Source organism: Notechis scutatus, chromosome 1, assembly GCF_049901735.1.
Source record: "Notechis scutatus isolate UNSWTSFEM ecotype Mainland chromosome 1, rNotScu1.2, whole genome shotgun sequence".
Lineage (NCBI taxonomy): Eukaryota > Metazoa > Chordata > Lepidosauria > Squamata > Elapidae > Notechis > Notechis scutatus.
In genome coordinates, this window is record NC_142009.1 from 295,295,600 (window position 1) to 295,404,967 (window position 109,368).

At 37.1% G+C, this 109,368-nt stretch overlaps 3 protein-coding genes across 9 annotated transcripts in view; 1 reads left to right on the plus strand and 2 right to left on the minus strand.

The window, feature by feature from the left end:
* Nucleotides 1–26,080, minus strand: part of CEP128 (centrosomal protein 128) — a 202,878-nt gene extending 176,798 nt beyond the window's left edge. For 2 of the 7 annotated variants that reach the window (XM_087952040.1, XM_087952034.1), the window contains exons 1-9: nucleotides 25,905–26,072; nucleotides 20,559–20,702; nucleotides 18,656–18,742; nucleotides 18,403–18,526; nucleotides 17,989–18,107; nucleotides 14,779–14,870; nucleotides 11,027–11,099; nucleotides 4,071–4,187; nucleotides 788–874 (exon numbers count right to left, since the gene is read on the minus strand). In XM_087952040.1, coding sequence (XP_087808166.1) covers nucleotides 788–874; nucleotides 4,071–4,187; nucleotides 11,027–11,099; nucleotides 14,779–14,870; nucleotides 17,989–18,107; nucleotides 18,403–18,526; nucleotides 18,656–18,742; nucleotides 20,559–20,696 — 837 coding nt within the window. In that variant the 5' untranslated portion in view covers nucleotides 20,697–20,702; nucleotides 25,905–26,072. Of the gene's footprint in view, nucleotides 1–787; nucleotides 875–4,070; nucleotides 4,188–11,026; nucleotides 11,100–14,778; nucleotides 14,871–17,988; nucleotides 18,108–18,402; nucleotides 18,527–18,655; nucleotides 18,743–20,558; nucleotides 20,703–25,603 lie in introns of all 7 variants that reach the window. The other 5 variants (XM_026664338.2, XM_087952039.1, XM_087952036.1 and 2 more) reach the window with 5 other exon arrangements.
* A 2,233-nt stretch (nucleotides 26,081–28,313) lies between these two features.
* On the plus strand, nucleotides 28,314–78,893 carry TSHR (thyroid stimulating hormone receptor). The gene is made up of 11 exons (XM_026664259.2): nucleotides 28,314–28,523; nucleotides 30,727–31,054; nucleotides 44,625–44,696; nucleotides 47,464–47,538; nucleotides 50,273–50,347; nucleotides 57,251–57,325; nucleotides 57,908–57,985; nucleotides 60,692–60,760; nucleotides 66,198–66,275; nucleotides 73,671–73,859; nucleotides 74,545–78,893. Exons 2-11 carry the CDS (start codon nucleotides 30,879–30,881, stop codon nucleotides 75,959–75,961), a joined length of 2,304 nt encoding a protein of 767 aa, XP_026520044.1. The 5' UTR covers nucleotides 28,314–28,523; nucleotides 30,727–30,878; the 3' UTR covers nucleotides 75,962–78,893.
* A 4,461-nt stretch (nucleotides 78,894–83,354) lies between these two features.
* On the minus strand, nucleotides 83,355–106,992 carry GTF2A1 (general transcription factor IIA subunit 1). Its single transcript, XM_026664337.2, has 9 exons — nucleotides 106,486–106,992; nucleotides 104,600–104,701; nucleotides 102,338–102,548; nucleotides 100,884–100,948; nucleotides 99,509–99,584; nucleotides 93,806–93,939; nucleotides 90,652–91,062; nucleotides 89,732–89,821; nucleotides 83,355–87,277 (listed from the first exon to the last, which is right to left on the minus strand). Exons 1-9 carry the CDS (start codon nucleotides 106,513–106,515, stop codon nucleotides 87,170–87,172), a joined length of 1,227 nt encoding a protein of 408 aa, XP_026520122.1. The 5' UTR covers nucleotides 106,516–106,992; the 3' UTR covers nucleotides 83,355–87,169.
* Nucleotides 106,993–109,368: the final 2,376 nt, after the last annotated feature.

Below are 109,368 nucleotides of genomic sequence, written 5' to 3' on the forward strand. Positions count from 1 at the left end.
TTAGATCAGATCTCTCTCTCTCTCTTTCTCTCTCACCAATGTCAGCAAGCCACCGTCAGTCAAAATTCATATTAGTGGTCCCTGGAATTTAAAATTATGAGTTTGGTGGTCCCTGAGGTCCAAAAGGTTGGCGACCCCTGGTTTAGACAATAAACAAAGGGTTTTCTTTTAAAAAAAGTTGCAATATTTAGGATTGAAAACCAATGAGAAAAGGAGTATATTTTGTCCTGTTTAGAGTGCCTTTCATGAAAAAATGTTGTGAACTAGGTTTGAGAGATAATTTCAGTCTGAAGCTCAATTTCTCAGTTCAAATCCCCTTTATAAGCAGAATTTCATGATGAAGATGGAGCGACAAACAGCAAGATCCACCATAATTCTGACTACACTTCATTAGCTGATTGGTGAATGCTTGCCAGGGGATAATTATTCTACTTGGAGAGATCTCCCTGCGTAATTTAGAATTATGATCATCCAAAGTTCTGTGGGGAGCTTATATTAGTAGAACAGATGCTCCATGCATACTATCATCATCAGGCTGAACACATGGCTTAACATTCCAATATGCGCAAAAATCCCTTCCATATAGAAATCCAGCATATGATGAGGAATGGTTTCAGATCAGTTTCCCTCCCTTTCCCTTTCTATGTTTTAAGACTTTCTATATCTTAACATGAAAAACATAAACCACAACTATGCCATCTGACAGTTCATGCAGCTTTTTTCTTAATCACACAGGGAAAAGTCACTAAAGATACAACATCACTACAATAGAATTTTTAAATCTTACTTTGCTCTTTTCATCTTCCATTTTTGCAATTCTATTTTTCAAGACAATTTCTGCTCCATTGGCTTTAGCATCTTGTTGCTTTAAAGCCTTGAAAGAAAGAAAAAAGAGATATGGGATTCAAGGGAATAATTAATATATAAATATGCTAAACAATATTTACCTTGTTCTCTTTTGTCTGATGATACATATGAACTTTATGTACATATTATATATCGTTCAAAAATAAAAACTGATTCTGACATATACTAATCTGTGAATATCTCTGGTCCAAACATTGAATTAAATTTCACTGAAGACCTGTTCTTATTTTTTATCAGAGGATACCAACCATTGTACAGTATGGTACAGAGCCTATGCTTCATGCACGGAACTACAATTTTTTTATAAAGAGGCATGAATTGCAAGGAATTGCACAAATATTGATTCCATCAGAGGATGATAGCTAAACTCGAACCAGGCAATGAGGAAGTGTCACTTGATGCCTCCCATAAGGAGGTCCAGTTCTCTCTCATGAGCCTTTTTGTAGGTAAAACAACTATAAATGCTTTAGCTTCAATAGAAGCTCTCTTCAATTTCAGACCCAAGCCAGATAAAGAAGATAAGGCATTAACCCTTTATGTATCTGTACATTCAAAATCATCTTTTTAATCCATTGCTCTTCTTTCCAAAACACAGAAGTGTTAGATCTCTATATAGCTGGTATTCCTGAGGAAAATAGCAGACGGAGAGAGATATAATACTGCCAATTGTGCAAAAGGTGTCCAACTCTGACATTCAGCTTTAAGCCACTTACCATTGTTATATACGCCACGGGGGAGAAGAACTATAAAATTGCCACATAATTTATGGTTCCACTTCATAGCTTTTTTAGATGTTTAGTCAAAAACCTTAACAGTTTGGGGAGATAGGAAAAACATACCCAACCAGAAGAGCTATACAAGTTCTTACGATAATGTATTAAACCTTAATGCTCAGTTCTTGGTGACTTGCCAAGGAGAAAAACCTGCAAGATACTAATATAAGTTCTTCATGTATAACCCCACCCTGAAAAAACTTTAACAACCACATACACAGGTTGAACTCAACAAAGAGATGGGTTTGTACTATTGTAGCCCTCACTGTTATGATTTTATGGAAGATTATAAATATTTGGTTACACCAGAAGATATTTTGAACTGACTATTGCAATCACCAGTTACAGCCATGTTCTGGTCAGTGCAATATTATTGTACTGCACTCCTTATATCACCATTGTTCTGTTTTGCTGCCTGGGTCCCTTAATGTTGAGAAAATTTATAAATTGCATAAAATCTGCTTACAGGTACAATTTAAGGTCCTGGTTATTATCTTTGAAGTCCTATGTGGCCTAAGGCCAGGCTAGTGAAAGCTGCCCATTACATTCACCTGGCCCACCAGGATGAGAAGGCAAGGTATGTTGTGGATCCCATTTGATAGAGAGGTACATCAAGTGGGGCCACAAAAAAGGATCTTCTCTGTGATGATGCCTTCACTATGCAACATCATTCCCCACATGTACAATCGGCCAGCACCTTGTGACTTTTCCAATAGGCCCTGAAAATGTGACTTTGTCAGTGGGACTGGGGACCACGAATGAAAATGGAATCAAATAAAACAAACAAACAAACAAACAATGCAAGATAATGTCCAAATGCAATCTACTGTATTACCAAATACAGTATCACCATGTATAATCTGAAAATATAATTCTTTATAGAATAGAATTCTTTTTATTGGCCAAGTGTGGTTAGACTCACAAGGAATTTGTCTTGGTACAAATGCTTTCAGTATACATAAAATAAAAGATACATTCATCAAGAGTAAAAAATCATAAGGTATATTTCATATGCATTTCAAATAGATCTCAATCAAGGCAAAAACCATAGCAACATGTTCCCACTATAGTAAAAGGTAAAGGGAAAGTTTGTATGAAAAACGTTAACAAAATATTCACTACCAAGCATATGTAATTTTTTTTTAAATAACAACAAGGTATAACACCTTGTAAAAGTGCACATTTGGGTTTGCAGGGTATAGTATGGTATTAAATTATACATCAACTTCCTGAATCCAAAATAAGCAGAACCCCAAAAGCAATGGAAAGAAATTGCTAGACATCGTGAGAATATTCACTGCAGAACTTAACCACTTTCATTTCCTCTTTGCTCTAATCAATCACAATCTTTTACAATCATTCAAGGTAATTTAAAAAATGAAGGAGAATACCAGGAAAAAAAATCTCTGACCCAATAAGAGCACATGAAGTTGAAAAGCTATTACTTGTACTAAACTTAACATGTGTGGTAGTTTCCCCCTCCCTTCTTCTTTTTAATGTGACCTCTAGTGAGAAAGCCACTTTTTTTTTCAAAACTGAAAGCATCCATCTAAATTAATATCTAGTGACTTATACTTCTCTATATAATCTGCAATTGCTTTTCAGAAAAATGCACCCAGGTCACTACATTTATTAAAGCAACCAAATATGATATTAAACTTTTCATAGGCTCTGTGAGACAACAGAGTAAAGTCAATTGAAAATGACTGCCACTAATTGCCCAGACGTTTAAATTAATTCCAAAATTATAAGCTATATATTTAAAAACCCTAGCTTCTCAAGTACAGGGGTGGAGCAAATTAACTACCTCTCCCCTATGCACTTTATGCATTCTTTTCAAAGAAAAGGTAGGAAAGGCTTTCATTTTCTGTTCCAAAGCAAATAATAGCTCAGTTTGCCTTCACAGCACAGACTCTTGTTCTCCTGGGTGCATTTTCATTCAAACACAGCTGATTATACGGCACCAGGAAACTGGCTACCCATTACATTACATTTACCTCTTCAAAAGAAAAATATGTGCTACTGGCTGTTAATAATACCTTCAATAGTTTAAATCTTAAATGTACCTGAAATTGTTTTAAGACAGCATCCTTTCAACTATTGTATAATGGGAACCAATACTCCCTGCTTCCAGCATGAGAAATCTTTTTATGTGTGTAGAAGCAGAGTTACTAGATCTGGACTTGAAATTGCACTGGATAGCAACGGAGAGATTTTCTCTATTGCTATGCTGTCAACCGGCAGTTATTTAAATTTTGCTGTTTAAATCTGGGAGCCACACTTCATCACTGTCTTCTTAGTTTGCAGGACTTCTATCAAGGAGGAGGGGAGGGGGCAAAGGAAGTCATCCCTTTAATTTACTCAGGCTAGATTGCTAACATGAAGCACTTTTAAACAGTTTTAAACATATACCAAGGCCTTGATGCTTACTTCCTGCAGGTGTGCAGACATGTGTCCCAGTTGGTCTTGGCGTCTTTCTACCAATTGCCTTTCTGATCGGATTTCTCGTTCAATCTCTTGAAGTCTTCTCTCTACCCGCTCTGATACCTATATGAGCATGCAGATTTCAGAGAAGAAACTTTTGTCACCATGTTAAAAAAGCAAACATAAATGCTCCAAATTCATCACAAAGAAAAAGGAAAGTAAGTACCAAGACCCAATTGCATATTTGATTTATTCCAAACACTAACAGTGTTATAAGATGCGCTTATTGTACTAATGTGAACCGGATAGTACCCTGAACAAAACGGAATCAATATGGTCATATCTGGTTGGAATCTGTTTATTAATGGAAGATTCTCTTGCATTTTTTTTTCACCAGCAGAACAGGGAAATAGACATTCCCTTTGCCCTGGTTTTGATCTGACCTCACAACTGGTCTACTAACCTTCAGCACAAAATGAGAAATAGCATGGAAAGACTTCAGATATAAGGAAATTGCTGCAAATCGTTTTATTTTGAGTTGTGCTGATAGAATCCTCTACTGGATCATAGGAACCTCCTTTCCTTAAATAAGACCATTAGTTCAGCTAGTTTTGGTACCAGATAGCAGAAGATCTTAAAATTATGAAACAAGATTTGTCCATTTCTATCTAGAAATGCAGGAGTTTGAATCTGCAATGTTCTATAAGCAATGAATATGCTATACTACTGTGATTTAGCCCGTTTTAAAAGCTAAATTTATCAAAAAGATCCATAAACCACTCATAAGACATATTTATATGAGACAGCTTTTATACTGCTAAATGTCCATCAGTGGAAGAACGCAATTTAGGTACAACCTGCTATCTTACAATTAAGCTGCAGCTACTCAAGCAATAAGTTTTACTAAGAAAATATCTCTTGTGCACTGCTACCAATTAACTTTTCTCCCTATCACCATTTGCATTAATAATACAGTGGACATGAAAACTAAGAATAGATGGATTAGACTATTCTAATTGTTTATACCAAGTTGTGCATTTGTTTACTTGAAGATCTAAGACTCTGAAAATAATTTAAGCCAGAAGAAATCTTAGAAAACAAACCAAGCATAATATTTCTGTTTACTGGTGGAGTTTCATATCCTGCCTAGTACTTTGTCATTCCCCTTATAGTAACATCAAAACAAATTACTGTATGTAAAATAAAATGAATCCAGATATGTAATTTTGCACTTCAGTCTTTTTTTTAATCTCCACTGTTTTCCCCTTGGAAAATTACATCTGTATCCTCTGATGTTAAGGCATTGATGAGATCCTGATCTGCCTAAATTCAGCACGTTTATTGCAACCATTTGCTTCCACACTATATCCTAAGAAATAGAGACTGGGTATTATTTTCATTTGCATCGCAACAGTATGGGTTATGGAATATGAAAATGCAATAATCATCAATCAAAACACGGTTGCGCCACGTCCAGTAAGAGATTCCCATGCTAAAGCTAGGTTATGCAGCTACTTCAGACACAAGGCTGAATCTCTATTCCAACATTCACATCTGGATTCTGTTAAATTAGCAGGAAGAGCATTTTGATATTGGCAGGAATGTACATCTCCTCCCAGGGCTGCTAGCTGTGTAAATGTAGAATTAGATCAGGGCAGTAATGTGAAAAAATTGTATTTCCATATATCAATGCCAGCATATTTCCACATATCAGTGCCATTTTTTTTAATTGTTATTAAAACTTTCCTAAATGACAAATGAAGAACTGAATTAAAATAATGTCTAACTTTCAAATAATAAAATATGACTGAATGAATTAGGAATTTTATTTCAATTGCAATTCCTTGCTTCAATTTTTTTACTTTGTAAGATAGAGGAAGCATTCATGTTTGATAGGAGCTGAATTTTTTCCCCTTTATTTATTTGCAGACACTACCCTCTAGTGGCAAGTAGCATTTACTTAGCATGTCTTTAAACTTTCATTTGCACAAGTGTTTTTCAAAGCTAGAAATGATACACTGCTGCCTAGTCTACCTTGTTTCCCACATAAATTCATTCACAAATGAAAGTAACTTTTTGTACAGTGACATTCCTAGTTTTTAAACCTATTTTTATATATGTTCTGCTGTTAGTTGATTTGAGTAAAAAATAATAATAATACAAAAGATGCAAGATTTTCTTTTTTGTGAGAAAAGACATTTAAAAAATATCAATGTAATGAAGACTTAGTTTTCAAACTTTGAGGGAGGGAATAGTTCACCAGTTCTGAAAAAGGAAGTAGGCTGCTCTCCCCTTAAGAAATCATCACTGGATCTCAGAAAATTGAACTATTTTTGTCTAGTCTTCACTTTTCCATTTTAAAGTAGGTTATTGAGAAGATAATTGACATCTAGCTCCAGAAGGCCCTGGAGTTAATGGCTTATCTGGACCCTTTTCACTCATGCTTTGGACTTGTTAAATCACTGCAATGGTCACATTTATAGACAATATCTTTCAGATCTAGAATGTGGGGAACAGTTATTTTGGCCTCTATGACTCTTAGCATCCTTCAGTGTCATGGATCATGGATACTTCTGGACCATGTTAAGAGAGGAGGAACACTATTACATTTATTCTCCTCCTTTTTCCAGGGCTGCTTTCAGTTGGTGATGGTGGGGAGAAAAATCTAGCCCAGTGATGGCTAACCTTTTGGGGGCTCCCATGCCAATAACTGCGTGCGCCCTTGTGTACTCACGCTCACGTGCCATCATTCAGAAGGCAATGCCCCATGCCCTTGCGCAGGCACACATGACCTGCGTAGCCCACACTGCGTGCTTTTGCGCCTGCACACATTACTTCCGGCATGCATCGCGTGCTTCTTTGCATGCGTGCATGTCTCCCACACGCTGCCACACCGCCACGCTGCCACACCACCACTCATGTGTGCCAGATACCCAACAATCAGCAGGTGGGCGGGTGGCGCATGCGCAAGTGCAGTAGACCTTTTCTGGACGAGGGTTCACGTGCCGGCATTAATGGCTCTGCGTGCCACTTCCAGCACGCGTGCCATAGGTTTGCCACCACGGATTTAGCCTTTGATTCCTATTTTTCAAGGTGTCTCAGAGATTTATTCTCTTCTATTCAACATCTACATGAAGCTGAGGAGGTCATTCATTTGCAGAAGCCAAGGTATCATCAGTACAGTGATAATACACTATTTATATCTCCACCCTGTGATAACCAAGTAATGCTATTAAGGGACTTTCTAACGTCTAAAGGCTGGGGGGATTTGAATGCAAAAGAACATACTATAGCTCAACCTTGGTAAAACCAAACTGCTGTGACTTTTGAGGCACCTTGGTGCTGGAGTTGTTGTTTTTTATCTCTGAATAGAGTTGCACTTTCCCTGGCATACAATTTAGATTGTCCTCTTGGTCTCAAGCTCCTGATCCAAGGCTAGAGGGCCTTTGCAAAAATCTATCTTGTGTGCCAATTGCACTCGTTTCTCAATTGAGAGGCCTTGCTCATGAACACACTGTAGTCGCCTCCCAATTACAGTAATGCATTGCGGCTGCCCTTGAAGACCATCCAAAGGCTGCAACTGATCTAGAATGCATAGGGCATAGGGAATTTGGAATATGCCTTAATATGCTTCTGTAGCAGGGGTTTCAAACTCACGTCGTCACGGCAGCGCCACATGATGTATCAGGACTTTTTTTCCCTTTGCTAAACCGGGTGTGGGCATGGTCAGCGTGCGACGCATCCGGCCCACGGGCTGGGAGTTTGGCAGCCCTGTTCTATAGCATCAGTGTTCTATGAATTCCACAGGCTTCCAGTTGGTTTCCAGGTGCAATTCAAAACCTTATGTAGCACAGGCCAAGTTATTTGCAAGTCTGCTGGTTTCAATAATTTCTGTTCACCGTACCAGATCTAACATGATAGGTATGCTCTAGTTCCCTTCTACAAAGTAATATTATCTAATAGAACCTAGAAGGCATGCCTTCTCTGTTGCAAAACCTGCCCTCTACAACAGTATCTCTCATCCCCTCCCCTAAAGATTCAGATGATCATTACCCTGTTATAACTTTTCCTTAAAAATTGGAGTCCGGATGTTAGACGAACTCAATTGGTTGGTTTGTTGTTTATCGGTCTGCTATTGATTTGCAAGTGGGAATGGGTTGTTTAAATCTTAAGTATATCATATTATTTGTTAGAATCATTCAAACTATTTTGGGTTGTTACTTGTGAAAGGTTTTAATTTGCTGTTAGTCTCTCACAGGCTCATTCGCAAGATAGCAGCCAGATAAATTGTTAAAATAAATTAAACTAAGATATTCATGAAGAAGATGTTAAACTCTGTCTGCCATCCTGTCATACATATAAACTGTATTTACAGTTGACAACCTGAGAATGGAAAAAAGGTGAGATTTAAAAAAAGGGTTTTTTTTGTTTTCACATAAGCAGTATTCCTAATGAGAGGAGAGAGGAAACTGAAATAGATTAAGAAGCTGGCAGGAAAAGAGTTGTTGGACTTAGAGGAGGAGGAGGAAGAAGAGGTAAAATGACTAGCAACCAAAATTTTAATTATACAGTTGCAGACACCTGACAAAATATTAGTTCCTCAGTAATTTAAATCATCGAAGACAGGTTAGCAGAGATGTTACTACATAGGGAGCACCAAACCGAGTGGGATCAATCTACCAAGCATAAATGCCCAAAGATAGAAAAGGGGATCCTAAGGTCCATTAAAATTGTCAAAGACTGACAGCCACATTCTAACTGAAGCTCTTTGTTAAACCTATGGCAAATGTAACTGCACACTTAAGAATACTTAAAGAACCCGAACAGAAATGTAACACTGCAAGAAAAGAGTCGATAGTAATAGTAACTGATTACTATTAATTGCTAGTACTTTACTAGCAATTACTAATAATTGCTAGTAATTGCTAGTAAAGCAATCTGGCCATATATCAATGTACTGTATTCCACTTTCTTCTGAAATCAGCAAGAAGAGAGAGGGATTAGTTTGTATGCTTTAGCTGAATGACACTTGCATAATTAGTCTTGCAGGGATGAAAAAGAAACTAGTCTCTTTTCTTTTTTGAAATTACAAACAACAGGGAAAAAATGAAGATGGTTCTTGTATGTGCACAATGCTCTTCAACTGCTATAAGAACAAAAAACAATTACTGATGACTGATAATGGGTCCACAGGATTCCAGCCATAATAAAACTATGGTAGCATTAGAGTCAGTTTTCCCTCGCCACAAGTAATGTCCATTAACAGAATCTAACAGCTTTACTCCAAGGGCTACAACTACAATATCTTGATCTATTTGCTGTACTTGGGAAGATTTAGACTCATTTGACTAAATCCCCAACTCAGAAAAAGAAACTGACATAGTTCTATAAGTACAGTAGGAAAAAAACATAAATGGCTATGGATGAAAATTTAATTGTTATGAAGGGACAACTTGTGCTGAACTTCACATAGTACAACAAACTTTTAAAAAATCTATTTATTACTAAAACTCCTGTTTCTGTTACCTTTAACTGGGCAAAAGTGTGCTTCATAGGGCAATAATTTTTGAACCAAAGCACTTCAAATGGACTTATAGAAATCTGGGCCCCATGATTCATGTGGAATTGAAAGTTGGCAAATTTTACAAACTGTTTATGACATAAGAATTATCATAAAATATGTTATGACATAACACAAAATGCCATAACATATTTCGTGTTGATTTTTGACTGTGCTACAAAGTTCAACATGGGTTATTTTCCAGGCAGATACATCTGAATCTGTCCCAGCTTTTCTTCTGAAGTTAGAAGTTCAGTCACTGTTGAAAGCATTAAGGAATCTCGTGAGGAAATATGAAAGGATGACCCAACAAATCACAGGTTGTCTAGTTATTTTTAAATGTCTGTATTATTTTTACATGGCTACAGACTAGCATAAATGTTGAAATGGTGGGAAGATTCAAAAACCAGAATGAGAAAGTATTGTGCAAGGAAAGGTATGGTCTTATGAAATGAAGCCTCTTTCCAATAGAACTGATTCCTGGGCTTGATACAGAGGGTAAATAAAATTATGTACAAATTATTATTAATCGTATATTGTAATAATAAATGTTTAATCTATTTCATTACTATACAAGAACTCCAGATGAGAAATTAGACAATGATAACTGCAATGAAAAATAAATCTAATTCTATTTTTTTAAAATATCTCTCTACCAATTTCCACAACAAAGCAACTGAAGTACCATGGTCATAAAAGTCATTTGTTCCCAGTCTCATTGGGATTTCACAGGTAATTTGATCCACAGACCTGAATCTCATACTCCCCTCTCTTCCCCTATCATACTGACTCACAAAAGTAAAGAATCCTGTTATAACTGTTACAGTACATTGCCAGATGGAACCCAGATTCAAAACAAGGTTGGTTTCTATTCTGAAATATTCTCATCTGCTTGGAAATTTAATTTCATACATGAATCTGACGGACACCTTCTTCTGAAAATCTTCTGAAAATAGAAGACATTTAAAGATTTAAATATATGTGTTTATATGAGGCTTGACTCCTCCTCAAATATTTATTCATCATGAAATAAAAGGAGTGAAATATGAACATACTTACAAAATATATAAAAATAGCTCCCAAATTTAATTCAGATAAAATTCAAGAAATTCTAAATAACAAGTAGAAAAGGACATATACCGTTATGTTTTTTATATAGAAAAGCTACAATCATATTAAAGTCTAAGAGGTTTCAGCTCAGACACAGGCTGGAACTTTTTTCTAGCACTCCATATTTATTTTTATTTATTTATATATATATCTAGATAGATGATAGAGAGATGATAGAAAGATATATAGATACATATATACAAACACACACACACACACACACATTTATAAATAAATCCAAATCCAAAACCTATTTAAGAAATAATGATTATTGATTTTTCAATACCCTTACCGTTTCCTGTCTTTGCGATTCATCAAGTCTGCCAGATATATCTTCTAATCTTTTTTTCATATCTGCATCACTTCTTAGAGTAAAACAAAGAAAAGCACATAATTCTTGAAAGTATACCATGCACTACATTAAGCAAATTATTTTCTATCTTTATTACAAAATTGCACTAGCTTCTTATTTTCAAAAATCCTGTTTTAGAACAGGATTTGTTTTGCTTTGTTTTCTCTCTCCTCTAATGAGAAGGAACCCCAATAAATGGGAATATACCAAATAATTGAAGTTTATAGCATAAATAGATGAAGAAGTAGTCAGATGGCTTAATTCTGTTCTAACTACTTAGAAACTGCTAATGTTTCAGAATGAAATGGCCTGCTTGTTGGCAGGTATTAATCACTATTATTATATTAGTGATTAGTGAACCTCGGTGGTGCAATGGTTAGAGTGCTGTACTGCAGGTTACTTCTTTTTTTTTTTTTTATAAAACAAGTTTTATTAATTTTTAAAACACACAAATTGTCATTATTCATTACATGTTTAAACCTTTTTTCATTGTCAATTTAACAAGTCAGATAAATTATAATTCTGTTTTAAACCATTTCCATACAACATACCAAAACCTCTTATTCAATTTCTCTTTACTTCTCTTTACTCTTATTCAATATCATTATTATTATTTCATCTGTTTCTTTCTGACTTAGTTACCATTATTCTCAATCTATATTTCTACAATTTTTAACTAATTCTCCCCCCAAAAAGACATATACACACAACACACAAAACATAAAAAAAATCTTTTTGGAAAGTAACTTGGACCCAGGTGTCTCTCTCTTCATGGACTTCAATTATATTCATGCTCATCTTACATATCATTACTTATTTTATTTACCACTCTAAGCCTTCTATATTAACTTCCCACATATTTCACACTTCTTACTTCTATCTTAATTAATCATCTTAATTTGAATCATTATATTTATATCTTTTGTCCATTTTTTTATCATCCCTTTGTCTCATTCCTTATAAAAAAAAAAAAGAAAATAAGTTTCTCCTGAAATCATTAATCAGAGTATGATGCCTTTCTATCTCCCCCCTAAGTTAATCAAATTAATCTTTAAAATAATATCTAATACCCAATCCGATTTTGCTTGGTACATTCTATCTAACTAATACATCCAACATAATTAAGTACATAATTAGACAATAAATCCAAATATTAAAAAAGATACTATAATAAAAATTTTATAATAACATCAATACCATAGTCTTATTAAACTCTTTAATTAAAACAATATTCTAAACCTCCCCTATTATTAAGTTTTAAAGCCAATCATTTTTAAACATTTTAACATTTTAATCTCTTATCAACTCTTAAATCATTACAATACTACCATCTCATCTTATGTACCTTGCAAAATCTTTTTTTTTAAAAAAAATTATACTTTATCCATTATCCAAAAAAAATTTCTTTTTTTCATTTAATTTCAAAACATTGTAGCTTTTCTCCACCTTTTCCCTTTCTTTCTTCTCCCAACAAACCTTTCTACCCCCCCCCTTCTTCTAGCCTCTGCCTTGCCAGCTTCCCTTCTCTGTCGTATTCCTTTTCCCTTTTGTTTACTATCATCATATTGGTTTTGCACCTTATTTTTCCCTTTCTTAAATGTTTTTTTAGATCTTAAGTCCTTAAGTCCTTTAATTTTCTTCTTTTCTCTTCTTTTCTTTTCTTTCTCTCTTCCTTCTTTCTGGATCAAGTTCTGAGATTCATTAAAATGGCTCCTTTCTTTCTTTCTTGTTCCTCTGCTGTCTTCATCTGTTGTAATGTTTGTTGATAATTAATAAGCGCCATTTCTAAGAAAAGGAAAGCTTCTTCCACACCATCTTTACCATTTTTTTTGCTTGTTCATATTCTTTTCTTAGTGCCTCAACAGAAAGAGCCATTATAAATCTTTTCTTTTCTTTTCCCCTTCTTTCTTCTTACAACAACCAGAATATTCAAAAGAAAATAAAAAAAATAAAACAGTCCCAAAGTTATCAGTCAGTCCAAACCAAGGCAGAGTTCTCACTTTCTCCTTCTGGGGTAATATCAATCCAAGAGAAAGAAAGTCCAAATCTGTTTAAAATCTTATTGCAATATATTCTAGTCTTCAAATCCTTAAGGCATCTGCTCCAACAAAGTCTTAGCATACAAATGTTTTCTTTTTAATCCTCTCTCTTCCCACTCATCGCTTAAAACCAATTTTCACCTAAAAGAAATAGGTTTCTTAATATCCAGTTATTTATTCCGTAGGAAAAGAGGGAAAGCTATCCTTTCAGCACCTTCAAACAGCCGCTTTTTTCCTCTTCTGGCAGGTATTATTCAGAAAGTCATACTTTTCAGGAATTTTATTAGATATGTCTTAGAGTCCTAGGAGCCAAGAAAAACTTTCTCCTCTCAATCACTTTCTCCACTTCCTCCTGCGCATTCTTACCCGGCTGCCAGCTTCTTTGTGGCGGCCATTACAGACCGCCGCTGCACCGTCCTGGGAAAAGGGAGTTCTGCCGGCCAGGGAGGGAGTCTGCAGCACCCCCAAACCCTTCTCCGGATCCCCCCTACTTCAGCTGCCCCTGCAGGGCAGCCTAGCTCCGTACCCGGCTGGGTCGGAGCCCCAAAAACGGCTAGCGCGGCAGGGATCGCGCAGCTTCGCAAATCCCTGCCGCTCGCGAAGCCGACAAACCGGAAGTCTCCACTGCAGGTTACTTCTGTTGATTATCTGCTGCCTACAATTTGGCAGTTCAAATCCCACCTGACTCAAGGTTGACTCAGCCTTCCATCCTTCCGAGATGGGTAAAATGAGGACCCAGATTGTTGGGGGCAATATGCTGACTCTGTAAAACTGCTTAGAGAGGGCTGTAAAGCACTATAAAGTGGTATATAAGTCTAAGTGCTACTGTTATTGCTGTATTACACTTGTATAATGGGCCCTGTATTAGTTGCTAATAGGTTTGGGTACAATTCAAACTCCTGGTTTTAACTTATACATTCTTTATGGTTTGGGTGCCTTTTTCAACCAAAGTCCACTTGGGAGAAACTGCTAGTCATGTCCCATTTTCATGAGCTAAGGGAACTAAGGCCAAAAAATGGTATTTTAACTTATGGCACCAGTACTGAATATCTTCCCCTAAAAAAGACTAGTCTTTTTGGTGACTGATTTCTATAATTTGTTTACAGACTCTATTCAAGATAGCTGATGATTATTAAAGCTCTAAATAATTTGGGATCAGAGTAGAGCAAGCAACATCTCCTATATGTATCTATCCAGGCACTGTTCTTCCCCAAGCTGCCAAGTGAAGTTTTGGAAGAATTTTATAAAGGACAGGGTCCGATGAGGGACAGGTTTTCCAGCTGTATAATTGCAATTTTAAAAAATGCCTTCCCAAGGAAGGTAACTTTGCAGCCACTTAGTATTATTTCCATATCTGGCTACGTTATTTCTCTTCAACAAGGCATTTTTGTATGCTTTATTTTAACAAATGTCCACATTATATCAAAAATTGGCTTTGATATATGTTATTTTATTGCTTTTATTGGATTTTTAAATATTTTTATAACTTTGATAATGTGCCAGAGAACTTCTGTTATTAGGCAGATGTAGTAAAAATAACACATAATGTAATGCAGGAAATGACTGAACAGCACCATCTAACATCAAATATTTGATCCTAATGTTAAACATTCAAGTTTCTTCACCAACCAAAGTCATTATTTAATGTCATACCGATTTCTTCTTGTAAGTTCTCTGGTGAGATCTTCTCCTAAGCGAATTTGTTCACTGCTGAGATCTCTAAGTGACTGGTGTAAAGAATGCAACTGCAGTATGAACACATACAGAATATAATTAGCTGTTTTGAACATATTTTTCTATCATTTAGTATAGATATATTGTATATTTTTCAGTACGCTTTTCAAAATACTGAAAGCTACAAAACAGCTACAATAACAATAATTAGAAAGAAGGACCTAATTATTAGATTTTTGCATCTTTGTATATTAAGATCTATTCAAATTAGACCAAAAGACCCAGGTCAATCCTATGTAACTAGTTCAGGGCAAAATTTATTGAAATATTTTAGTATTTAGTTTTCTTTCAGAATTACATAATATTCTACAGATTTTTTACTCAAATGTTTCCTTTACGCTAAAAAATGCATTACTTTTTTTCAAAATGTTATTATTTTTCCAATTACTGGCACTACCTTTTAAATATCTGCTAACTGAGATTTAAGCCAGTAAATATTGTTCACCCAAGACTCTTAAAACACTCTTCTTAAACTATGTTTTATTATATTGTTGATGTTTACTGTTCTAAATTTCTCTCACCTCTCTTTAACTATCTTGCTATGCTATTCTTAGATTGATAAGTCTCTTTCCATATTAGCATTGAGCAGTGACTGTTTTAAACATTTTAAAATACACTAGCTATTTTAGAGCCCATTTTATGAAAAGCCATTACCAAAATCTATTTTTGTTCTCTAACAAAAGAAATTGCAAATAGTAACAGCAGTAAACATTACTCAAAATAGTAGTTCAAGTAATCCTTAGATTACAGCAGTTTTATATACAATTTATACAGTTATTCCTATATAATACATAATAAATATATTGGATTGCACTGATAAAATGTAGTATCACATTTAAAACCTTTAAAAAAATTACTATTAAATATGGTTTGCTTAGCTATTATCTAAACATTTCACCACTTGCATGCTGAAAGACTACATTTAAGCAATTAGGTTTAATAAGCTTAGGACATATCACTAAAATTAAAAATATACTGGATACGAATGTTATTGGGAATGCGTAGCATTACACAAAATAGAAAAAACATTTTAATGGTTCATCTTTGAGAAGAAGATGGTACATTTTTAGAACACAGTAATATTAGCAGCACACTAGAAAATTCCACGTAAGCTTTGAAAGTACTAATTGGCATAAACTGTTTTATTTTGAAATGCAAGAAAAGAAAATTGCTTTAGTGCAATTTAAGTTTGTTTTCTTTTCTTCGTGATTGTGATTAGTAACATGGAGCAATTGTCCTAAAAAGATATACAAAGTCCCACTAGCCCAGGAAGAAAAAAACAAACAGGAGTCATCTACAACAGTGGTCCCCAACCTTTTTTGTACCAGGGACCAGTTTCACGCAGAAACACTTTTTCAAGGACCGGGGGAGGAGTCGAGTTTGGTGGTTTGCTTGCAGACGTTTCATTACCTGACTAGGTAACATCTGATGTTGTTACCTAGTCGGGTAATAAAACGTCTGCCAGCAAACTCACCAAGTTCAAGGCGCCAATGCCTCCTCATTGCAACCCTGAGCGACAGATATTCTCTTCTATTGGGACATTTAAAACGGAGGGTTTCAGCTGCAGATTCAGGAACTGCGCCGGGCTGAAGAGCGCCTTCAAAACTGAGCGCTGGGTGGCGGCCCACGGCTGTCTCCGCGGCTCAGGACAAGTCCCTGCAGGATGGCTGAGAAGCCCCGCCTCTCGGCCCTGCCTTCCTCAGCCTCATCCCTCAGGTGTCTCCCTCCCTCCCTCAGCCTCATCCCTCAGGTGTCTGCCTCGTTCCTCTCTCAGTCGCTCTCTCGCTCCTCCACCAGCCCAGGAAGAAACTGCTTCAAAGAAACCGGCAGGGTGGCTTTTCCTGTCGGCGCAGCTCCTCCAAAGCGACCGTTCACCCCCACCCCGCCGCCCGCAGTTCAATCCAGTGCTCCGTTCTGCCTGCCTGCCTGCCTGCCTGCCTTCGTTTCTGGTTGTTTCGGAGCAGCTTCGGCTGAGTAAAAGTGGCGAATAGTTAATATTCTCAGCCGAAGCTGCTCCGAAACAACCAGAAACGAAGGCAGGCAGGCAGGCAGAACGGAGCACTGGATTGAACCTGGATTGATTGGCGGAGGGGTGGGGGTGAACGGGCGCTTCGGGGGAGCTGCGCCAACAGGAAAAGCCACCCTGCCGGCTTCTTTGAAGCAGTTTCTTCCTGGGCTGGTGGAGGAGCGAGAGAGCGACTGAGAGAGGAACAAGGCGGGAGGAAACCGAAGCCACTGAGCCAGAGAGTAGGACAGGCTTTGGTTGCTTCCCTTCCTCCCCTTCTTTCATTTGTGTCCTTGATCCCTGATCCCAGCAGCATTCACCGAAGGCGAAGAAAGCCGCCATTTTTATTTTATTTTTTATTTTCTTTGTGGCCCGGTGCAAAGTGATCCACGGACCGATACCGGTCCGCGGCCCGGTGGTTGGGGACCCCTGATCTACAATATACAATTCAAACATTCTAGTTAACATATAGGAGAGACAGAAGATTAACGGAGTTTAACTACAAACATCAACTAACAATCAGTTGGGGGGGGGGGGGAATCCTTCAATTCACAGCAAATGGATAGACTCAGCCACACTTTCAACCCAATTAATATTTAGAACAAGCCAAATCCAAAATTCTAGGGAATTCCAGAAAGCCTGGCACTCAGACAAATCAGCCATCAACAGACGCATTCAAATAAATATTTTTATATTTTACACCACTGACATGAGATAATAAAAAACTAGAAATGAAGCGAAACAACTAAAGCACATCCCTTTCAGCAAGCACATTCAGGTAAGCAAGAATTAACATCAAATAAACATCATGCAGAAGGCAATCCTCCAATCAAAGAACCACCAAAGGGGAAGCCACACCCCCACCAAAACTGGCAGGGCAAGCTACTATATGTCAATTTCCCATGCTCACTCACACTGATGATGTTACCTAGTTGGGTATGACGCATCTGTAAGCAAACAACCAAGAACTTCACAGATATACAGTAATTTTCAAAGTCTACATCAACAACTTAATGCTGAATTATAGACTTCATTATAATTGGCAATAAAGTAAAAAGGACTTGGAAGAAGTGGTTACAGGGGAAAAACCATGAGCCTATGTGCTTTTAAGAATACCTACTCACCTGGTCCAATTTACCTCGCTGATCAACAAATCGAACAGCAGATCTAGATCGTCGCTGCCTGGTACCTAGTGTTGTACTGTAATCTTTGAGAGGAGAGGTAGGCTTGACATGATGAGCTTCTTCACAGAAAGAAAGATAGGAAAATCAACACAAATTTCCCCTGAAATATAATCCATAAATGAAGGACTGTCTATTCTTCCATGAATCTGCCAAGATACCAGTATTAATCTGTTCAAACCTTATATTTTCCAGCATACTTACAGGTATACATTATTCACACATAGCTACTACAAAGCAAAATTAATCAATAAAGAGTTTGCTATATCCATAAAACTATAAATGTACTGTATATTCAATAGGACGCCCACAGGTTAAGTAAGTATATGATTACAGCATGAGGTTCATTAAACATACCTGGGGTTCCACCATCCAGGTCACTCGCATACAAGCTTGAAAGAGATGCGCTTCTTACTCCAGAATTTTTCAATAAACGTTGGTTCTTCAGTTGGCCCAGGGACTCTTCCAAAGTTTCTTTAAGCTATATGAAAATGGCAACTTGTTAGCTAGAAGACAATTTTCCTTCAAAATGCACTAAAGAATAGAACAGAAATAGGAATGTTATACTTGTACAGATTCTAATTATTAAATTTGATCCATAGCTGCTTACATTTGCAATGGTTTCTGCCTGCTCATTGTTATACTCTCGATATTGGCCCAACATCTGATCCACATGTCTTAAATTCCAGTTTGCATCCTTTAAATGTGAGAAGAAAATATAATTAAACTATAATCCAGCCTATAAATACTGAATGTGAAATGAGGGTTGAGCGAGGGAGGTCAATATTCAAAACAAGTAGTTTGTGTGCTTTTCTAACCAAATATGTATCCTTAGAGTCACAACCAGTTTAATCCCCATTGATATTTATGTTGTACTTATTTATTCAACTTTCTTACAATTATTAATATGGTGCCTCCTTTTAGGGTTCTAAGGAGATCCACATCAATATAGTTGTCAAAAGTGTATTAAATTTGTACTTGCTCCAACCTAATGTTTCTTGACTTTGGCAGCTTTATGATGTGTGGAGCAGTTCCCAGAATTCCTCAGTCAGCAGTGGTTAGGGAATTCTGGGAGTTGAAGCCCATACGTAAAGTTGTCACTATTAAGAAATGCTGCTCTAATCAATTAACCTCATAGTCTGCCTAAAGTTATAACCATGTTGAATATGTGGCAGTATTCAGAAACCTGCATATATTACTGTTTTCTTGATTGTAGGTAATTTAGGAATATTAAAACTTAGTGAACCAAAAAGACTACAGGAAGTGAACTTGTATGGAGTTAAACCACTGACCTGTGTAGAAACTATCTAAAACTATCTAAAAAAAACTACAGTAGAACCTCAGTTTTTCAGGAGGCAACTGGACTTTCTGGGGTTTTTTTGAAGACATTTTGCTTCTCATTCAAGAAGCTTCTTCAGCTTCTGAAGAAGCTTCTTGGATGACAAGCAAAAAAAAAACGACTTCAAAGAAAAACCAGAAATTCCAGTTGCCTCTTGAAAAAGCACCTTTGGGACAACCATGACCTGGGTGACTGAGATTCTCCATAGACATAAACCTGTCTCAAATTTTCTCAGGTTTATCAATGACTGAACCTGGAATCTTTTGCATGTAAAGTGCATGCGCTATGACTATGTTATAGTCAAGCACAAAAACTGATGACCCCTCAGCATTTTGTTCCCTATTATGGTCTATTTTCTTTCTTTCTTTAGTTAAAAACAGATGCTTAACTATATCTAAATATGGAGAGATATAAAGCACATAATCAATCGGACTTCCCAATTTATATTCAAATTGTATTTTTTAAAAAAAACAAAATGTGGGTTTTAGTATATTATGAATCATCTTGGCCATTTTTATAAAAAGGTTATGTAGGTATTTACAGTTTAAATCAATAAATAATTCTCGCTTAGCAGCTGTCCTGTTTAATGACTGTTCAAAGTTGTGATGACACTGAACAAGTCGTTTTATGAGTGGTCCTCACCCTTATGACCATTGCAGCATCCCACGGTCACATGATTGAGATGTGGGCATTTTGCAACCAGAAGGCTTTTCAACCATCACAGTGTCCCACAGTCATGGGATTGCCATTTGTAGTGCACCCCTTCCTTAAGAGACTCAGCCATCCTCGATAACAAGTGTTTTGTCTCTAACTTAGCCTTTTTTGAGAAGAACATTGAAACAGTAGCTAGATTAAATCCAAACAAAATGGAGTGTCTTAATATTCATCAAGATGTTCTGTTCCCAGACTAGTCTTTTTACCGGATGCCACTGCTTTTGAAAAAGCAGGTCTAAGATTTGATGTTCTTCCTGTATTTATAGCCACTGCTTTATGAACAGATAGAGGCTAAAGTCTGGGAACTACTACTAAACAAACTACTAAGAATCAGACTAAATAAACAAACTTCTTCCAGGCTCAGTGTTACAAATCAAGAAAATTATTTGACCATATAGAATTAGAACCCTTCCTTGTAATTCTACAAAATTGTTCTTTAAAGTAGACCATTCATAGCAACCTGTAAAGTGTTTGCTAAAGTGTGAATCTTCTCTGCAACATCTTCAGTTCCATGATTTCGGATTCTGGTTGCTCTTATAGGACCCCTTCTTCCAATTCTACGACGAATGTTATCAGAGTCGCTGGATGAATCTGCCATTGGAAACTTAAGGGTGAAAAAGACTCACATTAGCAAATTTCATTACATTTTATCAATTGCAGTATCATATCACCAAGAAACAAACTCAGAAAACATGTTGACCTTGCTTGGTTCTCACATACATACATACAATGATACTGTGCATACTGTGCAATTATACTGTGCATCCAATTAGAGACTGGACTGGCATCTGTCAGAAATGGTGTAGAGTCTCCTGCTTGGGTGGGTGGGAGGTTGGACTAGATGACCTACAAGGTCCCTTCCAACTCTGTTAATCTGTTAGCTCCATCCTCCTCACTTTGAGAACACTTGAAAAAGATCTTGAAAGACAGGTAGATTCAGCACACATTATGTACAGATCTATTGTTTATGCATAGCCTAGACTTTGCCATTTCCTTAATATATCACAATCTTATTAATCTGTGCTTCCATTAATAATGATGACAAAACCTACCCAAAATGTGTAAAGCACTAAAAAAGCATAGATAACACACTATATTGAACAAGGTTAATTTGAGGCATGCCTCAGTGTTGAAAAATGGTGATCAATCACAAGGTTCAACACTATAAATTCTGTACACAATCCAGAATGAGAAGTCAAAGTTGTTTTGTCTTGTTTTTGAAAGAGCAAGGATTTCTGAGAAATTGGATTTTTCTTCTTTTTATGACCCGGTAGGCCCGTGATGGCGAACTTATGGCACATGTGCTGAAGTGGCACACAGAGACACCTCTCTGGTACGCCAGCCGTCACCTGTTTCTCTTTTGGGTTCTGGTGTGTGCCTGCGCACCTGCCAGCTGATCTTTGTGTGCGCAGGAGCACTGGAAACTGGAAGATCAGCTCCCCGGCACACACGAGCTTCCAGTTTCCAGTGTGCACATGCATGCCAGCCAGCTGATCTTCGCGCGCGCATGCATGCCAGAAATTGAAAGCTCAGCTTCCCAACATACACATGCACACCAGGGAGCTGCTCTTCCGGTTTCCGGTGGTCCCCCGCATGCGCGTACACACATGCTTCTGTTTCGGCACTCAGTGCCGAAAAGGTTCGCCAACACTGCTATAGGCCCTTAATTCAAAATAAAGTCAGGGAGACTGGAGGGAGCTGAGCATTTACTGACCGGAAGCCCTTCCTGACATTACTATTGAGTTCACAGCAGATTTTTTTTTTCTTTGTGACCTAAGAAAGAAACATCTGTTGCTACAGTACCTAGGATTGAACTATCAACCTTTCAAGTGGGAGGCAAGTGTCTTCACTACTAGACCACCATGCCGCTCAACAAGCTTAAATGAGTATTTACACTGAAATATCTGAATTTTGACCACTGTTCTTCATGGTGTTCACAGGATTGTAGAACAATCATCTTCAAAGCTCTATACTGTAGCAAGATTATAGAATATACTATAGGAAAACCTATACTATAGATTGCCAAGCTTCTTGAGGTCACATGATCACCATTTGCAACTTCCATGTCACTTCTCCAATATGCAAAGAAGAAGCTAGCAGGGAACATCACAAGTTGCTGAGGTAATTCTCCCGCACATGTATACCCTCTCCCAACTCCTTTGCAGCCACAGCAGTCACTTGCACAGCCCTGCAATCCTCAACTCCATCAACCAATCAAGAAATGACAACACAGCCAACCTCCCCACCAGTATATATAGGGAGACGGCAGCTCCGATCACGCTTTGCTTGCACAAGCACGAAGCCGAAAGCACCAGCCTGAAGATGGTGAGTGAGACCTCATCTGAACGTTGCCAAGATACTCTCCATCTTCCTTGGGAAAAGACCTGAACACGCAAGTAATACTGTCCAACAGCTCACTGATGGTGGTCCTTAAGTTCATTGTTAAGTGCAATCATAGCTCTGGGATTAAAAACTGTTCACAAAACGTATGGTCTGAGTTTTTATTGTTCTGTATCTTCTGCCAGAAGGTAACAGTTAGTAATGTGTTACTAACTTAAGAACTACAATGATTCACTTGACAAGTGTGACAAGAAATGTTGTAAAATGAGGTAAAATTCACTTAACTGTCTCAATTAGGAACATAAATTTTGGGTTCAATCATGATTGTTAAGTTGAGAACTACCTATATTCTTGTTGCCTGCTCTTGTGTGTTTGGGGTGGGAATGTTTGAAAGAAATATCATAGTAACCAATCGTTTCCAGATTGTTATCGTTATGACTCTCAAGTTTTCAAAGATATCACTATACTTCCTTTTATAGCAGTTTTAAAGAATCTAACATATGTAAACTGTGCGTGATTATCCAGACATGTAATATAATTATGCACATACATTAAAAGTTTATATTAATATTATTATGGTATAGCAAATAGCAATTTGTTCTAAGTACCTGATAATCACTATAGCAAACCCTAGCCATGAAAGGAGATTTCTAAAAGCTACTATTTTTAGTACAACTCCAAAAACAAAACCTTCATTCAGAACCCACATTACTAAACAGCAAAAGAAAGTCTCATTACTTCACTGCCAGGATCAGTATTAAAAGAAAAAGAAAAGTTGGCTGAATTGATCCCATTCATCCAGAAATAAGGCAACCCAGTTAAGAGTGTTTACAGTATCTTTTTTTCTGAAACAGAATTGGACTGATTCTGCTATCTGCCACATTATTCTACAGTTTACATTAGTTTATAGATTCACAGAGACTGAAGAGATCATTCTGGCCACTCAACTCAACTACTTCTCCATATAGAAATCCAAATTAAAGCATCTCTGAAAAATGGTTGCCGTCTTTCTACTTGAATATCCAGTAAAGGATAGTTTAGCAACTCTCTCACCAATCAATTGAAAGCCAGAATGGTTTTTCTGTTAATAAAATGTTGCAATCAGAAATTTGCCTTCCTCTTTCTTAAATCTATTATCCATCGTCCTATTTCTGAGATGACAGAGAACAATTTTTAGCTTTCTTTTGTGTGACAGCCTTTCCAATACTGCTTAAAAACTGTTCTTATACCCACTCAGTTCTCAGCTCACTGATATAGTTTTTGAAACACATTATCTTTTCCACATATGCCATGAACTGCAAAAACTGAAATATAATAATAGAAGTTGCATATAAAATCAAGTCTACAATAGCAATTATTTTTAAAATGCACCGTTGTACTGTATGTAAAACATCAATTTTTAAAACATTTACAGTATTCCTTAAAAATGCAGATTTCACTTATCCGTATAGCGAAAGAATAATAGGAACATTGACAAAAGTTTTCTTCCTATTCTAGTTTCTAGTAAAAATTGTGTGTGTGTGTTGTGTGTATTATGGTACCTCTACTTTGCAGATTGTACTAAACTAAGTAGAAACCTTTAACCTGTTCAGACAAAATTGATCTGTAAGTCAAGCTTTAATAATGTAACCAGTGACGTTTGTTATCATGTATTTCTACCATAATATTGTAGCAATTCAATTATGATCTACCTTAGAGCAGACCTAGACGGGGGATCCCAAAAAAGGCCAAAATTCTAGGGCATGCACCTAGTTCATACACGACTACTCACTTGAAACAGGGACATCCTCAAAATTGATTCATTTGAATTGAGAACAGTAATCTCTACCTTTGATAAAGTAGTAAAACAAATTAATGAAAAGGCTAGTTTAAAAAAACCATTGCAAATCTTCAAGGTGAAGAAGCTCAAGTAAGCTATCAATGAACTTAACAATCCTCCAGAACACAACTTACTCCCCAAAGCACATAATGTCACAATTGGAAATAAAATATAGACAGGATAGTAGGGGGGAAAGCCACACCCTAGCAGACTATCAGCAAAAAGACACTTAGGAAACTTTAAGTACAACTTCTCCAAACTTCATATAACAGGAAAAGGGAAGTTGAGTCAAGCTAAGAACTTAGGGGAACATTTATATGTGCTGAGCACATATAATTAAACAGAATACAACCATTGAAAAAGTAGGTTGAAAGGGAGCAAGGGAAAGCTTTGTTATAGTAATCAGGAGCACCCTATACTGTGATTCAGGAGCAACCATCACACCTATTTTTACCTATCAAATGTAGAATATCTTCAGCCTTTAGGCATAGTTCCCATTTCCATCTCAGTACAGCACAAAATACTGTAAAGGTTATCAAGCTATCTCATCTGCTGAGGGAGGGAGGAAGGGAGGAAGGAAGGAAGTTTAAAATTGATTTAATTCAGTCGTGATTTGCCTTAAGACAAACATGAATGTATACTATAAGGCACTGCTAGAGTACAATTTTCCCAGGAAGCAGGATTAACCCCTTCATCCAGCATACTGTTAAAAATGCAAAATTTTGCCTCTTTCAAAATTTAGTATGACTCATAGGTCTCAACAATATCACCACTTTAACATATATCCGTTTGCAGCCTCACATAACCACATGGATGGAATATACAACTGAAAGCAGACACATTTAAGAACTGTCACAAATAGCTAACACATAATCACATCATAAAATAAAATGAATGAGAGCAAGCTCTTCCAAATCAGGCAGTTTTTTAAAAAAAGTTTTAGTTTATAAGCCATAGTTATTCCAAAAATACATACTGCATGAAGTTCATATGCACAAACATAAACTGAAGACACTTTTCATTTCACTTGAAATCCTTCCTATGTTTTGTTGCCTTAATCACAGGTACACTAAATGTGTTTACTCTAAATGCCCCTCAATCTGCACACTCCATTTTACTCAATGGCTCTTCCTCCTAATCCAGCAGATATACTGTACAGAATTGCCGCCTTCCCCAGTGTTAAGGTTGCTGAAATCAACAGAGTTTATTACGAGTCCTCCTGGTCATAGACCTCATAGAATAACAGAGTTGGAAGGGACCTTGGAGGTCATCTAGTCCAACCCACCTCTTGAGCTATTCCAGATAAGAATGATAAGAAAGAAGAGGCTGGGTAAAACACGAATCACCTTTACTTTTGATGCACATAGTCGGGCTGCATGACTGTTATCCGTTTAAAGCGTTGCAAAGTTTCTTTTGTCCGGATACTATAATGACGCTTTCCTGGCCGAATTTCAGTCACCCGAAACTCGGGTTCCGCCACTATAAGACCACGATCGATCGAGATCGCACGATCAAAGGCAATGGCTCTCTCCACCCCACGCGCGGATGCACCCACTTCCGATTCTCTCATTCAACACTCGCTGTCATCACATCCACACGCTTATTTCCACACTGGGCCCCGGACACTTCTCTGATCCCGGGACTAACCCGCGCCTTCTCACATGAGGATAGTTGTCAGGAAAGAAGCATGACTCCCGGACGCCTCCGGCTCCAACTGTCCAACACCCGCCCCGCTGCCGCTATGGCAACTTGAACTAGCCGCCCTGCCACCGAGAGAGAGCGGCCTCGCAAGGCGCCAGTGCCCCTCGGGCGCCTAGCATCCTAGGAATCGTAGTTCGAATGTCCCGAGGCACCGATTGTTTCGAGTCGGCAGGAAACTACAGCTACCAGAATGCTCCGCGACGAGCCGTCTAAGGAACAGTCAGAAGCGCCGTTCCTCGCTGCCGAAGAACCAGTACAGCAAGCAGTAATAGAACAGGCTGCGCCTGTTTCTTAAAGGCGTAGGGCTTCATTTTAGCTCTGCGCGGTTTTGGTCAGTCAACATTCCTTACAATTAGTTGGATTACAACGAGCTGTCCCAAAAGCTGAAAAGGGGAGACCGGGGTTTTATCTCAGCCTGTTTGTAACGCATTGGGTAGGAGAAGACTGCAGTACACAACGACGTCATAAATAGGGCCGAAAGACAAATAAATCTACCGTGGACCTCACCCCATTCCTAAGAGGTCCGTAAAGGGGGCGTGCATAAGCGCACTAACGTCGTACTGTGTTTATCTGTATTTACTCCCTTGTTCTTGTTTATGTTCATACATATACTTGTTATCTTGCACATGTTTGACAAACAAATAAATAAAATAAAGAGAGATGCTGTTTTTGCTTTAAAACTTTATCTGGGAAATGGGTGGGATGGGTGATGGACAATGTCAGTTACTCTTATACTTTTCCAACAATTGCTGGCTTTTCAGTAAGAAAACGAAGGAAACTTAGAATCTTACAAGCAGACAGTTTAAGAAATGAAGTCAACTAGTCTGGAAATTTGGGAATCCAAATTCCTAAAACATCCCAAACAATTGGCCCACCAGCCTTTTGCTTAAATACACCCAGTGAAAAGCAGAACACCATGTCTTATATAATTGTTGAAGTGGACATAATTGGAAGGATGTTGTAACTATAACACAGGTACATAAACTTCTATTTATCAAACCACTAACCCTAACCCTATATGGCTGTGAGACCAGGACAGATGAAATAAATGGCCATAACCGAATGGTGTGTGAAACTCATCAGAGCAAAAAAGGAACAAAAGCCCCCCTTTCTTCACCTAACATTCAGAGGAAATGTGCCATCCTGTAAGTAGAATCCATTAGGTCCTGGCCTGCCCAACTGCTTCAATCTCTTTCCATTGTTGTTGTTTTCCCCCCAATTCTCTGTTGATTTCTCTGAACCCATTTAACTTCTCTAAATTCTTCTAATTAGATTAGACTAACCCAGACTAGAGCCCGGTATTGCCAATGGGCTGTGACCAATGCAAAATAAAGGAAAACAGTTATTTCCCACAATTTGAAAAAAAGTTACAATTAAACATTTTCTCCCAAGTAACAGCTAATGATTTTTTTCCAATAGCCTACTGTATTCTTACATAGTGTAAATTTAAAAAAATTTAAATCCATTGGCATTCAGTACTTCAATTTAAAAAACAACAACTACCTAAATCTCCAATGAGCATTCATGGCAGTTGAAGGACCTCTCCCCTGGTCCTTACTCCAGGGCCTTAACCACATTACAGCCACAGAGTTTTGTCTAAAACTTTTGTGGATTACTGCATGCTACGTGTAAAGAAACATATCCAGGCATCATTGCTGTAAGTTAAATTGTAATTTAGATGGATGGGGAGAGTACTGTGAGAGCATAGGTAAAACATCTCTGCTATTTATGGGAGGTTGGTACTGGGTAGCTTACAAGGATCACAGCCACATACGATTCAGAGAACATGGCAATGGCAGTGTGTGCCCTACTATTTGGACTCACTACATTAACTAATTGAACTGCATACAATTTTTGGGCTTCTGAGAAACAGACTGACAACCTGGACTGGGTCTGCACAAGTTCATATGGTTGGCTTGTTTATGGCTCTGGAGATTGAACTAGACTTCATCTTAAGCTAACTAATCATGCAGATTCAGCCTATGTAGTTAGATTACAGTTAATGGGTTGGGAGAGCCCAAAAACTGGACCAGTTGGATAAATCACTGTAAACATGTCATGCAAATACTTCCAGTGAAATCACTAACTAAATTTAGTGGAGGTCTTGGGTGAACGCAGGCTTATCTTTTTTTCTAATGTTATTAGCCGCCTTCAGCACTAAGAATATTTTTTTAAAAGGAATATAAATAGGTGGTTTGGGCAACAATTAATTTTGAGCTAAAGCGAAACGATAAGTAGATCTATTAAACACGCGACTTCACGTATTTCTTGGCGGAAAGCCTCTGACTCGATGCTTATCTGGCCTGTCGCCACTAGATGGCGACCGACCGCCAGCCTTGAAAGGGCTGCTGACACTGATGTTGCTACGGAATGCCGAGCGGAGTTGCTTTTTCTACCTGCCGCTCAGGCAAGTTGCGACCCCTTGCTGTCCATCCCCGATGGGACTTCGGAGGGTTCTCCTCACTTGCTGGCCAGGTGTTTCAGAAGGCGCTGGACGGGAGAAGAGGACGAGAAAGGACTTCATCCCCCCTAACAGCTACCAACTTCACTGAGCTGCGAGTTACGGTGAGGATCAATAAACAGTTGCAGTGGGTATCTGTACTGCTCTGTTCAGGGTGGTGTTTCTCAGCTTTGACAACTTTAAATTGTGTGGAGCCACTGTACTTTCTGGGAGTTGAAGTCCACATATATCAAATGTTCACTGACCTAAAGGGATGGAGAAGCTCCTGCCCCTTAAAGTAGAGTTCCTGAAGACTACTGGCAAGGGAGACTTTCCATATGAAGAGTTGCAGGAACCCTAAGAGATCCTGGTATAGTTGGAGCCCAGAGGACCCAAAAAGCAGCAGGTGGAAATTCAGCCAGGCAAATGTCTTCACAACTTCATCTCCCCGTGGTCGGGAAGTTTCACCAGATAACCATCCAACCATTAGGCAAGCACGAATGCTGCTTGCAAGTCTTAAGAAAGAGAAAGAAAAAAAGCATATTCCTTGCTGTGATGTATCCAGCTGAACATATAAGAAAATACTTTCTTATATAGAAATAGAAATTTCAGAATTTCTAGCCAAAATAGGACAGATAGCATGATACATTGGGGAGGAATGTTGAGATTCTCAATTGTGTTAGGAAAAAAGAGTTTTTACCCCTGATTATTGCTAACATTATATATGCATTACTCATTTTTGGCGGCAAGCCTATGTTTAAATCTTATTGTTCAATATAATTTGATTTAAAAGAAATTGCTTCATATCATATCCTTATTTATCCTTATTTTGTTTTAAATTTAAGATAGTGTTTCTAATTTAAAATGTTCACCTTTTATCTCTTTTTACTGATGACAAATATGGTTGTCCTTACAAGTAATGAATAAATTAAAAACAATGGGCAATTTTTAAAAACTGTTTTCTCCTCCCTTTTTTTAGATTGTTCTAGATACAAAAGGCATATAAAAATTGTTTCCATATGTTGAAGTTTCATAATCTAGTATTAGTTCAAAAATGATAAAAGCCAATATTCTATTTATCACAAAGTGTATTCTTTATTTTTGAAAATGTCCACTGTAAGTGAATTGGAAAGTCTACTTGAGATTTATATCTTCAGTAGAATGAGCTATAATTCATGTTCATTATTTTTATTTCATTGGAAATCCCACATCTCTCCTCTCTTACTATTCATTCCTATATTTATTGTTATTCATTATTCAGTTTCTATATAGAAATTTTCATATAGAAAATTGATCACTGACTTTCTTTCCAGAAATATTTCTGATTTTCAGAAGTACTTAGGCTACTGTTAAGGTCACTCAATAATTTATTTATTTGACTTGGAAATCAAATTTTAAATTGTTTATAATTATTTATATATTTTGGAAATTTATGCTTTATTTTAAACAAGTACATCTTTGAATATAGATTTTTGTTATATTCTAATGTTGCTAACAATATTGTTAAAGGTTTTATCTGCATATATTCAAACCAATTTAAATCCCTGTTTTACCTTTCACCAACTATTCATCCATATATCATATCATGTTTCCTCAAAATGGTAGAATTCATGCGATTTTCAAGTGTTCAAAATTTCTCAGATTATCAAATACTGAGAGCCTTGAATTTGAAAATAAACAATGTTTGCTTCAGTTTTGAACAACATTTGAAAACAAATTTTTGTATTGCAAATAATTTATCAATTAGCTTTCTTCCTCCAAAGCAAATAATTTAATCCACAATCCCAAGTATTCTTTATGTAGTTTCTAGCTGTTTGATATGGCAAGTTTTCCATGGCTGGTGTCATAATATAATCTCAAATCAATACAGCTATGGACAATGTAACAATGTAATTCTGACGTCTCCTTTTTATTCTTGAAAAAACAAGTCTTTCGGATCAGATTTGTGGGAGATGTGCCAAAAGAGACGCACTGCTTAAAAAAAGAAAAAGTTCAAGTCATAGTTAGGCAGTATGAGTGTTTTTTAATACAACATACAGAAGCCTTGTTCAGCATTCTAGAAGGCCTTTAGTTGATTAAAGGAATATGCTTCCCAGAAACCAGTGTAGTAGAAACTTACTGTAGTATTTTGGGTAGCCCAGATCTTACTCTGAAATGTTTGGGCATATTTATTATTATTTTCATCCTATTTTAATGTCCAATTGTTATGCAGACATATTGAAATTAATAAACAACAGCATGGCCTTGTCGGCTAATTGTATAACATACTGTATTTTTGTACATAGCTTATTTTATTTTCTTTCTTTCTTTTTCTATTTTTGCTTTTAGGGAAAGCGAGAAATAACTAGGTGGATGGGACATTTCTTTGGTGATTCCAGCTTTCTTCTGTTCTCAGGAAAAGGACCTTAATTAGCTGCTCTCTTCTTTCTGGTGCAAAAGATTACACAATATAATGAAGCTGCTGCTGCAGTAGCAACAAGATGCTGTGGCTGCCCAAGTTCCTTCACCTGCTGCTTCTGCTAGAAATGGGTCAGAGAAGTCGAGGCACTGAAGTGTGCCCTTCATCCTTGTGTGATTGTTCTGATTGGGGACTCTATAAAATAACTTGTATGGAGGTCAGTTTCATCCCTACACTCCCACAGAGCACACAGACATTGTGAGTACATGAATACAATACTCAGCATACTATGAATCCAGCCTACGGGCTGTATTAAATGAGGTTTGTTAACCCGTATTTTAAGGCTGCTGCGGCTTTGAGTTAAGGTAACTATGAATTTTAGCATATTTGTAATCAGTTGCATGTAACTGGTCATGCTTTTTGTCTACTAGCAGTTATGTTAGTGTTCCAGTGAAACATGGGAATAAGAACTTAGCACTTGAATGCACCTCCATAAATGCAGCTGCTTTCTTGAATTACAGACAATGTTCCATATTTTGCAAGAGAATCTAAGCTCTTAGTCCTGTTGGAAGAATTATCCTTCTGGGTTCAGTTCCAAGTGGGGAAAAAGACACTGGAAACATGGAGGCTATCTGGAAAGATGGTTTAATGGACCGCATGGCTTGGAGCTCCAAAGACGATCACATGCTTCAAGATGTTGGGTGAAGGAAAAGGAGGAAAGGGAAAAGGGCTGAGATGCTGAGAGTCCCTTAGTTATATACTTTCTGTTGGGCCCCACCTTAGTGTTTTCTTTCCTGTGCAAGAAATGTATCCCATTGGCTGTCAGACTCCCAGGGGCGGGGGTTCTTAGCTAACTGTGTAGGCTTTGTCTGGACCACATGGCTGAGTGCTGGCTGGTGCAATCTTCCCAGACCAGGTGGTGAGATGGGCAGAGGCCTTTATTATGTAGAATACTCTAGCCTAGGCCTTAAAAACCCATCCATTAACAAAGTGGGGGTGAGCTTCTGCTCTGAGGTGAGTTTCTGCTTCTGAGTTTCTACACTTTTTAGGGGAAATATTCTGCCTTTTTAATATTTCCTAAGATACTTCATTTTTCTAGGAGAGGGGTAGATGCTAACTTCCTACCGCCCTAATGGAAATATGAGAATGCTCACTGAGCTCATTGGTTCATTCTTCTGGGAATTTTGATTGCAATTTCAAGTTAAGTTTGGAAGCCACTCCCCCAGGGGGTACTAGTTTTTGTAATGATTCGTCACTTTTCCTCTAAATTATCATTATTATTGTTGTTGTCTCTTTTATTCATTAAACATGAAACTCTATCAACTGAACATTTAAAACATACAAACACACATGTAGCTTCTCATAACATATATGGAAAGAATATGAGAAGCTGGAGAAGCTCCTGGGCAGAAGAGATGCAGAAAGTAAAGGTCAAAGAATTAATGGTAGTGATAGGAGCACTTGGGGCTGTGACTCATAAACTGAGAAAGTGGCCCCAAAAGATCCCAGGAACAACATCAAAGCTCTTGTTCATAAAAGTGCAGTACTAGGAATAGCTAAGATTATTTCACAGCTCAAAACTACGACTTCAAAATTATCTGAATTTGAATTCATAATTTTGAGCTGTGAAATAGTCTGTTTTTAGTGCAATTTTTTCAAACTGAAACCTTAGTAAAATCCCTTCTCATCTCTGTCAGGGATATATATCTTCTTCAGTCTTGGATTCTTTACCAGAGGCCTTGGAGTTTTGAAGGTTCAGGGTGGTATCTTAGCTATTCCTAGTACTGCAATATCAATATTGATCAATCTCAATCTCAATCAAATTAGAAATATCATTCATATATGCAAAATAAAAGAAAACAAAACAAAACAAGAAATATATACGAACTCTTTTTATGTTAATCGAAGAACAGGGCTTCTAAAAGTCTGAAATCATATCTCCCTGAAGCTCTCCTGGAAGACTTTTCCCTGCCCTAACTTGCTGCCTGGCTTCAGCTGCTTCCTAATTATTCCTATCAGTAATATGTTCTGACCCAAACCTGATTCCAAGAGAGCAAACACAAGAGAAAGGCAGCAGTATAATCTTTTTATGTTTAAGCTAAAAATCCTGTTTCTTCACAGATAAAAGGCTGCTTCCAACTAATTAGCTCCGACAAGAAAGAGCCTTGCCAAGTTTTTCCAAGTCTGACAAAAAACAACAGATAAGAAATAGTTTACAAGAGTCTTCAAATACCAACTGTAATGTCCACGAGGCTGAGTTCAAAAATTCTTTGCCTTCTGCAAAGAAAGTTAGTTTCACAGCTGGCTTTTATCGTCTTGAAGGAGGGGCCATTACCTTGCAGCCTTACTCCCGAGTTGCCCGTGCTATTGTAACTGTTCTTTCCTCCGAGCAATCGTTCGTGCACGTGCACTTGGCACAGGCTCCTCAAGAACCTCCTCATCACTGCTGCCAGCCCCCACAATCTCTGAAGGCAGCAATCCACTCCCTAATGGTCCTGGCCCCTCATCTGAGTCCTCACTCTCGTCAGCCGTCTGCACCTGCTGCCGGCTAACCACAACATAATGTTCCTGGAGGTTCCTCTTCACTTTGATGTAGAGAGAGAGAGGACTACCATAATCTGTACTCCCCTTATGGCTAATAAAAAAAGGAAAATAACATTTCAAGTTCCGTAATGAAACCATCTGGCATAACATAAAAGAAGTAGTTTTAACCTTTCCTTTCCCCATTGGGAAATAAATCAATCTTGCAAGAATGAATAAAATCAAATTTTATTTTATTTTTTAAAAATGATTTAAAAATACCTCCTGACTGATCATTTTAATTAAAAACCTCATTCAGGATCTGGTTTTATTTATTTATCATATAATTGCCCATCTCGCAAAATATGATTGTGGGTGGCATACAATGAAAAACACATCATAAAAGCCTAAAAATTAAGAAACATTTTACCATTAAAAACCCTCAATTGCATTGTACAATTAAATACACGCTTTCAAAATATAACAGCTGTCGAGAACTTCATAGAGACAAAGTAAAACTTGAACTCAGTGGAACCTCCTTACCCAAAGCTTAAGTATTCAAAGGCATAGTCGGCTTCTAACATGTGCACAGCAAAATAAATCAAAAGTCTAACACAGATTCCTGAGCAAAAACATTTGCCTATTTCTACAGAAATAAACAAGGCTTTTGGAAAGATATTTTTGTCTAGATTTCCTTTTTTCCCTAGAAATTCCAATCGGTTAATGCTGAGGCAGCGGCACTCCTTTCCTGCCTCAATCCAGCAACTTCTCTCTCTAGCTTAAAGAAAGCAGCCTTTTTCCTTTCAAGATGGAAGGGGGGAGAGAGTGAAGGGGGACGTCTCTATGCTTATATGTCAAAAACCCCGGTTTCACCCATGTGGACTGGCTGGTTGTGGCAATGTGAACTGAGAGACTACCTGACTAAAAAATGGACGCTTGGAAATTAGATTTTTTAAATTTCAGTTGATTTATATGGATAGTTGACTCCTTTCACTGTGGATTTTGACTTCTTTTCAACACAACTGCTTTTTTTTAACCCTTTATGGTTATATTTAAGCATGCTTTTTTTTTAAAGTGCTGCTCTGCACCCAATTTCTGATGATAGCGAACTCAACATAGGTAAAGATTTAAGACGGGGTCCCCAAACTTGGCAACTTTAAGACTTGTGGACTTCAACTCCCAGAATTCTCCAGCTGGCTATTCTGGCTGTAGAATTTTGGGAGTTGAAGTCCAGAAGTCTTAAAGTTGCCAAGTTTGGAGACCTCTGATTTAAGATGTTCTTTCATTGTTCTGTAGACTAAGTCCAAAAAGGATATAACTATAAATATCAATCTTTGGGGGAAGATCAGCACTTTTGACAGTTATGGGTAGTCTTTGACTTAGAACTGCAATTGAGCCCAACATTTCTGTTGCTAAGTGAGGTGATTGTTAAGTGAATATTGCCCCATTTTATGACCTTTCTTGCTACAATCGCTAAGTGAATCATAGCCGTTGTCAAGTTAGTGACACGGTTGTTAAGTTAACCTGGCTTCCCCATTGACTTTACTTGTCAGAGGGTCGCAAAAGGGGATCACATGACCCGGGGACATTTCAACGGTCCTAAATCTGAGTAATTTGCCAAGCATATGAATTTTGGTCACTGTGACCATGGGAATGCTGCAATGGTTGTGAGAAATAAGTGTGAAAAATAGTCATAAATCACTTTTTCAGTGCCATTGTAACTTTGAACAGTCACTAAATGAACTGTTGTAAGTAGGGGACTAGTACTTGCCTTGGTTCACCATCCCTGTGGGACAGGTTGTTGCAGGAGACCTAATCACAGAAATGCAGGTTGTAAGGGTGCTTTGTTTTTCTGTATCAATTAGAGATCACACACCTTAGCTTTGCCCTCTTATGACTCTTGGCTTCACTTTGATTGTCTTCATTTATTGGATCCACTGATTCCACCTGCAATTAGCTCTCCTGTTCGCTATGTCAACAGTGTACCAGATACTAGTTATCCGTGTTGGCAAGCTTAGTAGTTAATTAGTAAGTGACAGACGTCTATTAGTAATAGTAAAAGTCAGTAATTTACTATTGTTATTGTTATTAATTGACCACTTAGTTAACTACTCCTTGAGCATGAAGGCTTTGCTTGCTAATATCTGAAAGATGAATAATAAGATAATATCCAAGACTTGATTCTAGATGAGCAAATTAATCAGGTGTAAACTACTGATACTCAGTTGGATTAAGCAAGTGGAATAAATCTCTTTCCACTTTTTTTTTGAAGTTTCAAAATAAGCCAAGGATCACAAGATGGGGAGGTAAGGTTGGAGTGATTTCCCAAAATCTACCGAACTGAAAGCTCTGTTTTATTGCTTACTTGTTTTCTGGGTTTTATTGCTGTGTATGCAATGCAGGACAGGAATTCTGAAGTTTCACTGCTTGCACAATAGCTAAATCTCAGGTGCCTAGAGTGCTCTGTGCTCTGGCTTTAAAATTACTTGCCATAGTTTTCTATCTTTATATATTTCTCTTTATCAAAATAAATTTGATAATAATAATCTCTGTGGGACAGGTTGTTGTTGGAGACTGAATCACAGAAATGGAGGCTGTAGTAATGTTTTTCTTTTGAAGCCTGTAGTCCATTGGTGCTGGAAGCCCAATATTAAAACCATCAGGATAGATACAACTAAGGGTGTTGTTATATTCAGCAGAATCTTTAAAAGGTTTTGAAGTGGTTTTATATATTTATATATATACCACCTCTTAAATTTTCCATGCTTTATGCCACTGTAAGCATTTTTGTTTCTTTTCAATTAGACTAATACAAAGTACTACTGCAGATACAGTGTTAAGCCCAGCCACAGACAATTCTAAAATTAGTACTCAAATAGTACTATAATAAGCCAATAATATAAAGGTTAAAACCTTAACAGAAAGGCAAAAAAGCTATTATACCATAGTCAAAAGAAACTCAACTGCTGAATATTCATATCTAGCCTTCTTTAGGTAAATATTCTGTACTGTGTACAACTATCTTTCACAGCAAATCAAATTATAAGTGATGTGAAGAGTGAAGTATTTAATAGAAAACTTGATTCTCTTTTTATCTCCTTCATTCTATTTTAATGTACCATCTGATTAATATTGTGATAAAATCCTGTGAGCTGGGAACTGGTGACTTTCCCTATATCTTTTCACATGCTCAAGTGGCTCGTGTATGAATGATAGCATGTCAGATGAGATATAACAGAGAAAAGCCTTCTCAATTGTAATGCCCAGGTTATGGAATGGGTCATATTGGTGCATAACAAAAACAGAAATCTGTTAAACTAAATTTTAGCTATTTTTCAAAGCAAAATGATTCTTATCCTCCACATACATCTTGAATTGGTACTCAGGTCCACTGGCACTTTTACTTAACAAAACAAACTATACATTGGTTATTGCAGGCTGCATATAGTCCCTTCACTTCTAGTTGTTTGTGAGGTCCTCCTAATGATTTCCTTTTGCGTTGATGGAAAGATCAGCTAGACTTCCAGAAACTAAGTAAGTTATGAGATGGAGCCCTGTATTGAAATCTTGAAATGGTATTAGCATTTAGCAATAGCACTTCGACTTTTATACTGCTTCACAGTGCTTTACAGCCCTCTCTAAGCAGTTTACAGAGTCAACCCAACAATCTGGGTCCTCATTTTACTGACCTCGGAAGGATGGAAGGCTGAGTCAACCTTGAGTCGGTGAGAATCGAGCTGCCAAACTGCAGTCAGCAGAAGTAGCCTGTAGTACTGCATTCTAACCACTGCGCCACCACAGCTCTTATTGCAGGGGACAAACTCATGCAACCAGCTCTTTCTCAATCCTTCCAAACTTCTTACATTCACAGATGTTCTATAAAATGATGCTAAACAACTTTAAAAATGATTCTCTAGGTAGCAAAAAAAAAGGTTATTTCACCTGCAACTATTCCTATAGGAATTGCTTTCTCCTTAGCTTGAAAAGTTTCCCATTGTCTTTAATAAAAGATACCAAGAGAGGAAGAAAGAAGGAATTGAAGAAGGGATGATATGAAGGGGAAAAGATCTCAAGGTGTGTGAATTTTGGGTTATACTGTTTATAAGTGTACATTTAATGGGAATTATATAGCTATACTGTATGTGCATATGAGAGATGTGATATCCAAAAGCCATAATTGGAATGTAATTCCCAGGAGCAGCATGGTCCCTTGGACTATTTGCATGGTATTATTTGGACAACTTCATTAAGAAAATTTATTTTTCAAATTCCTGATGCATTTTAAGGATGCCACTGTGTTATCTGTATTACTCAGTTCTGACAATCAACAGCTATGTAGATTTAATATAAAATTGGTTACTATTCAAGCAGTTGTATAATATAGTATCATGGCAAGTATCTATTGTGTCAAGTTAAGGAGAAATTTCACAAGAAAACACTTGAAATAGATGTAAAGGACAAAAAAGTGCTACAATCTTTTTGATAACAATGTTTGTTTGATTAGTATTATATGTATACGGTTAGTATAGAGCAGGGGTGTCAAACTCATGTCATCATGGTGGCATCACATGACTTATTGGCATTTCTCCCCACTTTCTAACCAGGCATGGGCGTAGCCAGCTCATGACGCATCCGCACCATGGGCAGGCAGTTTGACAGACCTGGTATAGAATGTGGTAAAAAGAGATCAAGATTGCAAATAGTCAATTATTTGGTGAACTGAACTGCAAAACAGAAATGCAAATATATTTAATAGGGATTTGAAGAATAATGCTTATCTTTCAACAAAATGTGCACCCTAATTGTCTGCATCTTCTGTAGAGAAATTTCTACAAAATCTGTTGGAAATTAATCAGAGGTGTTATTCAGCAGATTCTGACCAGTTCCGGTAGCGGAAATTTTGAGTAGTTCGGAGAACCGGAAAATACCACCTCTGACTGGAGATTTTACACTATCCTTCCCCTGCCACACCCACCAAGCCACGCCCACAGAACCGGTAGTAAAAAATTTGAATTCCACCACTGTGCTACTTATTTTCAATGAACTTTGAAGAACTGCAATTTGTAGGGAAGGGGGACAACATATAAGTAAACCATTTTGTTAAGCAATACTTAGCTACTGTTCATTTTTGAAGCTCTGTAAAATGATTTGGTAATGTTTATGGAAGACAGAAATGTTTCGAATGGGTTTTTACTTCCAATAAACGTTTAAGCAATGTTTAAGCAAAGTCCAAACAAGCAGTCCAAGTCATTCACGGTTAAAGCAGTCAGTTTTTTAGTCCAGGGATAATCCAAATAACAAAGTCCAGTATCAAAAACAGTTCAGTAACAGACTTACATCAAATCCAAGAATAACAGTCAATCGGGAAAAATGGAGGACCAGCAACACTCTCAAAACAGGACAGAACAAGGCAGGTTTCTGGCTCCATCTTGGTTTATATTTTTTCCAACCCAACTAACTGTTAGGTGACACCAGTAAGCCCTGTATTATCAAGACGTTCAACCCGTGTAACACAACCACCTGATAGATATCAGGCTAGTGTTGTATGCCAAGTGAATACAGTTCCAAATAACTATAATGAACTAAAACTGTATCCTGCTAAGGATCAGGTTGCTTGGCAGGAAGCAACGGATAAGGAACTGGAATCATTAAAAAAGTTGGAAGTATATGAAAATGTTAAGTTACCACCAAGTAAACATGCCATAGGGTGTAAATTGGTTTATAAACTTAAGACTAGTGTAGATGGGACAGTTACCCATAAAGCCAGGTTAGTAGCACAAAGATTCAATCAGACAGCAAATGACTACGATGAGGTGTTTGCGCCTAGTCTGAAGGCTACTACATTACGAGCAGCATTAGTGTGGGCAGCTAAGGAGAAATACATTATAAATCATTTAGATGTAGAGACGGCATATGTCCATGCACCGTTGCAACACACTATTTATTTAAAGAAATCTTTAGGTATAAAAAATGATAATACAACTGATTGCTGGAGTTTGAAAAAGAGTCTTTATGGCTTGAAGCAATCAGGATATGAGTGGAACCAATGTATAGTTAAGGAATTAACTAAGATAGGTTTTGTAGCTGGCATGGCTGATCCATGTTTGTTTAAAAAAGAAAGTAATGGTATAATTTCATTGTTGCTATTGTTTACTATGACATAGCATTAATCACCAAAACTGAACAAGAAGCTACTGAGATAATTTCACTATTAGAAAAGAAATTTAAGATAAAACAGTTAGGTGAAATTAAACATTATCTTGGATTAAAGATAGATAGAACTAGGGGAGGATACAAGATCTCACAGCCAGATAAAATTAACCAATTAGTAAAAAGTTTTAAAATGGAACTCTGTAAATTGGCTAAAACACCAATGAGCCAGGAGTTTAGCCATAGTGATGTTCAAAGTCCTGTTTTTGATAAGAACATTTATCAGTCCTTGATTGGTAGTTTATCTTATTTCGGTAATTGGTCAAGGCCAGATATAGCATACAGTGTTAACCAATTAGCCAGATTTAATGCTGAGCCAAATGAAAGGCACTGGCAAGCTGCTAAGCGTGTGTTAAGATATCTGAAACAAACAATGCATTATGCATTGTATTTGGAGCCTAAGGATGAACTTAGTTTAACTGCATACGCTGATGCAAGTTTCGCTACAGACGTAAATACACGTAAATATACATCAGGTACTATAGTATTATTGGGAAATGTGTTGATTGGATGGAGGTCTATTTAACAGAAACATCTAAGTTTGTCAACAATGGAGGCTGAATTCTCATATTTATCTTTATTATGTACAGATTTAATTTGTTATAAGCAACTATTAATTGATATGGGAATTGTTGTTTATGAAGACAACCAATCAGCAATACAGATGGCTTCAAATATTGCTGTTAAGACAAGATAAAAACACACAGATTTAAGATATTTAAATGTGAGACAATGTGTGCAAAGTAAGATGATTAAGCTAGAATACTGTATGTCAGAAAATAACATCGCAGATCATTTTACAAAAGCCCAAGGCTCTGTAAAGCATAAGGCTTGCTGTGAGGATTATGGACTTCGAATGTAAAGTTGTATATATTGTCCTACCCAAAGGGGAGAATGTTAGGAATGTAAGTCACCTAACAGTTGGGTTGGAAAATATATAAACCAGGATAGACATTTTAATACTGTCTCTTTAAGGCAGGGGTCCCCAACCACCGGGCCCCGGACCGGTACTGGTCCGTGGAACATTTTCTACCGGGCCGCCGGTTTGCTGGGCGCTGCCATCTTGTTTTGATGAGAAAGTGCTTCCGGTGAGCTTTTCCGGTTGGAAAGAGGCGTTTGGGTCCTGAAGGAATCCTCGTGCCTTAGTTTCATCGAAGGGGGGGCGGCTTCGAACAAAACTAAGGCACAAGGATTCTTTCAGCACCCAAGGCAAGGCGAGCCGAGCGACCGTCCTGAAGCCGTCCCGAAGCCCATCGACAAAGGTACAAAGGAGGAGTTGAAGGTGGCGGGGAGAAGCGGGGGACGGCTGGCTGGCCGGTTGCTCGGCTCGCCTTGCCATGCGTGCTGATGCCGGTACCGGGCCGCGGATCATTTTGTGATGCCGGTACCGGGCCGTGGCACAAAAAAGGTTGGGGGCCACTGCTTTAAGGGAATGCTAAAATTGTAACTGGGTGTGGTTCCTCAAACGGCCATAAGATGGAGACAGAAACTTGGGCTGTTCTGTTCTGTTGTTTCCAAGAGTGTTGCCATTCCTACATTTTCCTATTGACTGTTACTGATCATCGTTATTCTTGGCTTTGATGTAAGTCTGTTACTGAACTGTTTTTGATACTGGACTTTGATATTTGGATTATCCCTGGACTGAAAACTGACTGCTTTAACCGTGAATGACTTCGACTGTTTTGTTGAACTTTGCTTAACCGTTTTACTGGAAGTAAAAACCTACATTTTACTATACAGTGTATCTGTGTGCTGTTTGTGTGTTATTCTTCACCACTCTCACTATGTCTCCCTGTGTGCACTCATTCTCCTAACGGGGAATTACCTCAACAGAAATAAATATCAAATATTTTTAGTCAAATTTTCCCAGGAAAAAATGTTGCATGCTCATATTCATGCCTAACTAATCCATACCTGCAGTAAGTAGGACAGGCTGTTTAGATCTCCAACTTCTAGGATTAGAAATTTCTGTAGCTGTAACAAAAATGTTCTTTTTTTTTTTTTGTTCTACTTTTCTCTGTCTACTGAGAGGGATATATACAGTATCTCAGAATCTTTGAGGCAGGACTTTAAGTTTTATTCTAAATTAAATTGGGTTATAAACTATAAGCAGAGATCGATGACTGCTCCCTTATTTATATGCTATCATTTTAATTTACTAGCTAATACTAATAATCTTCTATAATCTATCTCCAGTTTCAGCACAGGAATATTTGACTTAAATAACCTAATAAGTCAATCCTGTTTGTAAACACCTAGTATAAAATCCACTACAATATTAATAATTATGAAAATTTCAAGAATAAATAGAATACACTTCTTTAAAACAATTGATTTTTAAACCGCAGCATTTTTTAAAGTAAGATTCTCTGGGAAACATTTGTGAAAGAGAGTAAAAGCTTTTATTCCTTATTTTAGAAGTGTAAAATTAATAGGATTTTGCCTGAAGCTCTCTCTTCGTTTTGTTAATCCTAGAGGGTTGAATGTTTTTTGCTGAATTCATTCCAGAAATCTGGAATATCCATAGACACTGATACAACAGAAGAAATATCCTGACAGCTGTAATATGAAGCATTGTATGCAACATTTTTAAAAGAAAAAAAACCCCAATTTATAATAGATACAAGCTTGAGCTGTTATTTGAATGATTTCGTAAACGCACTCAAGGGTCACATTGGTATTATTGTTAGGCAGATGGTGAAGGGACAGGGACAAAGTCAGCTGAATGACCTTGGGCCATTCAGTTTCTTGCATTCCACTTATGAAAAACCTTGAAGAAAAGAAAGAAAATGGAAGAAACTTATTCAGACCTTCTCTGAGAATTAGATAGAAGAAGAAAAAAGAGAGAAAGAGAATGTATAGAATTATGTTTACAGTAATTAAAAGTCAAAGCTGCAAAAAAATGCAGATAATTTTCTTCTAATGTATCTGATTCCCTCTTATTATTGATTTTTTTTTCAGATTTCTCTCTACCACGTTCTATCAGCTTTAATCTACTTTATAATCTGCTCTCCCTGTTTGATGTATGGGTGGTATTGTTTTGATCATGTTAATTTCAATACTCAAAGAATTATTTCTACAGGATGTGTGTGTTAGTGTAATATGCAATATTGTGCAAATATACACTCTAATAAACTACTTTAAATCATTGCTAACAATCATTTAATGGATTACGTAACAGTTCATTCCTATCTTGCAGAGGAATGATCTGTGATTTCTAGGAGTTGGGATGAATTTCAAATATGATTATAGCAGCAGCTCTAGTATAGATCTCGTTTCATTTTTGCAATCATTACCTTACATAACAAATAGAAAATTGCAGGATGACTATGGTATGATTTAGATTAATAAAACACTGATGGGAAAATATTTAAATTTAGGAATTTTTGCATCAATCCTCCTCTAAAGGAAAACTCGAGGAAGGATTGCAACAAATAGTATACCACCAAAAGTCACCCTTTCCGGAAGTTTATATTGTAATGCATAATAATACCAGAAAACAAAAAAATGTGCTTCCTCAATACTTTTGGGTGTATCAATAGGAAAATAACCTATAATTTAACCTATCATGTATTGTTTTATGGGAATCTGTTTTGGCAAGTGCTTCTTATATGTATGCTTTGTATAGCCCAGTCATGCACTCAGAGCATATTGAATCACTTGAGGACCAAGAAAGATATTTATGCATCCTCTTCAAATAAAACTCAGATTGATGAAAAATTTTGTGAAAGCGGTGAACAAGGAAAGTTTTTGTTATTTGAGACAGATATTTCCAAATATAACTGATGCCAAGAATAAGGAAGGTATTTTTGATGGTCCATAGATCAGATACATCATCAATGACAAACAGTTAAAGGACTATTAGTGGGGCCAGAGGAAATCACCTGAAAAATACCCAAGGATATTACTGAGAATGTTCTTGGCAACCACAGAGCAGCAAACTATACTCAGTGGGTTGACAAACTTTCTACAGCACAAGACCATGAAGTGCAACATGTAATTGAAGATTCATTTTCTGCATCCATACTTGGATTTCTTTTCCCAAAATTTAGGTGCAGTCAATGATGAATGTGGTAAAAGGACATTTTCACACTGGAACAATATATCAGAGAAATTGGAATCCATCAATGCTGGCTGACTAGTATCTGATTGTTGGATATTGCATTGAATTGCTTCATATACTGTGTTCAAATGAAAATCAGCAGCAAAACACTTTTAGTGCTCCTGATATCATGCAGCATGTCAGAAATGTGATTAAATACATTATAGTTATTAAAAGTTAATTCATGTTTTCAAGATTCCTGCATGATATAGTCATTCTCAACTTATAATTATGCTCAGTTTCAAGGGGTCTATCATAATCATCAAGTTTTCAGAAAACAAAACTTTTGAAAAATCTCTTGTCCAGTGCGATCAGTGATTATGATAGTTTATTTTTACAAGAAAAATTTAAAAAATATTGAAACAACCCATTCAATAATATGCAATATCAGTTATAAATCGTAATTAGATATAAGAAGTTATATAGAATGTTTCATCAATGTCTGAAGTGAAATTTCTTAAAGTCTTACAGTTGGCATAAAATTCTGACTATTTTGGTGTTCAGATGCTGCAAAATCATTTGTATAGATATTGTAATATTGAAGAAAAAGGAACATGCTCTTACCTTAAAAATTGATAACACAAAATTTGTATTATTCTTTACGATCTTTCTTTAAAAATTTTATTTTTTGTTCAGTTATGTCAATCTGGTGTCTAGGTAGAAATTTATCAGTATCTCCTCTTTCTTCAAGATCAGTGATTGAGCATTTCACTGACAGAGCAACAATAGCAAAAAGTTCTATGCTTGTGTTATCACTCATTTTATGACCCTCCAGGAAAAGTCTATCTCTACTTGAGTGTTCAATGCACGTATAAAGTTTGATGAAAATAATTCAAACTTGTTAGAAAGCAAACTTAATAAACTGTCCATCTGTCATGTAATCCATGTTTTCCACTGCTATTATTTCCATTCTGATTTAAAAACCATTACTGTAAAGAATTTGAACAGCATAATAATCTTGAAAATATATTAATTTTTTAAGCTTTGTTCCTACAGGAGGTTTATGGATACATATCTGAAAAGAATTCCTAGTGAAGCATTCTCCAGACTACCCAACATCTCCAAGATGTAAGTTTTTATCTACATTATTTTCTTAAAATAAGCAATATTTGCTCTCTTGCTTGTTTAATGCTGCAGCTAAAAAGAAAAGATTGACAGCCAGTTTGCTGTACTTGTTAAGGCACCTGGCTAGAAATGGTGAGATTGTGAGTTATAAGATTTCCACCTTAGATGGGTGACCTTTAGCCAATCACTCCCTCTTAGTTTTAGATCTAGGAACCAGGCAGTGGTAAGCGCACTTCAAAAATCTTGGTGATAAAACTGCAGGGATTATCTCAGGTGGTTGCCAGGAGTCAACATTGACTCAAAGGCACACACAAATGCATAGACAGACAGAAAAAAAGCAAGAGAGATAGAAAAAAAACCCATCAAGAATTGCACGAACTTGATGAAGTGATAGAAAAATCAATTATCTTGTCTCAGATTTCCTAAGCCATTGTCTGAACCATGTCAATACATTTGTAGAATATATTTGGTCAAACAATTTCAGCTGTGCTGGTTTACTTGGGAGTGCTGACTTCAATCTTGCAAGTATATAGGTTAGGTGTCAATCAAACATGTTAGTTGTTTTCAGTAGAAAGTTTTGGGGAAGGAAAGAGCTCAGGGATATATCAAAATACCCAGGTTGTATTGATTATAGTGTTTTTTGGTCTAGGAATACATATCTATATGGGTAATTGCTGTGATAATTATGCAGTATTGTTGTGTTACAGTTTCATGCTTATTAGTAATACTGATTGCCTTTCCCTTGAGGATTACCTTTGCAGGGCGCAAACATTTAAATATCTACATAGAGAGAGAGAGAGACGGACAGATAATATGATCTAGTAGTTAAAGTGCTGGATAAACAACAGAGAGACCAGGTACTAGTCCTCCCTTAGGCACCAAAACTAATGGGTGATTTTGAGCCAATCATTTCCTTGCAGCTCTAATTAGCTTCAGGCTCTACAACAAGCTTGCTGATAAGCAAACCTTTGCAGCATCATGCACTCTTGCAGCTTTGCCGTAGGAACTAAATAAGCACAGTGCAAACATAAGCAGATCCTGTCCATGTTCAAATATTTATGAGGTTGGGATGTAGCTCTGGAAGAATATAAAGGAGAATCTCTTTCAACTTTTATTGAATTTATTTTAGCCAGGGCTACTTCAAAGCCTTCAAGTAGCATCGTTTCCCTCCTATCTGGGATATTCAATAAGAGAGCATCTGACCTCTAGTTACAAATTTCTTTCAGCTTTGCTTATATCATTAAGAAACAATATATATGCACATGAACAACACAACCACCCTAAGCTATTCATCTCCGTGACAAATAGTCCCTCAATGTCCTCTGCTCCTGCCTGCCTAGGAAATATGCTGACTATAGAGTTGTCCAAGGAGTGGAATAAGGAGAGTAAACTCAAAGTAACTTGATGCATGTTTTAAAAAGAGGTGAGGCTTGAAACGTGCAGTGATGACCTGGATCACTGATCCACAAGTAGCAAACTTGAGAACTGCATATTTCTACGTCAATCAGATTTGTTTTTAGTTCAGCTAATCAAATTTTGTTAGCTATGCATACTAACGTGAGTGACTGTAAAGCTCCTAAACGTACTTCTGCTTTATTTTCACTTGTTTTATAAACTGTTTTCATTTATTACTGTGTTTTATATAACATTGTCTCAGGTGCAAGCTGTTTTCTACACATGCAGCTCCAACCCACTTAACCATGAAATACTCGATGGCCATTTAGAATGTCATTGCCACATAGTTACCAGGAAACTGAATATCTCGTTTTGAAAAATACCAGCTAAACATGAAATACATTTTCAGCATTTGTAGATTGTTGTAAGCCATTCTACATTGAGCTGTCCTTGAACTCTTAAAAATAGAAGTTATAAGGCAGACACATCAAAGACGCAGCCCACGGGCTGGATCCAGCCCATGATGGATCTAGAGTTGTCTTGCAGAGCCGTCCCAGAGATGGTGAGGGATTGGCCTACTCCAGGCCACACCCACCCCAGCCTCCCAGGGGCAAACAAAATCCTGATACACCCCGCAATGGGATTGAGTTTGACACCCCTGTTATAAGATAACTGCATCGGTTACTTCTGCATATACTTCACGATGCTGTTTATTGGTTTAAAATCCTAAAAAAAATACCCCAACACCTAATTCCTCCTATATTTATATCTCAGCCTTTAAGAAAAGATGCAGAATTTGCTTCTCTTCTGATTTTCCCTACTGAATCCATTTGTCAGTAACCCAATGGCAAAAGGCCTTCATGGTCATTCTGTGAAAGACTTGAGGCTCATTCAGGCTCATATTTCTGTTTTCAGATTTAGACTGACAATCTGGTTTTTCTGAACCTTGTTTCCTATAGGAGGTCCTTTTTCCCGATCCCTACAACCTGAGGTGCCCTTCAAGAGAGGAAGAGGGACACTGTTCCCTTCCTTAAATTGCCACATGTGGCTGATTCTTTAGAGCCTAGTATTGACTTTAGCCTCCAAAGACATGTACACCGCTTCTTTTGTTCCAGTAAGAATGAAAAAGATATTTCACATTGAAAAGGGGGAAAAACCATTGTTTTTAGAGCAATATTTAAATGGGATCTAAGTCAGTTTGTTTACTCTTAAGGTTCCAGTGCATGAATGTGCTTTTTTTAATGAGAGGAGGGGGAAGTCTTTGGATTGTGTTTCCAATGATTGGTTGACCACTTTGTTCATATAATGAATTTTCTCTTGGCTTGTCATCTGTCTTGATGTCTGAATTTTATTTCTCTTCCTTCCTTCTGTGTAGCTATATCAGCATAGATACAATGCTACAGGTGTTGGAGGCTTATTCGTTCAACAACTTAAACAAGGTCACTCACATGTAAGTAGATTAAAATAAATCCTTCCAAATCATGAGCAGTAATCTCTCCTCTCCTCTCCTCTCCATAAATAGTGTTCTGTGATTTTCTCATGCCCTTCTGTTTCACTCTATAGCTGTCTCTGGCATTAGACCATTTCACGGACATGGAAGGCTGCTGCTGGAACTTAATTGAAAATATATATATTTCAACCCTGGAGCCATATTTAAGCGTCTTCAAAGTTGCCACGAAGGTTGGATGGAGCTGTGGGAAAGGGAGGAGAGAGTAGAGATAGTGGGGAAGCATGTAGCTAAAATAACATTTTTTCCTCTGTGAACCAAGCACGTTCTCACTAGCACCTGGAGGGGAGTGGACAGAGGACTCTAGGATGGGAGAAAGGACCTGATTGGGGCATATGATATGGTGCTTGTGTGTAATGGGGGAAAGAACTTTGGACTTTGGTTTGGGTGGGGAAAATCCAGGGTCTTCAGAGTTGGGTTTTCACCAGATGTGCCAATACAAAATGTCTAATAAATCTATACTTTGAGGAAGACTTTGGCCTTGGAATTTTGATTTCATGCGGGCTGTTACTTGGAACCCTGACAATATACAATATGTATATATCATAGATCAAATTGGTTGTATGAATTGGCTACTGTAAATTAGTTCTGAAGATGAACTTTAAAAGTGCTACAGTTCATCTTGGGAGCTATATCCTTAAAGCTGTAATTGATAACCTTACACGTATTTCCTTAAAAGGAACTCCCTCTGAGTTCAGTGAGATCTGTTTTTCCATTATCATTTTCTATACTATTGTCTTTCTAGACCCATCTTTTAATCACTGCATATAAGGTTTAAATGCAGTATATTTTGCATGTGACTTATTTAAGAACAACATTTTATTTTACAGCAAGCAATTTCTAATATTTTTGCAGTTATAGTTGCTATATGTTGCTGTTGACCCAAGAATTGGGAGTAATGAAAAAGTTAAACAAAAACAAATAAATTTAATGGGTAAAAAGCTAAAAGGTTTGACTATAATGGTAATAGCTTGATATGATTCTATGATGAAAGATTCTTTAGAATTATGGTGTGCTTCTATGGTTTTGTAGAAATGCACCCTTTATGTTGCAACTTTTAGAAGTCTGATTTTTTTTATTTTATTAAATTATTATTTTAAAAATAATATTTAAAGTCATCATCCTAGTTTACTTAAAGTTTGATTTTACTAACAATTTAGGGAGTTATATAGCTTTTATTTAGAGTTTAACATTTTTTATAAAGTATACCACGATATAAAAGTCTGAAAACTTTATTTTCATAGAAAGTTAGATGGAAGTACTCAGGCTTTAAGAAACAATGCAGGAACTATTAAATACAACATAGTACTCCAAATTATAGGCAATCGAATTAATCAAGGAGTCTAAAAGAAGAAGAGCCATCTCCCATTTTTTAGTTCTTGGCTCTCTAGTAGTCAGATATAATTATTCCTTTTCATTACGTAGCATTTGGCTGTCTCTGCATGCATAGTACCCCCAGTCTTTAACATGCACAATTCTCTGCAGTTGTTAAGCTAGTAGCATGGTTGTTAAGTGAATCTGGCTTCCCCATTGACTTTGCTTGTCAGAAGGTCACAAAAGGTGATCACATGATCCCAAGATACTGCAACCATCATAAATATGAGTCAGTTGCCAAGCGTCCAAATTTTGATCACGTGACCATGAAGACGCTATGAAAGTTGTAAATGTGAAAAACAGTCATAAGTCATTTTTTCAGTGCCATTGTAACTTTGAACGTTCACTAAAATGAACTATTGTAAGTCAAGGATTACCTGTACCAATACAAACAAATTGAAGGGTGTCCAACTATATGATAATACCAAATAAATTGCTTAACTTTTAAACTATTAATGAATATGGTATTTAGCTAAAATCCTGAGGATTATCTATTTTTCAGACTCATGAGGAAGCCGAATGCTTTTGTGGTGAGACATTAATTAATTTCAGTACCTACAGTATGATTTTTTTTTCACCAGAGCCAATATCTACTTCAATAAGCAAATCAAAAGTCTTGTTAATTGTCTGCAATATAATTAACCTAGAGAACCAGAATTAGTCTTCCTTAAATAATAATACTGAAAGACTGAAGCCAATATGTTTTACATATTTTGCACAAAACATTCACCAAGAAGCCATAAATTCTGTAAGATTATGTTTTCCAGAATCTATTGTTATATTTTTATGTTTCATTTACAAAAATAGAATAAAATGACATAACATTATACTTCTGTATCACCCCTGCAATCTACCCCAATCTGGTCCACATATGTTGATCTCAGTCAGACCATTTTAGTTAAAAATTGTGCTGCATTAAATGTCGTTTTCAGATTCTGGCCACACATGAGGTATGTTGTTTTAATATAGGGCCCACTGGGCCATATATTTAATTTTTGGATCAAGGTACTTATCTCTCCACCCCTCTTATACAAACAGCAATCAAATAATATATGAGTCAAGTCTTCTACCACTTCAGCTCCACAGATACATGTACATTCATTGTATGGGATAGACTGGAATCTCCCAAATCTAACCATTGTATCAAGCTGGGATAAATGTCTCCCTGAGATGTTTTGGCAGCTGAGATTTTAAATAGTTGTCCATTTGGAAGGTGAATTTATATCTATTGTTACATTTTTGTGCATACATTTAATTTACAAACATAAATAATGTTTCTGGAAATGTGCTTATTTCTCAACAGAGACATTCGAAATGCTAAAAATCTGAGATACATAGATAATCAAGCCTTTATGAACCTCCCAATGCTGAAATATCTGTAAGTAGTTTAAACAAAGTTCCGACAATCATTGTTCAGGTGCATCCTAAGGGTATGTCAATATACTACCTGTACCTTCTAGTTGCTAAAATATAGTCAACAGTATACAGGAAATCTTACGATCCTAAATGTGCCCAAAATTTATGTTGCTAAGTGAGATATTTGTTAAGTGATTTTTGTCCCATTTCATGACTTTTCTTGCCACAGCTGTTAAGTGAATCACTGTAGTTGTTAAGTTAGTGACAAGGTTGTAAACTGAATCTGGCTTCCCCATTGACTTTGCTTGTCAGAAGGTCACAAGAGGTGATTGCATGAGCCCAGGACATTGCAACTGTCATAAATAGGAGTCAGTTGCCAAGCATCTGAATTTTGATCAAGTGACCATGGGGATAACTGCAATGGTCATGTGTGTGAAAAACAGCTTAAAGTCACTTTTTTCCAGTGCTGTTGTAACTTTGAATGGTCACTAAATGAACTGTTGTAAATCGAGGACTGCCTCTATTGCCTTGCAAAGTAGTTTCTATCTTGATTTGCATAGACTTCGTTATCAAGAGAAAAATGTGACTGTCAACTAAAAATTTACTCCTTGGTCTTTTTAGCTGCCAGAAAAAGGGAGCGGGGGAAAACAAGGCCCTGACAGTGACTTCTTTAAGGAGCCACTAACCAGCAAAATGCAAAAAGCAATACCTTTCCAAATACTGTACATTACTAGCGAATGTCAGTGGAAACTGACTAGACAGGTGGTATTACAGAATCCCTGATTCAAGCTGCTAAATAATTTCAATATCCACATTGGGGCTGGTTCATGCAGTACAGAAAATCTAGCACCATGAAAGCCACAGGTCTATTCTCATTAGTTACACTTAGGGTAGACAAGACAAACTTAATCTTTTGTTTTGACCAAGATGTTCCATGGATTGGTATGTTTCTGATTTCTCCACTCTCATGAAAGGACTGCCGTCTATTTTACTTTAGTGTCTATATTTTACTTCTATAGGAAAATTAAAACATTAGAACATGTTGTTTAATCCAAAAAAGACTATAGCAGGGGTGTCAAACTCGTGGTCCATGGGCTGGATGCATCACTCACTGGCCACTCCCACCCCCAGTTTAGTGAAGAAGGGAAAAGTTGTGATATGTCACGTGACGACAATGTGATGCCACAAGTTTGACACCCCTGGACTATAGAATCCAGTTGGTTTCCGAAAAATCAGGGAAGAATTTGTGATAGATCCTACCAGTGATTCTGTTAATAAGGGGGGGTGGGGGGGCTAACTTACTAGGTCAGTTGATACAATTGCTTCTTAGTAGCTTTTCTGACTTGTCAGAAAGAAAGGCCCCATAATTTGTTGATGAATGAACAATAGGACTACAAGCAGCAAGATAAATGGCTTAAAATACTGTATTTGACACAAACCTGTTCTAAATAATTTGTACACAATCCAACGCCCAGTGATTAATTTTAGGCAAGTGTTAATAATTTATTTTAATCGTTTAGAGCCAGAGAGAAAGAGGAGAATGGAGAGAGAGTGGTGTGCGGTTTTATGTTTTACTATTAACAGCTGAGAGATCTTGGAAATCAATGATATAATTTTTTAAAAATGAAATAATAAATCATAATTTCAAAATCAAATTATAAGCACTATCCAGTGAAGAAATTAAGAATTATTTAATTACTTATTTCCCTAACAATTGCCAACATTTTATAGTATTCTCATATAATGTTGATTACTATGTTCCAGCAAAATTATAAGAATAATCACCTTAGATGGAAGAACCGATCACAAATAATTAAATTAAACAATATATGATTATGAAGGATTATCTTGAAATAATAAGGACCAAAGAGTCAACTTCAGCCTCTGCAAGGACAAAACCTATGACTATTAAAATATATTTATAATGCCATTTATATATTGCAGGGCATAAAAATAGGGTGCAATATTCTGTTTAAGAAAATTAAGGGTTCATTTGGAAAAGAAGAATTCACTCTTGAATTCTAAATTAAGGAGAGGTTCACATTCTGTATAAAATGTCTTAATTTAGTGTGACCATGAGTATCATCAATGCTCTGGAAAATTAAATTCTTTTGTTTTTCCCAAAGTTTTTTTATTTTTATTTTTTACACATCTCTTCACGTGAGCAATGTGGTTCCAGATTACAATATTTATACACAGTCATAGTTACATTTTCAACTTTCTTAATTAATATCATCCCTAGTTATTATCCATTCAACTGATCTTTAGATAAATTTCCCTTTCATATTCAGTTCATTAATTCAATATCAAAATCATTTCATCCTCATGTATATTTTCAATTCTTTATCCCCTATTATTTCCATTTTCAGCTTACCACCTATTTTTTGTTACATTATGTATTGTTATCATCTATAACTTTCTCAAGACCAATATATAATTAGACAGTCAATGAAAGAAAAAATGAATAAAAGTAAAGTAAGATTAATACATTTAGGATCCACATGGTAGATCCCTCCATCTATGATATATCTTATATATATTCCAGAGATATTCATATAATCATTTCATATTTTTTCTTTGTTTCCACTTAGCCAAAAATATAATACATTCATTATAAATATTTTACATTCCCACATAATCCCTTCTAGTTCATGTTTTCTATTTTCTCATATCCTTTGTATAATCAATTGCATTTTCTATTACATGTATACCACAAAGAAAAAAATAAAAACAGAGTTAATTTCCCCTTTTACTTCCCTTTAACCAATTTCAACCTATAGCATTTATATAACCCTAATTCACATTTTTTGAACATAATTAATACCAGATTTTCACCCGTCATCATATTCTCTGTTTTCCTAATATCATTTAGATAGTCATTAGCATATTTTAGAAATATATATATATATATATATATATATATATATATATATATATATATATATATATATATATATATATATATATATGGTGTTCGCTTGGTTGGGTATTTTCCCACGTCATTGTAGTTCTTTTAAAGTTGTAGCAACGTTTCAGCAGAATCTCATCTGCCATCATCAGGCTTCTGTATTGTGTCCGTCTGTGGGTCAGACTTTTACAGTGGTTTCAGATTTAAATTTGGGGCAGCCTATTGCTGTGCCAGAATGGTTTTTCTTCATCCTGATTGGTTGGGAGTCTTGGTCTGTGTTTATTGGTCTCGGAGTTTGCTGTGTTCTGCTTGATGGGTGTTTCTGATATCTTCTGTCTGTTTTTTGGCTCTTTTTGTATCTTGATTGGCTGGCAGCATTGTGTTACTTTAATGGAGGTCTTTAGTGCAGCTTGGCCGGTACCTCAACGCCCAATCCCACCACCACCCAGCACAGATAAACTCCGTGGCTAAAACACTATTACCAGAACCAAACGCCTGGCAGACAAGACACACATTAAGGCTGAACTATGCACCCTGACTAAAGTACTGACAGCCAACGGCTTCCACAAAAGCAAAATCACCAGCTTGATCCACAAAAACACACTGAAACATAATAGAGACCCAGAAGATGAACAGACCTATGGAACAGCTGTCCTGCCCTACATAAGAGGTACTACAGACAAAATTAGTAAGGTACTACACAGACATCACATCAGGACTGCCTTCAAAACAGACAGAAAAATAGCAGCCATCCTTAGCAACCCCAAAGATAAAATTGACCTGGAAAACCAAGGCGTATACGAAGTCCCTGTGCATCATGCCCGGCCACATACATTGGACAGACCAATAGAAGAATAAGTACCCGCCTGGATGAACACAAAAATGCAGTCAAAAAGCTGGAACACACTTCCTCACTAGTCCAACACATGGAAGCTACAGGTCATAGCATCAACTTCAATGGCACCAAAACCCTGGCCACTATGGAAAACCCTAGCCACAGAGTCATCAGAGAAGCCATAGAGATTGAAAAAGACCAGAAAGCATGAACAGAAGAGATGATTCCACCAGGCTGTCAATCATTTGGAAGCCTGCACTCACAAACAAAAAATCTCACACCACAAGCCAGGCAAACACCTGGGCACAAACAGATCCCCTGATACCTCCAGCTCAAACACACCCCAACCAGGCACCCAGATGAAACCCAGCTTCCTAACTAATGATAGCCGTCCATTTACCCGAAGCCAAGCTGCACTAAAGACCTCCATTAAAGTAACACAATGCTGCCAGCCAATCAAGATACAAAAAGAGCCAAAAAACAGACAGAAGATATCAGAAACACCCATCAAGCAGAACACAGCAAACTCCGAGACCAATAAACACAGACCAAGACTCCCAACCAATCAGGATGAAGAAAAACCATTCTGGCACAGCAATAGGCTGCCCCAAATTTAAATCTGAAACCACTGTAAAAGTCTGACCCACAGACGGACACAATACAGAAGCCTGATGATGGCAGATGAGATTCTGCTGAAACGTTGCTACAACTTTAAAGAACTACAATGACGTGGGAAAATACCCGAACCAAGCCGAACACCATACATGTAGTACCTGAAAACTTAAGAAAACATATATAATATAGAGAGAGAGAGAGAGAGATAGATAGATAGAGAGAGAGAGAGAGAGAGAGAGAGAGAGAGAGAAAGGATTAATGACAATAGAACCCTCTTAATATCTCTCACTCCTTCTTCATTTTTCTCATCTATAATTATCTAATAATCTTAAAGTAATTCCCAGTAAGTTATAAACTTGAAATCTCCCATGTCTACATTTCTAATAAAAAATACAAAGATACATTCCCATGTGGTACTCCCCTTTTATGCTATATCTAACCCTTATCTCTAAATCTTTCAGCCTTGTCATTTCTCTTAGTTTTAGCCAGCTTTCCCCTTTTTCCTGGCCTTTCCTCTTTATCCCTCTTTTTTCCTCTAATATTACTTTTATTTCCATTTGCCAGTCCCTCATCTTTCCTCCCACCCTTTCCTTTTCTCTTTTTTGAAATTTCTTCTTGTACAGCTTCTTCTTCTTTTGCTTACTCTTGGGAGCTTTTTCTTTTTTATTTATTATCTCTGTCATCAAATGTCTTAGTTTTAGTTCCTTTTATGTCTTTTGGCAATGCCTCTGAATTTTCATCTTGGCTGTTTTCCTCTTCCTTTGGCTCCTCTTCTCTAAGGTTCCTTTGTTCTGCTATAAATTGCTTTACTTTTTCTGCCAATGTCCAATAGTCCCCTTCTTTCTTTTAACATTTCTTTCACAGATTGCAGTTCCAACACTAATTCTTTGCTTGCTTCTTCCATTTTTTAATCAATTGTGTTATTTTTTTATTTTATTAAAGTTAATTGTAATCCTTGCCAAGAGACTCAGTTTATTTCTCTTTTCCTTATTGGTCTATTGCCTTTGCACAGTCAACCCCCAACAGTGCCAAGATATTGCCTTCATTTATCTTCTTGCTGCAATCTCCCCCCCTTTTTTTTAAGCTTCTGGGGTTCTTGTTCTGTTAAAGTCTTTTATTTCATATCTTTTCTCATTCATGCATTTAAAAGACCAGTAATTTTCCATAAAGTCATCCAGGGAAAATGTCTTGTACCATTAGGTGGCGCTCTATATCGCTTCCACTTTTCAAAGTTTTAATTTCGTTATAGCTCTTTTATAGTCCAGTTTTTATTTACCTTATATTGTCTTCTTGTTTTCCATTTGCTGCTGTTATACTCTCAAGCAAGGAATCCTTCTTTCTGCTTTTCGGGGTTATTAAAACAAAATGTTCAGCTTCTCTTATCTGGTTACATGCTGCTCACCACTTCACCACTCCAGCACACACTTAAGTCCCGGTAGCTTCCCATCTTCAGGGCAGCCATTAAAATTGCCGCTTCACCCTGTCTTCCAGGAGAGTATACCAAGCCAGGGAGGGGAGATGCAGCTCCCCTCAACCCGGCTGGCAGTGTCCCCCTCTTCTCCCACCCCTCCAAGGTGGGTCTGATGGTTCTGGTCCTGTAGGAACCCCTCCAACAGGGTAAGCACGGATCGAAGCTGCACACAATTGCGGTCTCCATCCATCCTCGACGGAAGTGTCACCAGAAGTTGAGAATTAAATTCTATTGCATAAAATCCATGTAATGTAATTTCCTGGAGAAGGCCATCCAAATAATTAATTTTATTAACATAATTTTCATTCAGTTACTTTTATGCTAACCAATTAACAAATTTTAAAATGAATGAGTCATTAAATGCTCAATACTACATGCAGCCAACAGTTGCAAAAATTAAGAATATATTACATTTTCTACAGTAAGCTGAAGTTAAAATTCATTTTGATCCAAGATCAAATTCCTATTTTATGAAATAAACATTTAGGTTCTTCTAAAATTCTCAGAAAAAATAATACATCTTTAGCTTTATTATCTGTATCATCTGATTATAAGCCTAATCAGAATAAATTATGATTGTAAAGATGAAACTACAGTTTTATAATCAATCTACAAGGAAATTAGAATATATCAGCCAGCAATTACAAGGGGATCTGCAAGCATCTGCCAGATCTTGCCTGAGAATGGAACTTAAGCAGATCTATTTTTCTAAATTTAATTATTAATCCTAAAATATTTTACATGCTGCTTGTCTGTCTAATTATTAATCTAACAGATGATCTACAAAGATGTACATATATAAATGCCCAGATTTTTTGTGAGAGCTATTAATAAAGAGTGTTGATGCTATAGTGCAGGGGTGTCAAACTCACAGCACCATGGCATCATCACATGCCATATTGGGACTTTTTCCCCCTTTGCTAAATTGTGCGTGGGTATGGCCAGCGCGTGACGCATCTGGCCCATTGGCTGGGAGTTTGACAGCCCTGCTATAGTACAATAAATGACTTTTTTTTTATTAAGTACATTACTGGGTCACCTTGCTACCTGTTGTTCATTCTGTCTGTCTGTCTGTCTATTTATTTATTTATTTTAGTGTGATCTTGAATACTGGACTTGGCGTTTTTCCTGATCTCACCAAAATTAATTCAGTGAATATGAACTTTTTGCTGTAAGTAATAGGACCAAACAGAAGTCAATAGTAGTAGTCCATTTAAAGGTTGACTTTCAACATTGAATGTGAAGTGGGGAATTGATATTGGTTTCTTTGTCTCCTGAAATAGGAATTCTATTAATTAATAAAAACAAACAGTTATTAAAATTATTTCATCGCAAGTTCTAAAGATAGACAAATTATGTTTTAAAATGCATCTAATATAAAAAGTATAAGAAACAGATGTAATGCCTTAATCTACTAAAATCTCTCATAAAGTAACAATACAGCTGTAACTTTTATGATTTGGGAATCCTCCAAAGATTGGAGGTCAAATTATACACTATGAAATGTGACGCTGCTATTGAAAACAAAGCCCTTTTGCCCGTTTTAATCTTCTTTATGGAAGCATAAAGTAAGGCAAATATTTTGTCCATCCAAACACTTCTGAGTCCCAAAGACAAAAACAAAAGTGATTATATAATGGCAAATAGTAAAACTATAAGAAAATAAAATAAATGCACACATACCCATGAGTTACACTAATACATTTTTATAATTTTATTACAATGCTAAACTGTTTTTGTCTTTTCTTCACAGTGAAATTGCTGATAACCCATACCTGAATTCATTGCCTTCAAATGCATTCCAGGGATTATGTAATGACTCCCTTATACTGTATGTTATTCTGTCATAAAACCATTTTTGCTTGTTTTGTTTTGTATTGTATTGTTTCATGTATTCTGAAATGATAAGATCTGAACCAGAAATTAAGTGGAGCCCAGAGATGCAGTACTATGCATTGGCATTAAGTTATGCAAACCAGCCTGGCCTTGGAATACATCTGTAGACCATGGTGGATTCTGGCACCAAGAGCAACTTTACAGAATCTCTGTTACAAAGGGCTTTATCACTGATAACTTGAAAAAGGATTTCATTCACCATTCGTTTAGTCTTCCCTGCCAAGACTCCTGTTTTCTCTATCAAAAAACAGAATGGCTCATGATTACAAGTTCCTGTATGTTATAATCATTTTCTTCCACATCTCCAAAAGTTTAAAACAACTGCAGGAAACACACAGTTTAACTAAGTGGAGTTTCACAAGAGACAAAGGATCATGAATATTTAACAGACTTTGTTATTCATTATTAAAATTTGAATTGTCAGGAAGTCCCCAAAGTTTCACAATTGTTAATCATAATTTTATTAGCTTTCATGGTTTATTTTAATGATTTTCTGATCGAGATTCTTTCTATCCCCACTCAACAGTGGTTCTACAACTTCAGAAATACATTTATTCTAAGCTAGAGAAATTTGCCTTGGTTTATCTATTGAATATTCTTAGAAGGAATCCAGATAGATTCCTTTGTGTGGGGGATGAGAAATAGCATCAGGATATACACTGCATTTTATTTTGCTAAAATAGATAGTGGCTTGGATTACTAGATACTATAATAGTTGATTTTCTTCATTATAACAGCTTCTTGTGTCTAGCATGAAAGGAATCTGTCTGTCTGGGTCTTATATTTTGACTCTTCCACCGCTCAATCCTCAATGCTGGATCATTTTCTAGATTTATTGGTATGTGCTTAGATAAAACTCTGACATCATCTGAATAAAGGATGAACCTTAATTACCACCTGCACTCTACAATGCGCTTATTATTTCAAATGTTCTGGAGCTACAACTTTCAATATTACCAGCTGAAATAACCAAGAAAAATGCTTTATTTATTTATAAGCATCTTTCTTGGTTATAGAGATATAGAAAAGATAATTCAGCAATAGCTGAAGACTCCTGTGTCATTTACTTCTGGACTAAGAGAGATACTTGCCATTATGGGGGAAGAGCTTAGACTACTTGATTAAGCTCTGTTTCTCAATTATCTACCCTCCTATTATGAAGATAATTAATGGCTAAGGTAATGGCTTTAACACATTTAAATAGGGATACTGTAGAATTACAGTATATATCAAGTTAAAAATAAAAACTTGATGAGATAATATAAGCATTAGGCTTCCGTATACCTATGATTTTAAACATTTTAAGCGGTATGCTTTCCTATTTCAAACTTTTTAAGTAATATGCTTTTGTGGGTTGTTTTCTTAAAAACGTCGCTTTTGCTGCTCCCTGGCAGGGGGAGGGGGAGTTGATGAGTAGCGTAGGTATAGTTATACTTTTTTAATGTTCTGGTTCATAGTATAGCATTGCATACAAATGATTATATACAGCCCTTAAGTATTTTCACTATATTAATCATTTCTATTTGCAGTATAAGTGTTCCTTCATGTTTGAGACTTCTGATTCATTGGATAAAATCTGCTGGATCTAAGCAATTGGACCCAATAAGCCTACATGGCTGCCTATAATGCAAAATCATCATCACCTAAACTAGCCCCATCCCTAATTTACAATAGAATAGTATATTATGGATCACTTCTATCTATCACAACAGCTTATTTAAGTCATTAGATTTTTATTCCATGTTTTGTATAGGAGTTTGTAGCAGGGCACAGAGTACTCTATCTTCCTACCTGCCCCATCAAGAGAAACTCAGTGAGATATATTGGGCTAAGAGCAGCTCCAGATTACTCAATGACTTTCTGTGGCTTAGGATATATTAGAACTTGAGGCTGTCCACTTTAGTCCAACACATCAATCAATACATCATTGCTCTGGAACTTTACTGTAATTAATATTATTACCAGGAAAATAAATTCTATCATGTCCCAATTTTTTAACCTTAAAAATTTCTATTCATATTTTGATAGACTTTTGGGTTTAAATTGAGCTGCCCTCCCCACCCTCAGCTAAATCAAGTATTTATTGAACATTTTTGAAATTATATAGAAACCCTTTGTAGAATTGGTAATAGAAGTAGCAGGAGCAAACAATAACAAGGTAGGGTTATTAATTATTAATCGCAAAGGATGGTGAAATGGCTATGATTTACAGATAATGGCATTCTTATAATTTTGAAAATTTAAAGAGATATATTAAATAGGAAGTGATGTTGGGCTCTTGACCATCTCATGGTAGTTCTTACAACATAGTTATTTTACATCATTTTTTTTTTATTTTGGATTACAGAACAGTGGAATACATCAGTCATGTGCATATAATCATGAACAGGGGTGTCAAACTCGTGTTGTCATGGCAGTGTCACGTAATGTATCAAGACTTTTTTCCCTTTCGCTAAACCGGGCGGGGACAGGGCCAGATGGTGACACATCCAGCCAGTGGGCTGCGAGTTTGGCACCCCGTCATAGAAGATAGTGCTGAGTATTGATTGGATTTTATTATTTTGAATTTAAAATAATTTTTGACAAAATATGAATAAAAACACACAAAACACACTAATAATGTATTTTTTTTTATTAACAGGAAACTCTACAATAATGGTTTCACGGTGGTAGAAGCCCATGCATTTAATGGAACTAAGTTAGATTCTGTGTAAGTAAATAATGTAATATATCATTACCACTTATGTTGTATTTTAACAGCTCAAAAATAAATACTCGCAAATGGTTTCTAACCGTCAACCTTAAAAATGCTGAAAGAGAAGTCTGTGTTAATTGTGTATGTTAAGTGTGACAAGGATATCACTAAAGTTTCATAACTGGGGAGTTGCTGAATTATCATTCTCTGAACCAGAATGCAGGTAGTACTCACTTAACAATGCCCCTGTTGACCAATCAAAGTTATAATGAAACTGAAAAAGTAACTTTACGACCAGTCCTCACACATACAATTGTTACAGCATCCCCACAGTCGAATGATCAAAACTCAGGCATTTCACAACTAGAAGGCATTTACAACCATTGCAGCATCCTTCGGACCTGTGACCGGCATTTGCGCATGTCACAGCCAGTTTTGTACAAGCATCGGTAATAGAGAAGCTGTCAGTAAAATCCCAATCCCAATCATACAATATTTTGCTTAACCACTTCATCACTTAGCTACAGAGTTGCCGGTCCCAATTGTGGTTGTTAAGCGAGGACTTCATTGCAGCAAACTGCTGGTTTGTGTGTGTGTGTGCATTTATTTGGCTAAAATATAATTTCTTCACTTTACTTGAAAGTAATCAAAGAAACTGAGATATTTTTAAAAGCATATGATTCCATTTCTAAGATGTTGTTGACGTAAATTTTGTGACCACCGATGCTTCTGGGTTAAACTTTGTTCCTAGCAGTGCTTTCAAGGCAAGAAGATATTGTATACTGCAATGCTTTCAAGGCAACAAGATATAGTATACTGTTTCTGTAAATGTTTGGTAAAACATTTGGCCTCTACTACTGATCAAATTCTCCATGTACAATTGAAAGAGTTACGTATGTCCAATCAGTGCTGCAACTTCACTCTTTTTAGAAGTAGATGATTCATTTAATTTAGCCCAGTAGCAGGAATACCATATAACGCAGGGGTCCCCAACCACCGGTCCCCGGACCGGTACCGGTCCGTGGATCATTTTTTACCCGGCCGCAAAGCTTGGGCACCGCCATCTTGTTTAGACGGCGCTTCCGGGTTTTCGGTTGCTTCCGGTTTTCGGTTGGAAAGTGCTTCCGGTTTTTCAGTTGGAAAGCGGCTTTTGGGTGCTCACGCCTTAGTTTTGTCGAGAGGGGTGGCGGCTTGACGAAGAGCCGTCCTGATGCGGTGGAATCTCGCGTTACTCAGGTACCGGTCCGTGGAAGAATAAATAATAGTGAAACTGGTCCCTGGCTCAAAAAAGGTTGGGGGCCACTGATATAACGTATCATTGTATAATGTAAAATTAATAACAACTTTCAAATCTATGAAAAAGATATATTCTTCTGCTATTCTTCATAGAAGATAAAAAATAACATTCTCAGAAAGATACGTGCTGGACATAATCACCTTCTGCATTTTTTTCAGCCACAAATTGTTACCATATTATTAGCATGTTAAAAAGTTTTAAAATGGGTTAGTTTTTGTTTTGAATAAATTAAATAAAAAATTAACCACTTACTGTACTAATGCACACTAAATGGTCACAAAAAATATTTTAGATGTCCAATCAGTGCTGCAACTTCACCTGTTCTGGCAAGTTCATTCCCAGGTATACTAAAATCTTTGACATAATCTGGCAGCCTGAGAAATTGTGATATCAGTAAGGGTTTTTTTTATCCCAGGACTTGGACTTGCTTCTTCCCTTTCCAGAAACCCCCAGTTTCGGCTTCCTTGATTGCCTTGATGCATAAAGGTTGTACTTTAACTCAAAAGAAGCCAATTATATGATGTGATACTAGGTGCTCTCTATTGTTGATGGTAAGAGCTTAATTTTATTTTTACTGTCTACTAGCATTGCATCAGAAGATTTCCAAAACAAGTTTTGCTTCCCCCAAAGCGTGGATGCTAGATTAATTTTTGACTAACAATTGGCTTTCCAGTGCCTAAGTGTACACCATAACATGCTGCCATTCTCTTTGCCAAAGACCAGGCTGCAAACTGAAGACTGTCCAAGGTTGGATTATATATCTCTTTTATGCCCTCCTCCTAGAACAATTATTGGAATATTCCCCAAAAGGAATATATAGGCAGCTCCACAAAGAGGCACATTTTGTAACACTTTTTTCACTGCTTCCTGTCTACCATTCAGTCTGATCTGGCCAAAGTGATCTTCTAGGGACCTCTATGATTCTGCACAAAGGAACTTACAGATCTCTGACCAGTCACTGAAGCAAATGGGTGGGAGAAAATTTCTGGGAAATATAGCTCTTTCCTTGCTGCATGTTCTCACAATCTGCTATTCACTCCAATCTTTTTTTCAGTCCCATTAAGTTTATTTTATTCAGTTACTTCAAAGGCAGTAAATGTATTTCTTGGCCCAAATGGAGCTGAGAGGAAAAATACCTTTTTCACTAGAAGGAGACCTAAGACTGTGGATGGAGGGGCTCCCCCTCCCCATTGGATCCAAACCTTAGCCTGACCTTCTGAACGACCTAAGTGGTGTTAACCCTTTGCTATCAGTTCCATTTTCAATTGAAAGAGAATATAATAACAATGTACAAAGTTGCAAGCTGTGTAAATTTTCTGCATCAACTGGAAATATATCTGCTGTCCCAGATCTTCACTGAACTATATTATATGCATTTAATGACGTGGGTGATGATCCACAAAAGTATTTACAATGATATCTGTGTTACCTCTGAAGATCTTGTGAGACCCTGAGATTTGTGCTACTTCCCCTATTTTTTCTATGGGTACTCTGATTGTTCCACTAAACTCCATGGGAGTTCAAACAATCATTCTAAACTACTTTTGGAACATTTAACATTTTTATTTATTTCAAATACTTTATTGTAAATTATCTGAATTGCAATGAAGATATTTGTTGTGTGATCACTGTACATTTTTATGTAACATAAAAATGGAAACCAAAACCCAGTTCATAAAACATGGGTACAAATGATGAAAAACACTGCTATGTTTCAAAACTATTCTAGTGGAAAGCTAACCAGTGCCATGTATCCGTTGTGCTGTTTTTCAACTTTTTAGGAACTTTTTACTTTCAAACAGCAACAATCACAACAACGTAACCCTAAATTGTTTTTTATTCGGAGAATGGAACGTGCCATTTAATGACTATTATTAGAATATATAATCTACAACAATTGCCATTTTAATAATTTCAGAATTACATTAGTTGTTCAATGATAGAAGCATAAACGTATAACTCTACACAATACTATGTGGTCATTTTCTACTAAAGTAATACTTATTCAGGTATTTTTATGTGTTCTTAGAATTAAGCATTTTGGAACTGTATTCCATACTTTTTAAAATTGCCATACTGTACTTGATTTGAAAAACTAACTATGCTATCTGTAAAGTAACTAATGCAGAATGCAGAACCCCAGAGATTTTTTTAGTTCTAACATTGTGTTACGTGATTCCCAAAAAGAGGTAATATTTTTCCCAAGGTTGTTCTCTTTTGACACCTGTAGAAATAACATATAATCTCTGTCAACAGAACATTTAGGGCTTGGTCATTCTTATGACTTAAAACCTGAATATATTGCTAGTAATATTGCTATTACTTATTTATATAAATGAATCTTTGATGCCATTTATTTTCTACGAAATTGAAAAGAAAAAATTTACCCTAAAATGTTAATAATTCATTTCTTACATAGAATATAAATCATAGATAGGCAATTGGAGAAATCATTTTAATTTTTTTTGTCCTTCAAGACTTCATCCAGCCAGAAATTGTTAATATTTACAGCATATTTTGCACCATTTTGAGCCAAGAAATTTGAAAATGTGGTTTAAATTCCTTCTTGCCATGAAAATTCATACAAAAAAAAGAAAAAGCCTCAAACATTTTGGTCCATAATATAGTGCTGTTCATGTCTGCATCCTCATTCATTGACATGGGGTCAAATATGTCTGTAATATAGCAACTATTTGAAGTTACAATGGACACCAAAAATCCCAACGGCTCCCCTCAATAGTCATATGGTTTCATTTTGTCTACTCTGCAACTGGCTTGCATTTATGGCAATCATGTGACTATGATTTTCAACAGTTTTTTTTTTTGTTGGGAACCAGTATTTACTTCTGATTTTCTGCAAAAAAAAAAAAAAAAAAAAAAAAAAACCACCTGTGCATTATGAAAAATCAGTTGCTTTAAAATCCCTGGTATTCACTTAATAACCGCTGCAAAAAAAAAGAAAAAAATCAGATCAGCCATGTGATGATTCTACTAACAATCAGGATGTTTTATGATTGAAATTCTAGGCTCAATTTCAGTTTTAAGTCAAGGTATATAGCAATAGCAATAGTACCTAGACTTATATACCACTTCACAATGCTTTACAGCCCTCTCTAAGCGGTTTCCAGAGTCAGCATATTGCCCCCAACAATTTGGGTCCTCATTTTACCAACCTCGGAAAGATGGAAGGCTGAAACAACCTTGAGCCTGGTGAGGTTCAAACTGCCAAATTGCAGGCAGCCAGCAGTCAGCAGAAGTAGCCTGCAGTACTGCACTCTAACCACTGCATCACCGTGGCTCATATCCCCAGTCATAAAAGGGATGTCCACTTCATGTAAATGAGCATCTTTTCCAGAGCAGGATCAAAGTCTGTTATTTATAGAAGAGTTATTTACAGAAAACTGTACGTACACCTTAACCAACAACCTAGCACATTTAATGAGGGTTACTGTAAATGTCTTTGACTTTAAATAGTCTAAATGATCAACAATCCCATTCCATCACTAATTTTGTCTAGTTTATGCTGAAGCTCAGATACAATGATGTTTTTAGTCTGAGAATGGGATTTGGTTTTAATGGCTCATATTGGAACATTATATCCATATGTCATTTAAGCATTTAATTGGCAAGTATTAGTCTATAAACAAATATATCTAATTAGAATATATGCCCCCCTTTGATTATGTATGGTTATATATTGACGAAGTATGAATTCCAGAATCATAAAGAGCCTTTTAAGAACTCAACAATGCCTTTTTTATCTTATTAAGAACTCCTGTTTAATAATGTGATGTTGTGAATGATACCTGCTTGGAAAAGAGATGTATCACATATTATTAGTTAGTTTCATCCAGATTTTTGCAGCCCAAATTTAGTAGCTTTACTTTTTGACTTTCTGTTCAATCCATGACAACACAGTGGTGGAAATGGAGGTTAGGGTAGATAAGATTTTTCTTATCTTATTTGCCTTGTTAACTTCCTAGCCTTTCAAATTGGAACCTAAATTTATCTTTACTTGTCTTTAAGCTGATAGCTGATCTAAATATTTAATTGCTAATTTTTAGAAATCCCCTTGATTGTTGCAATTTAAGACTTTTGTTTGACTAAAATTTCTAATTTAAGCACTAAAAAGTTAATGTTACTGTTTCTCTGCAGGTACCTGCATAAGAACAAATATCTAAGAGTTATTGATGAAGATGCATTTTTGAGTGTTCAAAGTGGTCCAAGCCTACTGTAAGTAATGGGGAAGAATATATTAAGTTATTCTAGTGTTATTCAGAAATTAACATTGGGTAATGATTGTTAGGTCTCTGATTATCTTAATAATTATAATGCTAAAGGCATGAGCTATCTACTCATGCATTCATCATGTTCTTGCTGTAAGGTGACTAGGAAATGATACAAGGCCAACAGACTGTAGACTTATTATCTTAGAAGGCTTGCTAGTCTTATCGTTGTTGGCTTTTCTGCTGCTTATCTACCTACCATCTATCATGTTATGTATATTTCACAATTATGAATTGCATGGGGGGCTTCATGGAGTCTATCTAGGGATGACATGTCTATGTTTTTTTTCCTTGAAAACAATCAGAAAGATGTTTTGCTCTCATTCTTTTTTGAACAGGTGTATTTTTTGCTTTCCCCACTTTCCCCCTATTACAACCCTTTCAGAACAGAGGTTACAGTGCACCCAGCTGTAAAAATACCTTTGTTAGATATTATTGGATGTTATTCTTCTTTCCTAGTCATGAAACTGTATTCATCCTCAAATACAAGGAAGCAATGAAGCAGAAGAAACTGGAGTAACAAAAAACAATTCTGTTACGAATTAGAAGAAAGATCATGTATTTGTTTCCCTTTGCAATACAACTTAGTGAACTTTCTGAGAGCTACTTTACTGTGTTAGTTAGCACGGTTGCCTCAGCTCTAAATAAAGAGCTCAAGAGCTGGACAAATTCAGCACAAACAAAATGAGCTTAATAACCTGAACATATTGTTTATTTATTTAATTTATTTGATTTGTCAATTGCTTACAAGATAACAGGTATAAGCATAAACATAGTTATGAATACATGAAATGGATACACATAAGAAAAATAAAAGAAACAATAGGACAGGGACGGTAGGCATGTTGGTGCGCTTATGCACGCCCCCTACAGACCTCTTAGGAAAGGAGTGAGGTCAATAGTAGACAGTCTAAGGTTAAAGTTTTTGGGGTTTGGGGAAGAAACCACAGAGTCAGGTAGAGTATTCCAAACATTGACCACTCTGTTGCTGAAGTCATATTTTCTGCAGTCAAGTTTGGTGCGGTTAACCTTGAGTTTGTATCTATTGTGTGCTCTTGTATTGTTATGGTTGAAGCTGAAGTATTCGTTGACAGGTAGGACACTGTAATGTATGATTTTATATACTATACTTAGATCGGACCAAAGGCGGTGTAGTTCTAGGTTTTCTAGGTCTAGAATTTCAAGTCTGGTGGCATAAGGTATTCTGCAACGAGTAGAGGAGTGGAGAACTCTTCTTGTGAAATATTTCTGGACTTTCTCAACTGTGTTAATATCAGATACATAATGTGGGTTCCAGACTGATGAGCTGTATTCAAGTATTGGTCTAACAAATGTTTTGTATGCTCTATTTAGTAGTGTGATATTACCAGAGAAAAAGCTACATAGGATTAAGTTAACAACTCTTCATGCCTTTTTGGCTATGTAGTTACAGTGGGCTCTAGCACTTAGATCATTAGAGATGAGTACTCCAAGGTCCTTGACTGAGTTTGGATCATCAACAATGATCATCAACAATGTAACAATGATCATCAACAATGTATTGTAATGTATTGTTCCAAATTCATCTGTGATATTATGACCACAAATGAAACATTTATTCCAGTTCTAAATCTGCTTCCCTAAAGAGGCTTCATTTTCTTCCTAAGGATAGCTATCAGCAGTTGGAGAAATACAGAAAAATAGTCAATAACTCTCTGACATCAGTAGATTTGGCAATTTCAGGGTGACTCACATTTTTTTCATCAACATAGAAATAATTTATTGAACATTCACACAGATACTAATTTACTTGGAGGTTAGTATACAAGCTGAGAGGAAGAATAGATTTAATTCAGTAAGTATATTTGATTGTATAATCAATGCAGGAGCAATTATTCATTACAGAAAGAAAAAAATTATGTGATTAGCATGTTTGTTTCTAGCCTGTGGATTGGTTCAATACTATTGGTGCAGTTAGTATGCTGAACAGGATAAAAGCTAGATTCTATATTCCTGACATACTATTTTGGATCTCAATGTAAATAAATCAAATATAGGTCCCTTATTATCCATGAGGTTATTTGCCAGTCTAGAAACTATGAATAACAAGACCTTGGACTTGGAGAAACGTACGTTACTTAAAAGCGTCTCTGCAATTTTTCGCATATATTTACAGACCCCTCACATCCCGGCTATAAACTGTTTCAACTCTTACCCTCAAAATGACGCTATAGAGCAGTGGTTGTCAATCAGTGGGCTGGGGACCACTGGTGGCCCACAAAAAAAGTTGGTGGTCTGCAGAGAAACGTCCCCCCAAAGCAATTAATTCAGGCTGTGCAGGAACACAAGGCTGCGCCACCCACATGGCCCCCACCCTTAGAGCCAAGCGCAAACCTTACCTTGAGTAGAGCCATGCGAGAGGAGGTAAGACCAACAGCGGGGGAGTGAAATTCACCAGGGGGTGGCTTGCTGACGTTGGTGGGAAAGTCGGTTCCATATTCCAGAGCTGCAGTAATCACAGGACTGGCCCTTTGGTCATCCTGGAGCAGCTGCTCCTCCACCTGTGTGCCCTGGCCTGCCATGGACTGGAGAAGCTGCTCTGGGATGACCAAAGGGCCAGTCCTGTGATTACTGCAGCTCTGGAATATGGGACCAACTTTCCCACCAATGTCAGCAAGCCATCGTCAGTCAAAATTCATATTAGTAGTCCATGGGATTTAAAATTATGAGTTTGGTGGTTCCTGAGATCCAAAAGGTTGGTGATTCCTGCTGTAGAGCACTGCACACCAGAACTAGACACAAGGACAGTTTTTTCCTAAATGCCATCACTCTACTAAACAAATAATTCCCTCAACATTGTCCAACTATTTACAAAGTCTGCAGTACTATTACTATTAATCTTCTCATCACTCCTTATCACCCATCCCCTCCCACTTGTGACTGTATGACTGTAACTTTATCGCTTGTATCGTTACGATTTATATTGACTGTTTCCTAGTATGATTTGATTGCTTATTGTACCCTATGACTATTATTAAGTGTTGTACCTTATGATTCTTGACTTTTGATAAATGTATCTTTTATGTACACTGAGAGCATTTGCACCAAGAGAAATTCCTTGTGTGTCTAATCACACTTGGCCAATAAAGAATTCTATTCTATTCTATTCTATTCTATTCTATTCTATTCTATTCTATTCTATTCTATTCTATTCTAAAAGTAAAGATTTCCCCTGTCCAATCATGTTCGACTCTAGGGGGCAGTGCTCATTTTTGTTTCTTAGCCAAGAGAGACAGCATTATCTGAAGACATTTCTGTGGTCGTGTGGTCAGCATGACTATATACCGAGGTGCACGGACACTGTTACCTTCCCACCAAAGTGGTTCTTATATATCTACTTGCATTTGCATGCTTTCAAACTGCTAGGTAGCAAGAACTGGGGCAGAGAACGGGAGTTCACCTCATTGTGTGGCACTGGGATCTCGAACCTGGGATGGCAAGCTCAGTATCTTTAATTGCTGAGCTATCCTGCCCCCTATATACATACATGCATCTATGTATGTATTTATGTATGTATGTATGTTTGTATAGATAACAGATAATAGATAATCAGAGTTGGAAGGGACCTTGTAGGTCATCTAGTCCAACTCCCCACCTAAGCGGGAGACCCTATACCATTTCTGACAGATGGCAGTTAACAGATAGTCAGAGTTGGAAGGGACCTTGTAGGTCATCTAATCCAATCCCCCCACCCAAGATGTATGTTGCAGAAACTGGGACTCAAAAACTGAGAACTTATTTTATCAATCACAGAAATGTAAAATCATAGCTAGTAAAATCCCAAATAACAAAGGTCATCTGTATTGATTCAGTCTTGAAGCACATATGAAACACACATTACTGAGTGCAAGGCTTTCTTTTTTTCTGAGAGAGAGGTTAGTTCCAACAGGTTTAGAGAAGACACCATTGGTAGGCATCACCAGTACAGAGGTGCCAAAGCATCTAAGAAAAGCAAAAAGGATCAAGTAAAGGCTGGGTCACTCAGAGCTTGATTTGAAGAGAAACTGAATTCTTGGGCAGTTATATCTTTCCAAAAGAAATTTCCATTAGATTATCCTACAGCAAGGATCAAACGTTGTATCCTGCCAAAGGAACTCATGCAGCCTTCCCAACATCATTGTGGACTACAAAATGCAGCTTTTATGACCATGCCAATTTTCAGGTTGTGGTTAACCATGCACATTTTATATCTATCTATTTTGTCTAAGGAAATCCTTATGGCTCTAATTTGGTTTTGTTTTTAATTGTGATGGTCAGATTGGCTTCAGCACTGTTCATACAATCAACTTTTTTGGTGTTTTTTTTTAAGCATAAACATTAAATGATAATAGTAATGTTTATACTGTAGACTAATATTCTGGAACTTCTTCACATTCCACCACCATGAAATCATGGAATATGAAAGGAATAACGTACTTGGGAACAGAAAAAAAATCCAGTAAATATTAAGCTTCTGCTTTGCTCATCTAACTATTCATCTTAGCAGGGTTATTATTTTACTGGTTTGTACACAGAAGCACCTAAGGAAACTGACTTGAGAACTTCAGTTTCTTCTGAATGTTAAAGAATGTCAGTATGATTAGTTAAGTAATGTCTTATTTAAGAGAGTCATACGTAGAATTAAACACCTATTTGTTTGTAAATGTGTATGTTGCTTATAATTGGATTATAGAGCTGTTTGCAAAGACTAAATAATAGGAAAAAATAAAAATGACAGAGCAGCAGATTGTTAAAGGCAATAATAGTAGAAGTTCATAATGGACAACAGAATTCCCATGTCAAAAAGATGGGAATTCTGAAGCATACTGTAGACGAAAAATCTCCAGCATTAGTGATACCACTTTTTCATAAAATGTGGTAGCAATCAAGGTTACGGCATCTACTCTAGTCAAACATGGACTGACAAAACTTGGAAGAGCACTCAAAAACCTATTAGATTTGGGCCTAAGCAAAGGACCTATTATATACTTACAGATTAAAGTAATAGCAGTTCAGAAGGTATAAATTGAATTCTTAAGCCTCCACTTAGTCAGCCAGTGAGGAGTGAAAGTCAAAACGCTTAGATACCATCACCACAAAGAGTCCCGTGAGACAATTCCTGTTTGTCAATTACACTAAAAATATAATGTATTGAATTCATGATGCAAATAATAATTTGGTCACCATATTCTTCACTGTGTTCCATACACCATTTCTTTTCGCATCTTCAGTTATAATTCTAGGAGCACAACAGCTCAAGTTGTTGAAATGCTGAGCAGGAGGTTCACAAGCCACATTTGAGACCCCAGAGCTGCTGTGGGGTGGGGTTGGAGTTCTTGTCCTTCACGTCAGCTTCTGCCGGGGACAAGAAAGGAACCCCCATCTGAACATTCCCCAGGGCAACGGTGATGTCACCGGCTAATCCTTTCAGCCTGAAAGTGCCTTGGAGCTTCTGGCATGAGTGCAAAGTTATAATTCTTGTTTAATACCTGATGCAGGATAATCACATTTCACTTTAAGTTTTTTCAAGCCTACCTCTAGGTATACATGAAAACAAGCTTCAGATTCTTACATCTTCTTCATGGAGGAATCTGCTCCTTTATTATTATTTTTCTTGCAAAATTGAATGGGCCAAAAATAGAATTGGAATATTCTGGGTTACATATAAGTTGCTGGACCATGAGTGGTTCAGTTCTTCTTCCGCCATGGAAACACACAACCCAGGCTACCAAATAAGGTTATGATTATGTGTTAAAATTTGAGGAGCAAGTACCATGGATGCTATCCAGAGCTCTCAGTGGTAAACTATTGGTTTTTTTTTTTTGGGTGGGAATGGTTTATATAATAGCAACAAATATAACTTTTAATATTATGAAGATTCTACAAATATAAGGTGCAAAGATAGTACAAAATATACATTGCTAAAAGTATTACTGTCTTACATAACGCCTTAACCAACTGGTATTTCCAATCTCTATAGTACTGTTTTCCCAAAAATAAGACCCTGTCTTATTTTTTGGGGGGGGTTTGCCACCAAATTTTCGGGGGATGTCATCCACTGACTAACCTCACATGCGTGCATTGCCCCGGCCTCCTTTTTGTTGCCAGAGGCCTTCAGGAACCTCTTCTTCTGCAGCCTGCAAGGCTTTCCTGAAGGCCTATGCAGTGGGTAACAGAACTGTGGATCAATCTGGAGCTTTGCTATCAGCTACAGAGGCCTTCAGGAAAGCCGCACCAGCCTTGAAAACTGCAGAAGAAATGGCCCAGCAAGGCAAGTGTCAGGGTGTGCGAGGCCTGGCTAAAACTGTCCAAAGGTAAGTAGTAGGGCAGCTCCACCTCTCCATCCCCATCCTAGCTTAATATTTACCCGTGCACTCAAATGGGCGGGGTCTTAATTAGGGCTTATTTTGGGGGATAGGGTTTATATTGGGTGCACATGTAAAAATCAAGATTGGACTTACTTTCAGAGTAGGTTGTATTTTCGGGGAAACAGGATACCCAAGATGCTAAGGCAGGTAGGCATAGGAGCAGGTGTGAACTAACAAATGGGAAGACATCCGAGTCACTTTCATTATGGAGGGAGGGAGGGAGAGATTGTAATTTTTGAATGATTTCAATTTATTTTCAGCTGAACTGGATTATTCTTCTTATAATTGTTTTGCATGGCTTGTAAATTATTTTGAATGTATTAACTTTGATTTTCTTTAAAGAAGAAAGTTTTCCTGGTTTTTCCCTAGCTGTGTGATATTATTATTTTGAAGTTTAAAATTTTCAAATTATAAGTCAACTGGCCAAAGATAATTCAGAAATATTAAGTCAAGCAAAAGTTTAAAAATATTTTGCCAGTTAAAAACAACCATAGTGTTAGATGTCAGATGCCTCTCAGCATAAAAAGTCCAGTGAATTTCTGTCTAAAAGAAGGAGAAAGAGGGTGTGAAGCAGCACAAGGAAAGCCATGCCAAAATGGAGAAAATGCTAACCATTTTGGTGATGGTATGGAAAGAAAAGGTCTTTAGGTCACATTCTAAAATCATACTTGCTTAGGCTGCATACTAAAAAAAATTCCTAAAGTCTAGGGGCAATCTAATATCGAGGCTAGGAGTGCATTATTCTTTATAGAAAATATAGTACTTAGGAAGAAACTGGTTCAGTTATAAACAAACCATGTAGCCTGTAGTTTTACATGTTGCTCTTAATTTCTGGATTTGTTAATTTTTCTAAAGCATTTGACAGTTGTATAGCATATAAATTAAATAAAATTAAATTTTTATGAGAAACTGACATTATTAATTGTCCTTAATTTTTCCTCTGTGTACATTTTAAGTGATGTCTCCCAGACATGTATCACTACACTGCCAGAAAGGGGATTAGAAAACTTGAAAGAACTGATGGCTCAAAATACCTGGACTCTAAAGAAACTCCCCTCAGTAAAAACTTTTCCTTATCTAACTTATGCTGCTCTGTCATACCCAAGTCACTGTTGTGCTTTCAAGAACTGGAAGAAAGCTAAGGGGTAAGTTTTAAAAATGGTATTAAATTCCAAATTGGTTAGAATCCAACTATCTAAGGAATTTTATCCTGGCTCATGAACCTGTCCAACAATAGAAATGTACTTTCAGAAACCTCTTCAACCTTTCTCCACATCAGAAGTGATGCAAATGAGAGGGTGAACATTTGTAATGCACTCAGACTTTCAAATCCTCTCCATAGAAAGTCAATCTCATGTTTATTTAAGTGTCAAATGAAGTCCACCTCTTCACCATGGACTAAATTATCATCTTTAAATACTGTTTGAACTTCTTTAAAGTAGATTTTATGCTCAATGGTTGCTCCAATTTAATAAGCTTAGATCACATTTGTTCTGAAGCATGATGTTTACTGTAAACTGTACAAAAGAATTTTATAAAGGAAAGAAAGCATAGCCATTTGTTATAATAAACGGAAATAAAAGCAAAAGCAGTGTAATAACACTAAAGTATAATTAAATGGATAATAGTTTTCTTAAAGGAATAGTTGTCTAATCAAAATGTCATTATCGTAATTACAGCTTAGAATTGTAGCTTTATTCCAAAGCTAGAACGCTACACTTTTCTCAAATAATGTTGCCTTAGCTCACAATAAATATTCCCCACTGATTAATTTGCTTTCTCTAGATAAGCTACTTCTTTTATTAATCATGCTTTCTATTGCTCCTTTAGAATCTTGGAGTTCTTGCTGTGTAATCAAACTAACAATCTCAGCATTCGCAAGAGAAGATCTTCCAATACCTTCAGGGCTCCTTTGTATCAAGATTATGTGGATGATGATTCAGATCACACTGTTGCTGTTCATGATGAGAATTCCAAATTTAGAGACCTTCATGGAAATTCACGTTATTATGTCTTCTTTGAAGAACATAACAATAAAGATGGATTTGGTCAAGAACTCAAGAACCCCCAAGAGAATATTGTGACTTTTGATAGTCATTATGATTATATTATCTGTACAGGTAATGATGATATTAGTTGCAGCCCCGGGCCTGATGAATTCAACCCCTGTGAAGATGTAATGGGGTACAGATTTTTAAGGATAGTGGTATGGTTTGTAAACTTGCTGGCCATTGTGGGCAATGTTTTTGTTCTCTTTATCTTACTCACTAGCCATTACAAGTTGACTGTCCCACGGTTCTTGATGTGTAACTTGGCCTTTGCTGATCTTTGTATGGGATTGTATCTTCTCTTGATTGCGTCAGTGGATCTTTATACTAGATCAGAGTATTATAACTATGCCATTGATTGGCAAACTGGACCTGGTTGTAGCACAGCTGGCTTTTTTACTGTCTTTGCTAGTGAGTTATCAATCTTTACTTTGACTACAATCACACTGGAACGGTGGTACGCTATTACTTTTGCCATGCGCTTAGATAAAAAAATCCGCCTTTGGCATGCATCTTTTATTATGTTGGGTGGTTGGCTGATATGTTTCCTTCTTGCCCTTTTACCTTTGATTGGAGTCAGTAGTTATGGAAAAGTTAGCATCTGCCTTCCCATGGACACTGAAACACCGATGGATCAAGCTTACATTATAATTATTTTGCTGTTGAACATCGTTGCTTTCATCATCATTTGTGCTTGCTATATTAAAATTTATATTACAGTACGGAATCCCCAATACAAGTCAGGGGACAAAGACACAATCATTGCAAAAAGGATGGCTGTGCTAATTTTTACTGACTTTTTATGTATGGCACCAATCTCATTCTATGCCTTATCTGCTGTTATAAGCAGACCCTTAATAACAGTCAGCAACTCAAAAATTCTACTGGTCTTGTTCTATCCACTCAACTCTTGTGCTAACCCATTCCTTTATGCTATCTTTACCAAAGCATTCCGAAGAGATATCTTCATCTTGCTTAGCAAATTTGGGTTATGTGAACATCAAGCTCAACTTTATAGGGGCCAAACAGTCTCCCCCAAGAACAGCAGTGGTTCTGGCCATCATAAGGGCAACCGTGGAGTTGTCCATAACCTTTCTAGCCATCAAAGGCACCCCGATGGTATACTTGGAGGCTACCATTCTGCAATGATGCTACATATTCAAGAATCCATGGAAAATAGTAAGCTGACTATATTGTAGCACATCACTACTTAAAATAATATTTGGATATTCAAAATCCCTGTTCTATTATAAAGGGCATGGTTTCTTTTGATAGGAATTTTTAAGACACATTCTGCTTTCCTGTGAGCCATCTATATAAAACTGTAAGTTTAAGAATATTAGAAAAGTTGTAATAGATCAGACCAAGCGCTTTTCGAGTTCAATTATTTGTTTGCATAATGCCATGCATTTATTACAGAAAATCCACAAGAAGGATGATATATTCCTCAGCAAACACTCTGCTCTTCAGAGTAATTATAGAAGGAAGAAACATCCTAAATTTTACTCCACTCAACAATGGATAGCCACTTTTAGGAGATCATATGGAGTCTTACATGAGCTCTTTTAAAATGACAAAATACATCAATTTTACTCACAACAGGCTTAGAAAGTTCAAGCTAAATCAAACAGTATGCCTAAGAAACATTTTTTGTTCTAAATATTTTTTTTAAATGCTTAACTGACCTTGTGTTGATATTTCTGGCTAACATGGATGCATTGAACAATCTGATAAAATTATATGGATATTTTTTAGAAAGTTCTACTTCATTTTAATTGGAAACTAATTATGTTCCTTTTTGGTAAAATGTTAAATATGTAATATAATCAACTTTGCTGTCATTTTTAGCTTATTATTACATATTTCTGCCTTTGTACCTTTTTACATTATTTGGAGGATAGTAATTCTACCTTGTTAATTTAACAGATTTCAATTGAAATGTACTTTTGGTATAGTTTCATTGTCCTTTCATTTTTTTTCTACTTTTTTTTTTGCAAGTCTCTCTCTCTCCCTCTCCTCTCTTCTTAACAAAAGACATTAGCTATTTCATACTCAAAATTAACGGAGGATTCCTCTTTTATGTTCTCCAGACCAGATCAGTTTGCTGGCTTAAAAAAATTCAGTTTTCAAGCCAACGTTGTAACATTTAGCAGCCAAGTATTACAAAGCATCAAAAAATTAAAACATGTTAATAATTTAATGCACTATATCATTAAGAATTAGTAAGGGTGAATTCGTGAACAAATTCCATATAGACCACTTACGTTGCTCATAGTGGAGACTTTTAGTTGTATCTAAAACAGTGTTTTTCACCTTAAGTAGCTTTAAGATTTCCGTTTCCAGAATCCCCTTTTGCTGGGGACACACATCTTAAAGCTGTGAGGATGAGAAACAATACCTGGAACAATATCTTACTGCTTTATTTTCATGTAGTGTAAAATGTTTGTCTATCCTTTTCTATAGAAGGTCCCATATCAAGGATGTCAAACTCAAGGCCCACGGGCCAGATCCGACCTGCGGGGTAGCTAGATCTGGCTCATGTGGCCACCCTGGAAACAGTGAAGGACCAGCTCATGGTGCCTCTGCCAGCGAAAATGGAGTTTGGGAGGGCTGCATACAGCCATCCCACACTTTGTTTTTGGCTGCGATGGCCTCTTGCAACCCTCCAACAAAAACAAAGCTCGGGGGGGGCACATGCGGGGCCAAGCTGTTTTTACTAGCAGAAGGCTGCAGGCAGCCATCATAGCCGAAAATGGGGCCCAGAAGTCTATTTTCATTGGCAGAGCTCTTGGGCCACCACAGACACCCCCGACACGAGTGACGTCATGCTGGCCATGCCTCCCGAGGTCAAACACAACCCTCAAGTGGCCCTCAAATGAAAATCAGTTTGACATCCCTGCCCTAGATTATACAACAGCTTCTACCTGGAGGCAACTTGCTATGTCCAGACAGTTCAATACTCTCTCATTGGAACTGTATGTTGTCTATGGCAGGATTTTTTCAAATTTTGTTCCATGGAATCCTGGAGTTCCACCAAAAGAAAAAATAATAATTTACATGCAACCAGAAGCATCTGTAGGAATTTTTATAAGGTACAGTGGAAAGAAGCCGTCTCCAATGGCGTCTCCTATTCTCATCCTTCTATTTGTGTCTGAGAGGTGGGAAGCAAGAATTCTGGGAAATTGATTTAATATCCTGGGTTTGATAACAGCATTGGACCAACTATTTGGGTTACTTCAGTCTTTGCTATCATAATTATGGCTGTATTCCTGAATAAACTTTAGTTCAGTGCATTTCAAATGATGCCTTTATCAAGGGCACTATGAAAAAAGAAATATAAACTGCTTATAAATTTTATGCCTCTATAAAATGAGAAGACCTACATTCAAAACAATTACATTCCTAAATCTACAAAGAGAAGAAAAATTATGTCATATTTAAAGTAGAAATAAATAAGCAATTGAAATAATCTGGCGCTAATACAAAGAGCAATGATATTAGAACCCCTTCCAATCCCTGCCTTTTAGGGAAGAGAAATATACTCTAATTAAATTAATGTTTTAAAAATATTTTTTGCTTTGTCTGCACACATTTCTTTTTAAAAAAACCATATAAAATGATATAAATTTAAGTGTTATCTAACAGGTTGCTAAAAATGCTACATTATTTTTGTTCTTTTTTAATTGTTAAGAATAAATCCAGAGGGGGAAATGATTTATTTTAAACAATACATTTATCTTTGTGCTTACCAGCTGAAACATGTTTATTTAAAGTAACTAGCAAATATGCTTTGATAAAAAATGTGTTGTTTTAACTTCTAATGTTCATGATATTTTGGTCTTGGAAAAGCATTGTTCTATTATTAAAGGAAAATTAAACAATAACATGTATACAGCTGAAAAGAATTATTCACTTGGGAAATAATTGCCTTTTCTTGTATTCTTGAAAAAAGGAATGACATAGGAATTTAAATTATAAACTGCATGCATAAATGCTATGCTAATAGCATGCAAAGAATTTGCCTCCATCAAACTACCTACATATTAGATACTTTTGAGATTTAAATGGAATTTGTGACAAATACAGGGACTGGTTTGGACCGGTTCAGGCGAACCGGATGTTAAATTTTCACCTGATTCGCTGAACCCGTATTTGAACTGACCTGCTGGCCCCGCCCACCCCGCCCCTCCCAGGAGTCTCCACGCGGCACATTTTGGATGCAGGTAAGTGCAGGGTCCACGCGGAGGCTCTGGGAGGGGGAAAGTGGGCCTGTTTCCGGCTTCTGGAGGGCCTCCGGCCATTCAGATTCAAGTGGGTATGCTCTCCACTGACTGGCATCTCTGTATGTAATAGCAATAACATACCATTATTTTGAGGGACATACCATGCATGTTCCTTAAAAAAAAATAAAAAAGGCAAAAGATCTGAAGGACCTTGAAGAACCATCATCATTCTCCTGGAACAGTAACTAATCAAGTGGTTTCACTTACACTTACACTAAGGAGTTCAACATTCAACTGAATTCCAGCCACTGCCATCAAAACACTGAAATGGTGCAGCTAGAAAGTTAAGACTATTGAATTAGAAGCTGGATAGTATGATACTGTCTAAGGAAGGTAGATTCAGGGCACTAACGTACCAAGAGCCCTCCTAGATTTAGACCAGGGTAGGGAACTTGGCTCTTTTATCACTTATGGACTTTTCCCAGAATTCCTGAGTGAGCCATAAAGGTTCCCCATCCTGGCCTACTTTTCAGTTGTGGGGAATCATTTTGACTTGAATGGGACTGTTTAATATACAAATGTAGGACATATTCTTTATATATTCTTTATATGTCCAACATTTGTATATTAAACAGTCCCGCTCAAGTCAAAATTGATTTCCCCCACAACTGAAAAACCAGTAGGCCAGGAAGGGGAACCTTTATGGCTCACTCAGGAATTCTGGGAATTGAAGTCCATAAGTGATAAGAGCCAAGTTCCCTACCCTGATTTAGACCAATGACTAGTTAGATTAGCATGCTTCTTGCAACAATTGCCACCAAAGAAAAGAGAAGTAGGGCACAAAATGACAACAACTCTCCTTGACTTCCTAGTACCTTGCATTATGCTAGACTCTTAAGAATAGTTATCACTATAGCAACTATCATTTATACAGAATCTGCCATAGAAATATAATAAAAATTTAATTCATTTACTACTATGTGTAGATAATATATAGGTACCTATTTCTGAAAATGTATATTTAATTGCCTATTTGCAGTTAATTGTTTTATTATGAAATATTATAAAGTAAAAGAGGCCTTTAATTAACTTATAATGAGAGTTTAACATTACAGATAAATTTAAAAGCCTGGTTTAAAAATTAAATAAATGCAAAAGCAAACCAAAGCCTCAAGTGTTTTAATAATTCTGTTTATTTTAGCACCATAACTTAAAACATTAATAAAGAAGATGCACACAGTATCTACCATTACATTTCAATGCTGGGATAGAACTGTTTTAAAAACTCCATTATGATAAATACATAGCATACTATGCTAATATATTAATGGAAGCAATAGTAACTATGTTTGTTTCAGTTCAATCTAAGTATTGCCTCCCCACCCATCCCTAAAAATCTGGAATTTTTATCTTTGAAATCCTGGGATTCCACATTCCTGAATCCATTGTGAATGAAACAATATCATTTAAGAGTTATCTTTTATAAAAAACCATATCCAAAACATTTTTACTGTTTGAAATGTAGATAACTTATTCCCTCAGTCATGTAAAAAAAGGGAATACACATCTATTTATATACACGATCAGAGGTGGCCTTTAACTAATTGCCAGCAACTGATTATTTTGAGGATCTACAGAAGGAAACAAAAGAAGGAAAAAAGATCAGTTATGCAAGTACCATTGGCAAACTATTCAAAAAAGGAAAGTAGGAAGCAGGGACATTAGATAAATTCCAAAGCTTTGGGTTGGCCAAATACAAAGATGGGATAAAAGAACAGAAATTCTGTGCACTGACAAAATTTCCATCTGTCAATTCCTGCAAGTATCAGCATGAGGCTTGGAAACCAGGATACCTTGAGTTATTTATAAATAATTAAAAAGTGATAAAAATATACTATACTAATACATTATGACATCCCAGATTCTTGGGAAAAACTAGTACATATGAAAACCAATACCAGATAAATGTGGCAGTTGTGATTTCACATTTTTATATCATAAAAAAATTCCGTGAACAGCAACATTTCACAAACTTTTAACAAGCAACATCATGACCAACTTGCCAAAATCATTGGAAACTCTGCTCTTTAGATTAAAATGTAGTAAAAACTCCTGGGAACAAGTTACATGTGCGTGGGGGGGGGGGCATGTGCAGAAACACATTGCACGTGGGGGTTCACTTGCATGCGCACAGCTGCACGGTCATGTGCGCATGCGCAGGGGGCATGCCCCCTGCATGCATTGCCTTATGGCATGCGAGGACGGAAAGGTTAGCCATCACTGGCCTACAGCATACCCTTAGGTGCTATCTTAATAATTCTTAGGTCCTTGATTAGGACTTGGGTTATTATGCTTTCACCAGTCTTAGATTGTGAATTGCAAATTATTTATCATCACCGTACACCAAATAATAATCATATAATCATCATCACACCTTCAAACAAACATCTGTCTATCCAAAGTCCAGAAAGCACTTGATAGGTGGATAAAAATACCAAATCCACTCCAAATATCTGGCTGATTGTGCAACCAACCATAATAGTATTGAGAACTTCACTGAAATAGATACTAAGAACAAACTGGCTTCTTTATGGAATTTATTTCACCATCTTGTTTTTATGAAAAAGGTTTGCCCAAAACTTTGGGGGGGATCCAGATTCCTAAATTCTCTTGCTGGTTCTTTAAGCAAAATTTAGTAGGGTGCTGTGAAAGTTTGTAATCATTAGCATACAAGTTGTGAAGGTAAACTCTAAATATTCTTATCCTTCAATCAATAACTGCAATTGCCTTGCTGGTGGAAAAGTTACTGTTAACATGATGCTTTAAGTCTTTAGGGCTAACTGGCCAATTCAAAGATTTTGTGTGCACGTCACTGAATCTAACCAACCACATTTTAGCCAAGATTGGCATGTGACATGGTCAAATTTATGTGATTGAAGAAAAATGAACTGAGCACACATGACTAAATTAACCATGTCTGATCAGTTTGACAGAAAGTGCTTTTTATCATTATGGTCAGTGTTGAGTCATTAAATATATAAAGTCATAAAAATAATTAAAGTAAAACAACACTAAAACTACAAGGCTTAAATAAAAATGATACAATGATAATTTCAGTTTATTTTCTTGGTAGCAAGAAAATAAAATTAAATTAAAGGATATTCCATAATGGAACTACTTCTTTGCTAAAGTTCTTGTCTGAATACTACTAATATGGAACACACAAGTCACAAATTTGACTGCACTAATGAAAATATGTACAACAATTATGAACTACTAGAAAATACTTTTTCTTATTAAGATTGTGTACCACCCAGTCATTTCTGGTGAGATATATAAATTTGGGCAGTTATATAAATTTGATAAACAGCAAATTGAAATTTATTGGACTGAAAGTCATAAATATTTAAATAATTACTTCAAGAACTGTATTTAGGTAAAAACTTTTAAACTGTGATTATAAGGAATAGATTTCAAATTTATGGTACCCTGAATAGAGTTCCATGTATATTGCTGTCCATTTCTGGGAAAGAAGAAACTATAAAGCTAACAAGCATTTGGTTCTCTTTTTCTTGTAATTTCCCTTTGCTGTATTTTTCATTGCATTTTTTCTGCCATCTAGGGGAAATAGTCGGTATACTTTTTGAAAAATTTGAAAGCCCTCAACTAAACCTCATTTGTGACATCTGCCTAATTGTATAGAATAACGGAAGAGACCTTGGAGGTCTTTTAGTCCAACCCACTTGCCTAGGCAGGAAACCTTACACTTCAGACAAATGGTTATCCAACATCTTTTTAAAAACTTCCAGTGTTGGAGCATTCAGAACTTCTGGAGCCAAGTTGTTTTTCCTAACAGAATTTATACCCATCCCCACACAAACACATCACATTTCTACATTCAAATCGTGCAAAATCCCAGTAATAGTTTGAAATTAAACTTGAAAATCCAACATGCATGCTACATGTTCATATTTCATTCCACTGGAGATTGCATGCACAAGACAACAAGATCAGGCTATTGGACAGTGCTTGCTTTACATTTTAACCCTCAAATGAAGAGATAAAAACCATGCTTTCAATTTTGTCCCAGAAGTAAATCATTAATTTTAGAATAAGCAAATGCTGAGCAAACTACAAGCTCCTATGGAAGTAATATTATGCATAGAAATTGAGAGGTCTATGAAAGGCCTATAAGTAGCACCTAAGATCTGTTTAACTGTAATATCATATTTATTTAACCACAATAAAATAGAATCCTAGCCCCATATGTACCTGGTAAAAATGATCTGTATTCCTTTTCTCTGCCTGGCTTAACAATTTTGTCATGCTCTTTATGGAATTAAGTTAGAATAAAGTAAACACAGCTATATACACATTAAAGTATTTTAATACACAAAATAGTAAATAAAGTGGCAAGCTTATTTTAAATAACATCTTTAATTTTTTTTGCAAAGGCAAAATATTAAACTTAAAATAGGTCTTAGTACATCAAAATACTAAGTTTCTAATTGTATTCCAAGCATGGCCTTTGAAACACATCCTGTACATCTTAGGAAGAACATCCTTGATCTTTAATTGTACAGATCTTTAATTGTACAGATTTTACAAACATAATAAATATATTTACCCCCTTACACATAACAGTATATGTACAACAGCAGTTGACAGTAGTAGCTCAAAACAGCAACTAAGTATATTTCTCACTCTCTTAAAGTTGTTTTTGTACCCTAGGCACACAAGAGCGAATATGTGATGTCACATGCAGCTAGCCTGCCATTAGTCTTCCACTTAAAATCTTTTGTCCTCCTAAAACACAAATCAAAAATAGCTCAACCAAAATTGTTATCCTACTGATCCCAAATGCTTGATTTCTTAGAATCTCTTACGTAATTTAAGATTATGCAATATGAAAGAGATTCAAATGCAGGTTTTTCCATTGGATGTCCTCCAGATGGAAGGACATTTCAGGAGAAAAGCTATTCTAGCATTTTCTAAACAATGAAACTCTTTAAAATCAAATCTGTTCTAAATCACTTTTGCTGATTTTTGCAAAAAAATAATAATAATCAAAATAAAAGACTTTTTGAAGCAGAAGAGCAAATAATAACTTTTTTCTGTAATGGAACTACACAGTTTATCCAGTAGTAATTTGATTGGGATGTTATTGCTGTTTGATGTATACAGAGAATGAAAACATAGTTGTGTTAACATTATTTCTAATATGATATCTCTGCAAATCTGGTTGTAACAATCACTACAAATCTGCTTTTCCTAGAAACTGTTGTTCAATCACAATTTTAATCTCCCTTGAAAAAAGGGAGCAGAGTATTTGTAAATTCATGATCCATTTCTGTAGACATGACTGAGAACGAAAAACAAGTTGCAATAATAGAGACAAGTAAGAGAGAACTTGGATTGCCACTAAAGGGGGAAAATATTTTACACATTAAATTTAAATACTCCAATATAAAATCATTTGTGACAATCTAAAACCTTCTAAAAAGACAATGTTTAATGTAGATGTTTCAGATGATTGCACATTCTAGAAAGCCAGTAAGATTAGACTCAAAATATTAGGTTACAATTGAAGCTTTTTAGGGTATCGTTTACTAAAGGAGACCGATGGTCCTAAAACATGGAGTAAAACAGGTGTATCTGAAGATTGCAAAGGCACAAGACTTTCACCCTTTGTGTAATTATACTATAAATCTTCATATTAGTCTAACCAAAGTATTTGCTTTCTCTATTTTACCATTTTAAAGTGAAAAAGGTGCTCCTGTTCTCTGTGCAAATCTAAAAATAAAGCCCTTCTTGCGAACCGTTAATTGCTTCAAAAACAGAGGTACTGAACTATTTCAATAGTAACTACTTCCAATTCTAAGCCAAATAAGAACAAAAGCAAATAGTTTATTAATACTTAAGGATTAATCATGGGAATATTTGCTCTGCCTCTCCCTCAAAGGAATGATAATTTTAGTGAAAACCTAACAAAATGGTCTACTTAATTTATATTGTTAAAACCATGATTAAAATTCAAGTATGGTATAATACTTGTAAGTAAGCTATAGTCCTACAGGAAGCTGCTCCCATAAAATGTAACTTAAAAAGCACACTATCTGATTTTTAAAAAGGAACACTTGATGAAGCAAGTAAGAGCACAAGTTTGGTATATGACTGGCTTCCAGAAGAATTTCACAGGTCCTTTTATTAACACCCTCATCCAACCAAAGCATACCCATAATAAATTTGCAAAACATCAAGTCTGTTTCCATATAGACCTATTTATAAGTCACTTTTAAAGCTGTGGTATTATTTTAAAATAAATAAAAGGCTAGAGACAAGCCGCTATTCAGTGTCCATGATGTCTAGAATGTTAATTCATTTGTACAGTATACGTTTCAGTAATGAAAAGAAACCTGTAGCCTTGAGTTTCACAGTGCTGTATTTCTCAATTGTTTTTAAATCTATATTAAACCAGGGTAAAGGACTAGGATATACTATGGCCACAACATACATAAGGATTTAATGGAAAATGGCAACTGATTTCAATGTAATCAAAAAATTGATATGTATAGTAGTGGTATGTCTGTTTATTTTACACAGTGGGAATAAGCTATTTGAAGATATCTACAAGTCCAAAGCCAAAACTCCACTGTACCCAAAAGAAATTCAGGTTCAGTGAACAATCAATATGGCCAGAAAATGAAGCCTTCAATTACATTTATGTGGTATAAAAATGCAAATACCTTACAAATGTTATTATACAACAGAATAAACATGTTTGGCCAGCTTTAGAGATAGCGTGGGATAGAAAAATTGCCCATTGCAATATATTATGAGTTTTCTGCAAGCAGAAATAATTGATAGATTTACATTGAAATGCAAAGAAATTAATTTGGGAACAGAAGAGAAAACTCGAATAATGGTGACTAAATGCACTGGCAATTTTTCTTAGTATTCAAAATGTTTCATTTTTGTAAGAGCAGAAATGTTAGTACTGAAGAAAGATGGCATTCTTACTATCACATACCGTTTTCTTTACTTACCATTCCCTGGGCTTTTTTCACTGCTTTTCAGAGTTGGCTAACATGTGTAATACATATCTTGCAAGAATGAACCATTTAGAGGTGTGTTGCTTCCTTGATATGGCTGATGTTCAGCCCTTTGCTCTTCATTAGGAAAGCCTGCATTGCTGAAAACCTGATTCCCAAACACTATTGCTACAACAGAGAAATTTATCTTCAACAATACTTTGATATTAAATTATTACTTATTAGAATGAATGTGATTCAGTTCTCCAATTATGATTTGAGAAATGGTCCTTCAATGCTTTAGATCCCTTTTCAAAGTGCATAGTCAACTATAACTTCTGGTCTCGTTCGTCACTTGCAGTGCATATTCACTTGGCCTTTGAAAATACACATTAAGTTCACAAGTGGAATTATTTTTAAAAGATTACTAATTCGCTATTCAACCAACAAGTTACTAAATTGCTCAATCTTCAAGAATATTCTAGAATCTTTTCTTAAGAGAGCAAAGGGAGATGGAGATTTTTATCACTTTCATCCATAGGCTAAAGCACAACCTCCTTTTAAATAAAATATTCAGCATTATTAAATTTAAAATACAAATGAGATCTTTTGGTACCAGGATCAAAATTTATATAAAAGGCCTAAAACTGTCAATAAAATTATACATGGCCCAGCACAAGATTTAAAAATAGTTTACTCAATAGTAATTAGAACTCAACACCTCCTCCAGTCCTCACCAATTGGCTAAATCTCCAGGTACAATTTTCAGCAAGATTCTCACCAATCCCATTCCCCAGGGGAGCGTTTCAGCACAATTTATGCACAAAAACACACTAAGCCTTTTCCATAGTATTGTTACCAAAAAGAAGAGTTCCTTCAAATCAGCGGAAGGGGAGATTAAGCATCACATGCTAGTTACCTTTATCTATAGGTAGAAATGGTTAATGAAGGTATTCATATAAAACCAGCTGTTGGACAGAGCTAGCTGCACCAATGCCTCAATTTTCCCATTTGAAGTAGTGTCAACATTGCCATGCTATTCTTCTGTCCTGGTAGCCTCAGTTTCTTTATGGGTCTGCAGATATTTTTCTGTTGAAGTGTACTGTCCAAGTCTCAACCTTTCTTGTCTTAGTTTTGAGTTTATTTTCTGTATTCACCATTCTGCATCTCCAATGGCTTTGGAAAATACATAATCTCTGCCATTAAGATTCATGATTCCATCTTTGAGGTGAAACTTCCACTTATTCTTACTTCTATGTATCTGGAAAGATGGGATGGAAAAAAAACAAGAAAGGTCTTGCATTTGGTTCAATATGTTGTGAATAGATGGTAAGATTTTTGCTTGTATGTGTGTGAACAGAGCAGCACTATTGTGTTTCTTGCTCTAAAAACTTTGTTTTAAATTAGGTACTATAAATATTCCAAGTTCCAAAGGAGGACATTAATACAAGTGTGTGTGTGTGTGTGTGATTATATTATATATATATAAGTCGAAAGCACCAGCCTGAGGATGGCGAGTGGGACCTCGCCGAAATGTTGCCAAGATACTCTTAATCTTACACGGGAAAAGACCCGAACACACCTAGACATACATATACATATACATATACATACACACACACACACACACACATACATATATATATATATATATATATATATATATATATATATATATATATATTCCTTTCTTTCATAGCTATGTCAAATAAATCACAATTAAAGTAGAAATAAAACTACTTTATTTAATAATAATATTAAGTGAAATAATATTTCTAAATAATATCCATCTGAAATCCAATGTTTTTGTAAACATTTTCAAATTACCAATCCAGCATGCTAAATTCCTCCTGAAGCAGAAAATTAATGATCCTGAACAGGACCTTGGAAAGAGGCAGCAAGATCTGGATGCATCTGTTAAGGTGGTCCTCTCCTACATTCTCATTATTGTGCACAGAATTAGGTTTATATGTAATAGTTGTCATTCAGTTGAGGATTTTTTAAATTGTTAAATATTTTCCAAATAAATTCATCTACCTAGTTACTGAAATAATTCTAATTGTTGGGAAATACTTTGCTAATATTAATGTAAGTATACAGTTCATTCAGAAAGTATTTAGACCCCCTTCACTTCGGTCAATTTTGTGATCCTGCAGCCTGATTCTACAGTTGCTGAAACTCATTTGTTTCTCACTGATCACGCAGGATCACCCTATAATGACATGAAAATAGAATTGTAGAAATATTTGTAAATTTATTGAAAAATCACATTGGCATAAGTATTCAGGCCCTTTGCAACAACACTTGAAATTTAGCTCAGGTGCCTCCCATTTCTCTTGATCGTTGCTGATGTGTTTCTACACCTTGATCAGAATCAACCTGTGGTAAATTAAATTGATTGGACACGATTTGGAAAAGCATACACCTCTCTATAGAAAGCCCCAAGCTGACAGTGCATACTGTAGCAGACAGAGCAAAAGCCATGAAGTCAAAGGAACTGCCTGCAGAGCTCAGACAGGATTATTGCAAGACACAGATCTGGGGAAGGCTACAATAAAAATTTCTGCTGCATTGAAGGTTCCTAACAGCATAGTGGCCTCCATAATTTTCAAATGGAAAAAATTTGGCACAACCAGGATTCTTCTAAGAGCTGGTCACCCAGTCAAAGTGAGCAATTGGGGGAGAAGGGCCTTAGTGAGAAAGGTGACCAAGAACACAATGGTCACTCTGACTAAGCTCCAGAGATCCTGTGTGGAGATGGGATAATTCCAGAAGGACAACCATCAGTGCAGCTCTCCCCGGATCCGGGCTTTATGGCAGAGTGGATAAACCAAAGCCTCTCCTCAGTGAAAAACACATGAAAGCCTGCTTTGCGTTTGCAAAAAAGCACCTGAGGTACAAGATTCAGCTGTTTGGCCTCCGTCCTAAATATTACGTCTGGAAGAAGCTAGGCACTACACGTCACCTGCCCAATATCATCTGAACAGGAAGCATGGTGGTGGAAGCATCATGCTGTTTGGGGGTGGTGTGTTTCAGCAGCAGGAATGGAAAGACTGGTCAGGGTTGAGGGAAAGCTGAATGAAGCAAAGGATAGTGATACCCTCAATGAAACCTGTTCTACAACACTCAGGACCTCAGACTGGGCTGAAGGTTCACTTTCCAACATGACAACAATCCTAAGCACACAGCCAAGACAACACAGAGTGGGTTAGGAACAACTCTGAGAATGTCCTAGAGTGGCTCAGCCAGACTTGAACCCTATTGAACATTTTTGGAGGAACCTGAAAATGCTGGCTGTTCACTGACAGTCACCATCCAACCTGAGTTTGACAAAATTTGCAAGGAAGAATGGCAGAAAATTCCCCAATCCAGATGTGCACAACTTGTTGCATTATACCCCAAAAGACTTGAGGCTGTAATTGCTGCCAAAGGTGCTTCAACAAAGTACTGAATGAAAGGTCTGAATACTTATGCCAATGTGATATTTCAGTTTTGTTCTTTTTAATAAATTCACAGAAATTTCTAAAATTCTGCTTTCACTTTGTCATTATGGGGTACTGAATGTAGATTAATGAGTAAAAAGTATTTCAGCAACCGAAGAATCAGGTTGCAGCATAACAAAATTGACAAAAGTGAAGGATGGTTGAATACTTTCTGAATACACTGTATGGACAGACGCATATAATAGACAAAGGCATTTGGCTTTATATATTACCTTATCATACTGGCACACTACAACATTCTCAGTGTCAAATAATTCCTGTCCTTCTTCATCACTAACATCATCTTCACTATTGAGAGGTTCCTGGAAGAGATTTCGTAAATCAGTAGAATTGACAACAATTGCTTCATAATATAAATACAGCACTTTAGATGTAATGTAAGCATTTTTCTAATTACAGGTAATCCTTGACTTACTACCACAATTGAGCCCAACATTTCTGTTGCAAAGTGAGACATTTGTTAAGTGAATTTTGCACTATTTTAGACCTTTCTTGTCACAGTTGTTAAGTGAATCCAGTTTCCCCACTGACTTGTCAGAAGATTGCAAAAGATGATCATATAAACCCAGGACATTGCAACTGTCATAAATACGAACCAGTTGCCAAACAGCTAAATTTTGATCACATGACCATGGGGATTAAGTGTGAAAAATGGTCAGAACTCACTTTTCCCAGTGCTATTAGAACTTTGAATGGTCATTAAACAAACTGTTATAAGTTGAGGACTACCTGTACATTTTTTTTTTGGTTTTTCTTTTCAACTTTTAACTCCTCCAATTAGAGATGATTGTAGTTGTAAACCAAAATGCTATACTTGGGACTTTTGCTCTTTTGGTTTCCCAGCAATCCATTTAATTCTACCACCACTCTTCACTGAATCATTCAATAGTAATAACTTGTTCTCTTAAATTCTAAACAACTGTTGTAAATCGAAAATATCCATGAACATGCTGGCATTTCTCTAACCTGTAAGGGGTAGCTTTCAATAACATAAAAAGAAAATAACTGACTCAGATAACTATTTACGATTGATCCACAACAGAAACTACTATTCACTCAGCCAAAATGTACATATTAAAAATGCATCTGTAGGTATGACATAAAACAACTTGAAACAATTATCAAAATTTACCTCCTCAACCTGGCCATCTTCACCTCCATCCTTTTCTTTGTCTTCCTCTTCATCATCGTCATAATCCTCCTCTTCCTCCTCCTCTTCCTCAGATGATGTATCACCTGCTCCATCCACTTGCAGCACTGGAACTGCCTGTGATTGTGTTGACTCATACTCTTCCTTCTCTGCTTCATCTTCAGATGATGTATCACCCACTCCATCTACTTGCAGCATTATAGGTGCCTGTTGTTGTGCTGCTTGTTGCTGAGGTTGTTGCTGACCAGCTGCAGAAATCTGTGCTTGTGCTGATGTAGGTGCAGCCACTGTTGTGGGTATTACTTGGGCTTTGTTTCCGGTAAATAAGAGCTGCTGAGGTTGAATAATCACTCCTGTCTGTTGCGAAATCCCTCCAGGAAGTGGGGTTATAAGCTGGTTAAAAATAAAAAATAATCCATGTATCATGAATATGGCTATACATCAGTGATGGCGAACCTTTTTGTTATGGTGTGCCGAAAGCGCACACGCGCCGGCACCAACAATGCAACACGCCCCACCCCCCTGCGCATGCAAAATCCCCACCCCACCTCCTTACCTGCACTGTGCATGCGCGCACCTCCCAGCTGGTTTTCGGCCCGTTTGAGGACGTTTTCGCCCTCCCAGAGGCTTGAAGGAAGCCTCTGCAGCCTCGGGAGGCCAAAAAACGGGCATTCCGGAAATACCAGGTGCCCGTTTTCAGCCTCCAGAGGGCTTCTGGAGCCTGGGGAGGGGGCATTTTTGCTTTCCCGGAGGCTAGAGGGAAGCCTCTGGAGGCCAGAAAACAGGCCCATTTTGGCACTCCAGAAGGCCTGTTTTTTGGCCTCCTGAGGCTGCAGAGGCTGCCCTCGAGCCTCTGGGAGGGGGAAAACAGCCTTGCACAGTGCAGGTAAGTTTGGCTGGGGCTCGCATGTCCGCACAAATGGCTCTGCGTGCCACTAGTGGCACGCGTGCCATAGGTTCGCCATTACAGCTATACATATTTCAAACCCAGAAAAAAATAATCACATTCTAAAACTTCTTCCCATTTCAGATTGGCCACAGTTCAATCCAGGAATATTTTGGTTGTTCTAGTTGGGAAATTACTCCAGAAGGCTCCCAGAGTGATTTAACAGTGTGATTAGGGTAAGGCTGCTCCATATCATTCCTTCCCAACTTCCAATCATCTCTCTAGACCAGGCCATAATCCAAATTCTTTGCTTCCTTCCCTTTCCTGAACACATTTTAATATACTGGTCTGGACATCTGTGATGGTATCAGCAACCGGATCTGAAAATGGCACATCCTATCACTCTGCTTCTTCCCCAAAGTTCTCTTTCCTTTCATATGAAGTATTAGCCCATCTGTACTAATCTTCCCAGGGCTCTCTCTTCCTTTCGCAGCCTCAATTGCCACTGATGCACCCAATCAAAATATTCCACTATCTCAACCAGCCACCAATCTTCATAGCAACTTCCATCAGCAATTGCCACTTATGTCCTTGGTTTTCTCATACTCTTAACTCAACCTGCCCCAAAAGCCACTTCAACATGGAACAATAACATTTTACCTATATTTGTTTCAGTCAGGTTGAAATCAGCTGTTCTGAGCAAGAAATAGCTTGTACATTAGATATTTTGTATATCCCAAAGTATATTCAGAACTTGAATACAAAAATATCATTTTTATGCTTGAATACAAAAATATCATTTTTATGAGTGATCTCAAATAATTACTTTTACGTTTCAATATTTTATAGAGTAAGCATTTCACTTGATAAATTGATATAAGATGACATTGTCATAAAAGATTACCAGTTATTTTCTCATGGTTCTATTTCATGTAATGGTGATAGCTGAAAGGAACTAATTACAATAAGGATAGGCAACTTGGTTGTTTCTGGGTTCCCACTGTGCTGTCTGCCTCTTTTTTTTTTTTTTTGAAGTGACACTTTTAATAATAATAAAAATAGGAGACTGGCATGCTGTGAAGTAAAGTGGTCTCTAGCACATTTAGGCATTTTTTGGCAGCTATTCAGTAATTGTACCCAGAACATGCTCTCAAAATTCCAGATGTGACCTGCTCAAAATAGAACTAGGTAAGCAGGAGGGGAATCTATTTTTGTTCCAGTATCAGCTTTGCTCTATTACTACAGTTATGTAGCCTTTGCACATGTAAGCGACATTATTTTTCACACACTACAGTCTAAAGCAGTGGTGGCTAACCTTTTGGGGCTCCTGTGCCAAAAATTGCACTCATGTACTCGTGTGCCAGCACCCAGAAGGCAATGCGTGCGGGGACCCCCATGCCCTGTGCATGCGCGTGCAACCCCCTGCATGTCTCTGTGCATGCGCACATGATTCCTGCACCATGCATCTCTGCGCATGCACAAGAGGACCCTGCGCACCCCACACATGAGCGCATGTCTTCTGCGCCCCCCCACATATGCACACCAGATACCAGACAATCAGCTGTTGGGCGGGCGGCACGCATGCGCAGTGCGGCTCTTTCAGGCGAACTCTCACATGCCGGCAGAAGTGGCTCTGCGTGCCACTTCCGGCCCGCATGCCATAGGTTTGGCGTCACGGGTCTAAAGACAATATAGTACTACCTTGGTATTCATTGTTAATTGGTTCTGGGAGGCATGATGAGTACCAAAAACGTACTACCAAAATATAGTGAGTTATAAGGCAGCAGACATCAACAAATTCTAGCTTGTGTGTTAAATACCAAACAAATGACAAGTACCAGGACAAACTTTTCATGTGAAAATACGTTGAGGACCAAATTGGATGAGTTTCAATTCAGTTGAATACCAAGATTCCATTGTATTTAAATACAATTCATTGTGAATTAGGGTGAACAGAACAATTGTACTGATGTCTACAGGCATACAAGTGGAAAGTTAGTGGAAGTAGATGCTGCATTAGTTGATGGATTCCTGTGGCGTAAAATAGTTTTTTTTTATCAATACAACTAGGTCAATGTGAAAATAGGAAAAGGGATTGGGGGGGAGGGGAAAGCAGATCCAAAATTATAGCCTGTAAACTAATTCAGTATTCCCTACATTACAATTAAGCAATTTTTAAAATCCAGATGGATTATGACATTCAATACAAAAGAAGTTTAGAAAGGTCTGCTTAACAGCAAGCAATCTTACTTGTTGAATAACAGGGGGCTGAACTCCACCAGGTTGCATTTGTGGTATAACCTGCTGCTGTAGAACTACTTGCTGCTGAGGCTGAATAAGGTATTGAACACCGCTGGCAGTTCTAACCACCTGTAAGAGTTGGCCTGTAATAAAAAGGAGCCTAGTTCAATATTTAAGTTATTGACTTAGGTAAAGGAAAATGAATGCATACTGGGTATCTACAGGAGCCAAAACCAACGGCTTCATATAATATAAAATAATCATGAGTTTTAAACAGTCAAATAAAAAACAAGTTAGTATGCTTCATCTATAGAGGAAGTTATTTCAGAGACAGGGTGGCACAACAGAGAAATCGTTATTTCTAGCTGATATATCAATAGCATAACCAAGACAGCACTGAATGTAGGTTTATGATTTATATTCAAAGTTATGGCATCTGCATAGCCTCCGCAGTCACAAGAACAAAATTTGTAGGGTTGGGGATCTGCCAGTTCTTACTACCGATTGCAAGGATAGTGCAGCTACTCCTACATGCCTATGTTTTTCTCTCCATCCTGCTTCATTGGATCTTTGAACCTAACTTCCACCTGGCTGGCTTCTTATAGGACCTGAGCCTATTTCCTGTCACACTGGATCCCACACCTTTCGCATCCCTCCCTCTGTGATAACTCACTTCATTTTTTCTGAAGATCTAAGCCCCTAATGGCTCAGAAAATGATAAAACATGATTTTAAAACTCTTTACCCTGCCAAGACTCTCAGTATACCACCCATCTTTTTCCTTTTCCATCTAGTGGAAAAGGTCGATAATTTTCCACATTTAATTTTCTACCTTTACATAAGAAATCCCTCTCTGAAAAAGGAATAGATTTAAATGGTTAATGGCACTTTCTTAGTATCAATTTCTTGGGGGGCGGGGGGAGTTCTAAAAAGGGAGAGAAACAACAACTGCCATCTGCGACATGGAGAACTTCTGTAATAATATCCTTTGCATCCAAGATTTTAATGTCTTTTACTGATAGCAGATAAGTTCACGTCAGAAAACTTGCTGAGATCTATGCTATATTACAGCATCTTCTTTCCCAAACAATAACCATTCTTCTCCTGTAAAGGTAAAACCCCTTAGATCAGAATTTGGAAGTACTGTCACTGTTAGGAATATAAGTCACCTAACAGCTATTTGGGTTGGAAATATATAAACCAGGATAGACATTTTATTACTCTCTTTAAGGAATGCTAAAATTGTAATTGGGTGTGGTTACTCAAATGGCCATAAGATGGAGCCAGAAACCTGGGTTGTTTTAGTTTCAGAAGAAGTCTCAGTGAGTCTCTGTTTCCTTCTGTTGGAGAGAGTTGACTGTTACTGATCATTGATGTAAGTCTGTTATTGAACTGTTTTTGATACTGGACTTTGATATTCGGATTATCCCTGAACTGAACACTGACTGCTTTACCTGTGAATGACTTGGATTGCTTGTTTGGACTTTGCTTAAACATTTACTGAAAGTAAAAACCTACATTAACTGTACAATGTATCTGTGTGCTATTTGTGTATTATTCAAAGGCTACTCTCACTACGTCTCCCTGTATGCGCTCATTCTCCTAACAGGGAATTACCTCAACAGTCACCATCCAATAATGTTGCTGAACATAAGCTGCCTCCTATCATGTTTTCACTTAAGAGAGTAGTAATAGATGGACTGCTGCTTCCAGCATGTCTTGCTCAAGTGTCTTCATCAATATGCATCCAAGATTTAAACAATATGTTGCTTTTTAAGTTGCCCAGGTGCAAATTGCCAGTCTGAGAAGATTCCTGTTTTATAGGCATGAGTTAATAGATAATTGAATTTTTGACACATGGATCTGATCGTTTACAAGGCCAGAAAATGATCACAGATATCAGGCACATTTATTTGGGCATTTTCTCAAACATCCTGTTCCCATTTTTTTTTTTAAAAAAACTGTCCTGTTTAGCTGCATGTACCCCAAATCTGCATAGGTTATTTAAAAAAATTATTCTTCTCAAAAATCATTGGGATTTACTCTTAGGAAGATGACTTCATTATATTTTATCTGAGCTGGTTAATTTTTTGTGTGAGATCTTATGATTTTCTCCCACTTTCATACTATTTAAATTGTCATGCTTCCTCATCTTTATTATCTCCTACCAAAACACTATTACCAGGTTAAGTTCTATTTAATAATACTTATACTCCTATAAATAAGCAATTTATACCTCTAGGACTCTTTCTCAATGTCTGAGAATATCTGTCAGAATACCATTAATGTTCTATTACATTAAAATATCTTATAGTACTTTCAAACTGCATTGATCAACAATCATCTGAGATTCTTCAGAATTTATTTATTAACTACTGAGGAAAGGAACTTTGGACATATTTAGATGCTAAACATCCAACTGCTTTCAAAAACTTGAAATGTTTTGATAATGGACTAGATGAAAGAGAATAAGGCATACAATGCATAAATTGTATACATTGCGAATGAAGGAGCCAATGTATCTTCCTATAGAGAACCATTTGGGGCTACACAGAAGGGCCTCTCTCTTGAACCAGACAGACGAGCTTCTGGCACTTTAGGGCATCTTCAAAAGGAATCCTCTTATTAAATGACTAGATAGTTTCACAAATATAGGCATCTCTTTGTCAATCAAGTTTATATTTTAGGGTTTAAAAAGCCCCAAAACTTTAAATATTGATCAGTACATAAATAGCAGCCAACCTAAATCCTACAGTGTAAGTATCTTATCTTGAACCTTGGTTAACATCCCACTCTCAGCATTCTGAACTAACTGCATTTTTCAAATTCTTTCAAGAGTAGTAGTAGTTTTAACTGTTCAGTCGTATCTTAATCTTGGAGACTTTATTGGCAAGTGCTCTCCATGCGACCCTGTCAAGCATAGCTTAGCAGTTGGATGTTTATCTTTGTATCAGCTTTGATAGTATCAAGCCAATGAGTTCTTTGTTTGCCTCTTCTTCTGGATCCACTAATCATTGACTTCTCCAATCAAGTTGCACACATGACATGGCCAAAGTAAATATTTCAAGAATAGCCCTATGCAAAATCATGTTGTACTACTAAAATATGACATTTTAGTAGTAGTGTAGAATACCACCTCAGTAAATGGTAATCACCTCTGGAGAACTGGTAGTGGAAATTTTGAATAGATCAGAAAACTGGCAAATACCACCTCTGACTGGCCCGCCCCCATCTATTCTCTGCCTCCCAAGTCCCAGCTGATTGTCTGGGTCTTCTTCCCTGCACAGAATGGAGCTGGAAAGCAGGTTATGGGGTGGGGAAGGAATGGGGATTTTGCAGTATCCTTCCCATCACGCCCACCAAGCCATGCCACACCCACCAAGCCATGCCCACAGAACCAGTAGTAAAAAAATTTGAATCCCACCACTGAAGTCACAGCTCAGGAAGCATGATCTTTTTAGAAAGTCACAGCTGGTACATAGCCTTAATTGTGCAGGCATTTTCCTTACTAAATACAGCTCCTCAACTTACAACAGATCACTGAGTGACCGTTCAAAGTTACAACAGCACTAAAAAAAAATGACCATCACTTGAACTTACGACCATTGCAGCATCCCCATGATCACATGATCAAAATTCAGATGCTTGGCAACTTGTCATATTTATAATAATTGCAATGTCTTGGGGTCATGTGATCAGCTTCTGAAACTTTCTGACAAGCAAAATTAATGGAGAATCCAAATTCACTAATAACCATGTTACTAACTTAACAAATGCAATGATCCAATTAACAACTGTGACAAGAAAAATCAAAAAATAGGACAACTTGCTTAACAAAAATTTCACTTGCCAACATAAATTTTAGGCTCAACTGTGGCTGTAACTCAAGGATTACCTATATCGGTGAATCTAGAGACACTCAGGTCAAAAAGTACTCCCAGAATACAGACTAGCTTTTTTAGTGCAAGTCCTTCCAAGCTAAGCTTCATCTCAATTTCCAAGTCCAGGTTTTATTATAGTAAACCTTGTCTAGATTTAACTTCAGTCTATTTTCTTGCATCCAGTCCATTATAAAAATGGACTGGATGCAGCATTTAAAAGTTGTTGAAAATTGCTTCCTTGTTAAGGAGATATTGAACTGTGTGCTTGCATTATAGAATACTTTATTAAAGTAGTTAAAACTTTGGAGTGTTCTCCTTAATAATTTTGAGTTCTTGAGAACAGTGGTTTTCTAGGCAAGTTTTTGGAAACCGAGTTTTAAGAAAAATTTATTTATTTATTTATATTTTTACTTTAATAGTATTATTAAACTATTGAAAAATGTAAAGTGACTTTCAAAACAATGTGGTACAGTGGTGAAGGTGCTGGATTACAAATGGAAAAGCCAGATTATAATCCTTTTTTAGGCATAAAAGCTACCTGGGTAACTTTGGCCGAGTTGTTCTTTCTCCATAATAGGTTGGGAACTTGAAAAAAATCGATCTAACAAGGCACTGGACCAGCATGGTAGATTACAATCCATAACTTTCAATATGATCTTTATCTTGTAGTACCATGTTTCTCTGAAAATACAACCCACCCTAATAAGCCCAACTTATTATTAGGGTGGGCCTAATATTACCCGTACCTCAAAAATAAGCCGAGTATGGGTGTGGCCAGCACAAGTGGGAGCACGGGTGCAAGGGAGGGGCAACTGTCCAGCTGCAGCTCGCTGGCCCCTTGGGGCAGTGCAAATACTATTTTTGCCCTTTTCTTTCTGGGCGCTTCTACTTGTTGGGTCACTTCCCCGAAGCCAGCAGCTCCTGGCCAGCTGCTTTCCTTTTTCCAGGAGGCTCGCTGGAGGCACCAGCATGGGGGAGGCAGGCAATCCAGACACTCCATGCTGGTGCTTGTTCAGTGCAGCTGCAGGCAAGCCAAGAGACAGTGGGATGAAGGGGCCAGTGCACTGGGATCACCTCTGCCTCTCCCATGCCTCTGCCTCACACACCCCACCCTCTCCAAGACAGCCACATTCCTTCACTAACCTGCTTTCCAGCTCTGCGAATGAAGTGGCCCAGGGGTCAGGCAAGGCATGTGTGTGGGAAAGTAGGACACCCCTCAAAAAGATGGCCTAGCCATTTTTTTTTTTGGGGGGGGGGGAGGTCAAAAGAAAATAAGACCCTGTCTTATTTTCTAAGAAACATAGTACATTGATTTAGCTTCGGATAATTCTATCTGTAAATATCTCTATCAACCAAGATCAGCTTACATAAGCTGGCTCATACCTTTTTGTGTTTTCCTTTCCATATACTAATATTCAAGGGTGGGCTGCTGGGAGTTTGCAGGGGTTCAGGAGAGCCTCTAACTAAGATTCTGTGCAGTTCGGAGAACCCCCAAATCCCACTCCTGGCTGGCCCTGCCAACTCCACCCCTCCCAGGAGTCCCCACGCAGCCCATTGTGGATGCAGATAAGTGCAGGGCATGCACGGAGGCTCGAGGAGGGTGAAAACGCACCCTCACTGTTGGTGCAGGAGGCCAACCAAGCTACGCCCACCACCCCCACCCAGCAACGGGCAGAGAACACTTTGCTGACATTTTTGAAGCCTACCCCTGCTAATATTGATTTGTTTACATTATTTTTGAACAGGATTGAAATAGGATTTGTTGCAAGCACGCTGAGGTTTTAATAAGAAGCATATAAATATTTAGCCTGAAAAATTAGATTATAAAATACCTGAATTTGTGAGTATCTGCTGAACAGGAGTAACTCCACCAGGCAGAGCCAAAGTGGCTGCTGTAGCAGCAGCACTCTGAAAGATAAATGGTTTACCAATAAAGTACAAAACATTACTTAAATTAGGAAATCAGACCTGACATATAGCAAGACAGAGATTTATAGATTATTATATGCTAAATGCTTTTTTCACTCTTATTTTAGTCAAACAAAGCCACATTCAACATCATACGTATTCTCATACTCTATTTTTCATTTAAAACATAATGTTCTATTATTAATTTTAATGAATTGACTTGTCAGAAGTAGAACATCACATAAATCTTTTTATACAAGAATGTGGATTTTAGACAACAAGTGAAATTGAATGTTTAGGTACTCTTCAAATTTAGAAATCAAATTGATATTTATTCAGTTCGTTGATAGATTTAAATCCAAATAAGACAGAACGGTATTTAAGAACGCAGCACAAATTACATTGCCTACGCATGCTGTTGTCAGCTATGCAAAATACAGCAATTCTGCCCCCGACCCCCAGATCTCTAATTGTTGATGTGACCCAGATTTGGTCATGGTTAAAGAACAGTTTACAGCAGCCCATGAAATTTTAATTATGATTACATGCTCCTATAATTTCATTTTCTTTAAATGATAGGCAAACAAAATGAGATGTAAAAATGTAGAGACCAGAGCTCCCTATTAGTATACTTCATTGATATAATTTTTAAAATATTAAAGCTAAAAACCTCTCAAGATTAAATGCAATGCCCTATCTTCAGCAGCATTTGTGTGTATGAATGCAAGGATGAACTTAGTGTTTGCTTGTCATTTTCTGAAAAATTATATTGCCTGTAAAACCAAAACTAATTCTAGTTACATACAGATGTGCAAAGCTGACATCAGTTATTATCAATAGTACAAACCTAGTGCAAAGTGCTTAAGAAATAGAGAAAATCTATTAATGGTTTAAAACCTAGGCTTCTTCTCAAACTTTGCAACCATATTATTTTTTTAAGAAAACATATTTTCCTTTGAATTGGGTCAATGAAGCATCTTTAAATAATTTAAGAGATTTTTCCAGTTAACAATAAAATAAATTCTTTTAGTATTAAGGTCAATTAATTGGAAGAGACAAATTTTAATGGGAGTGATCTATTGGCATGAGATGGTTACCTTTAAGAAAACATTAGCGTGAAGGCAGGAGATGATTCTATCTAAATCATGTTTTGTTAAAACAAATTCCTAACAACAGCTGAAATCTTGAACCTGGCTAAAATAGTAAACGTAGGAAGAAAATATGTTGTTAAGAGAACTATCTTCCCTTATCTGATTTTTATTATGTACAGTTAAAACATTATGAAATACATATTATTACCATGGTTGATGCATTCATGTGCTGTATCATTTTGGAATCTGGCATAATAACTTGAGGCTGAGGTGCTGGAATAAAACAAGCAATCACTGCTATGACCATCATAAAACATTTTACAAGGTGTATTGATAACAAATTATGCTTCCTCTTGTATTAAATATACTGTAAATTCTGATATAAAAATATACAGTTGAGTAACAAGCAGTCTGTAACAAATACAGAAATCCTGTGATTAATTTATAACTGTTCTTGCAATGGTGTGAAATATATTTTCAATTTGAAGCACATTCTACTTCCAAGTTTTGTTTTGTTAATAAAATTACTTACTTACTTATTTATTTATAAAATTTATTGGCCACCCATTTTACCATAAGGTAACTCTGGGCAGCTTATAATCATTAGTTATTAAATTAGTTTCGTAACTGAAACCTCAGCTTTGAGGTATAATTCAGTAAGGAAAACTCTACATTTGGCTGATAATATGCTTGTTTCTCAGCTCCATCATCTCCCTATCCTAGAATCCCACACTTTTCCCTCCACAAGGATGGGCAAAGAAAGTCTAATCAGAGATTAAAATGGAGCATTATTTCTCTGAAGATTTATTCACTAATGCCCACATGCATATTGTGGGAGTGGGGAAATATCCTTCCTTGACCTTAATTTTGTCTCATTTTGTTTTAAAAAACTATTAAATGCAAGTTGAATATTAAAAAAAACATCTCATTCAAGAAATTTGTGTGCCTGCTTAGGCTCTGCCACTGGCAATTTTTGGCAACTATTTTTCATCTGAACTCTTTCAACATTTAACCTATCCAAAGCCTGAATAAGTCTGAGAATTACTGCCTATGCATTCAATGATATACTTATGGCAAAGAGAATATCAGTCACATACATACATTAATATAATATAAAAATGGATCCTAAAAAAAAGTTGCTCATCCATGAATTTGAATTTCACTTACATTTAAGAAACTATTTTAATATCAACTTTCCTGCATACTACATGGACATATTTTGCTTTCAGGTGATACTTTATGAACTCATAATTCAAATGGGCAACAGCTGGAGAAAACTGAAACTACAATGTCAAATAATATTTTTTTATTTAAAACATTTAAATATCCACTATCTTATAACAAACTCTGGGTGGCTCCCAATTAAAAATTAAAATGACATAAAAACCATATTAAACCTTTTAAAATCAAACTCATAAAAACAAAAACTAGGCAGTAACATCACCTGAGTTTCATATAAATCTTATGTGGTAGTGACTTGGGCCAGTCATTCTCTCCCAGACCAACCTATCTCACAGGATTGTTATTTTTAATAAAATATTTTAAAAATTGTTTTTGGTGACCACACAAGGACCTACACTACAACCTGGAGTGCCAGTAATCTCCTGATGACATGATTGGAACGCTGGCAATAACGCTCTTAAGATTCAGAAAGGGTCTTACTTTGCTGTGTTGCCGGAATAAGGACTTGCTGGGTCTGCTGTGACTGTTGCTGAACTGTTTGCTGTGACTGCGAATGGTGGTGATGATGGGAATGCTGTTGCTGCTGCTGCTGCTGTTGCTGCTGCTGTTGCTGTACTTGCAGTAAAAGTTGCTGTTCCTCTGAATGAAATCCATCAACAGCTTTGGATTGCAGCAATTTATTTTCCCATAGCTGTATTTATTTAAAAAAAAACATATTTACTGGTGAGTAAATAACAATATAAGTTATAAATACACTTTAGGTTATGTTTCTTTTTACCGACATATATGATAGCTACACATTTTTAAAATGTAACATTGGAAACAATTTATCAGTAGTCAGCTGACTCTTTGTAGCATGACATCAATTTCTTTAAAAAAAAACAACCTGACTTCATTGGCCAATGTTGGGTAGGTTAGAGCAGTGGTTGCCAACCAGTGCGCCAGGGACCACTGGTGGTCCGCGAGAAAATTTTGGTGGTCCGCAGAGAAATGTCATTCCCAAAGCAATTAATCCAGGCTGCGCGGGAACACAAGGCTGCGCTGCCCACAGGGCCCGCGGGAACACAAGGCTTGCGTCGCTTGCATTGCAAACAACACGAGGTAGTGAGGGGAGGGGGGAAAGGGCGGAGGGGGAAACTTGCCCCACTCACCCCACGTGCCTGGCCTGGCCACCAGGCTGCTTCTTTCTTCTGCTTTTGAATGCACGCAAGGAAAGCAGCAAAGGTCTCTCTTTCTCTCCCCCAAACTCCACCAGAAATGAGTCTTTGGGACCCTGCAAGGCCTCCTGCTCCAAGAGGCTGTGCTGGCGTGACAAGTCTCACAAAGACTCATTTCTGGCGGAGTTTGGGAGGAAAGACTTCTGCTGCTTCTGTTGCTTTCCTTGCATGAAGCCAAAAGTCTCCCCCCTCCCCGAACAGAGCTGGAGAAAGTATCCTGCGATCCCAAATAAGGAATGATCGATCGGTAGAACGGGAAGGGGGAGGGAGATTTTCCTACAGACTTTTTTTGGGGGGTTTCCCTGGGTCTCTGGTTCGCGGGATTTACAATTATGAATTTGATGGTCCCTGAGGTCCAAAAGGTTGGCGACCCCTGGGTCAGAGTGTAGTTGAAATTTAGTATGGACCATCATCCAATCTATTTTTGTATCTGTTGCATGGAAAACAAGGGAATAAAAGTTTCTTTTGAGTGTGATACCTATAGAGGAATACTTGAAGCATACTGGATAAAAGATAATTGGGTTTTTAATATTCTAAGAATGAATTTGAAACAGAATTATGTATTAACAAGGAACGTGTTATTGCTAAAATCTATAATTTTAATTGACATGTGAGACATTAGAGTTGAATATATAAAATGGCTAAAATTTTGGTTACAATATACAAATGGAACAAAGGGAAAATAGGTGGGTTAAAGTATTAACATTTCCATTATGTTCTAACATTAATGTTTTTAATAAAATGATGCATTGTTATATTTGTCACCAAAAAATGGTCTGGAATGCATAAAGGTGTTTTTAATCTTTGTTGAAAATATGAACATCATGAAGGGACATTTTATTATGTTTGGTGGATATGTTAAAAGCCAAAACTTGTGGGATACAAATACATACATAAATTCATTTTAAAAGATTAAAGCACTACTGATTAAAGTCATGGAACTATTTTTATATAGAACTGTGGTAGAATTATTATATGCTCAAAAAGTGGAAAGGTTTGACACTATCCACAACGAAGGAATGGCTAGGAAAGAATGGTGTTTGCAGAGATGGCTGAATTAATTTCCTTGACCAGAGAAAAGATAACATCTACATTTATGGCTGAATGGAAATCCTTACAGACTTTTTGCATAAAATGGAAAATGTATTTATGGTTTGTGGTTTTGATAGATAATAGAAAAAATAATTTTTGTAATCATAAGTATAAGATATAATTTTGTAATCATATTTGCTGCAGAAAAAATCAGAAGCTCCTATTTCTTTTTATTCTTTCGCACTGCACTTTTTTCCTTCTCTTTTTTCTATTTTGTAGTTTGTGTTAGTTTTTACGTCCTCTTTAAAACTTTTAATAAAGTTTATTAAACATACTCGAAGCTTATTGTATCTAGTTTCTTCACACACAATTTATTGACAGACTGATTTAAGCAGAACTATTCTTCACATGCCCAGCATTTACACAACCATGTTTATAGTCATTGCCTGCTAAAGGGTAAGAATTATTTGACACACATGAAGTTATAACTTACTGTTTTAAGTTCCACAAGGACTTGCTCGTCCACACTTGCATCAAGAAAGACTTCTCGGACATCATTAATGACATCTTCAATCACAGACCTATACAATTTAGGCTTCAAAAAATGACAAATAACTGTTTGAAAATGTTTATATATTCTTGCAATATTTCAAGACATTGAAGGTTCTTTAAAAGTGAAAACCTTCATTAAGTGAGTGAAACATGGAAACCCCAAGTTTTCCAGCATACCTGCCTAGCAGAATTTCACTTTTCCAACATAAAAACAAATAGACTATGGCAACTATGCATTTCAGAGCATTCATTACAGAGCATTCAAATGCTCCTCTCTGATTTTTAAATCAAATTAATTTTGCTGTGGGGCAATATAGTCACAATGACAACAGTCATCAATTCTCAACTAAATAAAACTGGCATGATTTAGAACAATTCAATAATACCCATTAAATTTTTACAACATTCCAAATGTGAAAAATGTTTTAAGAGCAAGAAAAATAATTACATGAGGCCTCTTATTACAAACTGTAGTGCATGCTGTTTTGATTTCCTATTGAAAACTAATTCAAAAATCCCACTGCACTCAGCTATAGTCATTCCATAGAACTTTTATAAAATAAAGGTAGGAAAAAAAACAATTTGTAAAAAATAACCTTATACAGAAAAATAAGAAACAGCAGCTATTTATCATGTGAAGGTGCTTGAAAAGAGCCAGCGAAAGCTTCTAACCGACAGCGCTTTTTGGTCCTTGCCTATGTAGTGCAGGCACCTCCCAGCCTGCTTTCCACAGCTCTCTCCGTATTTAAAGGCTGATGTGGTGTTTAAATGGAGAGGCGGTGACGTGGGGCTGGAAAGCACCTTCCCATCCTGGCAGAGTCTATATTAGAGAGCGGCAATGGCTCTATATAAACAGGGCAGCCACAGGGAGGAGGAACACAAGGAGCAGGGAGAGAGAAAAGCAAGGGGAAGCCATGATGGATCTGAGAGCACAAAATGAGAGCCTCCAAATCAGCATCAGGACTTCGGTTGGTCAGCAGGGGTTTATTTTTGGGCCGGTGGGGTGCTTATTTTTGAGTGCATTTGATTTGCATTGGGTTTTTTTTTTTTTCCTTAGTGCCTTAGAACCAGGTAACAGTGATGAAAGGGGCCGGGAGGGTTATTTTTTTTTCCTTTTTTTTTTCCGTGTGACTGCTTGTTGTATACCGATGTGAAACCGAGACTCAGAAACTGAGCCTGTCCTCTCTAAAAGAACTGAAAGGAGAAGCATAGAAAAGAAGGCGGGAAAGAAAAATGCTATTAATAAAAGCGCTTCCTGAAGAAAACTCGGATCAAAAGGGCCCTTTCCCTTATACAAGATAAATATAAAAATTCATCTCCCTGAGTGAAGGGAAGGAAGAGACGTTCTCTGCCAGACTAGGAATGAAAAGGTGCTTTTCAACCATTCGTTACCAATGCCTTAATAGTCTGCGGAAAGAGGCGCTTTCGATCACTACCGTAGAAGGTTAAATGCTTGGGGGGCGAAGCCTCACCTCCAGGCACGTTTCTCTCCCCCCCGCCGGCCTTTCCTCCAAGGCGAGGAAAAACCGCCACCTCACTCCCAAACCTCCCCCCATATTCCCTCCCCGCCCCCATTCGCAAGAGACGAAGCGGGCTCCTCCAGACCCCGCGGCGCCTCTTCCGCGATTCCCCCGAAGCGGCACCCAGCGCTCGCTTGCCCCTCTCCTTTCCCCAGAGGAGGGATGGACGGAAGCCCGCGAATCCGGGGCGCCTGTTACTGCTGCTCCCGCCGCCGTCCCGCCCTTGCCCCGCCACCCCCCAAACCGAACACCCCCACCCCTCCGCCGCCCTCCCGTTCAGAGCCCCTTGCGCAACCCTAGTCCTTACCACGGGGTTTGCGTTAGTCGAGCTCGCCATGTCCCGCACCACCCCTGGTAGGACACACACACACACACCCCGAGGCAGGGCGCGCTCGACACCCCCCTCCGGACAAGAGCAGGCTGAGGCGAGCTAGGGTCCCCCCCTTTCCCCGCTGCTGCCGCCGCCGCTGTTGTCCGCCTCCTCCGCCCTGTCTCGCCTCAGGGGCGTCCTCCTCAGCCCGGCTAACCCGCCCGCGCGGAAGAAGCCACCCTCTCGCTCTTCTTCTCTCCTCTCCCCCCCCTCCTCCTCCTCCTCCTCCTCCGCGGCCCGGCCTCACACGGCGGCCCTTGGGCTGCAGCCGCCAGCCGTCTGCTCCGCTTGTTTCGCCCTTTATATAGCGAGTGCCGAGCAGCTGCGCGAGCGGCCAGAGAAAGGGGGAGGCCACGGAGGGGAGAAGGAGGGAAGCGCCGCGAGAAGGAGCGAGAAATCGTCTTCCTCCGCCTCCTCTCGTCGAACTTCTTCCGCCTTCCTGGCGCCAGAACGCGCAGAGGTGGGGCCAAGTCGGTAACCGCAGAGATTGCGCGACAGTCCTTTGGCCGCGAGCGGGATTTTTTCGCGCTCCAAATGCGGAGATGCCGATTCCTAGAAGAGTGTCGTCCATCCAGGACAAGCAACGATGTCCCGTCCCGCAATGTTATCCTTCATTTTCTAGAGGTGCTTCGGGGATTTCTGCCATTAAAGGTGGAAAATAGACATTGTAAACCTTGTTTCCGGTTTCAGTGTTCGCTAGGCGGGAAAATGACCCAAGCTACGTGATCCGTAGACTGATATTATCTTCTTGCTGTTCTTCCCTCGTGCGCAGACAGAAAACACAAAGGTTTCATAATCTGCTGTGCTAATATCAAATGAAGACAAAATGATGCCAATGGCAATCGCCTTTTGAGGAATTGCAATAAAGTAAGCAAGATTTAAAATAAGCAAGACCCTGCCTACCAGTAAAGTCAAAATATTCTCCATTCTTTCGATTACATACTACCATGAAAATGTAAGGGAAAGAATTTTTGTTCGGAAGGAGCAACTCGATTTTTGACCTGTATTCGGATATATACGAGTTCAGATTCTCATTTTGCTTTCATGTAGAGTTCTGATTGATGGACATTTGATAAGTTTGGAAAGCAAGTTGGATATCTCGCTTGCTTTTTTTGTGAACCTCTGGATAGTTAAAATGATGTGCTTTTTGGACATTTAATGGTTGACAAAGCGCTACTATTTTACTGGTAAAACCAGTAAAACATGTACTGTCACAAATCCAGTATTTTTCCAATACAGAGAAGTAGCGAAAGTCAAATTATATTTTTCACAATCCAAGGAACATAGTGATTTATGAATCATAAGTTTTCTACAAAATTACTTATCAATGAAAATAGGTTCCTTTTTAGAATAGGCTAATACAACTTGGATCCAAATAAAAAGAATTACTATTGTAGCAGATCTATTGACAAGTAACTTGTATTACTTTTTTTGAAATTTTGTGAATGGAAGCGAGTGAAACTGATTGATACCTATAACATTAGATACTGTATTGGCATGGAATGAGAAACCCAAATCTGTGCTTTTGTCTTGCCAATAGTTCATAAACTTGGTAATGTATAACAATGATTCCCATAAATGAAGAGTGTTAAGACCACTTAAAATGCACTAGTGTGCATTGTTTTCAGAGCATCACATGCATTTTATCTTGTGGTATTTCTATAACTTACCATTTTTTCAGATACTGCTGTTTTCACATTTACTAACCTCATAGAATCCTAGTTGACTGATATTCATTGGTTTTGTACATAGACATTCACAATAGTCCTATGGACCTCATTTTAAACAGAAGACAATGTATTTATTTATTGAAAATGGATACAAGATCATTGGCCCAGTCTTTAAAAGCTATGTGCTATTTCAATGCAAAGTGCTAAGGCAAAGCTGTAGATTTCATTTACCTCCAAATTCTATTTTACATTATACTGATTTCATGGAATCAGACAACAGTACCGTATTAACCATAGAACATTTTTTTGAATCACAGTATATTATGTATGTAGCCCTGCCCTTATATAAGAAATACAAAAGTCAAACTAAAAAGAGCAACAGGGAGAGTGGTTATTTAGGAGGGACTGCAAACAAGTTGGTGAAAATTGAACATAATGTAGACACTGATTTTGGATAATTAACAAAGTAAATAAACAAAAAGCCCAAGTAAGAGCAATCTTCTGTAACTTTCTGGCAAACGTGGGTCTGAGAGGAAAGTACTTCAGACCCGAGTTGCTTTATTAGATGTCATGGGAACAGTCTACAATATCCCCTTTTTAAAGCATGGGTAGACTTTCCCAGCCCATAGGGAGCTGCATGCAGCCATATTTACAGCAACCAAGATCAATTTAAAATGTTGAAATGCTTTTTTAATTTTGTCTACAAATTTTTGTCTTGATTATTTTTTCTCTTGCCCATCAGCTATTACTTTGGAACCCGCTTTTATATCATGGTCTTACCCACTGTCAGAGTGATCCCATTGCCTGTTTAACATGGCTCTCTTGTCAATAATACTGTGACCTTTAACTACTAAAAGAAGCCCTACTCCCGTGATAGCGAACCTGTGGCACGCGTGCTCTCTGTGCATGCGAGCCGTCGCCCCAGCTCAGCTCTGCTGCGCATTCACCCCTCCCACCAGCCAGCTGGTCTTTGGATCTCTGCCGTGCATCCATGGGGTGCATCTGTGGGACGCATGCGTGGAGGAAGCACACATGCATGGGGTGCATGGGTGGCAGGCACACGTGCATGTATGGGGTGCATGCATGGGGGGACATGCACGTATTGCATTTTGGGGGTCTGCGCGTGCGCACTTTGGGCATTCTGTGCTGA

What these genes read in the sequence shown, in the direction of transcription:
- TSHR (XM_026664259.2), top strand. Translation starts at nt 30,879, where the DNA reads ATGCTGTGGCTGCCCAAGTTCCTTCACCTGCTGCTTCTGCTAGAAATG. An exon ending in CTACCCAACATCTCCAAGAT is followed by an intron (nt 44,697 to 47,463) that starts GTAAGTTTTTAT and finishes CCTTCTGTGTAG; the next exon opens with CTATATCAGCATAGATACAA. An exon ending in CTCCCAATGCTGAAATATCT is followed by an intron (nt 50,348 to 57,250) that starts GTAAGTAGTTTA and finishes TATTTATTTTAG; the next exon opens with TGTGATCTTGAATACTGGAC.
- GTF2A1 (XM_026664337.2), bottom strand. Translation starts at nt 106,515, where the DNA reads ATGGCGAGCTCGACTAACGCAAACCCCGTG. An exon ending in TCCTTGTGGAACTTAAAACA is followed by an intron (nt 102,549 to 104,599) that starts GTAAGTTATAAC and finishes AAATAAATACAG; the next exon opens with CTATGGGAAAATAAATTGCT. An exon ending in GCAGATACTCACAAATTCAG is followed by an intron (nt 93,940 to 99,508) that starts GTATTTTATAAT and finishes TTTTTATTACAG; the next exon opens with GCCAACTCTTACAGGTGGTT.